The 116,663-nt window shown below is 52.4% G+C and overlaps 6 protein-coding genes across 9 annotated transcripts; 3 read left to right on the top strand and 3 right to left on the bottom strand.

Annotated features, from left to right (window-relative positions):
- The first annotated feature begins 1,092 nt into the window (after window positions 1-1,092).
- Window positions 1,093-21,131, top strand: Glis2 (GLIS family zinc finger 2). Of its 2 annotated transcripts, XM_048332503.1 has the most exons (7): window positions 1,093-1,346; window positions 15,224-15,464; window positions 15,995-16,167; window positions 17,255-17,431; window positions 17,513-17,646; window positions 17,728-17,846; window positions 18,647-21,131. In XM_048332503.1, exons 2-7 carry the CDS (start codon window positions 15,293-15,295, stop codon window positions 19,444-19,446), a joined length of 1,575 nt encoding a protein of 524 aa, XP_048188460.1. In that variant the 5' UTR covers window positions 1,093-1,346; window positions 15,224-15,292; the 3' UTR covers window positions 19,447-21,131. The 2 variants fall into 2 exon arrangements, with proteins under 2 accessions (XP_048188460.1, XP_048188459.1); XM_048332502.1 differs by lacking the exon at window positions 1,093-1,346 and having other exon boundaries at window positions 14,918-15,464.
- Window positions 21,132-21,498: 367 nt separating this feature from the next.
- On the bottom strand, window positions 21,499-27,325 carry Pam16 (presequence translocase associated motor 16). Its single transcript, XM_048332508.1, has 5 exons — window positions 27,182-27,325; window positions 23,566-23,650; window positions 22,375-22,511; window positions 22,034-22,099; window positions 21,499-21,660 (listed from the first exon to the last, which is right to left on the bottom strand). The coding sequence occupies exons 1-5, from the start codon at window positions 27,182-27,184 to the stop codon at window positions 21,574-21,576; spliced, it is 378 nt and encodes a 125-aa protein (XP_048188465.1). The 5' UTR covers window positions 27,185-27,325; the 3' UTR covers window positions 21,499-21,573.
- A 1,258-nt stretch (window positions 27,326-28,583) lies between these two features.
- On the bottom strand, window positions 28,584-79,699 carry Coro7 (coronin 7). Of its 2 annotated transcripts, XM_048332499.1 has the most exons (28): window positions 79,513-79,697; window positions 76,543-76,639; window positions 75,194-75,268; window positions 70,586-70,656; window positions 69,949-70,132; window positions 69,514-69,590; window positions 64,443-64,493; window positions 58,175-58,261; window positions 57,618-57,700; window positions 37,512-37,566; window positions 36,986-37,043; window positions 36,763-36,908; window positions 36,595-36,687; window positions 36,270-36,401; window positions 34,881-35,007; window positions 34,523-34,698; window positions 33,906-34,014; window positions 33,724-33,810; window positions 33,495-33,637; window positions 33,317-33,421; window positions 33,150-33,235; window positions 32,225-32,366; window positions 32,053-32,142; window positions 30,941-31,057; window positions 30,566-30,701; window positions 30,131-30,222; window positions 29,405-29,491; window positions 28,584-29,261 (listed from the first exon to the last, which is right to left on the bottom strand). In XM_048332499.1, the coding sequence occupies exons 1-28, from the start codon at window positions 79,570-79,572 to the stop codon at window positions 29,256-29,258; spliced, it is 2,772 nt and encodes a 923-aa protein (XP_048188456.1). In that variant the 5' UTR covers window positions 79,573-79,697; the 3' UTR covers window positions 28,584-29,255. The 2 variants fall into 2 exon arrangements, with proteins under 2 accessions (XP_048188456.1, XP_048188457.1); XM_048332500.1 differs by lacking the exons at window positions 28,584-29,261; window positions 29,405-29,491; window positions 30,131-30,222; ... (1 more) ...; window positions 30,941-31,057; window positions 32,053-32,142 and having other exon boundaries at window positions 32,231-32,518; window positions 79,513-79,699.
- Vasn (vasorin) lies at window positions 42,250-53,155 on the top strand. Its single transcript, XM_048332501.1, has 2 exons — window positions 42,250-42,410; window positions 50,547-53,155. Exon 2 carries the CDS (start codon window positions 50,556-50,558, stop codon window positions 52,581-52,583), a length of 2,028 nt encoding a protein of 675 aa, XP_048188458.1. The 5' UTR covers window positions 42,250-42,410; window positions 50,547-50,555; the 3' UTR covers window positions 52,584-53,155.
- Window positions 79,700-81,982: 2,283 nt separating the features above from the next.
- Window positions 81,983-104,794, top strand: Dnaja3 (DnaJ heat shock protein family (Hsp40) member A3). Of its 2 annotated transcripts, XM_048332506.1 has the most exons (12): window positions 81,983-82,232; window positions 86,949-87,082; window positions 88,754-88,837; window positions 91,120-91,320; window positions 92,568-92,720; window positions 95,346-95,493; window positions 96,862-96,926; window positions 97,955-98,083; window positions 99,438-99,553; window positions 100,162-100,259; window positions 102,963-103,083; window positions 103,686-104,794. In XM_048332506.1, the coding sequence occupies exons 1-11, from the start codon at window positions 82,022-82,024 to the stop codon at window positions 103,064-103,066; spliced, it is 1,443 nt and encodes a 480-aa protein (XP_048188463.1). In that variant the 5' UTR covers window positions 81,983-82,021; the 3' UTR covers window positions 103,067-103,083; window positions 103,686-104,794. The 2 variants fall into 2 exon arrangements, with proteins under 2 accessions (XP_048188463.1, XP_048188464.1); XM_048332507.1 differs by lacking the exon at window positions 102,963-103,083 and having other exon boundaries at window positions 82,002-82,232.
- Window positions 104,795-107,467: 2,673 nt separating this feature from the next.
- Nmral1 (NmrA like redox sensor 1) lies at window positions 107,468-115,831 on the bottom strand. Its single transcript, XM_048333275.1, has 5 exons — window positions 115,676-115,831; window positions 114,100-114,338; window positions 111,274-111,523; window positions 110,589-110,779; window positions 107,468-109,163 (listed from the first exon to the last, which is right to left on the bottom strand). The coding sequence occupies exons 1-5, from the start codon at window positions 115,713-115,715 to the stop codon at window positions 108,984-108,986; spliced, it is 900 nt and encodes a 299-aa protein (XP_048189232.1). The 5' UTR covers window positions 115,716-115,831; the 3' UTR covers window positions 107,468-108,983.
- Window positions 115,832-116,663: the final 832 nt, after the last annotated feature.

The following is a 116,663-nucleotide window of genomic DNA, read 5'->3' as shown; positions in this document are numbered from 1 at the left end:
CTAGCAACCGGTTGGCTAGCGGTGGCCAGGCAGTGTTTGAACCAGGATTTGCCACCAGGCTGGAAGATACCGTATGTGTGTGTGTGTGTGGTGTGTGGGCAGTATAGGGTAGTTTGGGGGTTCGCCCAAACAGGAAAGGGCTCCGGGCCGGGAGCGTGCATTCACAGCCCTCTCCAGGTCCCCCATAGCTGGAGCCCCTCGCCTGGCACCCAGGGGGCCCCATCAGGACCCCTGCAGGGGCGGACGCCCAGACGCGAGACCCAGCTTTTCCCAGCTGCTAACACCAAGATAAGCAGACGCCAGGAATGTCTTGGGGACAGGAGGGCTCGTGTTTATTCCACCTTGAGGAAAACTAAGGCCGGGGGGGAAAGGCCGAGATCCGCAGCTTCGCCTCGCACAGGCGGGCTTCGAACCCGGTTTTGCACCGCCTGGAGAGTCGGCAGTCTCCTCCTGCCTCTCTGCCCGCGAGTTCCTGGAACTGGACTGGGCGGGGAAGCCGGGGCCCTGGGAGAAGCCAGCAGCATTCTCGCCGCCTTCTCGGCTGCCCAGGGCCGTGGGGGGCCCGGCCAAGGTGACCCCGCGGGAGGCGGCGAGGATCCCCGCCCCCTCGGCCGCCCCGACCTCCTCTTCACCCCCCCTCCTCCCCAGTCTTTGGGGCTTTTCCTAGGGGCCGCGCCCGTCCCCCACTTGGGCTTCCCCAGGGCGGGATATCTCGGTCGGGTCCCCCCCCACCCCCGCCGCCCCCAGGCCACCTCCTGGCCGTGTCCTAGCGCTGCCCTCGGGCCGGGGGCGGGGCGGACGCGCGTCTCGGGCCCCCCTGCTCCCTCCCTCTCTCCCTCCCTCCCGGTGCCCGCTCGGCCGCCCGCCTCCTCCCTCCCCTCCTCTCCCTTCCCCTCTTTCCTCCTCCCTCCTCTCCCCTCCCCCGAGCCCAGCCGGCCGCCCCCTCCCCCCCGACGCGCACGCCCCGCCTGGCAGCTGGCGCCCCGGGCCTGGGGCCGCGGCGGCTGGAGGGGTTTGCGGAGAGGGCGGGAGCGAGCGCGAGCGGGGGAGGGAGGCCGCCCCCCGCGCCCCTCCTCCCGGCCGCCCGGCCCTCCTCCCGCCACCCCTCCGCCTCTCCCCCCCCCCCCCGCCCTCGCTCAGACATCCCCGCACGGCCCGGCCGCCGCGGCCACCTTCCCAGCCCGAGCTGCAGATGTGGCGGAGCGGCCGGGCGCCGGGCGGCCGTGCCAGGGGAGCCCGCGCCCCGTGAGCCCGCGCCCCGGCCCCCGCCCGCCCCGCCCCTCCGCCGCTCGCCCCCCGCCGACCGCCGGAGCCCGCGGCCCGAGCGCCCGCGCCGCGCCGCCGAGGTAGGAAGCCCCCTCCCGGGGGGGTCGCCGCGCGGGGACCGGGAGCGGGCGGGGGGCTGCGGGGGGCCCGCGGGGCCCGGGGGTCGCCTTCCCCCCGCACCGCGTCCGCGCCTCGCCCCGGGCCATTGTGAGCCCTCGCCGAGGCCCCTGCGCTCGCTCGCTCGCTCGCTCGCTCGCGGGCTCGCGCGCTCCCTCCTCCGCGGCGCCCTGGCTCCGTCCCGCGGGCTCCGTCGTTCTCCTCCCTTCCTCCCTCGCCGTGGCCTCGGGACCGGCCGAGCCGCCGCCGGGCCCCCGGGCGGGAGCAAACTTCAGCGGGGAAGTTGGACGTCCGCGGTGGGGGCGCTGCGAGGTGAGAGGACCGGCACCCCGAGCCTGGGCACGAAGTTGTCTGGGCACCCGGCAGCCGCCCCTCCCCGCTGCTTCTAGGAAGAGGTCCGCGAGGAGCCGCCGCTCGTCCGGGAAAGTCTCCCTGCTGCCGTCCTCAGCGAGCCCGGGCTTAGGCCGGGAGCGGGGGTGGTCCTGGGGTCAGAACTGGGGGTCCGGGGTTTGGTCCTCTCCTGCCTTACGGCGGGGGAGACTTGAGCCTGGATGTCCAAAAGCGCCCAGGGTGGGTCTGGTGAGGGCGGAGGAGGGGGCGAGGCAGGTGCATCCCCATCCCCGGGGAGGGAGATGCCAACGCCAGTTCCCCGAGGCCCCCTGAGATGCGACTGGAATCCAGGCTGGCACCTGGAGGCCTTGGCACGCCGCCCTGCCCAGCAGGGTACTCCGGGCACAGCAGGGCAGCCGGCCGCCTGTCTGCCTGTCCAGGAGGGCCCGCCTAGCCCAGCCCGAGGGTGGCCGGTAAGCTGAGGTTGCAGGGAGTTGCCCAGCCCTGCCCTGGGGCCTGGGAAGCTGGAAGGGATACTGGGAGGAGGCCTGGGACCCCAGCCATCGCGGCCCAGGATCTTGGCTCTGAAGGGAACACTTGACACCAAGGGGGCAGCCAGGCTGGCCGGGGACCTGGCCAAGGCCTGAGCTTTTTGCGGGACTTGGCCTGGGCCAGAACTAGGGCCTGTGCCACGGCTCTTGGAGGTTGGCACCCCGAGTGATAGGCAGCTATCGGTCCTGCTGTCTTGGCATCCTGGCGAGGAGAGGGGGTGCTGAGCTGGTGGTTGGGGAAGTCAGCTGTGTTCCCTTCTGGTCTCACAAAGCCCCCAGGCTCAGGGGATGGGAATGCATCCCTTTCTGACCGCCCACCCCTCCCCAGGCCCCCATCCTGGGGCACAGTACCACAGCTGTCGAGCCCGGCCCACACATCCCACCCTGGTGACCTCGGAGCCCTCCTCCTGCTTCTCCTTCTCCCCTCTGCCCAGGCTGGGCCTCCCAGCTGGCTGGGCCTTCACTGGGGGGAGGGGCTGCACCTGAGGGGGGCCCCCCTCCCAGGATACCTCTTGCTGAGCTCCAGCCCAGCCCATTTCTCTACCCACCCCCAACGGGCCTTGGCTCTGCCCGCAGCCAGCCAAACAGGAGGCAGTGCCACAGGGTTGGAACATTGGTTTTTTGGCTTGGGGGACCCCTTGGAAGGAGCCCTGTTTTCTTAGCCTTTTCCCTTCCCCCTCCTTTCCGGAGCTGCCATTAACGCTGACCCCCCTGACCCCCTATGCCTGCCAGCCCTTCCCTGTCTGTGACCTTTGACCTTTGTGCTAAATCCCTCCAGCTGGGGCTCTTTGGCCCCTGAGTGACCCTGTCCCAGGTCCCCTGGGGGGCCTCTCCCTGCTCCTGGCTCTCTGTACAAGGACACCTGCCAGTCCTTCCCTCATGATAGGGAGGGGGATGCCCTGGGAAGCCAGACAGTGAGTCACCCTACTTCCAGGCACCACTGCTTTTGGGGTCAGTGGCTTTTGGGGATTTGTGGGACTATGCCACAGTCTGCAGGATGAATTTAAAAAGCCCCTGGCCTGGGAGTGTGATGTCTTGGGTTCAAATCTTGGCATCATTACCAAGGGACCTAGGGCTGGCTCCTCCTCTTTCCGGCCTCACTTTCCTTATCTGAAAAACTGAGGGGGTCAGACAAGGTGAGCTTCCTGAACTCTAGAGCCCCTGGGAAGACTGGGGCTGGAGGCTGGGGGTGGGGGTGGGGGGAGGGGAGGCTAAGTCCAACAAAAGCCAACTCTCAATTATCCGTGGGTGGAGCCAGCATGAATAAGTGGATACCACAGACATCCCAAAACCTCATTTTAAACAATCGTGGGGACCAGTCTCCCCAAAGCTTTTGTCTCTAAAAAGCCCAGCTGTGAAGGGGTGTGTGAAGGGGTGGCCACAGCCATTTCTTCTTCTGCCCAGGCTCCCCTCAGAGGGAGTGCAAGTGTGTGTATGGGGGGGGGGGGGACGACACACACACACACTAGAGGCTGCATTGGTCAGTTAGAAGACAAAGGTCTGCCAGGGCTCCTCCCCTGGGCCTGGAGGGAGGCTGGACCCCCACCTCTGCTGTCCCCAGTGCCCCTCCATCTTTATTCACTGGATGGCCTTGGCCTTGGGCCGTGGGAGGGTCTGAGGGCCACCTAATCCTTCCTGGGTCTGTGCTGGCGTAGTGTGCAGGGAAGAATGTGTTTTCCCTGTGTTCATTTCCATCTACCCAGCTGGACTCGCCTGGAATCTGAATTTCCCACTCGGGTGAGGGGGTGGAAACTGGTGCTGGGCAGCATTTGGGGCGATCCCAGGATGGGGGGGGGGCAGCAGCTGTGGCTGGGGGGACCAGATGTTAAGGGCTGGGGCCTGCAGCTCTTTCTTTGGGAGGCATATGGGGTGGGGCTTCTCAGGAGGCATGCTGGGAACTGATCTAGGACCCTGCTTCTGGTAAGCACCCCCCCCTCCAAGCCCTATGCACCTCTTCAGGTTCCTGCATCCAGCAAGAGGCCTAGGAGGCCCCTTGCCCAAGTGGGAAATTTGGATTCCAGAAGAGAGGCCCTGAGCAGGGTGGAATGAGGGGGCGCTGTCTTTTCTGAGGCCACAGAAAGCTGTCCCCCATCTCATCCCTCCCGTGTGCAGGTTTTGATAGTTATTTTACATCTCATAGCAGGCAAACTGAGGCCGAGGGGGTCTGGGACATTCCCTTTTGATAACTGACCTCAGGGGAGGGGGCAACCCAGCTGGCAAGGCTGGCAGTGAGTTGAACCATGAAGGTAGGAGGGTCTCCAGAACAGCCAGAGAAATGGGGCTCCTCACTGCCTAGATACTGTCTTTCCCAGAGACTGTGAAGGGTCCCCAGGGATGGGCTGAGTCCCTAGCATGTGTCTGGGGGACACTTGAGTAGGGGTGACATACCTCCATCCCTGCCCTATCCTAGATTCAGGGATCACAGCCCCAGGCCAGGCTCCTGGGACACTGCTGCTGACTCAGTAGTTTCCAAGGTGGCTGCCTGGGGCCCCACCCCGGTGAATTTTACTTCAGGTGTGGCTGGGGTCAGGGACTGGGTAATTTTCACAAGCAGTTTCAGTATTGATTGGGCCAGAATTGGTCCACTGCTTTAATCTCAGGGACAAGAGTGAACCTGCTGCTGGTGGTGGAAGTGCTAGTGGTGGTGGTGGTGGAGACCCTCTAGTCACCCTTTGGGGAAAAAAACCCAGCCAGCACAAATGTCTTCCACGGGAGGGGCCATTCCCCTTACCTGGAACCATAGCCTTGTGAGAGCAGTCCACTTATCCCCATTTAACAATGAAGAAATTGAGGCTCCTGATGAGAAAAGGTCAAGGGGCACAGGGCCTGCTCTGGCAGGGGGCCTACTGGCCAGTTTCCTAGCTTGGGAGAGTAGCAAGGGGCCCTGTCCTTGACAGCTGTGTACCCTGTACCCCCCACGGATCCTTTCTCTGCAGCTGACCCCCCCCCCCCCCACAACATGGCTCTCCATGGGGGAGGCTTGGCCGGCACTGCTTTCTTTTCCGCTCAAGGATCTTCTCAGGACAGCCATCAGGAGCCACTCTCCCAGCTGGTCCCCTGGGAGTCCCAAAGGCCGACCTGGGTGACCTCTTTTTGGTGTCCCAGCTGGGACATCTCCTCAGAGTCCACAGGGCGGGCAGGCACAGAAGCCTTGGTGCTAGTCTTCCATCCTCCACCCCAGGTGGGAGGGAGGCTCTGGTTGACGGGTGGCAGGGCTGGGTTGTGAGGCGCATGGTGATGAGGAAGGGGGCTTCCTTTGACTGTGGATGCCCTAGGTGGGGGTGGGAGGGCTGAGAATTTTCCAGTGTGGAGGTTGTGGGGGCTGGCCATTGTAGGCGCTGGCCAGTAGCACTGGCTTCTCACGCTCTTTGTCTTGGCTGCCGAGGGGCCAGGTAGCACCCATGGCGGGGGGGGGGGGGCGCCCCAGCTTTCCAGTGTGAGTGTGTGTGTGTGTGTGTGTGTGTGTGTGTGTGTGTGTGTGTACTCCAGCCTTGGCAGATGGCTGCCCGGGAGGGGATTCACACCCAGCTCTGGTCCCCTCCTCCAAAGGCGGGTGGGGAAGTGGCCGAGGCCCCAGGAGACCTCCAAGCCTACTGAGTCAGCCCAGACTGGGAGCCTCCAGGAAAAACAGTCCCTTCAGACAGGAGGGGCTGTGCCCCCGGCACAGTGCACACAGACCAGACCAGTACTTAACCAGGAACCCCTGTTGGGGATGGTGGACAGAAATGAGGCTTTGAGACCTTGCGGTGGGGGGGGGGGGGGGGCTTGGCTTGAGGTCACTTGATGTCAGGGAGGGACAAAGGAGAGGTGGCATCTAGGGTTCTGAAATGTCATTTTAGCTTGGAATCTACTCAAATCCACTCTGTCTCGGCCTCTCCCCCTTTCCCTCCCCCATACACTGCAAGGGGGTGGGGTGGGGTTGTGCATGTGTGACCAGAGGAAGCCTCTCCAATCTTCCTCCTTTGCTGCCAGCACCCCATCAAGTCTGGCTGACAAGTCTCTGCCTGCCTGGGCTAATTCTCCCCTGGGTCATCTTGATCCAGAGGCCCCCCTCCCCCCGTGTCCCCTGAGGTACAGTGACCCCCAGCTGCAGTGTTTTCCCCACCCCCAGCTTCAGGATCCTCCTGGTCATCCTCCATGTTCTGATGTCCCTGATACCCCAGTGCTGCTGACTCTTAGCCTGGCATCTCTGCCCCTCTACAGGCCAGACCCCGCCCCCCCCTAAAACACCCTCTGGTCACCCACCCTGCTGTGTCCTCATGGACCCGGGAACCTGTCAAGTCTGCCAGGGCTCTGCCCAATGGGTGTCTCTCTCTGGAAGGGGAAGGACGAGGATGAGTTTGAAGACTGCTCTGGCTCTGAATTTGTTTTGCTACCCAAAGTGGGTGAGGAGGGGAGACGGGGGTGGCCTAGAAGGTCAAAGGGTAGAGGCTAGAGGTTGGGACGGGAGGGGGTGGGGAGCTTCTATGCTTGGTCTTACTCTGGGCCAGGACAGCAAGGGCTGGAAGCGTTCACGGGAGATGAAGCCAAGGACCTAAACTTTCTGGTCATCCCAGTTGACCAAGGACGGTCACATCATCTATCTGTTACCCCCCCCCCCCACCCCGTACAGGTCTGTTACTGGGACCCTTGTTGCAGATAGGAGGAAAAGACCTCTGTGTTGGGGACCAGGCCCTGCTTCTAACCTTGACCTTGGGAAGACACTTCCCTCTTTGGGGCCTCAAGTTTTCCCATTCTTACTTAGTGCACCTGGACCGTGGACACTGGAAGTGAATCCACTTACCCACGCACTCACTCAGCCGACACCCACTGAAGACCAGGGGCTTGTGAGAAGTGAGTGAGGGGGTCTTGTGACAGCCGTGTGTTCCAGTTCCTGTCCAACCCTATCCTTTCACAATGGGGAAACTGAGGCCCCGGGCCTTGTCCCATATCAAATAGGGTTTGGGCTGATTCTGTGAGTCTGGGTCCTAGGGATTTCAGTTTCCTCTGGAGGAAGGGATGGGCTCTAGCCAGGGGTGCGGTCTGCTGCCTTTTATTTTCATCTCGAGTGGGCTTTGGGCTGCCCAGGGCCCTGGTCCCAGCCCTTGGAAGAAAGCTCCCTTAGAAGAACACTTCAAGTTCCAGAAGAATGCCTGGAGCTGAAGGTCATGGGGCAGTACCTGCAACACTGCAAGTGCCAGGCACACTCAGGGGCTGGTGACATTGTAGCATTAGTGATGCATTAGCCAGGACCTGGGCCCCGGGGCCACTGCTGGGTGAGGCCCCCTGTCTTCAGCAGCAGGGAGAAGGCCAGGCTTCGAGTGGCTGACTCGGGCACTTAGGAGGATGTAGCTTCAAGATGCTGGAGCCGGAGAGGGTGAATCAGAGCAGACTTGCTGGAGGAAGGGCAGCAGAGGAATGGCAGCTGTAGGAGAGTGTACAGGGTGTGGGGTTGTGAAGCAGGAACTGTGAGGTGAGCCTCAGGCTCTGGGGAAAGGAAAGCCCAAGAAAGAGAGGCTCTGAGCTGGAAAGGCAGGTGGTGCACCTCGTTGCAGAGCACAGGTCCTAGCCTAGCCCCTCTTTCCTGTACTGAACAGCAGGCAAGCTCCCTCCACGAACCTCTTGGAGCCATGCTTGCTTTGAGGCCCGGGCAGGAACACTGGGCTTGAAGCTATGTTGCTTGTGAGCTCTGTGTCCTTGGCCATGTACTTTGTCATGAAAATGGGGAGAAGAGGACCTCACTCACAGGAGTTACTGGGGTGGTGTGTAGGAGGATTGTCGACTGGTCCCTGGCTGTGGAGGACCAACCCTGGGTTTCTTCTGCCCACAAACCTCAGTATGGCGGCCCATCTTGAACTGCTTCTGGGTTCCCTTAAGGCTCCGTTCCATCTGAGTTACCCATGGGCCCCTTGGAACCCAGCGGAGGGCCTGGTGTTGGAATGCATAAATGAGATGAGGAGGGAGGGAAGGGCTAAAGTCCAGAGCCTGCCCCTCTCACTCCCTGCTGCCAGGTGCTGTTGTTCCTGGTGGCCTGGTGCCTGCCCCAAGGCCATGAGAAGAGATGGGCCCCAGGCATGAGACCCCCCAGGGACTCAGAAGTGCTGGTGACGTCTGCCTGTCCCCAAGCTTGGTTTGGGGAGTGCAGTTTCCTTTCTTTTGGGGGCTGAATCCTACACCTGCCTTCTCCCCCATGCAGAGACTCCTGAGTCTTGAATCCTGACCCTGGAACATGGGGTGACCCTTATGTGTCCCGTGTGTGCCCTGTTTGTGCCCAGGTGCGACATGTGTGTATATGGGAGTGACTATTCATGTCTGTGGGACACTGGCCTCTGCCTATGCAGGCCCCAGAGAGCTCTACTGAGCGCCCAGCCCTCCTGGTCCCCTGGAGAATGGCAGCCCTGCCTGTGCCTGGCCTTGCTGGGTGTGTGTTACTGTCTGGCTCTCACTGTGCCTGCCCCTCCCAGGGATTTGGCTGGCCTGGCCCAGCACGAGTCTCTCCCTTCCAGGCAGGCAGTCAGGCAGTGTGGGGGCTGCTTGGCTGGTTCATCTCTGGCTGAGGCCCAGGTGCAGGCAGTGTTCATGGCCCCATGTACCACCTCCCCCCCCCCCCAAGCTGGGCAGACAGGAAAATACCAGACATAGTTGTGCAAAGGTGGCTGCAGGCAGGCCGGCAGCTGGGGGTGGGGGCCGCGGATGGGGGCCTGGAGCCACTAGAATGTGGGGAGGCCTCTCTGCCATGCCAGCCCTACAACTGGAGAGCCATATATGTGAGCATGAGTGTGCCCCAGGTCACCCTCCCCACTGGCATGGCACTAGGAGGTGCACATAAGTGTGTATGGGGAGCCAGCTTGCAGGCTTTCTAGCACTATCTGGATGACCTTGGCAGGCCTGAGTTACTTTGTGGGACACCCCAGCCCGGGCTGTGAATGACAGTCCTCAGGGTTACCAGGTGCTAGCATCTTCCATGTGGCAGGCACTGGGCAAGGGCCGCCAGCAGCCTTGGATGGAGGGGGCCCTGAATCCCCCAGGACCATTATTGTGGCTTCTGAAATGCCATCAAGGAAACCGAGGCTCAGAGATGTGTGACAGGGACCTGAGGCTCCACAGCCAGCCGTGGCACAGGACGCTGGAGCCAGGCAGCCTGACTCTGTCAGAACTTGGCCGCAGCTGAGTTTGGGGGTTCTCCTAAGGTCCCCCCATGACAGTTTACACTTTCGTTCCCAGTCTTGTGGGAAGGGGCTGTCTAGCCAGAAGTTCCCAGGGAAGAGGAACCCCACAGGCCCTTCCAGGAAGTGCTGCCTGCCCCAGCCTCTCTCCTGGGACCTTTGGGGTCCAGGCTCTAAGCTAAGCCACCTCCTTCCAGTTCCTCCAGTTCAGACAGGCTCTGGAGGACAGAGGGGCCCAGGACTCCGATACAGGCAGCCAGTAGCCTTGACAAAGCCCAAGTTCTTGTTTGGGGCAAGATGAAGACTGGGGGACTCAGCAATGAATAGTGACAATGCACGTGATGGTGATGGTATAAGCACCTACTGTGTGCTAGGCTCTGTTGTAGACATGGATTAGCACACACTGATGGGAAACACTAAGTAACGGTTGATGTGCAGCAAGCACTGCCTTGGTTTCTTCCTAAAACTCCATTCAGGGTCCCCTTACTTCACCACTTTACATGAGGGGCTCAGGCAGCTTGGGCAGGAAGCCACAGAGCAGGGATGGGGACTCAAGTGGTGGTCTGAACCGAATCTGGAGCCCTGCTCTGCTGCCTGGTCAGGAAGGGGGGGGGGCCCAGAGGCCCTGCCCCTGTCCCGCAGCCCCCCTTGCTAGGCGGCCAAGGAGGGTGGAGCTCTTGGCCAGAGCAGGGAGCCGCAGCTGGTTCCCAGGAATGCAGGGCTGTGGGCCGTTTTCTTTGGCAAGGGCTCTGCCTTCAGCTTTCCAAACTTCCTGGTACCCCCCTCCTACCCTCCACCCAGTTCAGCCCCTCCAGCGCCCACCCACTGCCTGTCCTTCTACCTCTTCAGAGCTCTGCCACTAGCCCCACAAACCCCGGGGTAGGGAGGGGCTGCCCAGCCCAAGTTCCTTGTCTGCCTTCCCTCATGTCCAAGGGTGCAGGAGGTGCTAAGAAACCCATCTCTGCTGTGGACAAAGCTCTAAGACCTTGAGTGAATCACTTAATTACCCCAGCCTCAGTTTCTCCATCTGTAAAATGGGAGTGAAACAGCCCCTGCCCTGGCAGGTGGTGGTTGGCATATCACTGGACTCAGCAGTTGACAGTGGGTACTGTCACCTTGCTGGGAACCCATGGTTTGTAATTCATCTACTGGTGCAACCTGGGCTTTGCCTTCCTCTTTGGCCCTCCGTTTCCCCATGTGTAAGAGCAGAGTGCCCACACGATGGGCCGAATCAGCACAGCCCATGACACCCACAGAGAAGGCCCAGTTGAGAGCTACATGGACCTCTAAGTGGTGCCTCTGAGCTCTGCCTCCCAGGCAGTACTTGACACAACTAACCCAAGGGGCAGTTTCAGGACTGTCCCAGGATAGTGAGCTGCATGTTGCCCTTGGCCAACACCAGTCCACTGGCAGCCCCTTACCGGGTCCCACACTGCTGTGGGGTGGCTAGGGATGCAGCCCCATCTTTCAGAGGCCCCTGTCCTCTGTCAGTGTAGACACCTTGCTGCTCTGTTCCTCCTACTCCCCAGGGCCAGTCCAATGCCCTCCATCACCGTGGCCTGGATTCTAGCTGCTCCTGTTTGCTTAGTGACCTCCAGCCTCAGTTTCCTCATTGGGTCATCAGGTGGAGATGGAGGCCTTCTGCCCAGACCTGCCCTGGGGAATAGCTGGTGGGTCTTGGGCCCGGGTGCCCTCCCCGCCGCCTCCCCACTGCAGCTGGGGGCCGTCTGTGCAGGAAGGCCAGGGGCACACAATGGCAGCCATTGTTTCAGCCCTGTAGAAGGGGTACGCAGGGGAGGGCAGCCCACTCTCTGGGTGACCCCCGCCCTGGGGTGGGGTGGGGGAGGGCCTTTGCCCCTCCTCCGCCCCTGGTGGTCCTGCGCCCCCCCGCCCCCCCGCACTGTGTGCTTCCTCCCTCCCTGCTTCCTCGCTCCCTCTGCTTTAATTAGTTCCTTTTGCAGCCAGAGTAGCTGGGCAGGTCCTGGGCAGCTCAGCCACCATAGCACGGCCTCCCTGCTGGCCTTGCAGGTGGGTGTTGCAAGCACCCCCAGTGGTCTGGGTTGAGCGTTGCTCCCAGATGTAGTATTTGGTCACCTATCCCAGTTTGAGAGATGCTGCTTTCTCCCGAAGAGAAACTGAGGCAGTCCCTACCCCTACCCCATCATGGCATCACACACAGGAGGAGCACCTGACTGAAAGGCATGGGCTCCTGCCTCTGGGACCACCCAGCCATGAGGGCCAGTGGGCATGCCAGGGCCAGATCTCACCCAGGGGGCCTTGGGTTGAGTAAGGCAGGCAAGAGGTCACTGTCCCACCCACCCCCTCCCCTCCAGCATTATACTTGGGGTGGGAGGGGCCAGCTCCCAGCTTTTAGGAGAGTAGGAACCTGGCTCTTGCCTGTCCTCTTCACCCAGCCCGGAACAAAGAGCCAGAGTTGAGCCCAGACTGGCTGCTGCTGGCTGGGGATGGGGGCAGGGAAGGGCCACTTAAAGGTTGGCCAAGGTCAGACCATGAGTGGGGTCACAGGCTATCTCCCCGGGGGACCAACTTCAGAGGAAACCTAGGCAGAGGGATGCGGGAGGTGTGGGCTTTGGGGCGGCTCCTTCTTCCTCTTTTCCCAGGCTGGGGAGGCTGTGCCTGGCCCTCCATTTCCATGAACCCCTGCCTCCCTGGGCAGAATCCAGTGGCAGGAAGTGGGGGGTGGAGTGGGGTCCCTGAGGACTGGGACTGCCGATGGGGGGGCATTGGAGTCCCCCTCCTGCTTTAATGTTTAGCTGCACCCAGAGAGATGGGCTTCTCCTAGGGCCAGCCCCTGGGGGTGGGGACAGCATCCCCCGCCTCAGGTGCCCCAGTTCCATGGCTCTGTCCCAGCTTCCTCTGGGGTGTGTGGGGGACAGGATGGGACAGTGGGGCAGGTGCCAAGGGATGTTGCTTGAGAAGCATGGCCAGTGAGAAGCAGTGTCTGCTTGCATTCCCAGCTCCGGAACCATCCTGCCCCGTGATCCTCTTTCTCTAGAAGGTCCAGGGTGGGGGTGGGGATGCCTGTGGTGGGGGAAGGGGGGCTGTGGCCCTGGGCCAGCAGAGGGACCAGGCCACCAGCCCTTCCTGGCTCCTGAATTCTTAATCAGCATAAATATTTACTTCCTTCCTCCCCCTTCATGGCTCCCAGCACAGTAGAGCTTCGGGGAGGTTAGACTGGGCCTGTGTCTAAAAATAAACAGGTGGAAGGACAGGCAGACACACACAGACAGACAGGCATAACTGGGGGTAGAGGGTCAGGTAGAGGGCAACTCTTTGACCAGGCAGAGGAATGTAGGAGCAAACCCAAGGCCCACCTGCCAACCAGGGTCTTGAGTTTTGGGGGTGGGTGGGGTGGGGCTGGCACTCTGGTCCCCATCGCTTTGTGGTCCAGGCCTGGCTTGAGAGAACACATGCACACAGCCTCAACAGGGACAAGTCTCAGACTCAGGTCCACAGCCAGGAGTGGTTGCCCAGGTGCCCACAGCCCTGGAAGCTGAGGCAGCCTCCTTGTGCCCTGACTCCCCACAGCCCATGTGGTAGGGGCTGCCGTGTGCGAGTCCCCACAAGCAGCCAGTGGCTCAGGGCAGGGAGGGGGCCATCTCGTTTCCTGTGTGTGTGTGTGTGTGTGTGTGTGTGTGTAGAAGCTTGGAGCTTGTAGGGGATGTAGGGGGACGATGAGCGGGGCTGGGCAGAGATGAAAGCCCAATAAGGCTGTCAGGATCCTTGGCCTGGAGGAGGGGTGAGCAAGGATGTAGTGCTCACCCTCCACCCCTCTCTGTCGGGGTAGGGGGTGGGCAGCTCCGGGTCCATGTGGGCCACGCTAGCCTCTAAGAATGCACTCAGTGAAATGTCCTGAGTATTTTCTAGGAAGTGGTTATTTCCACCACATCGACCCTTTAAATGCAAAGAACTCTGTGCTGCAGTCTGGTTAGCAGGGATGTTTTCAAGGCACAACATAGCATATAGCATAGGGTGGGTGGGGGGTGTCCCTCATGTGCATAGAGGTAGCGGAACTTAGGGGGAAGAGCTGATGATGTTCCTGAGTCAGTGGACCTGAGTCCAATTATATATGAAGAAAACTGATAGTGAGACATTCTAGAAGGATGAAAACTACAGAATGAAACCCATAATAGCATTATCACCAGTGTTAAAAAAAGTTGTTTTTTTTTTTTTTGTCAGTCCTGGGACTTGAACTCAGAGGCTAAGCACTACCTCTTGGCTTTTTCCCTCCAGACTAGCACTGTACCTCTTGGAGCCACAGCTCCACTTCTGGCTCTGGTGATTAGTTAAGAGATAAGAGTATCCCAGACTTTTCCTGCCCAGGTTGGCTTCAATCCTCAGATCCTCAGATCTCAGCCTCCTGAATAGCTAGGATGACAGGTGTAAGCCACCTGTGCCTGGCTTACGGTGTGTGTGTGTGTGTGTGTGTGTGTATGTGTGTGTGTGTGTGTATGTGTGTATTATATATGACTTTTAGTTATTGTACTCTGGCAACCCTGCACTGGCTGGCCTGACTGCAGTCCCCAGCTGCCCCCTGGTGGCAGCTAGGAGCCCTGTCCTCCTGGCCCTTTGTGGATGCCTCTTTTCTGCCTCACCTGGAAGGTGGGGTGCACTGCCTTGCCTGGCAGCCCTTGTGCAGTCATGGCCAAGTCTTGCATGGCTTATCTGGCCCAAGCTGTCATCCTGGTTCCCTTGGAGGTGCTGTAGATGCCTACTGGGAAGAGGTGAGAGCGGGGCACAGAGGGTACCAACAGTGGGTCGCTGAGGAATAACCTCTATCTTGGAGGACGTTTGTTGGTCCCCTGGCATGTTTCTGCATCTTCCAGTTCAGGCTGACAGGCTTCCCAGGCATAGCTGCCAACCCTACCAGAACTGACTGCCAGGAAGGATCTGGCTAGCCAGCTCCTGAGAAGAGATCTACCCTTGAGTCACGCTGGCCACATCCTAGCTCTCCAAACTGAGGCAGCTTCCAAAAGTCAAGTCTCAACCAGGTGTGGTGGCGCATGCCTGTAATCCCAGCACTGGGGAGCTGAGGAAGGAGGATTGTGAGTGTTATGGGGTTCGAGGTGGGGGGGAATACCCCATCCCTCCAAGAGTCCACCACTCAGAGACAGTCTTAAGCAAAAAGATGGGTTTGTTGGGGAAGCAAAAAGCGAACTGACTGGCCAGGGACGCAGCACAGACTCAGGAGCTGAAACTATGTCCCCCCCCCCCCCCCCCCCCCCAGTCCTGGAGCTGGGGTTTATCAAGGTAAAAGCGCAGCACAGATGTAGGGGGTTGACACAGGGGGTAGAGCATGCAATTAGTTCACAGATGTAGGAGGTTGACGCAGGGGATAGAGCATGCAACCAAGCAAGCGTGGCACAGATGAAGGAAGTTGACACAGGGGTAGAGCAAATAACAAGACGGAGTCCAGCTCTATTTCCCCCAACATTTCCTATCATGTTTCCCTAATCAAGATGGAGTCAGCTCTACAACAGTAAGCTTGAGGCTAGTCTGGGCTGGCTACATTAATAAGTCTTGGTTTCAAGAAACAAAATCCCCCACTCAAGTTTTATGTAAAGGACACCAAATGTCTCCATTCATTGATTGGAAATAAGAGTCTCATGGACTTTCCTGCCTAGGCTGGCTTTGAACCTCAATCCATAGAGCTCAATCTCCTAAGCAGCTAGGATTACAGGCATGAGCCACTGGCACCTGGCTACATCTTCCTTGCTTCTGCGGGTGCAGCCTGCTGGGTGGTGGTGGGGGGGGGGGTCCCACTGTTCCAGCACAGCCCTTGTTCTTCCCTAGGTTCCCGCCTAAAGACCCACCGGGCACCCCTCCTGACTGCTGCCTCCTCCCACGCCACCCCCTACCGCCATGCACTCCCTGGACGAGCCGCTCGACCTGAAGCTGAGCATCACCAAGCTCCGAGCGGCGAGAGAAAAGCGGGAGAGGACACTGAGTGTGGTCCGGCAGCGGGCGCTGCACAGAGAGCTGGGCCTGGCGGATGACAGCCCCACACCGGGCTCGCCCGGCTCCCCCACCTCAGGTAGGGGCACCAGGCAGGACGTGGAAAGGGGTGTGGGCTTTTGAGGCAGAGCTGCTGGTCAGCCTGGATGTGAGGATTTCAGGGACCAGTATGAGCAAGTGCATCTCAAAAGATCTTGGTGCTCAGGCTCCGTGTGGCAGTCTCCCCATGTTTTGCCTCCAAGTAGACCCTGAAATCCAGATGTGCCATCTGCCAGAGGTAGATATCTAGGTAGGCAGTGTCTGGGGAGTTTGAAAGGACCCCTTCTGCCAGCCAGCCAGGGGCCTATGTTCAGGTTTCTGATCTTCAATACCCCCTGTGCCAGACTAGCCCTGTCTGGAAGATGGTGCTCCCCACTTACTGCTGGCACAATGGCGGAGGCTATCGCTGCTGGCAGCCAGACAAGATAGGTGCTTTCATCACCTTAACAGCTGTAGCGGCTACTCCCTGAAACCTGAGGCTTGGGGTCCTAGTACAGATCCAGAGCTGGTAGGACCTGGCCCACCAGTACTCCTAGCTTCTGCCTCTCTCCAATCGTGCTTCTCTCTTAGGTTTCCTGCTGAACCCCAAGTTCCCTGAGAAGGTAGATGGACGCTTCTCTGCAGCCCCTCTGGTGGACCTCAGCTTATCCCCACCATCTGGATTGGACTCTCCCAATGGCAGCAGCTCCCTGTCCCCTGAGCGCCAAGGCAATGGGGACCTGCCTCCGGTGCCCACTGCCCCGGTAAGGAGGAGGGAAGGATTCCAGGAAAAAGGCGAAGTGGATTCCTGGGGCTACATAACAAAACTGGGTGACTTAAAATAACAGATATTTTCAAGTCGACAGTGGCTTATGTCTGTCATCCTAGCTACTCAGGAGGCTGAGATCTGAGGATCTTAAGTTTTAAGCCAGTCCAGGCAGCCAAATCCTCAAGACTTATCTCCAGTGAGCCAGCAAAAAGCTGAAACTAGAGGGGTGGCTCAAGTGGTAGGGTTTAGCCATGGAGGGACAACACTGAGCAAGAGCTTGAGGCCCTGAGTTCAAGCCCCAGTACCAGTGTGTACATGTGTACACACACAGGAGTGTACGTGCACACACTAGTGTACACACACACACACCAAAACCAAAACCACCAGAAACTTGTTATTCTCTCGCTTCCAGAATCTAAAGTCTGGGAATATGGCCTAGTGGTAAAGGGCTCGCCTCGTATACATGAAGCCTTGGGTTTGATTCCTCAGCACCACATATATAGAAAAAAGCCAGAAGCGGAGCTGTGGCTCAAGAGGTAGAGTGCTAGCCTTGAGCAAAAGAAGCCAGGGTCAGTGCTCAATGCCCTGAGTCCACGCCCCAGAACTGGCAACAAAAACAAAACAAATAAACAAAAAAGCAGAATCTAAAGTCTGAAAGTGTTGGCAGGGCAGGGTTCCCTCAGAGGCTCCAGTGGAGAACCCTTCCTCCCTCTGCTTCTGGAGGCTCAAATCTGGAGCCCTCGTTTGGTGCTATACCCCTCCAATCTCTGCCTGCATCTTCACCTGCCTTCCCCCCTCTACCTTCCTCTGCTTGTATCTGTGTGCAAACCTCCCTCTACCTCCTCTTACAATATGCTGGCCATTGGATTTAAGATGGCGCTACTCCAGCAGGAACTCATCTTAACTAATTCTGTCTTCAAAGACTCTGTTTATAGACAAAGTCACATACCACAGGCACCAGGAATTAGGACCTGAATATTTGGGGGCACCATTCAGCCCACCCCTGGGGGTGGGGGTGGGGTCGGGCCTGCCCATGGTCCCCAAAGCACTAACCAGCTTTCCTCATAATTCCTGGCCCACAGGATTTCCAGCCCCTGCGCTACTTGGATGGTGTCCCCAGCTCCTTCCAGTTCTTCCTGCCCCTGGGCTCTGGGGGAGCCCTGCACCTGCCCACATCCTCTTTCCTCACCCCCCCCAAGGACAAGTGCCTCTCGCCAGAGCTGCCCCTACCCAAGCAGCTGGTGTGTCGCTGGGCCAAGGTGAGTGCGGGGGAGCCAGGACTGTGGTGTGGCCTAGGTCAGCAGCCCTACTTGGGCTAAGAATCGTGCCTGGCCCCACAGTGTAACCAGCTCTTTGAGCTCCTGCAAGACCTGGTGGACCATGTCAACGACTACCACGTCAAGCCCGAGAAGGACGCTGGGTACTGCTGCCACTGGGAGGGCTGTGCCCGCCACGGCCGGGGCTTCAATGCCAGGTGAGGGAGCAGGGTGAGGGTAGGAGGCTGGGGCTGGGGCTGCAGTGGGCTGAGCACCCCCCTCCTCCCCTTCCCGAGCAGGTACAAGATGCTCATCCACATCCGCACGCATACCAATGAGAAGCCGCACCGCTGCCCCACCTGCAACAAGAGCTTCTCCCGCCTGGAGAACCTGAAGATCCACAACCGGTCCCACACTGGTGAGTCCTGCCTCTCCTGTCTGCCCTGTGACACCTGAGGGACAGCAGAGACCAGGCTGCACCCAGAACCCACAGGAGAGCCCACTCTCGCCTCCAGGCACCAACCGAATCATTGCCTTAAAAAGAGCTACATGTATGAGGCACCGGTGGCTCATACCTGCCATTCTACTTACTTTAGAGGCTGAGATCTAAGGATCATGGTTCAAAGCCAGCCCAGGCAGGAAAGTCCATGAAATTCTTACCTCCAATGAGCCACCCGGAAACCAGAAGTGGTGCTATGGCTCAAAGTGGTAAAGCACTAGCCTTGAGTACAAAAACTCAGGGACAGTGCCCAGGCCCTGAGCTCAAGCCCCATGTTAGACCAAAAAAAAAAAAACAAAAACAAAAACTAAAAGAAGGCTAGCAGTGGGGGCTCATGCCTCTAATGTAGTTAGGTGGGAGGCAGAAATCACGATTATAGTTCATAGACCCCATCTCAACAAACAAGTTGGATGTAGTGGTACTTGAGAATAATCTCAGCTACTTAAAAAGTTTTGTTGAGAGGATTTCAATCCTAAAGACAGCCTTGGGTAAAAACTCAAGACACCCTATCTTTGAGTAAGGCAAAAAAAAAAAAAAAAGCATAGTTAGCAATGTCAGCACCTGCCCTGGACCACATAACTACCTACCTGTTATTCAAGTCTGTGGCAAGGAGGAACCGGAGGGCACACAGCAGGACTACAGCAGTCTGGGCCCTGGTCAGGTTGTTCTGCCTGCTGATTGAGTCGTCAGATCTGGTACAACCCCCTCCCCACCCGCAGGTGAGAAACCCTATGTCTGCCCCTACGAGGGCTGCAACAAGCGCTACTCCAACTCGAGTGACCGCTTCAAGCACACCCGCACCCACTATGTGGACAAACCCTACTACTGCAAGATGCCCGGCTGCCACAAGCGCTACACAGACCCCAGCTCGCTGCGCAAGCACATCAAGGCCCACGGCCACTTCGTTTCTCAGGAGCAGCAGGAGCTCCTGCAGCTGCGCCCACCTCCCAAACCACCCCTGCCCACCCCCGACAGCAGCCCCTATGTCAGTGGGGCCCAGATCATCATCCCAAACCCTGCTGCTCTCTTTGGAGGCCCCAGCCTGCCTGGCCTGCCCCTGCCCCTCCCCCCTGGCCCCCTCGACCTCAGTGCCCTAGCTTGTGGCAACAGTGGGGGGGTTGGGGCAGGGGGGAGCATGGGTCCTGGGCTGCCAGGCCCTGTCCTGCCCCTCAATCTGGCCAAGAACCCACTGTTACCCTCGCCCTTTGGGGCTGGTGGACTGGGCCTGCCTGTGGTCTCTCTCCTCGCCGGCTCCGCTGGCGGCAAGGCCGAGGGGGAGAAGGGCCGTGGGTCAGTGCCCACCAGGGCTCTGGGCATGGAGGGCCGCAAGACTCCCCTTGACAGGACGGAGAGCAGCCGCTCCCGGCCCAGCCCTGACGGACTCCCCCTGCTGCCAGGCACTGTGCTGGACCTGTCTACTGGTGTCAACTCAGCAGCCAGCAGCCCCGAAGCACTAACCCCGGGCTGGGTGGTGATCCCACCTGGCTCCGTGCTGCTCAAGCCGGCTGTGGTGAACTGAGCCGCCTGCCCACCAGCCTCACCGGCCGCTGTGGGTCCTGTCCCCGACGAACAGAAACTCTTCTGCGAATAGCAATAATGTCCTACTGCCACAGGGCCTGGGTATCCCTGCTCCCTGGAGGGCTGGGCAGCAAGGATGGTGCTAGAAGGTCATTGCTGGCTCCAGCTCCTGAGGGCTTGGCTTGGACCTGCTGTCCAAGGAGAGCTGTGCTCTTAGGTGCTAAGGCCTCCCTCCAGGCCCTGCCCCCGAGCTTCTGTCCTCCACCTCAGTACTTGCCCCCTCACCCCCCCCCCACCTCGGTGCCTCCTCCATTTCCTGCCTTGGCTTGCTCAGACCCATTCCCGTTGGCCCTTCTGCCGAGCCACAGGGAAGAAGCCTGCTCTCCCTGCCCACCCCTATGACAAGGTGCCTTCCTGCTCCCTGGGGAAGGAAGGCCTGCTCTGCCAGCTGCCCCCGTCCCTCATTCATTGCTGGAGGGGGCACTGCTCCTCTGGCCCTGCAGCTTGGGAGTGTGGGACACAGACCCACAGGATTCCTGTGCTAGGGACAGGAGGTGTCAGGCAGTCCCAGTGCCAAGATATCCAAGGGACCGAAGCCCCTGCTGCAGCCTGGGCTCAGGGAACAGGAGCTGGGGTTAGGGCAAGCTCCAGCCTCATCCTGCTGGGCCCAGCCTGGGCAGTGCCATTTTGTAGAGGCTTGCAGGGCACTGATCCGGCCCAGGAGGAGGCTGGCTGGGGAGATCCTAGGCAGGGAGGCAACTCTTGGCCTGGAGGCACCATGTCAGCATGCATAGAGGGCCTACAGGAAGGTGTTTTCTGGGGGCTGTAGCTGGAGGCCCTGGGCTTGGGAAGAACAGGCTGGAGGACTTGTGACAGGTGGCTTCCTCTAGCAGTTCCCTTCTTTGGAGCCCCACATGGTCTACAACCCCACTGTGCAATCCTGAGAAGCTGGGCTCCCACAGAAGGCCCCCACCCCATGGCCCACTCACTGCTTCCTTCCCACCAGAAGGTTCCAGACCTCCTGTCCCTGGCCAGTGGCGTGGTCAAATCCTCCCATTTTCCTACTTGTAGAACAAAAGAGCGGCCAAGTAGGAGGGAGCAGCTTAGTAGCCCTCCACTCCTCTGTGCAGCTCTGCTGACCCCACCCTTTCCTGGACTGCCCTTCTGTCCCAGAGGGGTCACCCTGACCCTGACCTGGTCCGCCCCGCCACAGGGCTCAGGACTCAGGCTAGTTGCCCCTTGAAGGGGCTGTGAGTGAGAATGGGAGGGAGCTGGTCTCCTTCCTTTCACCTCACCCAGGACCCAGAGACCCCCTCACCCCCACCCTGTTAGGGCCCCAGGCCCTAAGTCCCTGGCTGGGGGGGCTTGGGGTTTGAGACTCAAGGCCAGGAGCAGAGGAACAGGGCACTGGAAGGCGACATTAGCTCAGCATGTGACTTGGTGATGGACCAGGCTTGGAAGGGCCGGTGTACGTGTCGTTGTCAGTTTGTTCTTGCACATTCCGGGATGTCAGTATTTTAACAGGTTCTAAGTGCCTTTCTATTGTAGCTTATGTTTTCCTCCTCTTGGCTCCATTGCTGTTAGCATAGAGTTTTAAAAAAAGAGATAAGCTAATGACTATAACAATATATTCCTCCATGTGAGAGGAAGTTTATAAAGAAACAATAAAAGTGAGTTGTAAAGAAAGATGGTTTCTGTGTGGTGAACATCCCTGGGCTGGACCACCTGACCCTAGGCCACCCACCCAGTCCATGCCTAGTTGTGGGATCCCCAGCATAGCACGAGGCTCTGACTGGGGCTTTTCCAGCTTCAATCAGCTGAGCAGGAGGTTTTGCCCAGCTGGGAACTGGAAGGGATGCACTGGGAGGAATAAGCAGACACGTTCTGGATGAAGTAGCCTAGGTTCAGGTCCAAAAACAGCCAGGGAGGACAGGACACAGGAGGGAGTGGCTGCATACCAATGTCACCCCCACTTCTGCCTCTAGGCTGCCAAAGGCTCCTGCCTCCTTATCCCAGACATCCCCATAGTGGGAAGGAAGGCAAGCCCACCTTCTGGAAATGAGGAAAAGACATTTATTACCACGCTATAAATTATGAGGAGTGGGGTAGGGTAGGAGGGGCAGCGCAGTCACGTTTTGGGTGTCGGCCCTTTCTCTGTGTCTTCTTGGGCCTGGATTCTGAGCTCCTCATCCAGACGCTCCTTGGCACGGACAACCTGAGGAGAGCAGGCAGATTAAGCTGGGCACAACCTGGGCTCTCTGCCCCTTACCTGCATGTAGGACCTCTTTTCTTCCTGTCCCAGGCTCAGGCGGCCTCCTGGGGGACAGTGGGCACAGGATACCTGTTCTGGGATCTGGTTGGAACATACCACCACCACCATGCTCCTGTTCTTTCAAGGTCCTAGCCACATGGCCACTGGACAGCCTGGGGAGGTGGCAGTTTGACTTGGAGAGGACAATGCCTGAGGTTGGGGCACCAGGAGGAGACCCTGACAACTCTGCCTGTCAACCTCCCACCTGCTAGATGCCCTGCCTGGAAACAAGGGGCCCCAGCGAGGGAGGGCAGGAGGTCTGTGGCAGAGCTCTCACCTTTGACTGCAGGTAGAAGGAGCCCCCTACAGATTTATCGTTCACTTTAAATAGGTGTTCATAGTTCTGCAGGGAGAGAAGAAGGCAAGTAGCTTGCAGTTTCAAGATGAGACATTGGGGAAACATGTCAGGAAGGGAGGCAGGCTACAGGGCTCAACCTGGGACCCACAAGCCCTGCTGGGAAACACAGGAGGCTCTGCACCCACTGAGGAGCAGAGATTAGACAGGTGCCACTAAGGGGGGCTCTGGCTCGCCAGTTACAGTATTTGCAGCCAGAGCCTCTGTACCTGCCCATTCTGCTAGCCCCCAACCCATTCCAGGAGCCAGTCTGGTGGCCTCACCTTCTGGACCTCCTCAGGATTCAGCTTGGAGATGTTGAGAATCTGCTGGGCCTCCTGCAGGCTGAGGCCAGAGAGGTTGGATGCAGCTGCAGATTGGTGCCCAGCACGTCCCCGGGCGTCAGCTGCTGCCCGGCTGGCTGTGTGGACACGTGGGTGACTGCTCAGCCCTAGGCAGCCCAGAATTCCCCCCTAGGCCTTCCAGGTGGTGGCTCACCCCTGCCAGTTGGCCCAGAGGAGACATATAGAAACAAAGGTGGCCAGGAGTGGTTTTGGGGGGTGCAAGGGGGTGGGGAATGGACATACATGCCCCACTGGAGGGTAAGAGCAGGGTATAGCCATCAGACCTGGCTCCTGGTCCCAACCTAGGCCTCAGAGGACTCTTCCCACCCTCATCTTGTCCCAGGGGCAACTTGGGAAGCTTTAGGTTACTACAAAGACCAAAGAGAAAAAGACACAGCAGGCAGGGTAGGAGCACTAACAACCAGGGCCTGGATGCTCTGCTGCTGCCCAGATCATCAGGGCAGGCTGCCACCTGTGGCTACTTCCCTTTCAGTGAGCCTAGTCAGGAGCCAGTAAACTTTTCCTTAAATGTCAAAATACTTTAACTCTTTAGATAGTCAGTTTTTGTACTTTTTTTTTTTTTTTTTTTTTGGGCCAGTCCTGGGACTTGGACTCAGGGCCTGAGCACTGTCCCTGGCTTCTTTTTGCTCAAGGCTAGCACTCTGCCACAGCGCCCCTTCTGGCCATTTTCTGTATATGTGGTACTGGGGAATATGAACCCAGGGCTTCATGTATACGAGGCGAGCACTCTTGCCACTAGGCCATATCCCCAGCCCTGATAGTCAGTTTTTGTTAGAATAATCAGCTCTCCTTGAAAGCAGCCCCTGGCTGCAGATAAGTGCCAATAAAGCTTTATTTACAAAAAGAGGTGGGCAGGTGGGCCAGATCACTTACTCCTGTCAGGGTGCTTGTATAAACTGAGCCTCACTGGAGACAGACCTTGCTCCCTTACATAGGACTGCCCCAAAGTCTCCCACTGCCCCTGGGACAGGATAGGTCAGTGCCCCAAGCCACCAGCATGCAGAACCCCAGCAACAGAGCAATCCCTGCATTCACACCAGCAGGGCCTCCAGGGTAAATGTGGCCTGGCTAGGTGCTCCTGGCATAGGGAGAGTAAGGATCCACACTTACCTGCAAATTCTTGTCTCAGGGCCCGAGCAAAGGCTCTGCCCACCACCTGCACACCCATCACAATGATCTGGGCCAGGTACTTGGCCTATGGGCAGAGTAGGCACTTGGTTACTAGGCTGCATCATCAAGGCCTGTAGTGTGGGACCCTGGAGGTGGCTGCCAGTGGTATGGCTGACAGGACGCTGAGGGCAGGATGCTGAGGGCAGGACGCACATGGCTTTAGTGACAGGCCATCTTCAGATACTCATCGAGTACATGAGGGGGACTGGCCCCTACCTGGCCTTCAGGAAAGGCAGAGAGGAGCCCAGGGCACATAGCTTCAGGAGATGGAGAGCAGCGGCTTTAGGAAGAAGCACTAGACTGGGAGCCAGAACACATGAACAGTCCCAGGTCAGCCACCAATTCATTTGCCACCCAGGGCCAGTGATGGCTCTTCTGTACTGATAAGACTTTTCTGGGCCAGCCTTCACCTTTCCAGGAACAAACTGATCTAGCCTTAGCTCTTTCAAGACTGTTCAGAGGGCTGGGAATATAGCCTAGTGGCAAGAGTACTTGACTCGTATACATGTAGCCCTGGGTTCAATTCCCCAGCACCACATATATAGAAAATGGCCAGAAGTGGCGCTGTGGCTCAAGTGGCAGAGTGCTATCCTTGAGCAAAGAGAAGCCAGGGACAGTGCTCAGACCCTGAGTCCAAGGCCCAGGACTGGCGCAAAAAAAAAAAAAAAAAAAAAAAAAAAAAAAAAAAAGACTGTTCAGAATACTGTGACTTGGTGTTTCACTCATTGATACAGGAAGTTACTAAAGGTCTACTCAAAGCACAGCAGTCCTGACCCTTGGGAGCTAACACCTGTGAGGCAAAGAGGTAGAGACCCAGCCATCAAGGAGAGTCTGGTTAGTTCATCAATTCAGTCCCTGGTTTACTCACACAGAGCCCAAATCTACACTACTCTCAGGTCAGCACTAGAGTACAGAGACACAAAAGACCTTATACTGCACCCTGGGGTCCAGGAGGGCAATAGCAAGCTAACTAGTAAAAAGCCGTAAGTGGAGCTGTGGCTCAAAGTGGTACAGCCTAGCCCTGAGCAAAAAGAGCTAGTGACAGTGCCCAGGCCCTGAGTTCAAGCCCTACAACTAGGCCAAAAAAAGAAACAAAAAAAACAACAACACCTGAGGCTGTGGGCTGTGCTTGCACAGGCCTGGAATTCTACCACCTGCACCACACACACACAAACAATCCAACAAGAAACAACAATAACAACAAAACAGGGGCTGTAACCAGAGACTTCCCTAATATTCCCTGCAATGTTCAAACCAAAGTGGTTGGTGGCCTGTGGTTCCTGTCCAGACCTCCATGGCTGCATACAAGGCAGAGCTTCAGCAGCTATCCCAGCTGGCCAGGGGAGCTGGATGGATGGCTGAGGCCACCCAAGTTCCTGTGGGAAACCTCTACCAGGGGAGTGAGCATAGTGCAAGCTGTGTGACTGGGCAAGTCTCAACCCCAGAGTCTCAAGTTTTCTCACCTATAAAAACTGCAGAATAATATGGCTGTCATAGAGGTTAAACAGATAGTGGATGTAAACTGCTGGAAAGGTGAAGGAGGGAAGGAGGAAAGGAAAGAAGGAAGGAAGGAAGGAATTTTTTCCTTGTAGGAGGACTCTAAGGCCCTCAGAGGCAATGTGCATAAAACTAAGTGGAAAGATAGACACTGGCAGGGCCAAAGCAGAACTTAGCAACATCTGGCTTTGCTTCTGGTTCAGATCCTGCTTGCTGTTAATGTTTGGTGATCAGGTGGCCCAGTCAACCCTCTTATCCATTAGCTCAAACTTCGCTGAGTGCTGGCTTTGGCCAAGCCATTCTCACAGCTGGGGAGCAGAGCTCTACCAGCTGCAACTACCACAGGTGATCCAAACAGTCACTGGCTGAGGCACCTCCCAGAAGGCTCCCCCAAACACCCCAAAGTTCAATAACAGACAGACCAAGAACAACCTGCCCATGTGGCACCTAACTTCAGACCAAGCAGTAGGCAGAAAACAGGTCAGATGCACAGGGCTCCATCCCTGGGACCCACTGTGAGAAGCAGCAGAACTGCTTCTGGTCTGGGGAGTAACATGGCATCTGTGGGCCCAAAGCCCTGAAGCTGTGGCAAAGGACCACATATGAGGTCGGGGAGGCACCCAGAAGGATCTGGGCTTTCAGAAACAACCCTATGTGTGGTGCTCCTCAGGGCACAGGAGCAAGCTGCTTCTGAAATAGGAAAGGGCTCTGATTACCCAGAGCCCAGCAAGCAGCTGCAGGTATCAGAGCTAGACAGACAGAAGGAACACTGGGACGTTTGCCACAGTATTTTCAGGACCTCGACAGTGACCTGCACAGTGGGTGTCTAGTGTGTATTTGAATGAGTGTGGCAGTGCCACACTTTACCAGCTCACCCTCAGCTTTGTTTTGGCCAAAGCTGGAATCTCAAAAGTCCAGTCACTCTCTTTCAGGCGAAGTTTCCAAAATACCTCCTAATCCCAGGTACTTCACCTCTGTCTGCAAATCCAGTTCACTCCCCACTTGACATTCACACCTCTTCCCCAGGCCCCAACCTAGGCCTACCTCTCTTTCGGCACTGTGGCAGCATCTTCTACTCAGAATTCTTCTGGACATGGGACAGGACATATGTCACACCCAACCCCCTGTGAATCTGTCCTGGGCCCCTTCCATTTGTATTCCTACCTCACTTTGTTTTCTAGGTATTTTCTATCACCTGACTTTATCCTTTAGGATACAAACTTCTCCAGGGCCATATGCCGTTGCCTTGCGGAAGGCGAATTAACGCTCATCAGTGACTCAGGTCAGTGAGGGGTCCTCAATAAATGGCAGGGCCCATTACAATGATAAGGCAAGGGATAAGGTGGTGAGAAACGGGGAGAAGTTCTCAGGACACAGGAAGACCTGTGCTCAAACCTGGCATTTGACGCTTGTGGGAAAGACTCTGGAGGAGTTAAGTTCTCTAGGCTGCGGGTCCCTCATGTGCAAAAGGGGGACAAGAACGGCATGACTTCATGAGAACTGGCCTCGGCACCGGGCCTGGCACTAGCAGGTAGCTACAGCTACCTTAGGAATGAGTGTGAGGAATGAGGCTCACAAACTAACCCGGGAGACGGGGGCATACAAAACCTCCAGAGGCAGAGCTCAGTCAGGACTTGCCTTTTTAAGGGTTCCCCAGATGACCTGCCGGGGTAAAGGTCTGTTCACTGTTGTAGGTGTCAGCAGTTCATCACAGAAACGCTGTCTCCCACGTCTCGATCCCAGTTCAAATCCCAGGTCTGCCGCTTGCTCGAACGGTCAACCGCCCAGCGGGGAAAAGAGGCGAGCGACACCAGAACGCTAGGGCTCAGGGCCGGCTCACCCTCCAACCCCCGCTGCCCGCGGGGCCCGCTCGCTCCCGGGCGGCCGAGCTTGGCCTCACTTCCCAGCTCTGAGGGCCGCGACCCCAGCGTGACGACCCAGACGCGGCTGCGGGCCGAGCACGCGGGGAGGCGCACGGCGCCAGCAGCTCCGCGGGAACGCGCCGCCCCTCTCCGACGTGACCACCCGTCCCCAGACCTCGCCCCCCTCTGAGCCTCACCATGACGGCCGCTCGGCGTCGGGGACGCGGGCTCCGGCTTCTCAGCCCCGTGGGCCCCGCTGAAGGGCGACCGACGGGTCAGAGGTCAAGGGAGGAAGACGAGAGCGCATGCGTTAAAGCCCGGCCGAGCATGCGCGTTTTCAAAATTCCGAGGAGGCGGGGCGTCACCTGCAGTGACGCACAACGGACGGGGCTGCCCTGGGGGCGGAGCTTAGATCTGGGCGGAGCCTGCCTGGGACTCAGAGAAGACCACTGGGAGGACCGTGGCCGGCCCTGGGCCCTCGCGGCTAGCCAGCGGGGCCGTGTGGAGCTGTTTCTTCCCTTGGTTTTACCAAACTTTTTTTTTTTTTTTTTTTTTTTGCCAGTCCTGGGGCTTGAACTCAGGATCTGAGCACTGTCCCTGGCTTCTTTTTGCTCAAGGGTAGCACTCTACCACTTGAGCCATAATGCTACTTCCAACTTTTTCTGTGTATGTGGTGCTGAGAATCGAACCCACGGCGGCTTCATGCATGCTAGGCAAGCACTCTACCACTAGGCCACATTCTCTCCCCTAGCTCATCTTCTTAAAGTGAGCAATCCGGTGTATTTTTGGTATATGCACAGGGCTGTACAACCTTCAGTACCATGTAATTCCACAGCCTATTAACAGTGGTTCTCCATCCCTTCCAGCAGTCCAGGGAAACACTATCTGCATCCTGTCCCTCTGGACTGGTCTGTTCTGGACATTCCATGGAAATTGAACCAATACTACTGTCACCTTTTGCAACTGGCTTGTCCCTCTGTTCTTGAGCACCTCTATTTTTTGTCTTTGAAGTTCTTAACCTCTACCCTCTCCCTTCCTCCTCCCCTCAGCACCATGCAGAGCTTCGTCGTGTGCAAACCATTCTCCTGGCTCTATGGCAGGCTCCTCCAGGTCTTAGCTTTCAGGTTACCTGAGAGTCTCTTTCTCAGCCCATGAACACTCTGCCAGCCTCTGCATCCAAGTCATTTCCTTCCATGTAGTCCATCTTCTGACTGTCCTTCCTCACTCTGCTCATGAAGTTTGTTTCCTTTGTACCAGGCTATAATAACCTGAAGTCCTATCTCTTCTAACCACCTAGAGTACTGCTAGGCATCTGAGTGCTCAGTGAATGAACTCAGAAGTTTGCAGCATTCAAGGCCTTAAGATCAAAGTCAGCCTAGTGGTAAATTGCTCGCCTTGTATACATGAAGCCCTGGGTTCGATTCCTCAGCACCACATATATAGAAAAAAGCCAGAAGTGGCGCTGTGGCTCAAGTGGCAGAGTGCTAGCCTTGAGCAAAAAGAAGCCAGGGACAGTGCCCAGGCCCTGAGTCCAAGCCCCAGGACTGGCAACAAAAACAAAACAAAGATCAAAGTCAGGCTGAGACCCACAGGAGCCCAGTGCCTACTCCCTCACTCATACTCCTGTCCCCTTCCCTCTTCCAGCCTCACAAACTAGAGTAGCACAGGAGATGGCCAGCTTAGAAAAGTTTAATTGCTGAGAATACCCAGGGCTCATGCAGGGTGGTCCCTGAGGGGCTCACATGACCCTAGCTGGGTCGTTGGCTGGGTGAGACCCTCTTCTCCTGACTTGCCATGGGAAACAGGGTAACTGGCCCGAGGCCCCTGAGGCTGGAGCTGCTCCAAATGTCTTGGTGGAGGACCAGCCCCCAACACCCTTGACTAGAATTGGGGCAGCAGGCAAGATGGGTTGGCATGTAGCAACTGAAAATGCTAGACAAAGCCAGCCCAGGCGGCAGAAAGAGTAGGGAAGATAGGGAGCCCAGGGCCTGCCCAGGGACATGCTACTGACCCCCACCCCCCACTCCTTGGTTCCACATGCTAGCAGGCAGCTGAGGAGAGGCGGCTCGTCCCAGAGGAAGCAGAGGTGCGGACAGTCATTGGAGTGGCGGTGGGCCCAGCAGCCGTGGAAGTGCCCAAGCTCTGCAGGAGGCCAGGGCTTCTGGGAGAAGTGTGCCAGGGCCAGAGTGGCAGCCTCCAGTTGGAAGAGATATGAGGTGTGCTCTAGGAGGTGGCAGTGGCAGCTGAGGCCAGGGGAACCTGGTGAGCAGGCTAGTCCTGGGAGGAGAAATCAAGAGGTATCAAGAGGTGGGAGGGGATTAAGAGGGTCTGGGAAGGAAGGGGATGGGGGTGAGCTGCAGTATGCTTGGGAGGAATGGTGCTGCTGGCTTGGGAGCTGGCTGGGCTTGCCTGCCACTCACCCACTCGTCCTCATCCACCCCTTCGAAGGAGTCCTGGGGCAGTGGGTCCTCACGGTTCCCCAGCTTGGCTACCATGGCATTGAGCAGCTGTAAGAGTGGATAGGAGGAATGGTGACCTCAAGAACACCTCGAAATCTCACTGTTGGAGTCCAACAGTGTCAAGAAAAGAGCCATGTCAACTAGACCCCTGACAAAGTTGATTTTGCTTATTGGCATACATCAGTTGTCCTTTTTACATTTTTTGGTAGGCCATGGATCAACCTCAGAGCTTTGTGCATTCTAGGTAAATGCTCTATTACTGACTGTACCCTTCTGACTATTTTTTTGGTAGTACTGGGGTTTGCACTCAGGACCTTGGACTTGCTAGGTAGGTATTCCACCACGAGACATGTTTTTTTTTAGCACAACTTGTATGTAGCCCAGGCTTGCCCTGAAGTTCCTGCTGGCATTATAGGCAGGTGCCATCATGCCTGGCTAGGCAAAGCCTGAGGCCTTGTGACTCCTGGTCCAGATGCTACCATTTCTGCACATCACTTCAAAGGCATCATCTTCCAGCTTTGGTTCAGTTAGGCCTGGCCAGGGTGAGGCCCTTCGCTGCTCCCTGGCTTCCTATGCCCTGGAGGCAGCGGCAGGTCCCCCATGTCCCCCCATCAAGCTCTGGTATAGAGACAGTGTGACATGTGCTCTCCCTCACTGCTCCACATGCCAGTCCTTCCCCACACCTACCTCTTCTTTCTTCTGTTGGTCTGACTTCTCTTCCAGGTACTGTGCTGAAGATGGGGTCTTCCTGACAGGGGCCTCACGGGGGGCCTGGCTCACTGAGGAGGGGTAAGGATGGGTATCAGAGTCCCCTGGGTGGGGTTCTTGGTGCCAGGGGACTTGAATCTCTAGGTAGAGACCTGAGGAGTGCTGTTAACAGTTATCCAAGCCCCTGGCCACAAGGCTGTTTCAGGCACCAGGTTGCACATGTGTGTGCATATACACCCCTGCCCACCAGGAGTGCAGGGGCAGGTCTAGAGATGCTGCTCCTCTGTTCTCAGGAAGAAACCCAGGTCTCTGTGTGGCAACTGGGTCAAAAGATTGGTCTTGGGTCTTCTTCCCCTTCCTCCAACTCCTGTTGGCCTCCCCTGCTCCCTCACCCAATCTAGATCCTTATCCTACCTGGGGTCATGCCGGTGGGCTGAAGGTTGAGTAGCCGGGGCTGACCATTAGCACCTCCCAGCCAGGCCTCAGCACTGAGCACTGGCTCCCAGCTCATGGTTGTGTCTGGGAAAACATCATCCTGGAAGAACTCTTTCTATAGGACAGGAAGCAGCCATCCAGAAACACTGATCAGAGACCAGGACACACTAGCATTGGGGATCCCCCCCAACAACAACAACACTAGGGTTTCCCCGAGTTCCAGACAAATAAGGATGCAGGTATCCTCAAAAAGCAGAGAACAGAGAGGCCTGGAGGCAGGGTCAGCCAAGAACTTAAGTCTGTGCCAGTATGGGATGGAGGGCTTGGCAGTGCAGTCCTTAGACCCAACCTTACCCGGACTCGGGGCAGCCGGAAAGCAACAGGCTCCAGGGAGGTATGGCGCAGCCGCAGGCATCGAGCAAACTCTACCTCCCGCACGTCACACTCAGTCTTTGGCAGGAGGACAAAACCCTGGCGGGGACAAGGAGGCAGAAGCTGGTGCCAAGAGCTCCTGTCTGGGCACCTAGTATTTTAGGTGGCAATGCTCCTCAACACCGGCACCACAGACTGGCCCTGGACAGCGGTGTGTTGGTAATGTGAACAGAGAGGGCAAAGATGGATCATCTCAAGCCGCCAGCTCAACTCACAGAATGCCAAGCTGAGCAGAGATGGATGGGGCACTTCCCCTGCAGTCAGGGGGAGGCACACAGCCTTAGTGGCAGCACCAAAAAATGATCAGAGGATCCACTTCTTTGGTTTTCTTTTTCTTCCTCCTTCTGCCCTGTCTGAGGATGGGATTTAGGGCCTTATTCTTGCTAGGCAAGTGCTCTACCACTTGAGCATCATCCCCAGTCCTTTTGCCTTATAGTCTCATTTTTGAGATAGGGTTACAGGATAACCTTTTTTACCCAGGCTGATCTTGGATCACAATCTTGCCTCAGTATCCTGAGTAGCTGGATTATAGGCACACACCACCATGCCCAATCTCTTGCTTTATTTTTTTTGTGTGTGTGCTGGTCCTGGGCCTTGAACTTGGGATGTGGCTCTACTTTTTGAGCCACAGCTCGGCTTGGCTTTATTATTATTACTTAGTAGGTAATAGAGATAAGAGTCTAACAGACCTTCTTGCATGGGCTGGCTTTGAACTGTAATCTTCAGATCTCAGCCTCTTGAGTTAGGTGTGAGCCACCAGTGTCCAGCTCTTTTTGTTTTATTTTAATGGATTTGTTTGCATGTTCAGACTTCAGATTCATACAGCTTAACTTTATAAAGTTTAATTTTGAATAATGACTGAGTATAATATAGCCAGCCCTCAAAATTCCTGAATAATTTCAAAGCCAGTCTCCCTGCATCTAACCCCAACCCCACATGCTCCTGCACTTCCTCTTATGACCACAAGGTGGCAGGGACGCTCTGCAGTCCCAACTGGGGACAGAAGGCTCAGAGGCCAGGGTATGTGGCACCACCTTGTGAGGGTCTGATGACGTGAAGCTGTTACACTCCAAGAAGAAAGGGGCTTCGGGGAGCAGCTCGTACAGGAACACTCGGGTGTCACCCTAGGAGGCAGAGGATGGAAAGTGACAGTAAGGGACCAGCGACACCAGCCCTTCCCACACCCCACTGCTGATCCCAGCCTACCTTGCCAGTAAGGAGCACCAGGCCGGTATCTGGGTCATAGCTGGGCAGCAGGGTGGAGGGAGCCACATCGAGGCCCAGTACTGCAGAGGCGCCACCCGCTATGGAATCAGCTGCATACAGCAGCAACTGGCGCTCACTTCGGCTGCCAGGGGGTCAGGGGCAGAAACAGGTCCTTAGGGCTGGAAGAGGCCTGGGGCAGGGCAGAGATGCCCACAGGGACCCTCATCCTTGCTGGGCTGGGAGCCTGAGGGCCAGCAGGCAACAGGAAAGCCAAGTCCAATGCTCAGAACTCTCCTGGCCAGGGGCAAGGGCAGCAGAGCCCCAAACCAACTTGTTGTGCTGCCTCCCCTGCTGAGCCCCTCCAAACTCGGTTCCTACTCTCCTCAGCATAGGGGGTGTCCGGCCTAGCCCAATGCTAGCCTCCCAAGTAGGGACCTCTCCCTACATCCCACTTCTTGCCCTCTGCTCAGCTGGGCAGCTCTCCAGCCTTCCTTTCCAGGTCTGAATGCCTACCTCCTCCAAGTCTTAGCAGCACCTTTGTGATTAAGCCCTCAACCCTGAGAGACCTGCCCTGATTCAACCTGTGAAGTTCCAGGTCTGCATGTCCCAGGCCTCTTTCACTGGCCTGACTCTGGGCTTCCTGTGCCCCTCTAGTTCCTTTCAAGCCTGGCTTCCAGGGCCTGGCCTTAACCCCTGGCTCCTCGCTGACTCATTTTCCCTCCCCAGTGCATCTTCCTACCTGTCCATCCATCCATCTGCTCATTCATGCCTGTACCCACCCAGCAACTCACCTACCCTTCCACCAGCCACCATGGGTCCCACTAGCCATGGGTCCCACTGAGTGAGGAAGGTTTTTTGTAGGCCTGACCCAATCAGTGCCTGTGGAGAAAGGGGGCTCCGGTGAGGGGGATCCCCAAGTCCTCACCTATCAAAGCCAGACACCAGCAGACATTGACCACCACACACCCAGACAATGCGAGCTCCACGAGCTCCCTCAGGTCCTGGGCCTTCCTGTTGAGAAACAGCACATGAGGCCCAGACAGGACTCCCCCAGTGGGTCAGTGGGCCAACACTCAGCCTCTGTGTTCTCACCTGCAGGGGCTCAGGGCTGCTCCGGGGTTGGTAGACCCGCACACGCCCATCCTTGCACACAGTGGCCAGGTGCTGCCCATCAGGACTCCAGGCCAGACCAAAGATCTGGGGACAAAGCGGGTTTTAAGAGGCAACTTCTCACCCCACGCCTTAGTGTCTGCCCTGGTAGCTGTCCTACCTGGTCCTGGTGGCCCTGCAACCTCAGCCGCTCAGCTCCGGCCTGAAGATCCCAGATGCGGATGGTGAGGTCGTAGGAGGAGGAGGCCAGCACGTCGGCCGCCAGTGGGTGGAAGCGCAGAGAGTAGATCTTTTCTGTGTGACCTGGGGGGGGGGGGCGGGCATAGGTGACTCTGAGCCCCTTAGGAGCCACAGCCCCTCTAGACTCTCCCTATCTTAGTCACCCTAACCTGTGAGTACAGTCTCAGGTGTGGTGAGGACATCCTCCAGGCCCCCCGGGGGCACTCGCCACAGTCGGATCCGAGCATCCTCTGCGGCTGCAGAGAGGAAGGAGCAGTTTTCATCACTAGGCTGAACCCCCTGGTTGCCCTGCCTCCCTCAAGCCAGTGGGGGAGGGGCGGGGGCTCCTTACCCACAGCGAGGCGGTGGGGGTCGAAAGGGTCCCAGGCCAGGTCAGTCACTGCTGCCCCATTCTGTAGCGTGGGCAGCGCTGTATCGGGCAGGCGGCCAGGCTTCCACAGCTGGGGAGGCATCCCCCACCCCCATCTCATCAGGATCAGGCAGGAAGGTGGGTCCTAGGGCTGCAGGGCCACACTGTGCCTAGGCCCCCACCCCTCTATAGCAGATGCACCCACTGCTGGATGACCCAAGCTTCCTGCTTTAGCCCCTCATGCTCTGAGTCCCAGGTGCCAACAGTGAGGCCCCAGAAAGTGAGGGGGTGGCAGCGTGGAGTGGTGGAAAGAGCTCAGGCTTAGGGTTTGGGTGGCCTGGGTTCAAACTCAGCTCCACTTACACAGTTGTGTGACCAGGGCAAGTCACTAAACCTCTTTGTGCCTCTTCACTCTCATCTGCAAAATGGGGATAAGAATAGCACCCACAGCGTGGGGTAGCTGGGAGGACTGTGTGTCATGATGGGCATGGGTGGCACACGCCCCTGCTCAGTGAGCTGATGTGGGCGGCTGAGGCTCTGAGCACTCTTGTCAACTGCAGGCACCTAACAGGCAGCCCTAGCGGGGTGAGGCCCCTCACCTCCAGCACTGCCACCTGCCCACCACTGCTGAGCAGGGGCACAGCTATTCGCAGCCGGTTGGCACAGAAACCATCGCTCTCGCCAGGTGTGGTAAGGTTGAGCCCTTTGAGGTTGGTGATGTGGCTGTCTCGGTGCAGGACAGTGCCCTGAGCGTGGCGGAACTTGGAGCTGGGGCCTAGGGAATAGAGGACACATGGAGCCTGTCACCAGGTACCTGGCCTACTGGCCGGCCTGCTGTTCTCGCTGCAGGGCAGGGTGGAAGCTCCCTCTCCATCTCCCCAAAGGACAAATGACTCCAGAAGCCCGTATCTGGCTGAGGGGTATGGAGGATAGCTGGGGCTCTCCTGAGCAGCTTACCCAGGAGGCTTTGCAGCGACCTCTGACTGGGGCTGGTACCAATGCCGCTGGTGCTGGAGAATGAGGGTCCCAGGCTGGAGGGCGTGGAGGGTGAGGTCAGTGAGCTGGGAGGGGAAGAGAAGCCCTCCTGGGGAGAAGGACCAAGTCAGCCATCAGATCCCTGGTGTGCTGGCTAGGAAGAGCCAGGACAACTCCTGTTTTGGGCCTCCTGGGTCCATGGGACACTGGACTGGGCATAAGCTCTACTGCTGGCATGGATGGTGGCAGGGGCTGGGCTTTAGCCATGTGGGCAGAGGTAGCAGGTCTGGCTCCTAGCTTGGTGGGAGGCCGTGCCAGGGAGTTTCAGTTGCCAGTGTTTGAAGTCAGAACAATGTTGCTAGTGGACATCAGGGTTTAGAACACCGCCAGCCAGGCATGGTGACACATGCTTGTGATCCCGGACACTCAGGAGGCCGAGGCAGAAGAAACATGAATTTGGGACCAGCCGGGGCAGCAACACCCTCTCTCAAAAACAAAATTGCTAAACAAAAGGGCCTAAAAGGGCCTAGGGTATGGGATAAGAGGGAGAATACTCAGCTGGGGATTACAGGCGTTCACAGGTGGGTGATACCATGGCAGTCCTTATAGTCTCATCTAATTATCAAGCATAATAGATTCAGGAATGCACGAAGATAAAGAACTTGGCTAAGCCAGGCACCAGTGGCTCACACCTGTAATCCCTGTAATCCTAGCTATGCAGGAGGCTGAGATTTGAAGATTATGATGTGAAGCCAGCCCCAGGCAGGAAAGTCTATGAAATTCTCATCTCTAATAGACTACTCAGAAAAGGCTGGACGTGGAAGTATGGCTCAAGTGGTAGAGCACCAGCTTTGAGCAAAAAGAAGCTCAGGTATAGCACCCAGGTCCTGAGTTCAAGCCGCAGGACTGGCACAAAAAATAGAACTTGGCTGTGTATGTGTGTTTTCTTTCTTTCTTTCTTTCTTTTTTTTCTTTTCCAGTCCTGGGCTCAGGGCCTGAGCACTGTCCCTGGCTTCTGTTTGCTCAAGGCTAGCACTCTGCCACTTGAGCCACAGAGCTACTTCTGGCCGTTTTCTATATATGTGGTGCTGGGGAATCGAACCCAGGGCTCCACGTATACGAGGCAAGTACTCTTGCCACTAGGCCATATTCCCAGCCCCTATATGTGTGTTTTCATGGTGGTACACATCTATAATCCTGGCTAGTGTGGGATGGAGGTAGGAGGATAGTGGCAAAAGCATGAGCTTCTATCTGAAAAAGGAAGTGAAAGGGCTAGAAGCATGGCTCAAGTGGCAGAATGCTTGCCTAGTAAGAAAGCACCCATTAGGGGCATGTAGCAGCCACAGGAGGGTGTTGTGGCCTCACACTTACACTTGGGTCTGCATTGGTCCCAGGAGTCTCCATAGGCTGGGTCGTGACTGGGGAAGGCTCCATAGAGGGTACCAGACAGGAAGTGAAGCTGGGGTGGGGCCGGCAGGCTGGGTTGAGACTGACCTTCTGCACCTGCGGAGAGGCTGGCAGTTGAGGGCATGGAGCTCCCACAGAGGCTAGCAGGTAGGAAGGGAACCTCTGAAGGGATAGATAAGGCTGGGGGGAGTGGAAGGGAACAGCCCGTCCAGTAAGTTGCACATGGCTAGCGTGGAGCTGCAGGGTCCAAGTGGAGTAGGGTGGGAGCAAGAGGCAGGGCTGGCCCTACCTGCTGGTTGCTCCCAGCCCACCAGGCTTGGGTGTCAGAGGCGGGCACACAGCCAGCAGTGTCTGGAAACAGGTCTTCATGGAACTCCACAGCCTAGTGATGAGCAGGTAGGGGTGGTAAGGCCCTCATCGCCCAGGTCCCCAGTCCTTTCCCCAAACACCTCCTCACCTTTCGGGGCACATGGTGGCTGATGGGTACAATGGCTGTATCACTCAGCTGCAGGACACGGAGTACCTCACAGCCCATGACAGCCAGGGCCCGCCGGGGGACAAGGGCTGCCCCCCGCAGCACACTTTCCAACACGCACTGAGTCACTGCCAAGGACATCAGCGGGGAGAGTAAGGGAGGGAAGAGGATGGGAGGGGAAGGGCGGGGAGGGGCAGGGACTCACCTGGGCTCAATGCTGGCTGCTGCAGGGCTACTTCATAGCAGTACAGCTGACTCTCGCCCTGAAACAAGCTCTGTCTGAGTTCCATCTGCTGGCTATGCTCTGGTGGCCTGGGCAGGCCTGGCTCTGACACCAGACTCCCAGCTTCCTCCAGAACCCAAGCCACAGAGCCATGGGGGCATCTAGGAGCACTGACTGCTGGGTGCTGAGCTGTGCTCTTGGCAGTACTTTTCCCTGACTTGCTTACCATCAGTTTCACATGACAAGCACTCAGTGTTTGTGCGAGCATTTATGGCTCACCCACTGTGTGCTAACACAGCTCTGAAGACAGATTTTCTAGGACCACATCATCAGGTCACTTGGCTGCTCAGGTGAAAAGGTATCTGGCAGGATGTGTGGTGGGGGGTGGGGCTTAGGGCCAGCAGGCACTTTTCTAGGTCCTTCTCTTTCAAGGGACAGCAAGGAGGACACTAGCAGAGGGCCCAGACTCTAGGTGGTAGACCAGAGTTGGGAGCAGCTTCTCACTTACCTTTCCTGCTAGGACCAGGAGACTTGAGTCTGGGTCAAGCAGGGGTATCAGAGACCTGGGGAGAGAGGGCCAAGGGACGGGATGAGAGTTTAAAGGACAGCACATGTGGGCTCAAATCAGGTACCTGGAAAGTACCAGGAACCAGGAATCACTTAACCCTTCCAACCCCATGCCCAACCCCACATCCAGCCGCCCACCTGCTTCCCTTCAGGACCTGGGCACTGGGGCCCTCCACCTGAGACCTCATATGCATCGGTCCTGTCCCCCCTCAGCCAGGCCAGACATGGGGCCATCACGGCCAGGAGGCTGTGGGGAACAATGCCAGAACCAGGCTCCTTGTCCCCATCCAGGGCTGCCTGAGGACAGTGGGGCCCAGCCAAATACTCTAGGTCTTCATTGAGGTGGTACCCACTATTCCAACCCCCTCACCGGGGCCCCCTGGATGCCCAAGAGAGGCTCAGATGCCCCTTCAGTAATCTCTCTCTCTTTCTGGCAGTTGTGGGGCTCTGGGTGCTGTCCCTCAGCTCAAGGCTAGAGTTCTACCACTTGAGACACAACATCATTTCCAGTTTTCTGGTGGTTAACTGGAGATAAGAGTGTGTGTGTGTGCGCGTGTGTGTCTTAGTGGTAGAGTGCTTGCCTCACATGCATGAAGCCCTGGGTCTGATTTCTCAGCACCACATACACAGAAAAAGCCATAAGTGGCACTGTGGCAAGAGGTAGAGTGCTAGCCTTGAGAGCAAAAAGCTCAGGGACAGTGCTCAGGCCTTGAGTCCCAAGCCCCAGAACTGGCCAAAAAAAAAGTCTCATAGACTTTCCTGCCCAGGTTGGTTTGAACCTTCATCCTCAGATCTCAGCCTCTTGAGTAGCTAGGATTATAGGAGCAAGCCATTGGTGCCCAGCTGGTAGTATCTCTTAAGTCCAGGTTCCTAGGTTTGAGCCCGATGCTGGGGAGAAGGGACACAATGGCTAGGCTTTCTTGGCCTCCCCAGACCAAGTGGGTAGGACACCCCGTCTCTGAGGTGGGGTCACAGCTGGGAAAGTGAAGGGTAGACTGGAGCTACCCTATGCTGGGCTCAGCCTGGGCCAACTGTGTGTGACCAGGAATTCAGACCTCTCTTCTCTGGGCCCTGGGAGGCCACTGAGACCTCCCCAAGCTTAGAAGCACTGCCTTCTGCCTCCCCCCACCCCCAACACTTGAAGGAATCAGGAGAAGTTGACAGTGAGTCTTCTTTTCCTTGCTCCTCGTCTGTTTCTTGTCCCTGGGGATCCTTGGGCCTGGCTCTCTACCTCACCCTCCTTGCAGCAAGGCCCTGTCCCAACCCCAGGTCACCCCAGCTGAGGCAGGTGCCCTCACCCAGGTAACAAGGGGCTCAATCTCCCCCTCCCCTGCCCACCTATTTGCTGCCCACACCACAGAGTGGGTGGGGAGCTGGGTGGGGCCCTGGGTGTCTCCAAAACTTCCTGGAGGGCCCTGGGCTGGACACCTGTGAGTAACACAGGCCCTAATTACCTCAGGCCAGCAGGGCAAGCCAGGCCCGGCACTGTCAACACCGCCTGCCGCGGGAGAGGGGGCAGGAGGTACAGTGATGATGTATGGTCTGGGCATCCCACACTGAGGCTCGAACCAGTGGGTTGGCATCTAGTACCTTGCAGTAGCTCCCACAGGCCTTCAACTCACTGTCCACTCCTTCAAGGGCATTCATTTCTTGTCTAGTTATTATGCATCTAGACCCCTGCTCAGCCTGCTAGAGTGACCCAAGGTGACTCCAACAGACTCCTCTGTCAGGAGTTCACAGCCTCGCACAGACACAGACACAATCCCACAATGAATCTCAGTGCAGGGGACAGGATGACTTGGCTTTGGCTAGGCTGCTGGGGGAGGGCTTTCCCTATGGTCCCAATGTTAGGAGAAAATCCAATAGGCCACAGTTCCAGTAGGAGCATCATTTACAAGGGTCCTGTGGCAGGTGGATGCAAAGCGACTTGAGGGCAGGAAGAATGATATATACCTGGTAGCCTGGGCAGTGATGACAGATGGAGGGGTGGGTGCTCAGCTGGAATGGGGGGAGTTCTGGCTTTATGGGGGGGGTGTGAGCAACAAAAGCTGAGGTTTTTGTTTTGGGGTGTGGGGTCAACCCTGTGCATTCTAGGCAAGCTCTCTACTGAGCTTTATCACCAGCCCCTGGTGGCATATTTTAGGCAAAGGGTAGGACCAGGTTGTCACGAACAGAGGCTGCACTGGTGCTGTGTGGGGTCAGGGAGGAGTGGGGCAAGAGGGAATGTGAGACTCAGGGTCAAGGCTGAGAACAAGGGATGGGGAGGGGCCCCTGTGGCCCTCTTGCTGCCTAGGTAAGACCAGGCCGAGTCCTGAGGGTTCCATTGTGCCATGGACGGCTTCCCTGCCCTCCCCACACTATGCTGCATCAGCCCCTGCCCACTGACTCAGGCACTCAGGATGCGGGGGAAGAAAGTCACAGCTGGCAGGGCTGGCTCCTCTGACAGGTCAGGCCAGTCCTCTTTGCCTCAGGCAGAGCCATCTGGGCAGCTCTGCCAGGCAGGAGCATCCTCCTGTCCATGGCACAGCATGCACTGGAAAATGGGGTCATGACATGTAGCGCCAAGGGTTGGCCAACATCTGGCACGGGCCAGATCCCGGGCCTCATGAAGACAGCCAGCCTGGGTCTGCGTCTGGAAGGCAGGAGATGCATTATGGACTGGCAGAGAGCTAGAGACGGTGAGGGACGGTGCCTGTGCCTCACCCACTGCTGTGGCCTCGGGGCCTTGCACCTCCAGGGATCTAACCCTGACTTGAAGTCTTAGAAGCTCAAGAGCTCACATCTGCCCCTGGCCTTCAGATCAAGTTAAAGGATGGGCCAACAAGAGAGGCTTTTGTCCCTCATAATACTGCCAATTCTCCCAGATCTCCTGTGATGAGCAAGTTGGGAAAGCTGGGTAGGTTTTCTGGAGGTTGCCCATGAGTCTCTGGATGGTTAAGAGACTCAGATGAGCCTAGTGCCTGGGATCAGGGCAAGGATCACCTTATGTAGAAAGAGTACATTCGAGCAACTGGCAACAGAGGCAAATGGTTTTGAGGCCATGGAGAATATCAGGCAGGAGACTGGGACATCACCCCTGTGGGTTATCAGTGGATACTCTCCAGGGCCTCTGAGGACTTACAGTACAATGGAAAAGGCTCAGGGACAGTCTGCCCCAAAGTCACACTGCACTGAATGCACATGCTTCTGAACCAGCAGGAAGCTGGCTGAGTGGAGAGCCCAGCATGAGACAACAGGGGGAGGTGGGGATCACAGTGACCTCTAAGCCCAGGCCTTGGTCAGAAGGGATTGCTACTCAGCCCCAGCTGAAACTTCCTCTCCAGGGAAAGCTGGGAAACCCCATTTTAGTGCAAAACCACCTGATTTTTCAATGTTGACAATGCCTTCAAAGTTTAAAACCTGCTACATGGGCCAAATGAGACACACTTAGTGGTAAGCTCTGCTCAAGAACAAGGGTTCGCAGGCCATGCAAACACCCATGATACAAGAATGTGTGTGACGATGAGCACCATCTGTCCTGGAAAGAGGACCCTGTGAAGGCAAAGGGCCAAGAAGAGACATCTAGGTGATTGTCACAGTTGCACCCTACTTGGGCCCTGACAACAAGGGGACACAGGCCCATCCTGCCTTCTAGAGGGGTCCTCCAGAGATTATGTAAGCCCCCAACTGGCATGGCCCAGCCAAAAGCCTTGGCTGCAGCCCAAGTAGGAGGGGGTACAGTGTCCGGAAGTTCATTTGCTGATCTGGGTCCCCAAAGGCTCTGAGGCATGACTCTGACCACAGACATGGAGGGGGAGGAGGGCAGAGCATTTTCCTGGAATCCTTCAAGCCAGGGGATTTTTCTGCACTAGTCCAGCCCCTGGCACCCATCCCTCCTAGCCAATCAAAGACCACAGTCAACTGAAGTGCAAGCCCCACCCACTGCTGCCAAAGTTCTCAATACCCCCCATCCTAACCCCCCACCTCTGGCACATTCTGGACTGAAAACTGCCAGTAGTTGTTGGGGCCTTGGGCACATGGCCATTTCCCTTTCTGTGTCTGTCCTCCATCTAAAATGTGGGGAAGGGCTCCAGGTTGCTCTCTGTCCTGAGGCTAAGACCCCAGTTTTAGGGAGGTGGTACTTAAGCTGCTTTTGGAAGAAGTGTTTGAAATTGGGATTAGTTGCCAACAACAGTCACATTGAGGGACTGTGCCTCAAAATCTGGATTTCGGATTCTCTTGAGTAAGTCCTTACCTCTGGCAGGCTAGGCTGGTCATGGGAAATAAATCCTTATCCTAACACGGCTCGTCCCCTCTCCGCCATACCTCTGCCTCTCCTGGGCTCCACAGGCCCTGGGGTCCTTCACGAATTGCCTGGTGACTCACAGGCATGTGGGTTCTAACTCGCTGTAGGTATTTGCTTGCTTATAATGCGAGAAGCTCAATGTCACCCGGCAAATTAGAGGCAAAGTTGAGCCCAGGTCTTCCGATTCCCACTAGGTGGGGTAAAGTCTCTCCTGGCCCAGGTCGGGAGGTGACAGGGTGAAGAAGAGGCCAGAACCGTCCAAGGAGCGTCAGCGGAGGGGTGGGCGGATGATCACCAGGCCTCGCCCGTCCCAGCCAATGGGGAGGAGCCCTGCCCCTACCAACAGCCACGCCCACTATCAGATGCCACGCCCCCACTCTTAAGATCTGACCCGCCTCCCGCGAGCCGACTCCAGAGCCCGAGCCCGGGGCGGGGGAGACGGGGACGCGGCTGCCTCGGGACCGCGGGACCCCGGACCTCTCCGGCCCGGCGGGTCGCGAAGGACTGAGGCCACGGCCCGCCCCGACCGGCTCCCTCGGCCGCCGCCGCCAGCTGGTGAGTGTCTGGTCGGGGGGTGGGGGGCGCGGATATACAGGGAGGCTTCGGGTGAAAGCCGGTTGTGGGGACATCTGGTGGGCTCTCCGCACCCACCGTGCACGCGCAGACCTGCGCCGCGCGCACCCGCACCTGGGGGCGGATGGCAGCCCCCAGCCTCGCACGGCTGGTTACCTAGGCAGACTAGGCGTGCAGGCCCAGTGCCCCCTCCCATGGCCGTCCTGGGGCGACGCCCCCCACGGCCAGCCAGGGTGCGCGCGTGTTCATGGTTCAGTGGCCGCGAGCAGACAAAATAAACACCCCCTCCCTCGCTTCCTCCTCCCACGGCCGGGCCCTCCGGCATGACCAGTTTTATGAATCAAACCCCTTTCAGGGGTTGGCCCAGCCATAGTCTTTGCTTACTTTTCCTTCCCGGGGTCACACAGTTGGGTGCCCCTGTGCAGACAGACTGAGGGTCCCCAGGACCTTGTCACACATGTGTGTGGGGGGGCAAAGGCACATAGATAGGGCTGTGGCAGGGTGGCCGATAGGTCTTCCCTTCAGGTAGGGGAATGGACCTTGGCTACCCAGAGCCCCAAATGCTCTAGACATCAGGGCACCCCATTTCTGCATCTCTGCCTCTGCCAGGGAGGGGGCTTTGCTTGGGCTGCAAACTTAATGGCCGATAGCCAGCCTAGTCCTTTGTGTCCCTGGGCTGGCAGTTCTAGGGCCTGAGGACTGCTGAGGTTCCCTGTGGTCACTGGCAGGCCAGCTGATTGGTGCCAACCATTCTGCTCCGTCCCCATTTGTTAATGGTTACCACACCAGGGTCGCTGACCACTTATGCTGGAGCCCAGGGGTGAAGTCTGCTCCCAGAGTCCAGGTGTCTCCTCTGCTTGTTTTCTGTACAGGCCCAGAGAGAGGGAACCAGGAGCTAGAACTTACCTCTCCAAACCAAGAACTGGCCTAAGTCCTAAAGGTCCTTTCCTGTTAGGCTAGTCTTTAGGTGTTGCCAGCAAGAGGAGAGGCTGGACTGGCATCCTCCAGGAGGGCAGAGAAGCCCAGTATGGGCCCAGCTGTTGGCAGAGCCCAACAGAACTGGGGCAGGCTGGTGGGGGGATGGGAGAGCAGTCCCTAAGAGTTTACTGTCTCCTGGGGGTGTGGGGGGGAGAGAATCAGCCCCCTAGGCTTCTGTAAACAGAGTGTCAGAGGCAGGAAGAGGGCTCTGGTAATGAGCAGCCCAGCTGGATTCCCTCCAGACCATTATCTAGCTTCTCCCAGTCAAGGGAGGGAAAGGACCCAGGAACACACATGCCAGCCTCTGGGTCTGGGTGCTGTCCATCCCACCTCCCCCAGCCTTGTGGGAGCACACAGAACAGCCACCTGAAACTGGTGGTTCAGAGGGTCACATGGAGTAGAGGGGTTTGTGTCCCAGACATTTTTTCAATGTGACATTTCTCTCCCCACAGTCTAAAAATGGGGGAGGTGGGGCTCAGTACTGGATCCCCTCAGATAGTGCCCAGCTAGGTCTGTATTCTCCCTGGGGAGGTAGATCTCCCTGGCAGACAGCCTGGAGTTAGGGAGATGCTAGACAGGAGGTGGCCCACAGTTTCAGCTTCTATTACTGACACTCACCTTGTGGGGAGCTAGGACAAGTCCTAGGCAAAGAGAGTGAAGTCCTCATTGAGGCTTATTAAGTGGATCCTCCCCTCTGGGCTTCACAGCCCCTGGAATAGGATAGCAAAGGCTATCCTGCCCATCTCAGCAGCCCAACTAGATAGTCCCTGTCAGTAAGTGGACATAAGGCTGTCCACAGGAGCATCCTTGAACTCTGGCAGGTCCTGAGTTCATGGCAAGGGGGTTAGTGACCCCTCCCAGAGCCCCCTCAGCGCCTCTCCCTGAGCTGGGGAGCCCAAGGCTGTGTGTTGCCAAGAAAACCAGCTCCCCTCACTGCTATGGAATTTGCGTGAGTTCTTGGAGAAGGGGGAGGGTATGAGGGTTCTGTGTGTGTGTGTGTGTGTGTGGTGTGTATGCAGGAACGCAGCCCAGTGGGCGTGTGTCTGGCGTGGGCGTGTGTCTGTGCGCGTGACTGAAGCAGGGCTGTGTTTGGGGCAGGCAGGGGTGCTTGGGGAATCGGTGTGCAGTGTGAGGGCGGGGGCTCAGCCTCCTTCCTTTTTATCGCTGTTCACATTCCAGAGTCAGCCGGCTTGCTTTCTCCAACCCCTCAGCCTGCTGCCGTCCAGGCCCGCAGGCCTCCCCCGCTTTTCCTCATTCCAGCCTCCCTGGGTGTGAGGAAGCTGGAGGAGGCTCCCTCAAGCCACCTCGGTTTGGGTGGATGGGGGGGGGGGGAAGAGGCAAAGGGCCATTTCTTCTGGAAGGTTAGGAACAGCCCCCCAACCCCCAGCAGACTCCTCCTGGGGAATGCAATAAGGCTCTGACATTCCTGGAGGCTGCCTGAGAGATTTCATTAAGGAGGAAGGAGGGAGCTGGCTTGCACTGAGATGGAGCTGGGGCAGGCTAGGGCTCTGCTGGCCTCTAGCCTCAGTAGCACAGTAGCAGTGGCTGTGGGCAACAGCATTGTGGCTCACTGACCAAGGCCCACCTACCCACTGACTAGTCCGCAGACTCCAGGAAGGGTCTCATAGAGTGGCCAGAACCCTGTATGGCTAGTGGCATGGTGAATGTAAGAGAAATAAGGACCCCCACACACACCCCGCTGGGCCATTTCCTTCTCAGATTCCTGGGCACTGGGCCCAGGTGGGGAGCCTTTCCTGGTGACTAAGGTAGTGTTCTGGCAAACTCAGGGTTAATTGTAAGGTTGGACTCTTAATAAGTGCTTGGCCCTGGGTGGGGACAGGGCAGTGAGGAGGCCTTGCAGCTGGGCCCAGCCCTGGTGGCATCACACCTGCCCCGTGTCGACAGTGGCATCTGGACTGGCCCACTTCTAGTTGGGCAGCAGCCACTGCATAGCTCCTGGGGCCACAGATGTCCCTGCCCAATAGGTGGCACCTCTCCTGACTGAGATGGCCTGTCCTGCCACCCTGAGGGCTCACGTAGCCCAGGGACTGGTCTTAGTCACTAGTCTGCCTGTCTTGGGCTGACAGATCTGGCAGTGGCCAGCCTCTTCCTGGGAGTGGGGAAGGAAGGCCCAGCTGCCAGCTTATTCAGACCTAATCTGGGACCCAAAACCTGCTCCCCAGACAGGTAGAAGTTGGTATAGAGGATTCGCCAGAGGAGCTTTCCCGAAACACAATTCTGCCTGGCTCTTACCTGGGAAGTTCATATTTAAGTGGTCTTTTTATTGAGTGGAACCCAGGGCCTTAGGGTTTTTTTTTTGGAGGGGGAGGGGTCGTGGGACTTGAACTCTGGGCCTAGGCGCTGTCCTTAGGCTTTTCAGCTCAAGGCTAGCACTCTACCACTTGAGCCACAATGTCACTTCTGGTTTTCTGGTGGTTAACTGGAGATAAAAGCCTCACAGAGTTTCCTGCCCAGGTTGGCTTTGAACATCGATCCTCAGATCTCAGCCCTCTGAGTAGCTAGGTTACAGGTGTGAGCCACCGGCACCTGGCTCCCTAGGATTTTTTTTTTTTTTTGGCCAGTCCTGGGCCTTGGACTCAGGGCCTGAGCACTGTCCCGGGCTTCTTCTTGCTCAAGGCTAGCACTCTGCCACTTGAGCCACAGCACCACTTCTGGCCGTTTTCTGTATATGTGGTGCTGGGGAATCGAACCCAGGGCCTCATGTATGCGAGGCAAGCACTCTTGCCACTAGGCCATATCCCCAGACCCGGCTCCTTAGGATTTTCAAAAACATTTCTGGGTGATCCTGACTTTCAGCTCCTAATGGCTTCAAGTGGAGATGGAGGCTGAGAGAAGGCAAAGAGCTAGGAGGAAGTCACAAAGCAGGGAGAATGAACAAATGAAACCTGGGACCCTCCAGTTTCATCACCAGCTGGAGTGGTCTCAGAAATGTAAGGCCCAAGCATCTATGCCCTTGATATGACCACCCAGGGCAGACCATGATCTCTCATCACTGCTGGGCCAGGGGCTGCTGTGTCCCAGGGAAGGGGAGATGGGGTGGGCCCAACCCTGAGCCTTGTCGGACACGTCAGCGAAACTGGAGCCAGCAGTTCTGGCTGCCGGCACAGTCCCGCCTGCCTGGGGGTGGGGGGGCATTGGCAGACTTCTGAGTCTGGGCTGCTGCCAGGCTTGGCCCAGTGCAGAGGCTGGGCGGGCCAGCACCAGGAGGTAGAGGCCTGGAGCCACAGGGCAGCCCCAAGGGCCCATTTCCCCCCCCCCACACCTTTTCTGAAGTGGCTGGCATAGGAGGGTGTGTGTGGACTCAGTCCACCTGAGCTCTCCTTCACTCAGCTGGGCACATGGCCTTCCCCAGCAGCCATGAGATGCACTGGCCCCACAGCTGATGTGGTTACCCAAATGCCTGGGTTCTACCCCATCCTCTTTCCTGCCCCTGCCTGAGCTGGAAGCATGTGTGAGTGGGTACCTACACATGTGTAGCACACTCAAGGGGGTGGGGGCACTCTGGGTCCCTTTGAGAGCTGAGATGACAAATACCCTTACGCATAGAGCACCGCCCAGAGGTCATATGCTACAAGGGGCTGGCCAAAGGACAGCTCACCCCCCACACCCCACACCCTTTTTCATAACTAAGGGCGCTCCACCCCCATTTCCCCACCACCCTGAGAATAGAAGGCAGCCTCAGCATAAGGCCTTGCCCCTGGGCCCTGTGGGTATGGAGGTGTTGCATGGCCCCTTCTTCCATGGTGGCCTCACCCTAGGAGGCAGGCAGGGCTCCCCTGTTTACATCCTTAGTAGCTCATGTTTACTGACCACTTGGCAAATGTTCTTAGTACAAACTAAGCCATCCTGAGAAGCAGGCACTGTGACCAGCCCCCATGGCACAGATGGGAGCTGAGGTGGGCTTTGTGGCAAGACTATCTTGCCAGCTGGCTGAGAAGCTTGTCAGTCAGCCCCCATTCTGAGTCCTGTGTGCTGGAGAGAGCACAAGCCTCAGAATCTGGCCTCTCCACTACCCTGAGATGGAGCCAGACCAGGGCAAAGCCAAAGCATTAAGGGGGCAGGGGGAGGCCTGGCCCCTCACTTTGCCCTCCTGCTCCCTAGGGCTAGGGCCTGTAGCTGCTCCAGTACTCTGAACACCCTTTGCAGAAGAAAAGGTCTCCCCTCCCTGGCTGGGCTCTGGGATCAGATATCAAAGCCAAGGCCCTGCCCCTGTTGGAGCCAGATGTAATCACTGGACAGCATGGCAGTGGCAACCCCCAGAGGCACACACAGCAGATTCAGCACCCTCAGACTGGTGGAACATCTCCTGTAACTTGCTGAAAAGAATCCATGTTTGAAACCAAACGATATTACAAAATAGGATGACTGCAGAGGGTGAAGGGAGCCAGCTTCCCACACCAGCTCTGTAGGTGAGAGCCTGAGGCCCACAGTCAAGGGCTTGGGGATTTAGGCTGTCTCCTGCTACCTTCCTTCATGATTAGCCTTTGCTCTGGCCACGTTTCTTCCGGGGATTTCCAGGTCTGCTCTTGGTGCCAGAAAAACCATGGTGGAGCCCCCCACCCAAAAGGTTGTAGCTTGTAAACTCTGGGGTCTCTAGAGACAATATTACTAACTCCTGCCTTAGTCTCCTCTTGTTTAGTGGGGTGAAGCTAGGTTCAGATTGAGGATCTCACCCTGAATCCTGGGGGAATGGGAAGGCTAGCTACTGTTTGCCAGGTCTCTAAACTTGACCCAGAACTCTAGCCTCTCTTGGTCTGACCCAGCCCCCTTCCTTACCAACTCAGACAAACATTCCATAGCTCACTTGCCAGCCAAGTGGGTATGGGGTAGTAGCCAGATAAACCCAACAGATTAGGGTCCCTCTCTTTCTTATAGAGTGGGGAACACTTCCCTAGCTCATGGCCTTCCTGCCCTGCAGGACATACAAAAGAAACTAAGGCAGTGACACTGTAGTCTCACAGCTTGGACACCTTTGAGTGCAGGGCCACTGCCTGGAGTAAGAACTTTTAACCATGACCTCACACAAAGCCCACAGAGGTGTAGTATGTTCAGGCTGATCACATGCAGGGTATACTCCCACTGGACCCTGAGAGGGCTCATTTGGGGGCACCCCACCCTCACAGAGACATGGAGGTGTCTGGAAGTCAGGACCCACCCACTGCTCTGAATTAGTGAGGGTGGAGTAGGGGTCCTGTAGGGTACACTGGAGGCCCTCTGGGCTCTGGTACCTGCTTCATCTGGTGCTCAGTGTAAGGCCGGGCTAGGGAGGTTCCCAAAGCAGAGATGAGTTATAAGGGCTCTGGAAACCATGAAGTCAAGACAGAGCCTTGGTCTCAGGGAGGTACCACCATAGGCTCCTGGAGGGCACATATAGAGGCACCTAAAGGGATAATGCTTCTCCAGGTAGCCTCTAAACAGCAGGCCTCATTGTTAGCTAGCAAGGACCTCCAGGCTGCAGGGTCCTAGGGGAGACAACTTTGGCAGAAGAACACCGTAGGTAGGCAAAGCCTACAGGCTCAACCTGAGCAACAAAGTCTCCTCCTTCACCTAGAGTTGGCCCAAGACCCCCATGGACCCGACTGTCCTGCTTATTCCCCATTCCAGCCTATCACCTCCTCTCTTTCTACTCCTTGTGCCTGAGGGAGCAGGCAGTAGGGCACAAGAAGGCTGGGTGGGGGTCGTGTTACCTGCCATGGCCACAGAGGGGGAGGGGCAGCCTAAGCTCCAGCACAAAAGGCCCTTGTGCAAGCAGCGGGTGCCTGGAGGGGGAGGGGGAGATCTGTCTGCCTAGGGACAGGCTGGCACCCCATACAAGGCTCAGGAACCTGTAGGGCACAGGGTGAGGGCTATGCCAGAGCATGAGGAGTGGCCCACAAGGTCTCCCAGGAGCTTGACTGAAGCGAAGTAAGCTCTGGACTGATCTCCTCTCAGGCAGATCCAGCTAGGAATCAGCTCAATCCATGTCCTAAGTGTGGAGTCCTTCATTGGGAGGGTGGAAGGCTCTGCCCTAGGGGTAGACTCTGCCATGGGATAGATAGGTAACATCTTGAGCTCTAGCTCAGTCTCCCTGGCTCCTCTAAGGGCCCCCTTTCCTGTCACCTGGGAATGGTAACCCATGGTGGCTGTGTGCTTCACAGTGTCCGCATGTGGGAAGAGCAGGCACTGTAACTGCTGAGGGGTAGCTGCTGCTCATCCTCCGCCCACAGCAGACATGAGAACTTAAGAGGAATGGGACTGCAGGGCTTGTCAGGCTTGGCACTGCCTCTAGCTACCCCCTCACATCAGTGTTCCCTGCCTCAGTCTTAGGGTCCCCTCACCTCTTGTTTCCATCATCATGCTATGAGAGCCTGCCTAGCAAGAGCAAGGCCTGAGTTCATGGGGACTGTGTCATCATGCTGTGGAGGTGGAAGAGTCTGAAGAGGAAGCCTTCCTCTCTTCTCAGGAAAGGGGCACCTGCCAAGGACTGCAGTCACCCTTAGCCCCTCCTTCAGGAGCCTTGCCACTGGCCACATCCTGGCGGCTCACAGCCCCCATCCTGGGCAGGTCTGACTGTACAAGTGGAAAAACACCGATCCCATAGTTTCCATGTGAAGTCTTCCTGCTGCGGTCTCTCCTCACTCTGAGGAGGGAGGGACACAGAGCATGGCGCAGGGGCCAGTGGCCCAGGGCAGCCAGCTTCTCTGCTTACGCGCCTGGGCTGCCCGCCCGCCCTGTCTCTCCAGACGCCTGCTGTAAGGAGGGGCTGCTGCTCCAGGACACATGATTCCTCTCCCTGATTAGCCCTCCTTCCCCGTCCACCGCAGTCAGCAGGAGTGCCTGAGCTCAGCTGGGGAAAGTAGTGTGTGGTTATTGAGCACCCAGAAGCTATCTATCACTATGTTAGTCTTTGCTGGTCTCCTTGTCCAGCCCACTGCCTGCTCCTGATAGCTGACACCATAAGGATAAAAATCATATGGTGAGAGAGTAATGGGGATGGGCCAAGAACTGGCCAGGGGGCACTGGGGACCTGACTCATGGTGCTGGGCTCTTGCATTTCGGGGCAGGGAGTGGTTAATTCCCTTCTGGTCCTCTTGGCGTGGCTGCCCTTGGGGCCTTGACTCATGACCACTCTGTACACAGGGACAGAAGATGCGCTCCAGGAGCCGCCTTCCGCCGCCCCTGCTGCTCTTCCTGCTGCTGGCCCTGGGACCCAAGGTTCAGGGCTGTCCATCTGGCTGTCAGTGCAACCAGCCACAGACTGTCTTCTGCACTGCCCGCCAGGGGACCACAGTGCCCAGAGACGTGCCACCTGACACAGTAGGCCTGTATATCTTTGAGAACGGCATCACCACACTCGACCCAGGCAGCTTTGCCAGTCTGCCTGATCTGCAGCTCCTAGACCTGTCACAGAACCAGATCACCAGCTTGCCTGGCAGCATCTTCCAGCCACTTGTCAACCTCAGCAACCTGGACCTGACTGCCAACAAACTGCGTGAGATCACCAACGAGACCTTCCGTGGCCTGCGGCGCCTCGAGCGCCTCTATCTGGGCAAGAATCGCATCCGCCACATCCAGCCAGGGGCCTTTGATGCACTTGACCACCTCTTGGAGCTCAAGCTGCAGGATAACGAACTTCGGACGCTACCCCCACTGCGACTGCCCCGCCTGCTGCTGCTTGACCTCAGCCACAACAGCTTCTTGGCCCTGGAGCCTGGTGTCCTGGACACCGCCAATGTGGAGGCGCTGCGGCTGGCTGGTCTGGGGCTGCAGCAGCTGGACGAGGGGCTCTTTGGCCGCCTGCGCAATCTCCATGACCTGGATGTGTCTGACAACCAGCTGGAGCGCCTGCCGTCTGTGATCCAAGGCTTGAGGGGCTTGACACGCCTGCGGCTGGCTGGTAACACTCGCATTGCTCAGCTGAGACCAGAGGACCTGGCAGGCCTGGCTTCCCTACAGGAGCTAGACCTGAGCAACCTGAGCCTGCAGGCCCTGCCCAGTGACCTTTCACACCTTTTCCCCCGATTGCGCCTCCTGGCAGCGGCCCGAAACCCCTTCAACTGTGTATGCTCCTTGAGCTGGTTTGGGCCCTGGGTGCGAGAGAACCATATCATACTGACCAGCCCTGAGGAGACTCGCTGTCACTTCCCACCAAAGAATGCTGGTCGGCTGCTCCTAGAGCTGGACTATGCTGACTTCGGCTGCCCCGCCACCACCACTACAGCCACAGTGCCCACCACAAGGCCTGAGGCAGAGGAGCCCACACCCTTGCCTTCTAGCCCAGTACCTACCTGGCTCAGCCCCACAGAGCCAGTCACTGAGGTCCCTAGCATGCCACCCACTGCCATGCCGACTGTGGAGCCTATTCCCCGGCCCCAGGACTGCCCTGTATCCACTTGCCTCAATGGGGGCACCTGCCGCCTAGGGGCGGCACACCACCTGGAATGCCTGTGCCCTGAGGGAGTCACAGGCCTGTACTGTGAGAGCCGAGTAGGGCAGGCAGTGCAGCCTAGCCCCACCCCACGGGCCACACCAGGGCCCCCACAGCCCCTGCCCCTTGGTGTTGAGCCAGTGAGCCCCACCTCCCTACGTGTGGGGCTGCAGCGCTACCTGCAGGGCAGCACCGTGCAGCTCAGGAGCCTCCGCCTCACCTACCGCAACCTGTCGGGCCCTGACAAACGACTGGTGACCCTGAGGCTGCCTGCCTCACTGGCAGAATACACAGTCACTCAGCTGCAACCCAATGCCACCTACTCCATCTGCATCACACCTATAGGGGTGGGTCGGCTGCCGGAAGGTGAGGAGGCCTGCGGAGAGGCCCGCACACCCCCAGCAGTCCGATCTAACCACGCCCCTGTCACCCAGGCCCGTGAGGGCAACCTGCCACTCCTCATTGCACCCGCCCTGGCTGCTGTGCTCCTGGCTGTGCTGGCTGCTGCAGGGGCAGCCTACTGTGTGCGGCGGGGACGGGCAGCAGCTGTAGCTCAGGGCAAAGGGCAGGTGGGACCAGGGGCTGGGCCCCTGGAGCTCGAGGGGGTGAAAGCCCCCTTGGAGCCAGGCCCCAAGGCTCCTGAGGACAGTGGGGATACCCTGCCAGGTGGGCCTGAGTGTGAATTGCCACTCATGGGCTACTCAGGGCCCAGTCTCCAAGGAGCTCTCCCAGCTAAGTGCTACATCTAAGCCAGAAGAGATGGAGCAGCCGGCACCCTCTTGTTGCCACAGTGAGTTCTTAGCATGTATCACCGGGACACATATGGGATGGGGCTATATGACCACAGTCAGCCTCTGCCCCACTCTGGTCTAAGTCTCCTCATCTGTGAGCTGCTGCAGCCCAGGTGATGCATTCTGGTAGCCCCAGCCCAAGTGTGTACAGGGTGGCTACTGCCGTCTTCTGCAGAGTGCAGTCCTAGGGCAGGTGGGCCCTGCCGTGTGCTGGTAACGCGGCCAGGCCCTTCCAGGCTCCCCACAGCCAACCATGGAGACTGGGAGCCAGTGAAGGAAGCCCCCAGAAGGAGTAGTGGGGCCGGCCCTTTGGCTGTGGCCTTGGCCCTAGAAGTACAGGAAACTGGAAGGAAAGGTGCTCTGGGCACGCAAGGGTTTGCTTCAGTTCCACTTTTTAGAATATATTTATAAGAGATCCTTTCCCATTTATGTTGGGAAAATGATTTTCAAACTCAGTGACAAAGACTTTGTTTTTGTAAGACAAATGATGACATGAAGGCCTTTTGTAAAAAAATAAAGGATAAAATGGAGTGAAAATCTTGGGCTCAAATGGGTATGTGGGTTGGGTGTATGGAGTGTGTATAGAAGGAGAGCCCACTGGGCATCAGCTGCTCACACCTATAATCCTAGCTGCTCAGGAAGCTGAGATCTGAAGGCGGCACTTCAAAGCCAGCCTGGGCAAGAAAGTTCCCATGAGACTCTTATCTCCAGTGGCATTGTGGTTCAAGTGGTGCTAGCCTTGAGCACAAAGTTCAGGGACAGTGCCCAGATCCTGAGTTCAAGCCCCACAACTGACACCCCCCCCCAAAAAAAAAAGCAAAACAAAACCCAATCCCTTTCCCCCAGCAAGTTCCAGACCTGGCTTGGCAGAGCTGTCACAGACCTCTCCAGAAGGGTGACCCTCCCCAGGGTCTTGACAGGGCACGAGTCTGAGGCCTTGGTGGGATAGGACTGCCTCAGCCTCAGGAAAGGGGTCTAGTTAGGGTGGCCTCACCCACACCAGGCTCAGTCTTCTGCACAGCAGTGCCTGTGGTAAGGATGGGACGGCTCACAGCAGACACAATGTATGGAGTGCCCCCAAGGAAGGCCATACCCTCCTCAGCAGATTTAACAGGAAACTCACTGACTTCCCCTAGAGAATGGGTACTTTGCGCTATCTTATTCCAGGGCCTTATGGCTGGTCCTGGGATCAGGGGGCCTCCAGAACCTTCTGCAGAGTCCTAGGCTGGCCAGGTAGGAGCATGGCCCCATTTCCCCCCTCCTGTTCTACTGGCCCTAGTACAGGCTCAGCAGAAATACCTTGCTGTTTTTCCCCCAGCTATACAGAAAGGCTTTAGAGTAGGGAAGCACAGATCAACATGCCAAAAAAAGGGGTGGGGGAGGGCAAGCCAGATCCATCAGCAGCAGATACAAAGGGAAGACCAAAAGCTCAGTCTGGATTGCATGAAACAATGCTAGTCTCAATGGCCCTGTAGGGCCCCTTTACCTACTCCCTGTACTGGGGAGGTGCTCAACTGTTCTGGGACTCCCAGGAGTGTAGGGGTGTTTTCCAGGAAGGCTGGAGTGGACAGGGCCATGGCCTAGGCTGGAGATGGGAAGCTTGAGACTGATGGATATATAGTTTTTCCTCTTACCCTTGGGGGTGGGCAAAAGAGGGGCAAAGGAGGGGTCCAGCAAAAACTAAAGTGAGCCTCCTGGAGGCCCCACACTAACGTCCTTCTGAGGTCATGGCCCTGGCTCTGAGCCTCACCCCCCAGTGGGAAGTAGGTGGCCCTGCCAGGCCTGGAGAGCAGACCCTGTGGCTCAGGGTGTTGATGTCAGCACCGAGTCAGGCTTGGCCACGCGAGGCTCTGGATTCAATTAGCGGCTGCTGAGGGCTCTGGCTTGAGGAGGGAGGTAGTGGTGGGTCACGAGGGTAGTGGGTGGTGGCAATGGGCCCCTTCCTCCTGAGGCGGAGGTGGTGGTGGTGGTGGTGGCGGCGGCGCGGCAGCAGCCCAGGTGGATTTCCTGTAAGCCTGGGTCCTATTAGGGCAGCGGCCATGTCCCCCCTATCCCCCCCCCCCCCCGCACAGTCCCGTCAAAGGGCCCTTTGTGGGCCTGTGGGCTGTTGCCGGAGACAGTGGCTGCTGAGTAAATGTTTTCACTGCAAAAGCAAACCTGGCCTAGAGGGATGGCAGGGGGTGGGGTGGCAGGATCCAGAGAAAGGTATTCAGAGCGTCCCCATCCTGAGAGGACTAAGCCAAGATGCAGCCCCTACTCAGGGCAACAGCACCAACTTCAGGCCAGGGTGTACCCTGGGCAGATGGGAAGGGGCAGCAACCCCCAATCACCAGGTCCTTCCTGCCCCACGCCATGCTGTTTGGTCTTTACTTGTTCTATGCCCAACAGCTCACTTTACAGAAAAACAGTGCTGTGGAGAGCTGAAGCAGCCTGCTCTGGGCAAAAAGGACAGAACCCTAACATCTGCTCCCTGGACTACAGTGGGGTATCCAGCCCAACCCTGCTGCTGGAGGGGGCAGGGCACGGAGTTTACGCAGCACTGTCATGGACGCACACTCACAGGTCCCTCTCAATTCATGCCCAGAAGTAGAGCACCTGAGACAGGTATGCCTGCATGAAATGGCAGAACACGAGCTGCTCTGGCTCTGTCAGTCCCTCTCATTATCCTTCCATGGCACAGGGCCTGGCACATAACGTTCTGGACAACCCTCTTTGGACGGCAGCCTGCCCTTCCACATGGCCTGAATTCCAGTCATCCCTTCCTCCCAGTGAGATGTGCTCCTTTGCAGACACCAATGACAAAAGGACAGAGATGGGAACAGTGACCAAGGCCCTGAGAGAGGATGGAGGAGGAGTTTGTGCTTGACCTATGGTCCCTGCAGCTCTTAAAAGCACATGCTGTTCTGCCCAAACCAAGATGGAAAATCTGTAAAACAGAAGAGAGCAACGGGGACTGGGTGGACACAGCTGCCAACCTCCCCCGCGGCTGTGCCCACAGTCAACGCCCTGTGCGTGTTCTATCTTCACTCAGAGGGGCTCTCGCTTCCAGGGAACCCACTATCTCTAAGAGCAGCCTGGAGGCTGGCATGCATCCTTGGCATCTGCTGGCTTCGTGGGGGCTGGAGATTCCTAGCTCATTGGCCAAGGATGCTGGACTGCCAGGGCAGAGGTCAGGGCTGGGGGACAGGGCGGGACACGGGCCTAGCCTCCCATCTGGGAGTGATTTGACAAATTCCAGTCCTCACTGGTCCTTCCAGGCTATTCTTAACTGCTGTAATTACAGGGTCAGCCTTGGCTAGTGGCACCGTAGGGTCTGGGCATCGTTAACTCTTCCAGGGGCCACATTAGGGCCTGGCAGGGGATGCCCTGCAGGGGAGAGGAGACAGTCACCATCAGCAAGGGTGGAGCCTGAGACACAGGAAGTGGTAGGCAGAACACTTGAAAGCTGATGCCTAGGCCTTTTATGCCTGTAATATCCTGTAGGCCTCTGCTGATGGCTTATAGGGAAGGGCCATCTGGCTGAGAAAGATCTAGAGAACAAGATGCCAGGGCAGCACCAAAACAGAGTGAGAGCATGGGACAATGGTGGCTGTGGAGCCCTGAGGCCCAGAAACTGCTACTCCAGAACAAGGCAGTCCAGCTGAACCCACTTGTGAGCCCCAGGCTAGCATACGCAGGAACGTGGTGACAACCTGCCTCAGCCTCTCGCCTGCCCTGTGGTTTCAAGGAAGGTCTAAAGCTCAGCCAGCTTTGCCTTCCTCATCTGTACAAGGGGCCTTACCAGCATCCCAGGTTCTTATTCCTGGTTAAGAGGACAGGGCAGAGTATCTGTCCTCCTGTCTACTCCCCTCCTTATCCAGGGACGCAGAGCAGGGCTGTTTTGGAGGATCCAAGAAAGACCCTGAAGCCTTCCCCACCTCAACACCTGCTGCTTCTGTATTTGGACAGGCCACTGGCCTTCTGTGACTCAGTTTCCTCAGTTGTGAAATCCAAACAGGAAAGGGATGCACAAGCCAACCAAACCAGGTCCTTTTCTTTGTTCCAGCACTTCCCAATCTCCTGGCCCCAGAGGGCCCTCATGAGTTACAGCTGAGATGGGCAGAGGTTTCAGAACAGAGGCTGCATATGTTCCTGCTTCCACCCCACAGACTTGCCCGGCTAAGTCTCTGAACCTCCTGGAACCTCGGTTTCCTTGCCTGTAAAGCAGATGGGTATGCAGAATGCACTGTGGGCTTCCTGGTGGCTGGCTCCTGAGCAACTGTGAATCAAGGCCATCTCTGCATAGAGCTGATGGGGTAGGCTGAGCCCTACCACAAACAAACTCTCCTCCATACACTTCCAGGGAACAAGAATAGAAGGACAAGGTGCCTTGGACCTCCTGTGCTGCCTGGGCACCAGTCTCATTTGGGGTCAGACCAGACATATGGGGACCAACACATGTCAGGAGCTAAGTGAGCCCTTTATGTAGACCTCAGTAGACTTGAAGCCCACATACACATGCCACAAGCACCTCCAAACCTGTCCGTTTGTCTTCATACCACCTCGTATCCTCCTCTTTAGATATCCTGGGGCCCTTGGCCTCACAAACACATCTACAGCAACATCAGTCTGCACACATATGCTGGTTGCAGCCTTTCCCCAAATGCCAGAACACACTACTCTGAGTCCCATCCCATGAAGCTGCCCAATGACAGGGAGCCACTCTGGGGGGGGGGGGGGGGATGCTAGTGGAGAGTTGGAAACAAGAGTCTAGCTTATTCTGTCTGCCTGGGGCTGCCCCACGCCCCCTGCTGGTGAGGTTAGGGCTCCTGGCAAGGCCAGGGTTCTTTGTTGAAGACCTCAAGGCCCAGCTCAGGCACCTGCTGAATGAAAGCCCTGCCTCTCGGACATGCTAGATCGGCGCCCTCACCAAAGGCACCTGTACACCAGGCCTGGACTCAGAGCATTCTCTGGGCCAATAGCCCCACTCTCCCACCATGCCACAGCTCTTACCTGGGTGAGGTGTCCAGAGTGAGGGAAGACAGGGCACTGGAGAAGACCCGGGTGTCCCAGAGCTTCACTTCCCGCTCGCGCATCTTTGGGGGAGGTCAGAAAGAGGCTTAGAGGAGCCTTACCTCAGCACCATTCCAGGACACCCGGGACCCAGGGCCTGAGAGCACAGTATGGCAGCAGGCACCTGCCCCAGAGCAGCGGGGGAGTCATGCCAAAGAGGGAGAGTTTGGGTTTTCATGTCCTTCCCCTTTAAGAACCCTTAGGTGACAAGGGATAAGAGGCGGTTCCCTCCATGGACTCTGGTCCCTATGGGGCCAACACAGCTCCCAGGGTCAGGCTTAGCTATTGCAAATGGAATCTGCCAGTTTTCCATGGCTGTCAGTCTCCTGGGGCTCTAAGACCCAGCTGCATAGCCAGGCCGTATATGGATAGGCCTGGAACTGGCCATCAGCCCCCCACCTCTCAATGGCTTCACCCCACCCTCTTAGCGCATGGGCCTGAAGGGTCAGACACATGCCCATCTGGCCATGCCCTGCTCATGCTAGAGGAACTACTACCTGGTTGAATCCAGTGGACACGAGGTGCTGCTGGGAACCTGTCCACACCAGCCGGCTCTCTTTGCTGTTCTCATGGGCCTGAGTGTTCTGCAGGAGACAAGAGACAGAGCTAAGCCACCAGGAACCCTGCTGGGGATGAGGATCCCCAGGAGTAGCCTGGAGCTGGGAAGTTCTGCTGTCACCCACTCACCTGAGCACCCACAGAGAGTGGAAGGGAGTAGGTCAATATTTTCCCTGGAGGTTGTGGGTGCACACAGAAAGAAGCAGGAAGATCCCTGCTTCCATTCCTGTGGGCAGCTCTACAGCTAGAGGCGATGAGGCTTCGGCTCAGTCTTGCTTCTCCTGAGAGGGCTGGCAGCAAGGCCTGGCTTAGCACATTGGCAGGTACCCACAGAAGGCACTTGGTCGGGGGTCTCCAGCTCTGGACTTTGACAACTAAGAGTTATGTGACCCTGAGGACCCCTCTTGGAACTTATTTTTCTTGCTTGTAAGCAGGACTCAAGAAGCCTGTGCCACTCATTCCCTGGAACCACAGCAAGGATGGACTAGGAGTCCACGTGGAAGGGCGGGGTCTCTGCCAGGCAAAGCACCATGCAAATCCTGGGATTAGGAGGGCTGCTGCCCGTGGGCAGGAGGGAGGGCCTGAGCCAAGCTCTAGGGGACGTCTTGGGAGGGCAAAACAGTGCCCTTTGTGACTCTCTGTGGTCCTGAAGCTGCCAGCAGGAAGACCTAAGTCCTCCAAGAAGGAAAAGGAAGTTCACATCCCAGGCAGTGGCCCTGTCCCTCTAGGCCCTGGCAGGGGGGAGCTGACGGGGCCAGAGGAAATGCAAACAGCTCCCTCCCAGTCACCCTGGCCCCTGGAGCCTGAGACAAGGACCCTGTTACCAAAAATAGCTTATCCCAACTGTGGCCAGCCTCCTCCGAACTTCCCACGATCTCCTTGGGAATCAATGAGGGAGGGAAGCAGCCTCCAGAAGCTGGCCCAGGGCCCCCTCCCCAGCACACAGGGGCCGCCCCTAGCGTGGGAGACCGCTGGAAACACTCCACTGTGTCCTTCAAGGGGCTTTTCTCACTATTCCCTTCTCACTCAGCCACAGTGGCACGGGAAATCAGGACTAGTGCCTGAGAACCAGGGCCCCACATGTCTCTCTATGTAACAGGGGCTGTGGGGTCAGAACTAGGGTCAGGTCATTAGCAAGGCCTACCTCTCACACTCTAGAGAGGGTCGGAGGTGTCACAAGGGCTCTTGTACCTCAAGGTACAAATACTCTTGTAAAAGGCGAAAGGTTTATACGATCTGAAGAGCAACCAGAGTATACAAATACTCTTGTGTAAGTGGCAGACCAGATGCCTTCTAACTGGTCTGCACTTCATTCATTCATCCACTCATTCATTCCACTTAGTAAACATATGAGGCTTCCCCTAGGCCAGGAGCCAACAGTGGGGCTGGATGATTCTCAGATTACCAAGAATATGCTCATTGTTCATTCATTTGTTCTCAATGTGAGTATTCAAGCTCACACAATGCTGGGCACCTAGAGCCCTGGCAAATGAGGCAGACAAGGTCCCCAAACGCATGGAATACATACATCAGGAGGCTGACTGGACTAACTAACTATAGCACTGTGGTTATAGGTTACTCTAAGTGCCACAGAAAAGCAGTCAGACTGCCTGGGGGAAAGCCAGCCCTGCCCTCATCACCACATCCCACGACAAGTTATGCAGCATCTCTGGGCCTCAGTTTCCTTATCCATAAAAACATCATCACAGGAACTCTTCTGGCTGACTGCCACACAGAATAGGTGTTAACACTAACTGCTTAGCACTGTACCTGGTGCCTATCAATTGTGTATGGTTTTGTTGTTGCTATTAAGACAAGGACTCGGGCTGGGAATATGGCCTAGTGGCAAGAGTGCTTGCCTCGTATACATGAAGTCCTGGGTTCGATTCCCCAGCACCACATATATAGGAAATGGCCAGAAGTGGCGTTGTGGCTCAAGTGGCAGAGGGCTAGCCTTGAGCAAAAAAAAGAAGCCAGGGACAGTGCTCAGGCCTGAATCCAAGGCCCCCAACTGGCCAAATAAATAAATAAATAATTCATATACAGAAAATATAGAAAACAACAAAGCAAAAAAAAAAAAAAGACAAGGACTCACTCTCTGGCTGATGTCATACTTGCCATCTTTCTATCTGAGACTCCTAATTGCTGGGATTACAGGCATGTACTACCACATTTGCTAAGCTGCATTTAAAAAAAATGCTTTACAAAAAAATTTAAAAAAAATAAAAAACAAAAAAATGCTTTACAGGGGCTGGGAATATGGTCTACTGGTGGAGTGCTTGCTTAGCATGAATAAAGCCCTGGGTTTGATTCCTCAGCACCACATAAACAGATAAGGGCGGAAGTGGAGCTGTGGTTCAAGTGGTAGAGTGCTAGCCTTGAGCAAAAATTTGAAGCCAGGGACAGTGCTCAAGCACTGAGTTCAAGCCCCAGACTGGCAAAAAAAAATGCTTTACAAGACGATAACAGGGTCTGGACAGAGGCTACCTAAAATCATCGTAAGGTCCTATTTGAGCCAGAATAGGAGCATCAGCAAGACACTAGTTCTGCATATGGAGGGTAGGCGATGATTGAAAGCAGAGGCTGGGGCTGGGAGAGTACCAGGGAAGACACTTCAACTGTGAGCACAACCAGCACTCTGTCCAGAGGCCACAGGAAGGCTTACACTAGAGATTCCACCCTACCCTCGCCCTGCCTCACTCTAGCCCTAGATCACCAGGGGAGGGGGGGCATAGTGCCGCGGAATAATTTTCAGTTTCCAAACTGGACAGTTACTCACTGATTTCGGTGATCCCTAGGGAGGATGATCCCTACTTTCAATTCCCCCAGTTCTCCAACTTCTGGGTTCTGGGAAGGTATTCTGCTGACTCCCGGCTCTACCACAAGAGGTCCATGGGGAACATATTGGAGCCAGGCTGAGTGTTTCCCACTCAGAGGCAAGAAAGGTGCCAGCCAGCCAGCGCTGCTGGAAATGGCCTTTGTCCCCCTAGGTGACAGATCATCCTGCTCATGAGGTCCCAAGAAGGACTTGCTGCCCCTCAGTCCCCTGACCACACCTGGTCTAGGGAAGAGAAGAGGAGGGGTTGTGGCCAGGCAGCACCAACCCTGCTTGGGGGGGGGGGGGGGGTTGGGGGTGCATACTCAGCATTCCAGCTGCTGTGCAGCCAAATCCCTTCTCCATTACCATGGTAACACTTCCTGTGTAGGGTGTGGCTGCTCTTGGGGCAGCCCTGAACTCTTCTTGGGGAGAGGGGAACTTCTCTAGGAGAAACACCTCCCACTACCCACCCCCTCTCATCCAGACTCAATACTGAGTTGCACCCCCAGGCTAGGCTCTGCCCCAGGGTTGAGGGGATGGTGTTCACATGGCACTGGCTCCTCTATCCAAGAAAGAGATGAAAGAGTTGGTCTCAGCTCCCTCTTGTCCCTGACTGAGGCCCTGCCTCCCAGCCCAGCTCCCATTATCTCCCAGCTACCTGGACTAGCCATGGCTCAAGCCTTTACCTACCTCCATGCTAAGCTCTTTCTAGGTGAAGGGCAGCAGAGTGGGGCTAGGGGAACAGACACATCCCAGCAGTGCACTTTGTGACCTTCAGTGCCCTGGCCTGGACTATAGAAAGAACCAAGAGTCGGGAAGGGTGATCAGGGTGAGAGGAAGTCACACAAGCTAAGTGCTGGGACAAAATGAATAGCTATAAATGTAATCGAAAAACAAAATCAGAAGCAGAGCAAGATGATGCTTGTCAGTATCCCAGTGACTCAGGAGATGGCTTGAGCCTGGGCAACATAGCAAGACTCCATCTCAAAGATAAATAAAAATAGAGTGGCCAAAGGCAAGACCCAAAAGACAGTGGAAGGAAGAGTCCCCTCTCCATGAGTGGATTCCAGGCTTTGGGGACAGGGAGGCTGGGGTGAGATGAGACCCAGAGAGGATGGCACAGCCTTCCTCCCTAGTTACTAGGTAAGAAGGGGGACCACAGAGAGGGCACGCTCAGAGGCCTCTCCCCAAGCCGGCCCCTCAGCTCACACTACCCTGGCCGCCAGCAGCGGTTTTCCTAATAGAAGCCAGGTGTGGGCCAGATGCCCTTGGCGGAAGTGGGGGGCAGGGCTGGCGGAGGGCAGCATTCCAGGCCCAGTGCAGCCCCCACTGCTCAGCACAGTTCAGCAGCAGGGCCAAGCATTGGCACTGTCCCAGCAGCTGGGGGAGCCGCCCACGCTCTTCCCAGGTCTCCTGCCCAAGCCCCCCTCCAGGGGCTCCTCCAGACCCAGACCCAAGCTGTGCCTGCACTCTTCAAGAGCTGGGAGCCCCCTGGCCGGCAGCCACTCCTGTTCCACCTCGGCCTCAATAACCGCCCACCCCTGTGAGAACAGGATGAAGGCGGAGGAAGGCTGGGAGGACCCCACCAAGGAGGGGGAGAGGAAGAAAACACGCAGGGAGCTGGCCCAATCTGAGGCCCAGTGAGCATGAATGCAGATGCCCATGTATTGCCCACATACCGAGGCAGGGAGGCCAGTGACTTAGAGGTCAAAGAAAGCTACCAGGTAAAATGTCAAACTGCCTGCTTGGCTCAATTTACCTGCCAGACACTCTCAGTTCAACTGGACTGAGTGCAGTAACTGACCATATTGTGTTAGCCATTAAGGTGTGCTGTTCCTTGTGGATAGGATTCTGAGGGTGAAATGGGGGGCAGCCCCACACAAAGAATGCCATATTTGGGCTAGAAAATTTTACTATTTGTGTGTATGTGTGTTTGCACGCGCATGCATGTGCTGGTATTGGAGCTTGAACTCAGGACTTCAAGCTCAAATCTGGATTTTCCACTCAAGGCTGGTATTCTATCACTTGAAGCACACCTCAATTTCTGACTTTTCGCTGGTTAATTGGAGATAAGAGTTTCTCAGACATTGCTGCATGAGCTGGCTTCAAACCTCAATCCTTAGATCTCAGCTTCCCGAGTAGCAAGGATTACAGGCATGAGCCACTAGAGCCTGGCTCTTAGATAACTTTACCCTTGACCCCTTGTAGTGAATCAGTCCTGGAAATGGGAAGAGGGATGGGCCTGGATCTTTGTTGGGGAGCTCCTCCCAGAGTTGGCAGCAGAACCCTACACTTCACCTCCCTGGGGGAAGAAACGTCAGTTTCTAGAAAGTTCTTTTGAGAAATATAAATCCACTGATAGATTTTATTGCTTAAAACCCTCTATTGGTGTTACAGCTCAAGGACTAGGTCCTTCACATGGTCTGTTTCCCCTCTGTGCCTCTTTGGTAATAAGCTCAGGCCATCTATGTGTGTCTCCTGGTGAAATTCGGAACTCAGCTCCAAGGCCAGTTGCTCAGTGAAGTGCTAAACCCTCCCAGCAATCACAGGGCAGGGCTACGTGTCTTGGCTTATCAGCTGCTGCCTATGTGGCTTTTGTTGGAAGAAAGACTGACTCCCCAGCAGCTCTGTGCTTGCTGCAGGAACCCTAGGTCCGAGTTTCCTTGTTTGAACCGCTGCACATACTCTGCACCTGGTACACAGGCCCAACCACCCACAGCCCCTGGCTCTCAGTTCAACTGGACTGAGTGCAGTAACTGACCATATTGTGGTAGCCATTAAGGTGTGCTGTTCCTTGTGGATAGCATTCTGAGGTGAAATGGGGGGCAGCCCCACAAAAAGAATGCCATATTTGGGCTAGATAAATTTTACTATTTGTGTGTGTGCGCATGCACGCGCGTGCTGGTATTGGAGCTTGAACTCAGGACTTCAAGCTCAAATCTGGATTTTCCACTCAAGGCCGCTGGCAGACCTGCCCACCCCAGGGTCCACTGTAAGACCTGAGGGGCACGGAGGATGGCAGGAATCTCTCTGCTTCTCTGCAGCTGGTCTCTGCTGACCATGCCAGGCAGGGAGAGTGGGGTCTCAGAGAGGGGGAGGAATCTGGAATCTCAAATTACGTTCTTGAAGCCAGAGGATGCCTCTATCAACAAGCCCCATGGGCCGCTTGGCTGCACCGCACCCTGTGATCAAAGCTATAACCTCCCAGGACCCAGAACTCACGCCCCCAGAAAAATCTTCCAGCGGGAGCATCACCAAGAGCAGCAGCCCGCCTCCCAGGGGCCATGCCAGGAGCCCGAGTCTGCCCCTCCTTCCCTCCCTATGCTGGAACCACAGCGTCCTCACCCTGCACACTGCCTTCCATGTACCCTGCCTCCCACACAACTTACCTGAGAGGCCTTAGCACTTGCTCTGGGGTCAAAGATCCGCAGCTGCTTGTCCTGAAAAAGCACAGAAGGAAACAGAGAGCAGACATTTAGGGCCAGAGGATCCTTGGGGCCAGCCTGTCTCCCTGACCCCAGGTCCTGATTGGCTCATACCCCAGTATGCAAGGAGTCACCGTGCACCAGGAGACCCTCCCCCAACTAAGTTCCTCCTTATACCAAGGCATGTCTTCTTCCTATATAGTTACTCAGAAGACTACAGGAAGAGACAAAAGTTCACCTCCTTGTGCATACAGAGTGTGCTAAGCACATCACACACACTCACTTGCTCCTCATCTTTCCAACAGCCTTATGAAGCGATACTATCAGCATGACTCCTCCTTGGCAGGTGCCAGTGGCTCATGCCTGTAATCCTAGCTACTCAAGGGGCTTAAGACTGTGGTTTGAAGCCAGCCCAGCAAGTAAAGTCTGTGAGATCCCTATCGCCACTAAATACAAAATAAGCTGGAAGTGGAGCTGTGGCTCAAGTGGCTAGCTTTGAGCAAAAGAAGCTCAGGGACAGCACCCAGGATCTGAGTTCAAGCCCAAGACCAGCACCAAAAACAAACAAACAAACAGAATGACCCATATGACCCCTCCATATACAGAGAAATAGAGGTTGCTGGCCACACCTGTCTGTCTAGCCCTGTGCTTGGCCCAGCCTGGCTCATGTGATGACATCATTTTTGCACTTCCAAAACTGTAAACTAGAAAGCCTAACTGACACTCCTTAACCATCCTCTTAGCAGTTACTAACCATATTACCCCAGGGCCAAGATGGAAACAGATAAACAGGGCGGGGAGGGGTGGCGGGCGGCATGGGGAACTGTACTGAAATAAAATGTCCATACCTTTACCCAGGTCCTTAAAGTTGTGGACCGTTGTGGAATAATGTATGTGGGTGTGTACACAGTATATAAAGTGCATAAAGAACTGGACAGAGGGGATGGGAATGTGGCTTGTGGTAGAGTGCTTGCCTTGCATGCATGAAGTCCTGGGTTTGATTCCTCAGCACCACATAAATAGAAAAAGCCAGAAGTGGCACTGAGGCTCAAGTGGCAGAGCTAGCCTTGAGCAAAAAGGAAGCCAGGAAAAGTGCTCAGGCCCTGAGTTCAAGGCCCAGAACTGGCAAAAAAAGAAAAGAACTGGCCAAAGCCAGATACCAGCATCTCACACCTGTGATCCTAGCTACTCAGGAGGCTGAGATATGACCATGTTTTAAAACAAGCCTGTGTAGAGAAATCTGAGTTGTTGTTTTTTCTCTAATTACCCAGAAAAAGTATGGCTCAAGTGGTAGAGCTCCAGCCTTGAGCCAAAAAAGGAAGAATGTGAGACCCTGAGTTGAAGCCCTGGTACAAGGCTCAAAATAAAAAAGAACTGGGGCAGAAGCACTACACCTGGGGAGCAGGGGGAGAGGGGTAGGAAAAAGACAACCTGGGCACAGACAGGTCAGGGCAGAGTCTGTGTCCACTATTTATAGGCTTGGCCATAATTGGTGGCAATAAACTGTTACATACAAAAAGGAAGTTTCAGAATAACATGGCATGGTGTGAATCTACTGTGGTCAAAATAAACAAAAATCTCTATTTATGTGACCATGTTCTTGTACATTTTGGGAGTTTGCTGAGCAAGGAGAAAGGTACTGACCAGCATAGGCCAAGGTGTAAATGCTGGGTATGAGGGGTGGGGAGTGTGGCTGACTAGAATTTCTTTTCATAGCATGAACATCACAGATTCTATTTTCATGTTTTGGAAAATAACAATTGGACTTTGAATTAAAAACATTACTGTTGCCAGATGCTAGTGGTTCACACCTATAATTCCAACTACTCAGGAGGCTGAGATCTAAGGATCGTGGTTGGAAGCCAGCCTGGGCAGGAAAGTCTGTGAGACTCTTATCTCCAATTAACTAATCAAAAACTGAAAGTGGCGCTGTGGCTCAAGTGGTAGAGCACTAGCCTTGAGCAAAAGAAGTTCAGGGACAGTGCCCAGGTCCTGAGTTCAAGCCCCAAGACTGGCTGAAAAAATAAAACAAAAACCCAAAATCATGACTGCTTATATCAGCACCAGAAATTCTTAGTTATAAATCACACAAAATATATATCAACAAATATGAGGGAAACTACAGAATTCTGATAAAGGAAATCAAAGAAAACTTGCCATTAGTGGCTCACACCTGTAATCCTAGGTATTCAGGAGGGTGAGATCTAAGGATCACAGGTTGAAGTCAACCTGAGCAGGAAAAGTCCAAGAGACTCTTTATCTCCGGTTAATCACAAAAAGCCAGAAATGGAACTATAGCTCAAGTGGCAGTGTGCCAGCCTTAAGCAAAAGAGCTCAGGGACAGTGCCCAGGCACTGAGTTCAAGCCCTAGTTCTGGCTGGCACACACGCATGTACATATGGCACACACACACACACACACACACACACACATCAAAGAAGATCTAAATAAATAGATAAACTTAAAGTTGCTGTGATAACAGTTGTGTCTAATTTGTTCTATGGATACCATACAATCCTAATCAAAATTCCAGCAAGTTAACTTGTGAATACTGACAATCTGACTCTAAAGCTTAGATGAAGAAGCCAAGCATGGTGGTTCATATTTGTAATCATAGCATTTGGGAGGCCAAGTCAGGAGAATCAGAAGTTCTAGGCCAGCCTGGGATCCAGTAAGATCTTGAGGGGAGGAGGGAACAAATAACCCAGAATAATTAACACAAAATTGAAGGAGCATAAAACCAGAGGACTAATACACCCAATTTTACAAAAAATGCCACAGTAATCCAGGAGGTGGTGGTGTTGGCAAAAATAAAAATAAATTAATTAAATAAATAAATAAAAAATTAAGTGATAACAAGAGCAAGAAAGCCAAGTAAGAATGAGAGCCCTGAATTCAAGTCCTAGTACTGGCACAGAGAGACAGAGACAGAGACAGAGACACAGAGGGAAGTTTCATTTAGCATAATGAAATGCTATTTTTTTCAAGTCCATCTGTGTTGTAAGCTATAACAGGATGCCCCCCGCCTTTTTTTTTTTGCCAGTCCTAGGACTTGAACTCAGGGTCTGGGCACTGTCCTTGAGCTTCTTTTGCTCAAGGCTAATATTCTACTACTTGAGCCACAGCATCACATCTGGCTTTTTCTGTTTATATGGTAGTGAGGAATCAAACCCAGGGTTTCATGCATGCTAAGCAAGCCCTCTACCACTAAGCCTCATTGTTAGCCCATTTCCTTCGCTTTTAAGGCTATATAGTATTCCATTGTGTGTACATGCCATCTTTTGTTGGTTTATCCACTCATCCAACAGTTAGATGCTTTGGTTCCACCTCTTAGTAAATTCTGGTACAAAACTCAGTTCTTGGCACCCAGCAAGCTACATGAAGGTAGCTGAGCCATTGAGTGTAGTAGTTTAAGTATGGATGCAAACCAGGATTCAGAGTGAACCCTGAAGCTGTTCTGGGTCAGGTAAAGGGGTGGAATCGAGCTCTACTCTGTCTTCCCTGGACTCACTCACTGCAGAGAACTGCCCTAACTATCCACAAGGCTGGCACGCCCTCTAGTGACCACCTTCTTCTTCACTGGCCCAGGGAGGTCCCTTCTTAGGGAAAAGTACAAGGAAGGAGCTACAGAGGCTGTAGTGGCCCTGGGAACAGAGTTGCTCCACACCACCAGAAGCAGGAAGCAAGTAGAAACCAGCAACAGGGAGGTCTCCAAACGAAGAGAGAGAGGCAGGTAACAGGCTCCAATGGGAAGGCATATGTCCCACACCAACCCCAAACAGCCTGCCCTAAGCATGGGCAGCCATAGTATATAAACCGATGCATAGCCTAGCTCAGCCTATTGATACTGGCAAAGGGGCTCTGGTGAGATTCCCATGGCAAACCATGAGCATTTCCACCTGGCCTGTAGTCACAGGGGGCACTTCCAGCTCCCAACACCATACTACAAGGGCTCTGTGTTGGGAGCTGAACCCAGGATACTTTTAAACTAAGGAAGGCAGCAGTGGATACAGGACTCGGGCATCTGCTGGTCTCAGCACCTGTGCCTAGACAGGTGCTGACCTGGTAATGTTGCTGAATACCCACAGGGTGAATATTTGAGTCCAGGAAGCAGGGGCAGGAGCAGGGGGTCATTCCATAGCATCACTCCCACCATCTTTCATTCCTGCAGCTTGAGGTTTTGTGCTTAGAGGAGAAATGTTTCCCCCTGGGGAAATAGCACAATCCCTCAGGGGCCTGGACTTCTGCCTGTACAACACCAACAAGTAAGCAATGGTATAGCCACACGAGGGAGCTGGCATCACCCACCAAGCTGCTTTGTCCTTCCCATCCCTGAAGGTCATCATGCATCTGAGTTTAGACACTGCCTGCCTTGGTTATGTTCTGTCCCCATGGCAGGCAAAGGAAAGCTTATTTCTGTCATCACTGGCTGTTCTGGCTTTTAGTACTTGACTGCTGATCAGCTGCCATTATAGCAACAGGCACAATCCTTATTCAAAGCCCCTCATGTGAGAGGCCACAGCACCTGTCTCTCCAAGTGGCTGGAAGACATCTGGACCAGTGGCTTCCTCCAGTCAGTGTGCTTTTCCTGCCTGCCTTGCCCCTGGCCAACCAAACCTTCCCAGAATCTGACCAGCTCTAGGCTGCATGTTCCTTTCAGAGACGGGTCACAGGTCAAAACCACCCTCTTATCTGTACTCTCTTGATGTGAGTTGGCTGCTCTACCAGCACAGGGGTGGCCCAGTGCTTGGGTACAGATGCAGCTGAACACTAGCCTCATAGGAAGGAAGAGTGTTTAGACAAACCAGACAAGCAGTGGATGAAGCTGGCTCAAAGTAGAAGGGAGCTGAATGGCACAGACCAGGGACCAGTAGGAGGCTTTCCTTTCAAGGTCCTTCTAAGAGGGTTCCAAGTAGAGGAGGGGGCTCAAAAATGGCCCTCCTGACCTCAGTGCTGAACTTGCAAAGCACAGTCAAGGGTTAAATAGCATAAGCTGTCCCCACACAAAGGCCACAAGTGCTCACTGCCTGCTTACCTTGCAAGTCGTGCCCACAAGGACTCCATCTCGGCTCCAGACAGCACTCTGGACCAGGTCTCCGTGGCTCACCAGCTCTGTAGATGGAATTGGGTGGGGACAGGCCTGGGGTAATGCCCAAAGCAAAGACAGCAGCAAGGGTCCCTTTCAGCTGGGACAGGAAAGGGCCAGAAACCCCTTCCAGATCTGCTACATCTGCATCCAAGGTTTCTTACTTTACCTCTATCTTCATGAGGTCATGTGCTGCCACTCAATGACCCTCAAAGGCTCCCAGCTCCCTGACTTGGACTTTGCGTCCCCTAGGATCAATTCTACTTGGGCATGCTAGCTAAGTGCTCTACCAACTGAGCCCCCATCCCTGCTCCTGACACTTATTTTTTAATTCAAGTTACTAACAACACCAACAAGGAGAAGAAGGGCTGCATACTGTACTACCTGTCAGGGGCTGCTGCTTGGCTACGTCCCAGATCTTCACAGTGCGGCCTGCTGTGCTCACCAGAACACCATCCACAACAGGGTGAAACTGCAGTACTTCCACTGGTAGCTCCTCAGGACCCAACACCACCCCAGGCACTGAGGGCAGGTCCTGGCCAGGGCCTGGCAGCCGCCAGAACTTCACCTATGGGCAAGATGTAGTTTATGGCAGGGCTGGGGGGCCTTGCTGCCTTTAGCCAGCCTCGCCCAGGGCTTCCCCACCCCATGAGATTCCATGTTGGAACAAGGCAGATCACTACTAGGACCACACTACTGGGCCTGTCAGGGCACCCCACAGCCTCAGCTCTTTGGGCTAAGTAGCTGTATACTATGTGTCTTGGGAAAGTTGGAGGGTCACCAGTGTGAGGGTCCTAGGTTATGTTTGGAGGCTGGTAGAGAAGACACATAAGTGGGGTCAGGGGCTCTGCTGTCTCCTCCAACCTCCCACATCACCCCTGCCTGCCTCCCTTGGGCAATCAGAAATATAAGAGAAAGTCAACCACAGCTCAGGGTAGATACTTGGGGGCCACCAAGAGAAGGGACAAAAGCCTGGGGACTCAGATAAGATGTGGCAGCAACTCAAACTGGCCCCACTCACCGTTCTGTCAGTTGAGCCAGTGGCCAGGAGGAAGTCATCAAAGGGAGAGAAGTCCAAGTCGGTGACCTGGTCTGTGGGAGAAGAGCAGTTCGATCTACCAAACATCCTTGTTCCAACCCAATGGTTCCTCCTCTCCAGGGGGAACAAAGACCAAGACACCTTATACCCTGACAGAAGCAGTTGAAGGTCTCCAGAGCCAGGTTCCCCCTAGATGGCAGGGGGCAAATGACCTACGCCCCCTCTGCATGCATTGGGATGTGTCTCCAAGAGCCCTAGCATCAGGAGGTGGGCAGGAGAAGCTCCTTGAACTTGCTCAGCCACCACTGCCAGCCCAGAACCTCCTAAGTAACATATCCAGCTGTGGAAAGTCCCCAGGAACTGTCCCCCAAACCCTTCTTTTTTTGACATGAGCAACTGGAGCTTATTTCAGTGCTTTGGTGGGGAGGAGAATGTAGAACACAGAGGGAGCCACCACTCAGAAGGGAAATGGGGCTGGTGGTATGTTGGGGTCCATCTTTCTCGCCTTGATGGAAGGGGCTTGATGCACCTCCCCCAGCCATGGGGAATGCGGACCTGCTACCCCCTCTAGATTGGAATCCAGAGAAACCGGTTGGGCCAACAGCCCTCCAACCTGCCAGCCAGCTGGGCGCCCACCAACCCCACCCGGGTTCGGTGGGCTCAAGTGACATTAGCCCTTGGGGGTCACGTGACAGCTCACAGCCTATCAGAATCCTGGCCAACCCCCTTCCTTCGGGATCATCTCCCCTTGACCTTCTCTCAATAAAGTTAGTTCGCTCTCAGAAGCCTACTCCGTGGTCTATGTACGCTAGCTCCCAGGGAAGGATAGCGGTCACATTACCACGTAGGTCGCGCGCACGCCAGGCCGGAGTGACCCCTACGTCTCACTCTAACTTACCTGCAGATCGAGGGTTAGGGGAGAGGACGATACGGAGGGTAATAAGAGAGAAAGAAATAAGCATCTGAGCCGGGTCAGAGAAAGAACCCCAACAGTGGTATAGGATGGAGATGCAAGATGAAGGATGGGCGGAGAGGGAAGGAGTACAAGCAGGACTTGTAGCCCAGCCATTGTCCGTCATCCTCTCTGCCTACATCCCAGTGAAGCTGAGAAGGACTGCTTTCCTCTTGGCCAGAGGAGACAGGGGGAGGGGAGTAGACATGGGCAGGCATTTCTGCAATGGCTCCTGCCTGAAATCCGCCAGCAAGACAAGCCTTGGAACCTTGTAGCCATAACTGGTGGTGGCTGGGTCTGCCAGGGGCACTGGTAGCATGGCATTTTCCAAAGAAATGAGATGCAGTAAGAGTTGAATGAAATGAATGTACCTATACTAGGTACTTTTTTTTTTGTCTGTCCTGGGGCTTGAACAGCCTGGGCACTGTCCCTGATCTCTTCAGCTAAAGGCTAGTGCTTTAGCACTTGAGCCACAGCACCACTTCTGGTTTTCTGGTGGTTAATTGGAGATAAGAGTCTCATGGACTTTCCTGCCCAGGATGGCTTTGAACCTCAGATCTCAGCCCCCTGAGTAGCTAGGACTACAGGCATGAGCCACTGGCACCCAGCTGTGCTAGGTACTTCTGTGCATACATTCCCCAACTCTTACCAACAGTGCATCAGATAGCATCACCCCAACATGAAGGTAAGGACACTGAAACTCAGAGAAGGGAAGTAACTTGCTCAGAGCCACATAGCTTAGAAGAGATGGTCCAAGGGTCAGGCTCAGACAGTTCTGGAAATTGTACTTAACAATTTGATTCTATACTGCCTTTCCCAGAAGTAGGAGAGGGCCATGAGCCACCCAATGGCTTACATACCAGACTGCTCCAGGTGCCCACTGGCTCTGCAATGCTGGCTGCTGGGCTGAAGGGAGCCCTAAAACGCAGACAGTAGCCTTAGCCCTGCCTGTCCCAGTTTTCTGCAGGAACTGAGCTCAGCGACCTCTAAAAGAGCTTGTATGCAGAGGAAGAGAGTCTGAAGAGTTGCCGCACCAATGGCACAACCTGCATAGTCTAGTTTCTATTTAGAGTACACTAGGAATAGAGTGCTCGCCATCTTTCAAATAGCACCAACTTGGGGTAGCTCCTCTATATGTAGAAAGTATCAAAAGGTAAATTAGGGGCTGGGAATGTGGCTTAGTGGTAGAGTGCTTGCCTAGCATCCATGAAGTCCTGGGTTTGATTCCTCAGCACCACATAAACAGAAAAAGCCAGAAGCGGTGCTGTGGTTCAAGAGGTAGAGTGCCAGCCTGAGCAAAAAGAAGCCAGGGACAGTGCTCTGAGTCCCAAGCCCCAGAACTGGCAAAAAAAAAAAGGCAAATTATGCACTGGTGACTCATGCTTATAATCCTAGTTACTTAGGAGGCTGAGATCTGAGGATTGAGGTTCAAAGCCAGCTTGGGCAGACAAAATCTGAGAGATCCTTACCTTCAAGTAACTAGCAAAAAGCTGGAATTCTGGGCTTGGCTCAAGTGGCAGCCATGAGCAAAAAGGCTGAGAGTCTGAAGCCCCAAGTTCAAGCCCCAGTACACACACACACACACACACACACACACACACACACACACACACACACAGCAAAGGCAGTGTCTAGAATCATAGCACCCAGTAGGCTGAGGCAGGAAGACTGTGAGTTCAAGGACAGTTTACATAGCAAGACTCTGTTAAAAATAATGGGGCTGTGTGTTGGTGGCTCATGCCTGTAATCATAGGTACTCAGGAGGCTGAGATCTTAAGATCTTAGAAAGACTGTCTTGTATGATTCCATTCAGGTCGAGAAAAGGCCAATCTACAGAGCAGAGGCTAGAAAATTCTTCCTGCTAAGAGTGAGGCAGTACCCAGTTCAGGACTTCACACTCAGTCTCTGTCAAAACTATTCAACATTGGCCAGGGGCAAAGTTCAGTGGTAAGCCATGTGCTTACTTAGCATGCCTGAAGCCCTGGGCTCCATCCTCACAACCAAAAAACAAAGAAAATAAATAAATAACCTTCTCAACTCTGCCCTTGCAAGAAACAGGACAGTGAATGGCAGGGCTCTGTTCCAAAAGAAGTATTTACAAGTCAGGTGCTAGTGACTCACAACCTGTAATCCTAGGTGTTCCAGAGGTTAAGATCTGAGGACCAAGGTTAGGAGCCAATCGGGGTAGATAAATCCTAGAGATTCCTTTTTTTTTTGGCCAGTCCTGGGCCTTGGACTCAGGGCCTGAGCACTGTCCCTGGCTTCTCTTTGCTCAAGGCTAGCACTCTGCCACTTGAGCCACAGCGCCATTTCTGGCAATTTTCTGTATATGTGGTGCTGGGGAATTGAAACCAGGGCTTCATGTATACGAGGCAAACTCTCTTGCCACTAGGCCATATCCCCAGCCCAATCCTAGAGATTCTTATCTCCAATTATCTAGCAAAAAGTCAGAACTGGCAGTGTGTATGGCTCAAATGGTAGAGGGCCAACTGTGAACAGTAAAAGCTAAATGACACCAAGAAGCCTGGACTTCAAGCATCAGTATAGATATGTATGAAAAACAAGTATTTACAAAAACAACCGTTGGCTTATGTGGCACAGGTCTGCTTCAGAGGTAGTAAGGGAACTGATTGGTGGCTGCCTGAGGCCGATTAACTGCCTGGTAGTTACAGCTTTAACTTTAAAACGTCATTTTTTTTTTTTCATTTCAAGTAAGCAGTGTTTATAGCACAAATGCCTTAATTCTTTTTTATGTGTACGTGTGCTGGTCTTAAAGCTTGAACTCATGGCCTGGGCAATGTCCCTTACCATTTCTTGCTCAAGGCTAGCCCTCTACCACTTGAGCCACAGCTCCACTTTCAGCTTTTTGATGGTTAACTGGAGATAAAAGTCTCATGGACTTTCTTGCCCAGGCTGGCTTTGAACTGGATCCTCAGATCTCAGCTTGCTGAGTAGCTAGGATTACAGGCATGAGCCACAAGCACTGGGCGACAATTCTTTTTGTAAGTTTAGATCAGAAAACCAAGATGGTATAACTTAACACACAAAGCACTCTAGACAAATCTTTGTCATCTTTTCCAACCACCATCATCATCACTGTCAAAATCTCTTCACTGAGCAGTCCATTGGGCCAAGAATCTACCGACAGTTCTACCCCATGGCCTTCCAAAGAGTGACCAGGAACACCAGTCAGAGCTTAGGCCCATAGCTGCTGTAACTAGATAAGGAAGATGAAGTCTGCCCGCAGGCTGTCAGGGAGAAAGCCAGGCATCCCTAGAAGCAAGTACAGCAGACAAAAACCCTTTGTGAGGACCCATCTCCAGCCCTGCCACCCAGCATAGCCAACTCCTTGAAGGGTCCTGTGCAGCCTGGCTGACAACAGTGCTAGTGCCTAGTGGCACTCTAGGAGAGGACACTAGGCTAAGAGCCACACAGTGCCAGTCTCAAGCCCTCCACCTAATTGATGACCTGGGGTACTTTCTTTCCTCCTTTCTGCCCAGGCCCAAATTTTAAATCAGGTTGAGCCTATGGAGCCTGAGAACCTTGTAAGAACACTCAGTGTAGATAGTAACACCAAGTGTGTATGATTCCCTGGCCCCAGAGAAGCTGAAGGAGTCCTAGATCAAGTACTCACTCACCTGAATGGCAACCCAGGTAGGCCACATGTCTCTTGTCCTCCCCATGGCTGTCCAGAGGTACAATACCCAACACACCTATGAAACAAACACAGGGGCTTTGACTTTGGGTCTAATAGGGACTAGTTACCTCCTAGACCAGAACCTCTAGAGAGGTCATACCCAAAACTCAGCCTGGTAGTCTACAAGTAGACTCCTAGTCCCAGTCTACCTGTAGACACAGACACAGTGAATAGCCCAGGGCTGGTTCTTCCCCAGGTAAGATGTACACCTGTGTGTGGAACGAGAGGCTGCTGGAAGGAGAAGTTTTCTCTCTGGCCACTGACAGTTCTCCCACCTTTACCAGAGACAGAAGCCAACCCCTAAGGCAGCAGAGAGGGACTGAGAGAGACTGGGTTGATACCATATGTCAGTTTTTGGATAGTGCTCTACCTGAAGCCCTTGACTTCTCAAACAATTGATTTGAAGTCTACATTATACTAAGCAGCCAAAGGGTTTTCTGAGACAGGGTCTCACTATGTAGCCCAGGCCCAGAAATCACTATCTCCCTGCTTTGGACTTCTAAGGGCTAGGATTACAGATATACACCATCCTGTTCAACTTTATTATTTTATTTTATTTTTTTGCTAGTCTGGGCTTGAACTCAGGGCCTGGGCACTGTCCCTGGCTTCTTTTTGCTCTGCCACTTTTTGCTCTGCACTTTTTGCTCTGCCACTTGAGCCACAGCGCCACTTCTGGCCGTTTTCTTTATATGTGGTGCTGGGGAATTGAACCCAGGGCTTCATGTATAGGAGGCAAGCACTTTTGCCACTAGGCCATATCCCCAGCCCCAACTTGATTTTTTTCCCCCCTGTCCCTGAGCTTCTTTTGTTCAAGACTAGTGCCCTACTACTCTTGGCTTTTTCGGTCGTTTTAGTTCAGAAAGCCAGTCTAGGAAGAAAAGTTCATGAGAGTCTTTTTAAAATTATTTTTTATGATATTATAAAGGTGATATACAGAGGGGTTACAGTTACATAAGACCCTTATCTCCAATTAACTACAGAAAAGCCAAAAGTGGAGCTATGACTTAAGTGGTAGAATACCAGCCTTGAATGAAAAAATTAAGGGACAGAGCCCAGGCCCTGAGTTCAAGCCCCAGTACTGGCACACGCACACATACACACAAAATCAATCTGATTATGTTAACCATTTTGTGCTGATAGAAGCCCTATGTGATGCTCCCCTCTAAACTCTCCCAGCCCACCACCACCACTGCTCCTGCTCTCTAGCAGGTATAATCCTAACCTTCCTCCTTATCTTATCTATGATGACAAGGTCTGAACCTACTCCCCTGTAACCATCACCACCCCTACCTGGACGGTCAGAATTGAAGGCAATCAAGCTACAGCTCGATTTGATATGACTGCCACATGTGGGGGTAGTCCCTGCACGAATGTCACTGATCCAGGCCTGGAAAAGACAAATAGGAAGAAATACAAGGTGAGGGCTGGGTCTCTCTGTTCATGCTTAAAGCAGTGGCCATAATCCAGTGAGGTCTATCTTAAAGCTGTACCACAATAAATGCATTCCTCTGGATCAAACCCTGTTACCGCTCACACAGTCCCTTAGAAAAAAATGTTCTTGAAATAATCTAAAGGAGTAGTTTTGCTTAGCAAGTCAGTTCCTTAATAAGGGGGAGGAGGCTGTCAGAAGGAAGTGAATGGGTAGAGGGACTTGTTTCTGTTAAGATGGAGGGAGGGAGGCAGGCAGAGGAAGTCAGAGTGAGCCACTGAAACAGAAGATGGGCTCAGCGTCCCCAGTTCTCTGCTGAGGGCCCCCTCAGAACCTTTTCCAAGCACAGGAGAAAAACACCATTAATTCAGGAGGGGAAAACAGAGGCCTGGAATCCTCAGAACATGCACTTGTACCAAGCTCCCTAGGTGAGTGAATGCCTTGTTCCCACAGAGATGTTTAATGCACCAACATGTGGGGATCCGTGGGAACATTTTCTCCAAAACTGAGATGAATCAAGTACTTACATTTCCTGCTTTGACAACATCTTCCTCATCCCCACCCTCACCCCCATTATGGCATCACCATTTAATTTTCCCATTTGTGTCCACTGGCCACTGATAGAACATGAATAGCTTGTATTATTTTCCCCTCCTGAATTGTATATATTGTATAGTGAGAAGACATTATCTTTGAAAAGCAGAACAAAACACCTGCTCTTCTGCCTCCCAAATATAAACTCTTCACCTCGCCAAGCAGTTCCTGGTTCTGTGGTCCTATCTGTCTACCTGGTTGGATGGAGGCCCATGCAGAAGCAAGCATCAAACCTCCCATGTGGTACTTACTGCACTCAGAGCAACAGTTTTCTTATAAATCTAAACACTGAACACTCACCTTTTGTCTTTCTACATGCCATTGTGTGTAGAATAAAACTCAGTTTCTTCCTATGGTCTCCAGGCTCCTGCAGGACTGCTCTGGACTCATTGGTAACCATGCTATCCACCCAACTTTTCCCTTTTTTACTCCTCCACCAGGCTCTTTTCCACTTCTCAACCTTCCGGCTTCAGCTAACTTGCCACTTCCTCCAGGAAGCCTTTTCCACCATCCTTCTAAGGTTAACCCCTACTTCACTATCTCCAACTTAGCCTCTCATGTGTTCTTCAATGCACTTATGAAAACTTGCAGTATCCTTAATATGAGATCTCTGTTTGCTGGCTGTCTCTTTCATGATATTGTAAGTGCCACAGGGGAGGGAAAATGCTGTGACATTCACAGCTGTGAGTGCAGAAGCTGGGTAGTGCACATAGTAGGGCATAAAAAATACTGCCAAAAAATTGAAATGCACTGGGTGCCAGTGGCTCACATCTGTAATCTTAGCTACTCAGGAGGCTGAGATTTGAGGATCATGGTTGGAAGACAGTCCAGGCAGAAACTCTGTGAGACTCTTTTTTTATTTTCCAGTCCTGAGATCTTGAACTCAGGGCCTGGGCACTGTCCCCGAGCTTCTTTTGCTCAAGATTAGGCCTCTACCACTTGAGCCACAGCACCACATCTGGCCTTTTCTGGTTACGTGGTACTGAGGAATCGAATGCAGGACTTCATGCATGCTAGGCTAGCACTCTACCATTAAGCCACATTCCCAGCCCTGTGAGACTTTTATCTCCAATAAACTACTCAAAAGAGCAGGAAGTGGTGCTGTGACGCAAGCGGTAAAGTGCTTGCCTTGAGCTAAAGAAGCTTAGAGACAGTGCCCAGACTCAGAGTTCAAGTCCCAGGACTGGCAAAAAAAAAAAAAAAAAAATTAAACGAAAGTCAAGCCCAGTGCCAGTGGCTCATGCCTATAATCCTAGCTACTCAGGTGGTTGAGATCTGAGGATAGCAGTTGGACGAAGAGGCCTGCTGAGAAGCTCTTACCGCCAATTAACTACCAAAAAATCAGGAAGTAGAGTTGTGTCTCCAGTGGTAGAACACCGCGTTGAGCAAAAAAGTTGAGGGAGAGAGGAAAGAGCAGAGAGGAAAACGGAGGGGAAGAGGGAGGGAGGGAGAGGGAGAGGCCTCTACTTGCTTTGGACCCCTGATGGGATCACTAAGAGGTCAATTCCTATCCCAAATTATCTGAGGACACTCCCAGCCCTTCCAGATAACACAAGAGGTGGCAGACTAGGGCTAGCCTGCTGCGGTTCCGGGAATGGAAGGTGCCCCCCAGCACGGGGCTAGGCTTCTCTGGGCTCCACCAGCTCTGGTTTCCCCCAAGCCACACCCAGCCTCCGCGGGAAGCATCACTGAGAGTAAAAGAAGATCTTGCGCCAGCAGCGACAGGAGGAAGCTCCGGCGGAAACCCGAGGGAGGGGTGCACCGCCCGGTCGAGGGGCGCCAGGGAAAACAGGGGCATTTTCCCCACTGCTTGGCCCAGGACAGAGACGATCTCGGATGGCACCGCACGGAGGACGAAGAGCCGGGCAGCAGAGCCCCAGCCCCGGCTCCTCTGCGAGGCTGACCGGAAGCCGGAAAGGCAGGCAGCCCCGCAGGCCTCAGGCCTGGCTCGGGCCGGGAGGGATGCGCAGTCTCCGGGGTCCCAGGGCGACAGGGACAGGCGAGACACTCCGCAGGGTCCACCTAGCGGCCCAGAGCGCGTCACCAGAGCTCCGGACTTTGGTCTTTGGGCAGCGACAGACCAGCTAGGGCGCTGGGCCGGGGCCTGAAGGAGGCGCCCCGGAGGAGAAGGCTCTGGGGGACTCGGCGGCACCGGGTATCCACTGCCGGGCCAGTGCGTGGTGGGGAGGACAGCGGGGACCAGGGGCGAAGGGACAGGGCATGCAGGCTAGGCTCACCTCCCGGCGTGGCGGCCGGGCCTCCGTGTGCCGGAATTTGGACACCTTGAAGCGGTTCATGGCGGCAGAGACCTGCGCGGCGCAGCCTGAAAGACGAGGGGCGTCGGTTCTCAGGTGCACGCTGAAGAGCCACGCTACTCCCGCTGCCGGCCGGCCCCACCCGCGGCCCGCCGCTCGACGCCACGCCCCTACACGCCCCCACCCAATCGAAACCGCCTGCGGCCCGCCTGGCCACACCCTACTGTTTCTTTCTCGCGCTGGACCGGCCTCTTGACCAATGACCGCTTGGCAATCCCATGGTGCCACGCCCCCACGCCTAAACGCTACGGGGCAGGTGGGAGGTTGTGCACACCGCGGCTTTTGGTCCACCACCCGTTGGAGCGTGCCAGAGCATCGGGCTCCGCGGTTGTGATTCCTTGTTCAGAGTTTGTTCTTGAGACTTTTTTCAGCGGGCCGATTGCGCTCTCCCACAATAATTACTTTAAGTAGTTAGAGAGAGCCAATCACAGGTGGCTCAGGTCTAGCTACTCTGGAGGCTAACATCTGGGGATCGTGGTTCGAAGCCAGCCTGAGTAGACTAATCCATGAGATTATTATTTCCAATTAACCAGCAAGAAGCTGGAAGTAAAGGGGTGGCTCAAGTGGTAGAGCTCCAGTTTGGGGCAGAAAAGTCAATTGAAAGTGCCCAAGCCACCAATTCAGGGAACCTAGCTCTTGGAAGATCCACACTGAGAATAGAGCCCATCAGCTGTGCTCTGAATTTTTAAATTCAGATTTGGATGATTCCCACAAGAGGGAGGAATCTTGCCACAAGAAGAAGGCATAGGGGATGTGACTCTTGGCCCAGATGTGCCACAAATGGCTTTTACCTAGTAAACTGCATCTGCATCACAGGGCAACTCTAGCTTGCAGTGCCAAGGTCCCACAGATGAAGCTACTTTCCCTCACTGGGAAGCCAAGCTCCAGTCACAATAAGTTCTACATAAGGGTTATCTATCTTGTCCTGCTTTGTACCTAATTTCTCATGTCCTAGGAATACAGTAAACCTTACACTTTGTCAATGTTTAATAACTGGATCATGTCATGCTTCAAACCGAAATCCTCAGATCTTAGCCACCTGAGTAGCCACTAGGATTACAGGCTTGAGCCACTGGCACCAGGCCCAACCAGAATTTTATTGTTGAAGGCTCTGCATATCTACATTAACACCCATGTACAGAAAACGTTTGTGAACAGTATTATGGGTATGCCTTAAGGGGAGGAGCATTAATCATCCTAAACCCATTCACAAAGTCTCATGTTCCCTTCCTAGGGCTTGGGAAGGTGATTGTGTGAAAAGTTCAAACCTCTCTGCAAATAAACTGGCAGGTCTACCTTTCTAGCCTCATCTCCAGTTACACACCCTACTTTTCGGGTATTTGCAAACTTCCACATCTTAAGACATCTGCTTTCAAAGTCCTTACATTACTTGAAATATTGTGTCCCTACTCGATGTACTTTTTTTTTTTTTTTTTTGGCCAGTCCTGGGCCTCGGACTCAGGGCCTGAGCACCATCCCAGGCTTCTTCCCGCTCAAGGCTGTAGCACTCTGCCACTTGAGCCACAGCGCCCCTTCTGGCCGTTTTCCATATATGTGGTGCTGGGGAATCTAACCGAGAGCTTCATGTGTAGGAGGCAAGCACTCTTGCCACTAGGCCATAATCCCAGCCCTCAATGTACTTTTCATCAAAGTGCAGTCCTCTTCACACTGCAAACCTCGCACATGCGTTTGAAAGGCAGAATGACTAATGCTTACTTGCAACTGTCTATATCTTTGATAGCATTCAAAACGATACTCATTAAAGAACGCGTCTTTCTCTCCAGTGAGATCTGCTCCTCTAGGCAAGTTCTGCTGTAATATTCATCGTGGTACTCCCAATATTCTGAACGTATTTAACACAAGATAGGTATATGATGCGCAGTAGGTGACTGACATAGTACGTGTTCACAAGCCTTACTAAGCTCATTTTTGTGTATGTCGGCTCTCATATAAACCAGCAAACTCGATTAGAGGTTTGGAAAAGGCTTACGTGCTTATGAGATGGCTAAGCAGTACCAGTCCTGTTAGGCAGGGAAGATAGTGGGAGAACTGCTGGCCAGCGGACTGACAGACGCAACAAGCTGCAAACTTTCAAGGGTCGAAGAAGGCAGCCGCGCACTGCCTGCTGGGATATGCGCGACCAATGTCGAGTTGCCTATCGGGATTTGTAGTTCCGCCCCTTGCTAGGACCCGCAGGATAGTCACAGTCGCTTCAGTCAGTCACACTGTTCACAGATAAGGCTTAGTGTTTGCCTTGTTCAACGCAAAATTACGAGAGTCTACAAGAAAGTCTACACTGCAGACCTCTGCAGGCCACCTGCGCGTGCGCAACGCGTACGCTCTGCGTGCGCGCGGAGACCCCGCCCCAGAAGCATCGCCTTGAAAGTCTTCATTGCGCCGGGCGGCGCAGGCGCAGTGTCCCCGGGCCAAGATGGCGGCGCGGTGTTCCACACGCTGGTTGCTAGTGGCCGTGGGGACCCGCCGGCTGCCGGCTACGGCAGGGAGAGGGGCCCGGCCACCTCGGGAGGGCGTGGTGGGGGCGACACTGGTTCGCAAGCTGAACGTCGCTGCCTTCGCGCCTTCCCCGGGTGCTCGCGGCCCCCCGGCGCTGCTGACATTGAGGCCCGGTGTCAGCCTCACAGGTGAGGGCAGACTTGCGGCTCCCGGGCCTAGAAAGTAGGGGTTCGCCTCGCTCCAGCCACAGGGGTAACGGGAATAGAGGTGTCTGCCATCTACGGTGTGAAACTGCTAGGACACAGGCCAGCAGGAAGCAGAGAGGCCCAGCTGGCGACTCACACATGCCGGCTTAGGGGAAGAGCTGCGCGGAGCTCGGGTGTTGAAACGCCCCGAAGGCCGTGAACCTTCACCTTTCTGTCAACATTTCTACACACAGCTGCTCCCCTGCTCACGCCTTCCCCATCTCTCCACCTTCCATCTCCTTTCCACCTGGCGTGAAGAGGAGATGGGAAGGGGGAGTGAGTGCCATTCGGTGAGTGACTGGGGAACTCGGAGACCCTGCAAGGTACGGATCGCCACCCCCATTTTAAAGAATGGAAAACTGAGGCTTTGAACAGAGGAACTGATCAAGGTCATCGAGTTTGGGTGAATGATCATTTCATAGCTTTTGCCCTTTTCTCCACATTGTGTAAATTGAAGGAAACAGTTAACAGATTTGTTTGTGTGTGTGTGTGTGTGTTTGGCCAGTCTTGGGCCTTGGACTCGGCCTGAGCACTGTCCCTGGCTTCCTTTTGCTCAAGGCTAGCACTCTGCCACTTGAGCCACAGCGCCACTTCTGGCCATTTTCTGTATATGTGGTGCTGGGGAATCGAACCTAGGGCCTCATGTATACGAGGCAAGCACTCTTGCCACTAGGACTAGGCCATATCCCCAGCCCCCCTTTGTTTTGTTTTTTAAGGTCCTTAAGTCAGTGTAATAACACAGCCTAACATAGACTGAGCTCATAACAGTGTGTCAGTTATGGTTTATCTCCCTAGATCACATTTCCCTGTGACAGGCACTGATCTTAAGAGAAACTGGTTTAGGTGTTGAACAACTTGTACACAATCACAAAGCAGTGCCTTCGTTTGAAAACTGCCTTTCTTATTGTTGAAATAGAAAATTTTATGTATTAAGCCTTTAAATGCTTAGGTATGAAATTCTGTTTTCTTATGTGTTGATTACATTAGTTTTAATGAGAAGAAAGGAAGGAAGCATTGAACAAATGACCGTGCTTCTGAATCGCATAGTTGTTATGTGTCTCTATGTTTTGTGCAAGTGATATTTAAGCTATCTAAATTTATAAGGAAAACTAAGGAGTCCTGGCTTGATTCTTTTCTTTTTTTTGGTGATCAGTCATGGGGCTTGAACTCTGGGCATGGGCACTGTCCTTCAGCTCTTTAGCTCAAGGACAGTGGTCTACCTCTTTGAGCCACAGTGCCACTTCTGGTTTTCTGGTGGTTCATTGGAGATAAGAGCCTCATGGACTTTCCTGCTGGGTCTGGCTTTAAACCACAGTTCTCAGATCTCAGCCTCCAGAGTAGCTAGGATTATAGGTTTGAACCACCGACATCCAGCCCTGGCTTGATTCTTTTTTTTTTTTTTTTTTTTTTTTTGCCAGTCCTGGGCCTTGGACTCAGGGCCCGAGCACTGTCCCTGGCTTCTTCCCGCTCAAGGCTAGCACTCTGCCACCTGAGCCACAGCGCCGCTTCTGGCCGTTTTCTGCATATGTGGTGCTGGGGAATCGAACCTAGGGCCTCGTGTATCCGAGGCAGGCACTCTTGCCACTAGGCCATATCCCCAGCCCCTCTGGCTTGATTCTTTACCCAAGACATTTTTCTATTGAGGCCCAATTCTGTAATGGTTTTGTAATAGGTAGTCTAGTGATAATTTGTGATTGCTTTGTGCAGCATAAAGTAAAAGAGTATGGGTGATGATGACAATCTCTTAGATTGTGACCTGGGTGCATGATTTAATCCCTTTGAACCTCTTAGCTGTGAAAGTTCATTTGATGGTTTTGTGGTCCTTTCTATACAATTCAATGTGGGTTTGCTTACATGAACATATTTTAAAATTCTCTTCCTGCCATTTCTATTCCTCTTGTACACAGTAGTCTACTGAGATTTTCCTCAAGATTATTTGGAGAAATGTCTGGCCATTTTAGGGCTTGCTAATGTTTATTTGCTTGTTTTCAGTTGTGTAGCTTGAATTCAGGTATCTGCTAGTCAGGCACTCTGCCACTCAAACCATTCCACCAGACTTTTTTTGCATTGGTTATTTTTGAGATCTAGTGTTGCTTTATCTCTGAGCTGGCTTCCCTGCATAGTTGGGATGCTAGGACATGCCAGTGTGCTCAAACCATAGTGGCCAGCCATTGTACTTTCCTGATGACAAGGATAATAGGCATACACCACTACACCCTACTAGTAGTTGAGTTGGAGTCTTCAGGACTTTTTGCCCAGGCTGGCCTTGAACTTCAGTCCTTTTAGATCTCTGCCTCCCAAGTAGCTAGGATTACAGGCCTCAGCTACCTTGTCCAGCCAGTGCTTGCTAATACTTTCTAATGACAAGTTCTTTAAGTAGGATTTGGATGCGTCTTTTTGCTCCATTGTTAATCCCTTAGGTAACAAGCTTTATAAAGGTAAATTTTTTTTGTTTTTGTTTTTTTGTTTAAACAAGGTCTCTCCATGATGTAGCCTTTACTTGAACCTTTAAGTACTAGGATTACAGGCATTTGTTACAGTGCCTGGCTTCTTAAACTAAATTTATTCATATTAGATCTGTACAGATTTGTAAAGCACTTTTTTCCTTTGCAGTGTGGGGGATTGAATTTGGGCCTTGTAAATGTTAGGCAGATGCACTATCACTGCTATAACCCAGAGGATTTTTTTTTTTTTTTTGCCAGTCCTGGGCCTTGAACTCAGGGCCTGAGCACTGTCCCTGGCTTCCTTTTGCTCAAGGCTAGCACTCTGCCACTTGAGCCACAGCGCCACTTCTGGTTGTTTTCCATATATGTGGTATTGGGGAATTGAACCCAGGGCTTCATGTATACGAGGCACGCTCTCTTGCCACTAGGCCATATTCCCAGCCCTACCCAGAGGATTTTTATAATTGTGTTACTGACAGATATAGGAATTAGCTCCTACACCTAGTGTGAGGCTGTTACTGAGGAATAGCATTCAGTTTTTTGTTTTTTTTCCCCCCAAGTTAGCTCATAGTCTGTGATTGGCATGTTTTCTACCAGGTGCCATACACTTGTGAGAACTGACAATGTGGGCTGGAGGTATGGCTCAAGTGGGAGAGTGCCAGCCTACCTAGCTCCAAAGCCTTGAATTTATACCCCAGTGTTGCCCCCCCCCAAAAAAAATTTATCAAGCTGCAGTCTGTTATCACAGTTAATATTCCAAATTCATCAACTCATCTCCCAAATAAGACAGGGTCTAAGACCTTGTCTCAAATCTTGCAATATAATCATGGGACGTGAAAACAGCACCTTAAGTCTGACTTCTCTCAGGCAGAAGGCAGTTATTTGATCCTGGGTTGGTCATACTTAGAGTGACTTGGTGGCTAATCAGTACTCTGGGTTCTAAAAATGGCAAGACACTCACCATAATTTGGAAAAAAAGTTAAAATCTGCCTAATTATTGCTAATCATTAATACTTTTTTTTTTTGCTGTTGGTTCTAAGGGCTTGAACTGAGGGCATGGATGATACCACTTAACTTTTTTATTTTGTTTATTTATTTCATTATTATTTTTTAAAAATTTTCTACCACTTAGCTTTTTTTTGGCCAGTCCTGGGGCTTGACTCAGGGCCTGAATACTGACCTTGGCTTCTTTTTGTTCAAGGCTGGCAACTCTTCTTCTTAAGCCATAGCACCTCTTCTGGCTTTTTCTGTTTATGTATTGCTGAGGAATTGAACCCCGGGCTTCATGCATGCTAGGCAAGCACTCTACCACTAAGCCACATTCCCAGCTCCCAATTAGCTATTTTTTTTGGGCTGGTCCTGGAGCTTGAACTCAGGGCCTGGACTCTGTCCCCAAGCCTCTTCTCAAGGCTAGTGTTCTACCACTTGAGCCACAGCTCCACTTGTGACTTTTTCTGAGTAGTTTATTGGAGATAAGAGTCTCATGGACATTCCTGCCCAGGCTGGCTGTGCATTGTGATCCTCACATCTCAGCCTCCTGTGTCACTAGGATTAGAGGGGTGAGCCACCATCGCTAGCAGTGTGTTACATTTTCAACAAGCTATGATGCTGCTAGTCCAGGGACCATATTTTTAAACACATTCTATAAGCAGATCCCTAGGCCTGTATGATAGAAGAAAAATGTGAGGATTAAAAAAAATTACTAAGACATTTCGTTGTACAAGAGGAAATGTAAATGAATGAAACAAGCATATGGAAATATTGAACAGTGGTAACTGATTAGGCAGTCTATAAGAGGTAGCTGAATCCCTTTCTAGGGATGGGGAGAATGATAAAAGGGATGACACTAATCATGATGCATTGTATTCATAAGCTGATTTGTTGAATGATAAACCCTTTGTACTTAAAGATAATAAAAATATAATTTAAAAAAGAATCCTTTTCTAATAATGTCCCTGGTAAAGCCCCTCTATCTGAGGTATTTATAACTCGTAGTGGTATAATGAGACTACACCAGTAATATAACCCAGTAGAATCAGCAACACCTAGTGTTGTGTTAACTATGGAAGTGGGCTAACTGTAGTTTCTAGTAGGTTGGGAGGAGGGAGCAGGCTTGTTAGCCATGGCCTGCTTTTTTTTCTTCATGGGTGTATCTCAGCTGCTCATTTCTTTTATTGAACACAATCCCAGAGTGATTTTCTTTTTTCTTTTTCAGGAACTAAATGTTACCCTTTTATCTGTACTGCCTCCTTCCACACGAGCGCCTTTGTGGCCAAAGAAGATTATTACCAGATATTAGGTGTGCCCCGAAATGCCAGCCAGAAAGAAATCAAGAAAGCCTATTATCAGGTCTGTATCAGTCAAATTTAGTGAAAAGACTGTAAAGGGAGATGTTGGTCTTGTCTGGGCCTGATTGGTACACTCATAACCTACATGGATGGGCCTTGTGCAGCTGTGGACCATGGAGTGATTTTTAAAAAGTCGACTTTGCTGGATACGTTCTTCGTGTATGACATTGTGTACCTATTCAGTTAGAGTCCTTTTTCCATGGAAATTATGAGTAAACGACCAGGCAGCACATACCTGTGAAGGACAAAACTGACCACAGCTATAGATTTTGTGTGTGCTTAGCTTGTGAGAGGCCCTGGGTTTAATCCCAGTGTCCAATAGTAAAAGTAACTTGGGCACCAGTGACTCCTGCTTGTAATCCATAGTCCTGGCTACTTAGGAGGCTGAGATCTTGAGGTTTGAGACTAGATTGGGCAGAAAATCCTAAGAGACTCTTTGTCTCTAATTAGTCAGTAAAAAGCTGAAAGTGGAGCTGTGGCTCAAGTGGAAGAGCACCAGACTTAAGTGAAAAAAGCTAAGTCACAGTGTGAAAGACAACTTTTTTTGCCAATCCTGAGGCTTAAATTCAGGGCCTAGGTGCTGTCCCCAAGCTTCTTTTCTCAAGACTCGCATTCTACCACTTGAGACAGCTCCACTTCCGGCTTTTTAGTAACTAATTGGAGCTAAGATTCTCATTGACTTTCTTGCCAAGGCTGGCTTTGAACCATGATCCTCAGATCTCAGCCTCCTGGGTAGTGGCGGATGTGAGCCAGTGGTGCCTGGCTCAGAGAGAAAACTTTTTTTTTTTTTTTCTTGGCCAGTCCTGGGGCTTGGACTCAGGGCCTGAGCACTGTCCCTGGCTTCTTTTTGCTCAAGGCTAGCACTCTGCCACTTGAGCCACAGCGCCACTTCTGGCCATTTTCTATATATGTGGTTCTGGGGAATTGAACCCAGGGCCTCATGTATACGAGACAAGCACTCTTGCCACTAGGCCATATCCCCAGCCCGAGAGAAAACTTTTATAAAGGAGTAATTGTAAGGTGAACATATTGATGTATACCTATAATCCTAGTACTCAGAAGGCTGTGGTAGGAGAATTGTTAGTACAAATCCAGTGTGAACTACAGAATAAAATTCTCAAAAATAAAAAAAAAAAGGCAACGGGGCGTTGGTGGCCATGCCTGAAATCCTAGCCACTCAAGAGGCTAAGATCTGAGGATCAAGATTTATAGCCAGCCTGGGCAACAAAGTCTGTGAGACTCTTCTCTCCAATTAACCACCAGAAAATCAGAAGTGGCGCTGTGGCTCAAGTGGTAGATTGCTAGCTTTGAGCTGAAGAGCTCAGGGACAGCGCCCAGGACCAGAGTTCAAGCCCTACGACCAACAAAAATAAATAAAAATTTAAAAAGGCATGGGGCTGGGGATATGGCCTAGTGGCAAGAGTGCTTGCCTCGAATACATGAAGCCCTAGGTTCGATTCCCCAGAACCATGTATATAGAAAACGGCCAGAAGTGGCGCTGTGGCTCAAGTGGCAGAGTGCTAGCCTTGAGCAAAAAGAAGCCAAGGACAGTGCTGAGTTCAAGGCCTAGGACTGGCAAAAAAGAAAAAGGCATGATTATGGCTGTTATTTGTGTTCTGGGTTCTATTTTAGTAACCGTCCTGTGTCTTTAATAATTTTTTTTCCCTCTTAGCTTGCCAAGAAATACCACCCTGACACAAATAAGGATGACCCCAAAGCCAAGGAAAAATTCTCTCAGCTGGCAGAAGCCTATGAGGTAATGCATCCAGCCCCTAAGTTAAAAAAAAACCTATGAGGTAAATGTGTGCAATCATTTTGTTCAGTTGTGTCCATGAATCATTGTTTGCTTTGTTCACAGGATGGCCTGGCATGTCATAGGTCTAGTATGAAGGCTGTGTTCTTGTACCACATCACCTTGGTTAAAAAAAAAAAAAAAAAGTGAAGCCAGGTGCTGGTGCTGGTGGCTTACACCTGTAATCCTAGCTACTCAGGAGGCTGAAATCTGAAGATAGTGGGTCAAAGACCACCCAGGCAGAAGAGTCCCTGTGAGGCTCTTGTCTCCAATTAACCACTCAAAAACCAGAAGTGGCACTGTGGCTCCAAATGGTAGCAAAAAGAGTTCAGGGACAGCACTCAGGCCCTGAGTTCAAGCCCCATGACAGACAAAAAAAGTGAGATCTGGAGTTGTGGCTCAGCAGTATCATGCCATCCTAGCAAGCATAGACTCTTGAGTTCAAATCCCTAACAATAACAAACACAACAGGAGACAGATCTGAGGACTGAAGCCAGCTCAAGCAGGAAAGTCCATGAGATTCTTATCTCCAATTAAATACCAGAAAACTGGAAGTGGTGCTGTGGCTTAAAAGTGGTAGCGCACTAACCTTGAGCAAAAGAGCTCAAGGACAGTGCCCAGTCCCTAAGTTCAAGCCTTAAGACCGACAAGAAAAAAAAAAGAAAGAAAGAATTTCCATAGCTGTGTGTGCTGGTGGCTCGCTTCCTTAATCCTAGATACTTGGGAGGTGGAGATCTGGAGCATCATGAGGTTTGATGCTAACCCAGGAGCCTCCATCTCCAGCAAAAAGCAGTGCTAGACACATGGCTCAAGTAATAATGCAAGCCCTGTAAATGCATGGCCTTGAGTTCAAACTCTGCTACTCTCAAAACAGAAAAAAAAGATGCCAAGGTCTCATACAAGGTCTTTTACCTTGGAATCTCAATGATGAATGGACTCCATTAATTTGTATTCCTTTAGCTGCCCAGGCAATTCATTGCGGCTGCATTTGGGAATTCTAGGTTTGGTTAGTTTTGTATTTCATGACTCCTCCACTTAAGGCATCACTACTTTAAGGTCTGGTGGCTATTGTAAAGGCAGAAGACCATCACTGCCCTGAAAGAATGTAAATGTAATCAGAACAATGCAAGCACCTGTGAAACAACCACTGCCCAATTGCAAGCTTATTAGGAAGTGGAACTTCTTCCCAGACTTTCCCACCTGTTTTTTTTTTTTGTTTTTGTTTTTGTTTTTTTGCCAGTCCTGGGGCTTGAACTCAGGGCCTAAGCACTGTCCCTGGCTTCTTCTTTGCTTAAGGCTAGCACTCTACCACTTGAGCCACAGTGCCCACTTCTGGGTTTTTCTGTTTATGTGGTGCTGAAGAATTGAACCCAGGGCTTCATGCATGCTAGGCAAGTACTCTACTGCTAAGCCACATTCCAAACCCCTTTCCCATCCTTTTAAAGAGGTTTTGAATATGTACAAGTTACAATACAGGAATAGATAACTACATGTGAAAAGAGTCTCAACTCATTGATTGTTTACTGAATGAATGTCTTTTTTTCCATGTCAATTACATCTAATATGTATTAGAGAGACTGATCAATTGATTTAAAAAAAAATATTTTTTGCCAGTCCTGGAGCTTGAATGCAGGGCCTGAGCACTGTCCCTGGCTTCCTTTTGTTCAAGGCTAGCACTCTACCACTTGAGCCACAGCGCCACTTCTGGCTTTTTCTATATATGTGGTGCTGAGGAATCGAACCCAGGGCTTCATGTATGCGAGGCAAGGACTCTACCTCTAGGCCATATTCCCAGCCCCTGATTGATATTTTTGAGTTTTTCAATCCAGGTTAGTGCTCTACCACCTGAGCCACACCTCTGTTTGTGGCTTTGTGATGATTATTTGGAGATGAATTTCTTAAACTTTTCTTTCCTGACTGGCTTCAAACCTTGATCCTCAGATCTTGGCCTCTGAGTAGTTATCGTTACAAGCATGAGCTACCAGAACCTGGCTTGACTTTCCTTTCCTTTTTGAATCAGTCTTGCTGTGTATTCCAGATTAATTTAAAACTCACAATCCTGCCTTAGCCTCCTGAATAGTGGGATTGCAGATTCCTACCTGCCACTTTGTCTTTCATTGAATGTTTTTGTATGTGAGATCACTTGGTTGGCTAACATGACTTCCTTGCTTGGTGTGAATTTTATCAATGTTCCTGGGCCTCAAAAAAACAGAAATTTCTGACAACTATGCTTCTCCTCATTGTAGGTCCTTAGTGATGAGGTGAAGAGGAAGCAGTATGATGCCTACGGTTCTGCTGGCTTTGATCCTGGGGCCAGCAGCTCTGGACAGAGTTATTGGAGGGGGGGGCCTTCTGTTGACCCAGAGGAGCTGTTCAGGAAGATCTTTGGGGAGTTCTCATCGTCTTCCTTTGGAGATTTCCAGAGTGTGTTTGATCAGCCTCAGGAAGTAAGTTTCTTATTTTGAAGACCCCTCCAAATGTGATGTAAACATAGAGTTCTGTTAAGTCAAAGGGAGCTATTTGGCAGAAAGTAACATTTGAAAATTTTTATAGATAATAATAAGTACATTCTTTTGAATACACACACACACACACACACACATATACACACACACACATATTTTTAATGTGCCTTGAACTCAGCCTGGGTACTATCTCTGAGCTTCATTTTGCTTAAAGTTAGTGCTCTATTACTTGAGCTACAGCACCACTTCCAGCTTTTTCTGTGTAGTTTATTGAAGATAATGGTCTCACAGACTTTTCCTGCCCAGGCTGGCTCCAAACCTTGATCCTCAGATCTTAGCCTCCTGAGTAGCTAGGATTACAGGTGTGAACGACCAGCACCCAGCTGACTATGTTCTTTTTTTTTTTTTTTTTTTTTCAGGCCTGGGGCTTGAGCTCAGGGCCTGAGCACTGTCCCTGGCTTCCTTTTGCTCAAAGCTAGCACTCTACCTTTTGAGCCACAGCGCCACTTTTGGCTTTTTCTGTGTATGTGGTGCTGAGGAATCGAACCCAGGGCTTCATGCATGCTAGGCGAACACTCTATCACTAAGCCACATTCACAGTTCTCGTTCTTGTTCTCCTTCCTTCCTTCCTTCCTTCCTTCCTTCCTTCCTTCCTTCCTTCCTTCCTTCCTTCCTTCCTTCCTTCCTTCCTTCCTTCCTTCTTTCTTTCTTTCTTTCTTTCTTTCTTTCTTTCTTTCTCCAGTCCTGGGGCTTGTACTCAGGACCTGGGCACTGTCCCTGGGTATCTTTTGCTGAAAGCTAGTGTTCTACCTCTTTAGTCACAACTCTACTTCCAGCTTTTTTGGTAATTAATTGGAAAGCAGTCTCATGGACTTTCCTGCTCTGGTTGGCCCCATTGTTTTTAGGCCTATGACATGGCCTTAAATCCTAATGAGGAGTGCATGGTAGAGCATAGTTGCTCATCTTATCGTGGCTATGACACACACACACACACAAAAAAAAAAACCCTAAATTTTCACTTCAATTAAGACATACATTATCAGTTAAAATTCCTGAGAAGTAGGACAAACCTGCCAATTGAGTCCCAGTCATCCTGGCCTGGCAGACTTGTAAGTACAGTAGTGACAGAGTAACTACAAGTGCTACTCAGTGCCTTCCTATCCCCAAACAGTACATTCCTGTGGTCACTGTCAAGGAAAGACTGATAAGCCGTGCCTCTGTTTCTTTAGTACATCATGGAGTTGACATTCAACCAGGCTGCCAAGGGTGTCAACAAGGAGTTCACCGCGAACATCATGGACACCTGTGAGCGCTGTGATGGCAAAGGGAATGAGCCTGGCACCAAGCTGCAGCACTGCCACTACTGTGGTGGCTCCGGCATGGTAAGGATGTGTCCCTTCCTCCCTGCAGTCTCCCCAGCCTCTCACCATACATTCCTACTGTTCACCCCATTCCTTTCCTCCGTGCTCCAGTAGCTATCTATTCAGGCACTCCTAGGCTTTGAAAGTTCATAGCTACAGAGAGTATTAACCCTAGAACCATCTTGCATTTTGCTGTCCTAGACAGTAGTTCTCTGTCCTGGACAACAGTACAGATTGATACAAGAAAACTGTTGTCTTTGAAAATACTCTTTGGGGGCTGGAAATATGGCATAGTGGCAAGAGTACTTGCCTCATATACATGAAGCCCTAGGTTCAGTTCCTCTCAACACCACATATATAGAAAATGGCCAGAAGTGGCACTGTAGCTCAAGTTGGCAGAGTGCTGTCTTTGAGCAAAAAGAAGCCAGGGACAGTGCTCAGGTCCTGAGTTCAAGCCCCAAGATTGGCAAAAAATTAATTAATTAATTAAATTTAAGTTTTTAAAGAAGAAAATGCTCTTTGGAAGATACAGAGAATTTGATAGTCAGGAGAATTCAGATGTGACTTGAAGTCTCATAATTCTCTCTCTTTTTTTTTCTTTTGCCAGTCCTGGGCCTTGGACTAAGGGCCTGATCACTGTCCCTGGCTTCTGTTTTGCTCAAAGCTAGCACTCTGCCACTTGAGCCACAGCGCCACTTCTGGCCGTTTTCTGTATATGTGGTGCTGGGGAATTGAACCCAGGGCCTCATGTATACAAGGCAAGCACTCTTGCCACTAGGCCATATCTCCAGCCCCAATTCTCTCTCTTTTTATTCAGATGTACTCATTTCAAACATTTGGCCCCATTTGCTTTGTTGCCATGTATGGTTTTCTGCTTCTCTCTTCATTTGTGTCTGTTTGTTTATATCTGTATGAGTTCAGAGATATTCCTATGTTATGGTCAGTATAGTTACTTCAGTGTTTAAATTGTCCCTGATTTGGCCTTTTGAAGTCCCTTCTGGTTGGTCCTATGTTCTTTTGCCATGTTCTGACCATACTTTCAGCACTTCCTTACTTTGCCTTTCAACAAAGTTTTCTAGGCTGACCTGTACTATTACCACTGCAGTTAGCCCTTCCCAATGAGCCCTGGTTCTGCTTAGTACATAATGGGACGCAGAAACCAAGATCTGTGGCCTGGAAGTACTAAGTACTTGCTCCTCTTATACCACTGCCTCTCAGCTCTTTCAGTCACTGAGTCAGTCAGTACTTGTACATACATACATTTTTCCTTATCTGTTCAAATGTATAGATATTCATATGTACATACATGGGTCACAAACTGAATCCAATCTAATTATTTCATACTTACTTTTTTTTCTTTTTGTCCTGGGGCTTGGACTGTGGGCCTGGGCACTGACCCTGGGCTCCTTTTGTCCTTTTGCTTAAGATTAGTGCTCTATCACTTTGAGCCACTGCACCACTTGTGGCTTTTTCTGTGATTAATTGGAGATAAGTGTCTCATAGACTTTACTGCCCTGCCAGGCTTTGAACTGTGATCCTTAGATCTCAACTTTCTGCATAGCTAGGATTACAGGCCTGAACCACCAGTGCCAGGCTTACTTTTTTTTTTGCCAGTTCTGGGGCTTGGACTCGGGGCCTTAGCCAGGTTCCTGGCTTCTTTTTGCTCAAGGCTAATATGAGCCACAGCACCACTTCTGGCTTTTTTTTGTTGTTTATGTGGTGCAGAGGAATCAAACCCAGGGGTTCATGGATGTAAGGTGGGCACTCTACCACTAAGCCAAGACCCACTTTTTTTTTGTTAATTTGTTTTGTTTTTGTTGCCAGTCCTGGGGCATGGACTCAGGGCCTGAGCACTGTCCCTGGCTTCTTTTTGCTCAAGGCTAGTACTCTACCTCTTGAGCCACAGCTCCACTTCTGGCTTTTTTCTATATATGTGGTGCTGAGGAATCGAACCCAGGGCTTCATGTATACGAGGCGAGCACTTTACCACTAGGCCATATTCCCAGCCCCTAGACCCCCTTTTTTTTTAAACGAAGATAAACCTGGCTCTGATTATCCCCAAAATACTAATCACTTGCTCCATCATATGACACACATTAAAGAATTAACCATTTCAGAATCATTTATCCATATAATGTAAAAAAATTCCTACTTAAGATTCTCAATATTTAAAACTCTATTGGATAGGAGAACTCAGTAGCATGTGCTTAATATGTACAAAGTCCTAGATTCGATCCATAATGGAAGGAAGTAAGAGAGGGAGGGAGGAAGGAAGGAAGGAAGGATTGATTTCAGAATGATATGTGTGATATAGTTATTTAGCTGGGTATGGTAACAAACCTGTAATGCCAGCACTTGGAAGGCTGAGGTAGGAGATCAACAGTTTAGTGCCACCATGATCTACATAGCAAAAAAGACATGGAAAAAGTTATGGAAAGAATATTCAAAACTGAACTATAAAAAGTTGGTTGTGAAGTCTGCATGTTTACAAGTTCAGACAGGCAATATGATCTCCTGTGCTTGTTTCTTGGTGTTCTTTAAGAGCACATACACACAAAGAAACCTTCAACAAAACATTTCTCTTAGGAATCAGTGTACTTGCCTGCTTACCTTTTCTTCCCCCCTTTTCTTTCTTGTTTTCATTAGGAAACCATCAATACTGGCCCTTTTGTGATGCGTTCCACATGTAGAAGATGTGGCGGCCGAGGCTCCATTATCACCAATCCTTGTGTGATCTGTAGAGGAGCAGGGCAAGCCAAGCAGAAGAAGCGAGTGGTGATCCCTGTGCCTGCAGGTGAGTCCCAGAGCACCCCATGTTCAGGTGATGACCAGGGCCACTGTGCCCTGTGTGATCTGGCTGTTAGCAGAAGCTTAGTTTGATGCCCTGGAGTTCAGGCTGGAGAAAGAGCTAGAATATCCTAGAGCCTTTTATTTGCTTATTTACTATCTTATCTATCTGTCTGTTTGTCTGTCTAACTCTCTACCTATTTATTTTATGTTGGTAGTAGTATGTTGGTAGCTTGAACTCAGGGCCTGGGCACTGTCTCCAAGCTTGTGTACTCAGGCTAGTGCTCTACCATAACCCCACTTAAGGTTTTCTGGTGGTAAATTGAAGATAAGAGCCTCATGAACTTTCCTGCTAGGCTAGCTTCAAACCATGACCCTCAGATCTCACCCCCCTTTTTTTTTTTTTTTGCTAGTTGTGGGGCTTGAACTCAGGGCCTGAGCACTGTCCCTGGCTTCGTTTTACTCAAGTCCAACACTCTACCATTTGAGCCACAGCACCATTTCCGGTTTTTTCTGTATATGTGGTGCTGAGGAATGGAACCCAGGGGTTCATGCATGCTAGGAAGCACTCTACCACTAGGCTACGTCCCAGCCCGACCCTCAGATCTCAAGCCTTCTGAGTGGCTAGGATTACAAGCATGAGCCACTGGTACCTGGCTTTTCTTTCTTTCTTTTTTCTTTTAAACTGTGCTAATATTAGGTCTTGAACTCAAGGCTTCATGCTCTCGTTTGTTTTTTTTCCTTTATGTTTGGTGCTTTACCACTTGAGCAGCAACTATACTTCTGGCTTTTTGCTGGCTTAGAGATAAGAATCTCTTGAATTTGTCTTCCCAAGCCGACTCTGAACCACAATTCTCAGATCTTAGCCTCTTCAGTAGCTAGGATGTAGACATGAGTCACCAGAGCCTGGCCTATTGAAATCTTTCTTTTTGAGGCAAGCAACTTTTTTTTTTTGCCAGTCCTGGGGCTTGGACTCAGGGCCTGAGCACTGTCCCTGGCTTCTTTTTGCTCCAGGCTAGCACTCTACCACTTGAGCCACAGCGCCACCTCTGGCCTTTTCTATATATGTGGTGCTGGGGAATTGAACCTCATGTATATGAGGCAAGCACTCTTGCCACTAGGCCGTATTCCCAGCCCCTGAAATCTTTGTTTTTGTACCAGTTATCTTTAAATACGTGCATTCTTCTGCTTGGGAAGAAGCAGTTACCATTGTGTGGTTTCTTCTCCTCCCTCTGTCTTCATTCACGATAGTCACCACTAGCAAGGATTGAGAATGAGCAAGGGGTTTTGTGGCTGCTTCTGTGGGTCTCCTGAAAAGTCATTGTTGCACTAGGTGCCATCCTAACTGCTCTTTCTGGAACTTTTGTTTGTCTAGGAGTTGAGGATGGCCAAACTGTGAGGATGCCTGTGGGAAAACGAGAGATTTTTGTCACGTTCAGGGTAGGTATTTGCTACTTACCTTCTGTTGGGTCTTTGCTTTCTCAGTGTTGCTGAGGCTGTTATTGGTCTGAGGTAGGAGCTTTGTGAATGCATGTGTAGCTGTTTCTAAATGGAAGAAGGGCTATATATGTGTGGTTATTAACAGTCTTATTGAGGTTTTATGCCTGATATGCAAATAAAGCTTCCTTATGATGCTTACAAGTTAGAAACAGGATACAAGAACATATAGAGAATTGTTGATACGAAAAAGTTACAACAGTATAATTTATTTACTGTGTGTGTGTATGTGTGTGTGTGTGTGTGTGTGGTCAGGAATTAAACTTAGAGCCTCTGGCATACTATGTAAGCATCTCTATGTCCTATTTCATACATAGAGAAGACATGGTTTTCTTAGATAGTAAGAAAGTAATGGCTTCTGCCACTAGTTACACTCCTAGATATGTACCTGAGAAAAACACCTATAAATGCACAGAACATACTTACAAATGATAGGTACAGGGGTGATATGACAGACCTGTTCATAAGATTCCAATGGTTTGCTGGTTTTGGATAAGAGAATAGTCTGCAAACTGCTGGGTGACAGAGTAAGTGGTGCTAATCATCAGAAGACCACCAGAGCCACAGGTGTGAGCACAAGTCACCTTTTCTGTCACTAAACAGAGAAGAAAGCACTAGTCTTAGGAGGCTAAAGACCATCTATGAAGTGTTGTCATATATATGAGATGGACTGTATTTAGGGACATGGAAATATACAGCAAAAGCAATAAAAATTAAAGAAAAGATGCTCAAAAAGCTAATTTACATTCTTGTTCCTTCTACATTGGGCACTGTCAGAAAGGGGTAGATGTTGCTCCTCTACAGTGTGGAAGCACAGAGGCTGCGTCCCCTTCAAAGCTGTGAGATGCTATCACACATTGGTGATATTCAGGTGCTGAGCTGTAAGTGTAGAAAGCTCAGGCCTGACAAGCCATGTGGCTCATACCGGTGCCTTCTTTGGTGGTTACATTCATCTTGTCTTTTGGCCTTAGGTACAGAAAAGCCCTACATTCCGGAGGGACGGTGCAGATATCCACTCCGACCTTTTTATTTCAATAGCTCAGGCTATTCTTGGGGGGACGGCGAGAGCCCAGGGTCTATACGAGACGATCAACGTGACGGTAAGAGGGGCAAGGATGATATTGCCACAGTGGTATTTTGTTGCCCCTTTCTTTTCTTGGCAGTACTAGAATTTAAAAGTTTGCTGGGAAAGTACTCTAGCACTTGACCCACGTTCCTAGCCCTTTCTGATTTATTTTTCAAATAAGGTCTCACTTTTTGTCCAAGCAATTCTGTACCACAATCCTCCTCTTTATGCTTCCCTAGAGCTAGATGACAGGTATGTTTCACCATATACTCAGCTTTTTACTGTTTGACATGGCGGGGGGGTGTGTGTCTCACAAACTTTTATTTATTTATTTATGTATGCATGCCAGTCCTGGGCCTTAGACTGGGGGCCTGAGCACTGTCCTTGGCTTCTTTTTGCTCAAGGCTAGCACTCTGCTACTTGAGCCACAATGCCACTTCTGGCCATTTTCTATATATGTGGTGCTGGGGAATCTAACCCAGGGCTTCATGTATACAAGGCAAGCACTCTTGCCATTAGGCCATATTCCCAGCCCCTCACAAACTTTTCTAACCAGGCTATCTCACTCTTTTGAGTAGCTAGGATTATATGCATGAGTCACTGCCCAGCAACTTTTTCTCTGAAGTGGGAAATGAAACTTGTGAACATCTAGCTGGTCAAGGATTCTGAGAGTTTTGAGAGAAGAGTCCTGGGGCGAACACTAAAAGCTTTAGGGTATTCCTCATGAGAATAATAAGCTCAGGCCTCTCTGTATTGCCATGTAAACTAGTTTCTGGTTTGGGTCCCTTCCTTTGCTGGTTAGTAGCCTCAGGAACTATGACACGGAGGTGTGTCATTGAAGTTGTTGCTCTTTTTTTCTGACTCCTCAATGTCTGATGATGGTAGCAGATCCTTCTGGAGCCATATCTCCCCTCAGGTTTCAGCAGTAGTGCACAGCGTCTTGTAACCAATCTGAACCTCTCACCTCCACCTCGAGGTCCTACCACTGTTTGCATTTGCCTAGTGTCTTTTCCAGCCTTGATGTGCGGCATTTGGGGTGATCTCTGTCTGTGGAGTGGACGCTGTGGGCACAATACTGTTTCCATCCAAGGGCAGTCCCTGTCCATGCCATCTAGCCCATTGAGGGCCCTGGAGCAAGCTCAGCCTTGTACCCTGAGTTGTGTTTTTCCATTCCTGTGTCACTTCTGCTTTCTAGGCTCACCCCATATGACTCCTGCTCTAAGTTCTGGCAACTCAGCCACTGTCCACATGGTTGCTGATGGGCTTGCTCCACACACCTGAGTGCAAGTTTTTTTCCTTGAGGGCTTTTATGATTGTTTTTGTGTAGTGAAATGATTTACATTTGGGTAATGGTGACCAAGGAATGTACTGCTTTCCTTTCACTATAGATTCCCCCTGGGATTCAGACAGACCAGAAAATTCGATTGACTGGAAAAGGCATACCTCGAATAAACAGTTATGGTTATGGTGATCATTACATTCACGTCAAGATCAGAGTTCCAAAGTAAGTGTCAGCTCCAGCTCACTGGCCAACTCTGCCAGACCCCACCCACACCCTGTTCCAGGCACCTTCTAGCCTGTCACCTTCCAGGCCCCATGCCTAACAGTTCAGGGCCCTTTGAACTCTAGGCTTGGGAAAGTCTCTTCTTTCTTGGAATCGGGTGTGTCTAGCCCAGGATCCCTATCTGTGGAGTAGACATATGAGAGGTCAGCCTCACTGAGTTGTGGGAGAATGAAGTGAATAACACAGGAGATACTTAGCTGCTGCTGCTGAGTTGCTATGGGCAGAATGCTATGCACACCAAGGCCCAGTGCGCAAGACGGCTGGGTATACATCAAAGCTAGGAGTCTTCCGGTTTCCCTTGGAGGCTGGTTTCCAGCACTCATCTTTTCCATAGTTTCCTGCCTATCGCTTAGGCTCCTCCTACAACTGTATCAGCATTGCCACTGTGACAGTTGTTTGAACAACTTGGTGTACTTTGGGAGCTTTGAGGCCCTGGCCTCTTACTGGCTCTGGGTGCACTCCAGCCCAGACCAGTGACTTATCTGTCTGTGTGTTCTTCAAAGAGATGCTCAGGGGAAGCACTGCTGCTAACTGTGTTGGGTCCACAGGAGGCTCACCAGCCGGCAGCAGAGCCTGATCCTGAGCTACGCTGAGGACGAGACAGATGTGGAGGGGACAGTGAATGGCGTTACCCACACAAGCACTGGTAAGGGGTCTGGAGGTGATGTGGTAGATAATTTAGAGCAAAATGTTTGGGTTTCCAGTCAGGCTTCATGAAGCCCCCCAAAAGTACTACAGAAAGTGGGAGGTGTGGGCAGGAACAGCTGGAGAGAAGCCTCAAATCCTCCCTCCCTAGGAAAGCTTCTCTCCTGTTCTTAGCTTGTGTTTGTGTGCCAAGGAAGCACTGGAGTGCTTCCTTCCCAGGCAGCTCTGTGTCTCAGAGCCAGTGTTCTGAGTTCTAGCCTTGGTTCTGCCACTTACCTTGTGACTTTGGGAACTTTCCTCCATGAGAGCTTCTTGTAACAGCTTAAGGAGGTGACTTGGATGAGTTTGCACATTCCCAACCCTTAACATTTTGCTGGGACTGGATGTCTTGTAAATCACAGTAACCACAATATCCAAACCATATTGGAGGACTCAGTCTGTATTTTAGAGTAGGCTAGCTTTGATTTCTTCCTACAGTATATAGCTACATTACTTAACTCCAGGTTCAGATGTCCTCCTGTATTGGGAGAATGTAGTTGAACATTGGTGACTTGCTATCAGCTTACCTGCCAGCCGTTGGCCCCCTTGCCCCGGGAGGTAGGCTCTTCCATTGATTGGGACCTTGCTCAGGTCAGGACAGGCTGCACCCAGGAGTCATTACCTCAGCTGCACATATTTCAGACTCAGTGCATCATTTTGTTTAGGATTATAGGTACATACCACCATGTCCAGCTTGTTTGGCATTTTTTGTTGTGCTCCTTGAACCACCTACTAGCTAACCAGGTGCTTATTTTAGCTCTTCCAGACTTCAACCACTCTGGCTCTTGCTTATCTATGGCCATGAGGCAAAAGCCACTTCCCGGCTGTGTAACAGGGGTGGCAGAGTTGGGGGAGGTGGGAGTGGCAGATGCTAAGTGAGCCCACTTAGAGCTTGGGTTCTAATGTCAGATGTTTTGTGTCCCAGCTGTCATTGTTGGCAGTGAAGCCTTAGGCAGATTACCTCTGTGAATCTGTTTCATTATTAGTAAAACTGAAGACAGTAGTAATACCTCTTCATAGACTTTCTAGGCAATTAAATGAGATTGTGTGAGTAAAGCCTGCAGTTCAGTGCCTGGCATATATTAGAAGCAAGTGTCACACACAATCCCTTACACCAAGTTTTGCCATCTGCTTACCAGTGGTAAGACAAAACTCTAGACTCTTCCTGTCTTAGGCGGACCAGGAAAATATACTGTTTATGGACTCATTGTTAGAAGGGTTCTTTTTGTTCTTTTTTCTTTTTTCTTTTTTTGCCAGTCCTGGGCCTTGGACTCAGGGCCTGCACTGTCCCTGGCTTCCTTTTGCTCAAGGCTAGCACTCTGCCACTTGAGCCACAGCGCCACTTCTGGCCATTTTCCATATATGTGGTACTGGGGAATTGAACCCGGGCTTCATGTATAGGAGGCAAGCTCTCTTGCCACTAGGCCATATTCCCAGCCCTCTTTTTGTTATTTCTTTATATAAGAAAGCGGTTACCAAGAACTGAAGGAGAGCACTCCAGTTTTTCATTGTGTTGTGCAGGGCCTGAGTCCTTTCTCTGTGCAGCCTGGAGCTTGGACATGGCCCCTGCAGCTTTTGACAATTGTCCAGACTTTATTGAGAATGCTGTTTAGGTTGCCATTCTTTATATAAGAGCACACCTTAGCTCTGCAGTTTTGCCTGGTTAGAGAAGTGAGCTCTGATCATGCTGCTTGTGCAGTACTGAGAGGTCTCTACCCCCTTTGCTTGGAGACCTTTTTGTCCATGCTTTGGGCTCCTCACTGTTAAAGTCCTCATTTGACTCAGAATTAGTTCTAGGAGACCATGGCGATTTTAATTTAGTTGCACAATGTACTCAGCATGTTAAAAATATACCCTAAAGTTCTAAATGTTGTTATAGGCTTCACTGCAACTCATCCCGAATCTTTTATGCAGCAGCATTCCTTAGATAGTCTTGGCCAGGGCCCTGGAGAAACAGCACTGAGGCTGATCTTACCTGTCAGGGTTAGGGGCCAGCCACAGACTTTGCTTAGGGCTATACATGCCCTCTGCTGGCGTGTTAGACAAGATGCAGTGCACTCAGTAGAGGCAGTAACTTCCTCACTGGATTTACCAGGCATGATAGATGTTAAGTACCTGCATATGGAATGTAGTAGACCTAGAAGTAGGATCTTTTGTAGGGTGCATTGTTTGTCTTGTTGCTAGTAGCATGAAGGTTAAGAGCCTGAGCTTCAGGATTAGGCTGCTTGTACTTGAACTCAGATCTGCCCCCTGCTAACTGACTTTGGGGCCACCTGAACTCTGTGTCCATGTTGTGTTGTACCACATCTATGAACTTTACCTGTAATGCTACCCTAAGGATTCCATGAGCAAATATATAAGTAGTGTGGCTTGGCTTGGAAGGCATCTGTTAATTGGCTCCATTATTTTTGTTCAGATTAGAGACAGTTGGTTGCTGTGGGTCCATGACTCAAGGAATTGGGCTAACATAGGGCTCTGAGTAGCCCATTTGAACCAGTGAGACGGTTCAGCCAGCATGAGAATGGCCCCCTCTGTTTCTGGGGTGGTGTTTACTTGCTTCTTGAGTGCTAGTGCCTGCACACAGACGTAGGTAGGCAGGGGCTGGGGATGTGCCACAAGGAAGAGTACACCCTTGACCCCGGTTCTTTCTGCTGTTTGTGCCCAGGTGGCAGGACCATGGATAGCTCCACAGGAAACAATGCTAGGCCTGAGGCTGGGGAGGACAAGGAGGGATTCCTTTCCAAACTTAAGAAAATTTTTACCTCCTGATACCCATCCCAGCTGAGGTAGGAAAACCTGTGAGGTTTCTTCCTTTGTTTCCTTCTGTGAACTAATCCCCTTTTGAACTAATCCACTTTAACATTGTATCCACCCCCACCCACCCCAGGATTTGGAAGAGGTGCTAGTTGAAGGTGTGATGAAGCTGGCATCTTCTTAGCCAGTAGGAGCAGAATGTGGCACACTCAGCCAGCATAAGGCTGACCAGGCTGCTTTGGCCAGCCTCTTACAATCCAACTCTATTGACTCCTCGCTGGGGAATTTGTATTTTGGGGGGCTGCCACTTGACCCTCCTTAAGCCAGTTCTCAGGGGCTCTCCATCCCAGTGGTGGGATCAGCTTACCTGTGGTCACAAAGTGAATTGTGTGTGGCAGAACCAGGCCTAGAACTCAGATCTCCTTCACCTCCTGCCTGCCTCCTATTGCCTGGGCAGTGTAGTGTTGTGCCAAACCTGGGGACTGCTGTAATGCTTGCACACTGTGGTGTTTTGGAATGTACTATTGTGTGTGCTCACTTCCTAGTGCCCTCTAGGGATTAATGGAAGCTCTCCAACAAGACAGGGGTGTGTTCTGTTGAGCTGTGATATGTAACCATTTATCCCCTGGTTCAGGAAAACGGTCCACTGGAAACTAGTCTGGAAGCTTGCAGCCCCTCCTCATGACCAGGACCTTGGAGCTAGGAGGATCCCGGAGCAACAGCACTGAGCCTTTGCCTGCAGAGCCCTCCAGACCGCCTGGCAACAGCACAACCATGTGACAGCACCTCTGCATAGAAAGGTTACAGTAGGCAGCCATGGGCAGTGACATGTAGCACCCAAAGGCTGGTAGAAGTTTTCTGTCCACCAGCAGAAGATTCTCCACTTCTGGCTTAGGCAGGGTAAGATACTTGGACTCTTCTTGCAGTAGTAAAACTCTAATTTGGAATCAAATATGGTGATCTTAGTTAAAAAAAATTAAAGGCCATGCTTACTGCTTAAAAATGAAGCCTTAAGCTGCATCAAGTTGTGATGTGATTAATTTTCCTCTCAGCAAATTCCCAGAGGTTCTGGAATGAGTCCTTCCTGACAGGAACTGAGGACTGCACACCCTACCAGGCCCACCTTCCCCCAGTAGGCCCAGACAAGGCATCAGTTTCTCTTCTGGAGTTTGTTTTTAGTACTCAAGGTTCCATAAAGCTGGAAAGTGGGTGATGGGGCCAGATGAAGGACAGTTCTTCCTCCTACCCATCTCACATGGTCACCTGTCCCAACTGCTGAGTTGCTGTTTGAGTCTGGTGTGGTAGGACTCGACTACACTGTGGCCCTGTAGGGCAAACTTCAGCTGCTGTGGGTTCTTGCAGCTGTGCCGGGAGGGCTTCGTTCTCCACACTTACACTGTATGTTTAAATTACTCAATGCTATACTATGAATCATTCTCTTTTTCCAGTGTGAAGGTTTGCTCAAAAGAGCAGAGTGCAGTGTGAGCCAGTGAAGGCTCCCACCATGCAGCCAGAGCAAATGATCCATCCTCAGCCTCTACTGGTAGCATGTTGTCCACTTGTTTCAAGGTCCTTGAGCTCTAGTGTAAGACAGATTAATGAAGAACACTTTCTCAGTAGCCTCCTTTGTATTTTTCTTTATAATTTACGAAAGTAAAGCACCTATTAGTGTCTGATTCAAGAATGTAAAATGATTCTGTATCATTGTAAATAAGATTATTTACTGCAAAAGATATTTAAAACCTAAATTGTGGTCATTTCTTCTTTGAAAGAGTTCCAACTCCCTTCTGCAGGCAGTCCCACAGGGGGTGACTAGAGAGTCAGCTGCCTTCCTCTGCAAGGTCACTCCCTGCAGATTGGTTGCTGTAGTGTCCTGACAGTGCTGATCCTGAGTTGCCCAAACCCAGAGCAGGGTACCCCACAGGACAGCATTCTCATGTAAGCAAATGCTCTAGCACCTGGCCGACTTTGAGAACCTGTGCTGAGATGTGCATAGGCTCACTAGGACCCAATACATACCTGCTGTTGCTTTTCTTTTCCTCCGTTACCTTCAGAAAGTTTTCACTTTTTATTTTTGTAGCTACACTCAGGACCTTATACTCTTGCTTGGCTTTCATGCACATGGCTGGTGCTCTACATCTTCAGTGAAGCCTCTGGCCCTGCTTTTTGCTGATTATTTTAGAGGGAGTCTCATGGATTTTTCTGTCTGGGCTGGCTTCAACCCACAATCCTTTAGGTTGGGCTCAGCCTCCTGAGTGGATAGGATTATAGATGTAAGTCACTGACCACCTCGATAAAAGTTTTAGTTTAACCTGGGCCTCCAGGTGGATGTGTGAACACGTGTGCACACATTCACCCCCTGTCCCCCTTGTATTCTGGGGTGAATACAAAAATGTATGAAAGCGTTCACTGGGCTAGGGAGAGAAGAAAGTTGATGGATAAGAAAGGCTCAACAGATATGCTGCAACTTGAGATGTTTTCCCATATTTTATTCACACAGTGCTCAGACACAATTCTAGGCAGTGGAGGAGAAAGCAGTGAGGCTAGACAGTGTCTCAGGAAAGCATAGGTCTCTTTCTGGGAAAAGGTAATCGAATCTTACTTTTGTCCTTGGAAAGAGGGATTCTAGGTCGACTTTAGGATGTGTATAGCTGGGCACTATTGGCTCACACTTGTAATCCTAGCTGCTCAGGAGCCTGAGTCTGAGGATTCTGTTTCAAAGCCAGTTCAAGCAGGAAAGTATGAGACTCATACCTCTAATTAATCTGCGAAAAGCTCAAATAAGTTTTTTGAGCGCAGGCCTTGAGTGGAAGAGCTAAAAGACAAGCCAGGTGCTGGTGGTTCATGCCTATAATACTAACTATTCAGGAGACTGAGATCTGAGGATGGTGGTTCAAAGCCAACCAGGCAAGAAAGTGCATGAGATGCTTATCTTCAATAAACTCAGAAAAAGCTGTAAGTGGTGCTGTGGCTCAAGTGGTAGAGCACTAGCCTTGAGCAAAAGAAAATCAGGGACGGTGCCCAGGCCCTGAGTTCAAGCCATAGGACTAGCAAAAAAGAAAAAGAAAAAAAGCTAAGGGACAATGCTCAATTACAGGTCAGCTGTCCTCTTAGGGGCACCATGTTGCTGTGCCCTCTCGGGTAGAAGGTACTATGCAGTTTTTACAGACTTCTGCTTTTACATTTATTTCTACATGTAGCTCCTGAGCATTTATTTCCAGGCTTCTTTGTGTCCTCTGAGCTAGTGTGCAATATATGTTTAAAATAAAGGTGTTTCGAGGCTCCTGACCTCTGGGGATTTCAAATAGGGAGAAGGTAGATGGCTATTCAGCCTTTGCTGAAATGTTAGGTGGATCGGTTGGAACAGATGTAGTTATGGAGTAGACAAAGTGGACTCAGGAATTAGCCTTCAGCTCCTGCCTCCTCAGACTTCTACTGGCCTTTGTACCCTTCCCTATAATCAAAACCCCTCAACAGACTAGAATCCTTTTCACTAGGCATATGCTTATAATCTTAGCACTCAGGAGGCTGAGGCAAGAGGATTATGAATGAGTTCCAGGCTAGCTTGGGCTGCACATGGGCGGGCAAAAAATAAAAGCCAGAAGAACTTTTGCCAGTCCCACAAGCCTTGCCACCTCTGCTGAAACTGCCCTGGCCTATACTGTTCTGTATCATTCAGCTGACACTGAAGGCAGATGAAAGCATCTCTGATGGCTTTGCAGAGGCATGTTAAAACTCTTGCTTGTTAAACTTGTATTCTCTATTTTCTAGCTAGAATTCTGCTTATTTAGCATGACGCTCTTAAAGGGTCACAGTGGGCCTGTCAGGATCTTTACATTATAATAGAAAAAGGTGAATTCACAGTTCCATGGCCAAGGACATGGCATACAGTCTGTGTCTGTACAGTGAGAAGAGGTACAGATCAGGTGCCCTGCCTATTGGGATTAGCTGTTACTCCTGCAGCCAAAGGGATTCTTGGGGAGTCCAAACCCAAGTCTTGTGAGATTGAACTTCCAGAAGCCAGACACTTAATTGGTTTGTTTGCTGGTCCTGGGGCTTGAACTCAGGGCCTTGGCACTGTCCCTGAGCTGCTTTTGTCTCAAGACTAGTGCTTTACTACTTGAGCCATTGTACCACTTCCAGCTTCTTCTGAGTAGTTTACTGGCGACGAGTCTAACCAACTTTCCTGCCCAGGCTGGCTTTGAACCACAATCCTTACATCTCAGCCTCCTGAGTAGCTACGATTTTAGGTGTGAGCCACCAGCACCCACCTCAGACACTAGGTTTTTACACAGGCGTCTTAAGTCACCTCATCTCTCTTGCAATAGCATTGTTGTGATATCTTTCACATACCTTAAATTTGTAGTCTGAAGGCTTTTAGTTGAGTTGGGCAAGCATCACCAATTTTAGAGCCCTACAAAGAAGCCTTGTATGTGTTAGCATTCACTCATTCTTGGCTCTCTGGTGCCCCTAGTCTCTGGCAGCTCCTCATCTATTTTCTGTGTGTGGGCTAGCTTGTTCTGGACATTACCTATACTCATGAGCCTTCAAATCTGACTTCTTTCAATCAATGTTCTTCAGGTTTATCCATGTTGTAGAATGCATCAGAATGTCATTCCACAGTATAATAAAAATAATCCATTGTATGGCTACTGATGGACATGTAGGTTGTTTCTACTTTCTGCTGTCATATGAGATAGGGCCATGGTGGGCAGCCAGTGGAGGACCAGCTGTCTCTGTCCTTTGGAGCTCTGGTGTCAACTGTGTTTCTATGTTACTTACTCATTGCATAAATTCAAGGCAGAGGGTATAATTGTTTCTTGTTAAGGTTGTATTTAGAGCCTGACACACCTAAGTTGTCAAGGAAATGCCTGTTTTCTAGGAGTGGAATGAATTTTATGAGGATGCTGCCCCGTTTATACTTCAGGTCAGAGGGCAGGGTAGAGTTTGGTAGTTACTACACAGGTTAAAATTCTGGAATCTCAGCAGGTAACTTGTGTTCTTCAAAGGGAGCCAAGTTGCCAACACTATCATGTAAGCACTGAACATCTCCTAATTCATACTTAGGAGAATTATCTTGCTTAGCTTCAACCTGAAAAAAAATTATCTGTCAGGGTCATTAAAAATGGGGCTCAACGACTGCATGATCTGACAGCATGCCTTTAAATTTCCAACAGCTTTAACCAGTGGCCTGGAAAAGAAGTGCTAATAAAGTAGTCTGCACTTTAAAAAACAACCCCAAAGGGAGCCAAGTTGGAGTTGGTTCACCACAGTGATCTTTGCTGCAGGCAGCACCATTATTTCCATTACCCTGTAATCCACAACTTTGCCATTTTTTCTCCCCATTCTGTTCTGAAAGTTCCCTACAGCTCGGGCTATACCAGATACAGAAAAAGAGAAGAGGGAACTTCTAAATTTTTCTTTCCCTCCCAAGTCTGTCACCATTCAAAATGAATGTACAGATGGCCACTGGCTCTGGAGATGCAGGGGGGTGCATACGGGGTGTTGTTGCTGAGGCTCCTCTCTGTGCCTAGTGCACATCTAGCATCTGTGTACTGGGGATGGTGGGAGCTAGGCAGAAGTGTTCCTCTTGGCCAGGGTGGAATACTCCACACCTAAACATTAACTCTCTACAGTTACCCATATTCCTTTCCAGCTAGCCAGTTTCTACACTCTCTCTTTATTACAGGAAAGAGAGAGTTGCTGGGCTTCCTACCCCAGCCATTTCATGTCTCCTGCTGGATTGATTTTTCATGCTGTTGGTGCTCAACAGCTGCCACTCCCACCCATGTCCCAGAGACAGAGCCCTTTTCTTTTTGGAAGCCATCTGTAAGAACAATAGCTTTGTTTTAAAAAAAAAATGTACACAGGACAGATGATTGTGCCTCTGAGCCTCCCTCCCCCCAGCTCAAGGGGCTTCAAGATAGTAAAGTCACAGTCGGGCAAAGTCCCCTTTGTGCTGCTCCAGCCACTGGTCTAGAGTCCGGGCCTTGGGGTTGAGTTGCAGGGTCAGCTCAATGTTGCGGTCAGGTTTCAGGGCATAGAAACGGAACATGTTGGCTAGGTCACGGGCCCCAGGGAAGCCAAGCTTCTCATAGTCCTCAGGAGTTATCTGGAAGCAGAAAACCCACCATGTTGTTCCATTTTGTCTCCAATGTGGAGAGAAGCTGGATGGGCTTAATATCTTCCCACCTACTTCCCACCCCAATCGCTGTTGGCCTTATTCTGCAGTTGTGAAAACTTCGTACTAGAAAGGCAAAAGGTTTGGAAGCCAGTAGTCCTCAAAAGCTATTTGATATTTGTTGGTTTAGACTCTTCTTTCAAAAATCACAAAATGAAATCCTTCCACAGCAGAAATATGCAACATCACTTTCCAGCTCAAAAGCCTTTCCCTACTGAAGTGAATCTTCAAAACTTGTCTGCTTAGTGCGCATTTCCTACAGTTTTCTTTAAAGAACTAAGAAAGCTCTAACATGAATTACCATTTCAATCTTCAACCACCCATGAGGGTGGACATATACACCCATTTATAAGTAAGGAAGGGACTGTCCATGCTCACACATTGGTGGATTGGGGCTAGAACTAAGATATAAATACCTCTCTCTCTCTCTCTCTCTCTCTCTCTCTCTCTCTCTCTCTCTCTCTTTCTCTTTGCCAGTCCAGGGCCTTGGACTCAGGGCCTGAGCACTGTCCCTGGCTTCTCTTTACTCAAGGCTAGCACTCTGCCACTTGAGCCACAGCACCACTTCTGGCCGTTTTCTATATATGTGGTGCTGAGGGATTGAACCCAGGGCTTCATGTATAGGAGGCAAGCACTCTTTTTTTTTTTTTTGGCCAGTCCTGGGGCTTGGACTCAGGGTCTGAGCACTGTCCCTGGCTTCTTTTTGCTCAAGGCTAGCACTCTGCCACTTGAGCCACAGCGCCACTTCTGGCCATTTTCTGTATATGTGGTGCTGGGGAATCGAACCCAGGGCCTCATGTATATGAGGCAGGCACTCTTGCCACTAGGCCATATCCCCATCCCCCAAGATATGAGAATCTCAAAGCTTGAGCACTCTACCCCTCCTCTTCTTCCTTCTGTGGCTCTGCTTAGGTCTTAGTGGGAACTCCAACAAACTTGGTATTTTTCATTTTCTTAAATGAGTAGGTTTTACTTTCTAAAAAGAAACAAGGCATTCGGGTCTGAACAAGAAGCCTGAGGGACAGAAGGGAAAGGAGAGGATACGGGAGCCTCCTGAATACCTGTTCAGGCCCAGTGGGTGGCAGGTCAGGCCTTATTCCAGCCAGGATTGCTGTCCATTTTTGCAGAAATGTCTATCCCCCACCTTGGTCAAAACCTCTTGTCAGAAATTTCACTCTGGTCACACTTAGCTCTCAGCAACAGCATGACACCAGTATTTACCCTGACAGTGAATTTAGATTTGCCTTGTTCAGAAGGCTAGACAACCCTACAAACTCCTTCCCTACATCCCCCAAAGGACTTCAGTTGGCCCTGCCTGACAAGCTCAAACACAGCCCTGGAGAGGGGAAAGCCCACCTTTGAATGATGTACAGTCTTGCCGATGTGCCTGGTGAGCAGTGTGGCATACTCCTCAGCGGTATGCCTGCAGGTGCTAAGCCCAATGTTCTGCCCCACGTACTCTTCTGGTTTCTTCAGCAGGCTAAGTACCACGGGACCCAGGTCGCTCACAGCCATGCCATCCATGGGAATGTCACCCATGGGTAGATCTGTGGGGACAGAGAGATGTGCTAGCAGGGACATAGCAACTCGGGTGCTAGGACTGGTTTCCCCAGCAGTCAGTCCTCTAGAAACCTGCATCCATCAGCCTGGTCAGCGTCCAGGTGTGATGACAATAGCACTTCAGCATCCCACAGAGACATAAAAAGAGATCTGTCCAGATCACGCAGGGGCACCCAACAGAGACATGAATCCTGGCAATAGTTCTGCAAACCACAAAGGGCCCTTCCAGTGCCCTACTAGTGGTTCCATCTTCTACTTACCCTGTGGGCAGGGCTCCCCCAGCTCTCTGCCAGTGCTAGTGCCCCTTGCATGAGGGTGAGTGGAATTCTGACACAGGATGAGTTTTTAGGAATTGTCTGGGCTCATGCCTAATGTGAGGGAGCCAGGGTCTGTACCCAGAACTAGCTGATGACAAGCTACACCTTCCTGTTAACACCTGCAACTTCACAGGGTAAGAATGTAAGTAAGGGAGGAAACCCACCCAACAAGTAGCTCTTTCCATCTGGGGCTTGCTGGGGCAGAAAATAGGAAAGGAGATTCTCAAAATAGCAGGGCAGCCGCACACTGGTCATGGGAACGCCAATATCTCGGAAGTATTCCTCCACTTCCCCTTTGCCATCAAAGTGGCCTGCAGCCAGCCTCCCAGCTGTCAGCTTCTTAATGTTCTCCAGGCCGCTGTAGATCACATAGTGGAGGCCCAGGCGCTTGGCCAGATCTGCCAGCAGCTTTCCCTAGTAGATAGGAGAGATCACAAGACTAAGACCCCATTGGTCAAACTCAACAGCGTGCTCTGCTGTTAAGATGATGGGGCAATGTCCAAAAGAAATCTATGAAAGCAAAGGATCTTTTATTTTATTTTTGTCGGTTTGGGGGCTTGAACTTGGCCTGGGCATTATCCCTTAGCCTCTTTGTGCTCAAGGCTAGCGCTCTACCACGTGAGCCACAGCACCACTTCCAGTTTTCTGGTGGTTAATGGAAGATAAGGGTCCAGTGGACTTTCCTGCCCTGGCTGGCTTCAAACTGTGATTTTCAGATCTCAGCCTCCTGAGTAAGGTTCTTGAGATGAAATTATCCTAGATTAACCAAGGTAGCCCTAAATCCAATGTAAGTGTCCTTACAAGAGTCAAAGAGGCACTAGTGGCTCTTGCCTGTAATTCTATATACTATGCAGAACTGCAGCTTGAAGCTAGTGTGTGCAGATAAATCCATGAGACATTTATCTCCTGATAACCAGTAAAAAGAACTGGAGAATGGTTTAAGTGGTAGTACTCCAGCCATGAGCAAAAAAAGCTGAACAAAGGGGCTGGGAATATGGCCTAGTGGCAAGAGTGCTTGCCTCATATAATGAAGCCCTGGGTTCGATTCCCCAGCACCACATATTTAGAAAAAGCCAGAAGTGGCGCTGTGGTTCAAGTGTCAGAGTGCTAGCCTTGAGCAAAAAGAAGCCAGGGACAGTGCTCAGGCCCTGAGTCCAAGCCCAGGATTGGCAAAAAAAGCTGAGCAAAAGGTCCTGACTTTGAGCCCCAGTACTAGAAAAAACAAATACTGGGGCTGGGAATATGGCCTAGTGGCAAGAGTGCTTGCCTCCTACACATGGAGCTCTCGGTTCGATTCCCCAGCACCACATATATGGAAAACGGCCAGAAGGGGCGCTGTGGCTCAAGTGGCAGAGTGCTAGCCTTGAGCAAAAAGAAACCAGGGACATTACTCAGGCCCTGAGTCCAAGGCCCAGGACTGGCCAAAAAAAGAAAGAAAGAAAGAAAAAACAAATACTGTTTATCATGGGCAAAAAGGGAGTGGCACAGGAATGGAGGGAGGAAAGGTGAGCAAATATAGTCACTACATTCAACATACACTATATAAAAAAATGAATTATGTAACAAGGGGAGGGAAGGGAGGAGGAAAACAGAAGAGAATGAAGGAATGACACTGGCCAGAAAGCACTATACTCATAACTTAAGGAATTGTAACCCCTTTGTACAACACTAATAATAATAATAAAAGTCAAGAGTTAGGCATGGTAGTTATCCCAGCTATACAGGAAATGGAGCTAGGATGATCATAGTCAAAAGCTAGCCTAGGCAAAAGTTAGTTCAAAACCCTATCTCAAAAACAAGCTGGCTTCAGTGTCTCAAGCCTATAATCCTAGCTACTTGGAGAGGGAGATCACAGGATCTCAGTTCAAGAGCAGCCTGAGTGAAAAAGGTTCTTGAGACTCCATCTTGACCAATGGATGGGCATGGGTAGTGCATACATATCCTCCTAAACTATAGGGTAAGCACAATGACTGAGTGCTGCAATGCACACCTGCACAAATTAGACGACAGTTCAACCTGGGCATTAGTATTTCCCCCACCTCAGGTCCTCAGCCCCTCCCACTAACCCCCAGCTCTACCCATACCTGAACACCCTGCCCTAGAGCTATAATGGGCCTCTCCCACTCACCACACAGACCTACCTGCTTCCCCTCTAGCCCCAGAGTTACAAGCCACCACTTGGATTAAGGTGCAGATGCCATATTGCTCCCTCATGTGGGAGATACAGGCCCCACTAATAAACCTCCTTATAAACCTCCTGTCCATGACTATCTCCGCATGGTCCCCTGGGATGGCTGGGACGGATTCTTTCAGGCATAACGCAAGACCCTGTCTCAAAAACAACCAACTCCAGAAAGGAAAGAAGAGGAAGACACACAAAGAGAAGACTATATGAAGACAGGCATAGGTTGGAGTGATGCAGTCACAAGCTAAGGAATACCAGGAGCTACTGACGGTGCAAGAGATGAGGAAAGGCTTTTGGAAGAGGTATGAGGATGCTGTGGTTTTAAAGCATACAAGTCATTTGTCACAATGGAGCTTGGATGTTCACACAGGTTTCAAAGGATTACATTGAGATTTGGCTGGGTACCCATAGCCCACACCTGTAATCCTAGCTGCTCAGGAGGCTGAGATCTGAGAATCAAGGTTTGAAGCCAGCCTGGAAAGGAAATCCTTTAAGACTCTTCTCCAACTAACCACCAAAAAGCTACAAGTGGAGATATGGATCAAGTAGTAGAGCACCAACCAGCCTTGAGTGAAAAGGCTAAGGGACAGTGCCCAGGCCCTGAGCTCAAGCCCCAATATTGGCACGCACATGCAGTTTGCTTCAACCAGAGACTGTCCACTGTGTTAGGGTCACCTTGTAGTTTGCCCCCTAGTGTTCTGGTGCTAAAGGGTATCAGTGGCTTGAGGAGAGGAAGGCCTGCACTGGTTGGCTCCCTAGCAAAGCAGACCAGTGGATCAAGGATTTCCCTCCCATCTGCCCTCACCTGATTGACCTCCAGTTCTTGACTGCAGTTTTCCCAATAGTTGGTCACAATGAAGGTGGCATGAGCTCCGGTCATAGCGAGCTCCATGCTGGCCTCATCACTCTGGTCTCCCTGTACTACTTCTGCACCTTGCTGCTTCAGCTCCTTTGCTGCCCTCTGCCCAGGGTTTCGGGTCACTACTCGAACCTTGAATGTCCCATCTTCCAGGAGTGTGCGGGCTACAGAGCCCCCTTGAGCACCTGTGAAGAGTCAGGAAAACTTCCAGAGTCACAACTGACAGAGTCTTGAGAAGGCAGAGCCCTGAAAGGACTGCTGCACCACAGCAAGGAACACCCAGGAATTTTTTTTTAACATAATGAATCAGGGGCTGGAAATATGGCCTTGTGGCAAGAGTGCTTGCCTCGTACACATGAAGCCCTGGGTTTGATTCCTCAGCACCACATATATAGAAAAGGCCAGAAGTGGAGCTGTGGCTCAAGTGATAGAGTGCTAGCTAGCCTTGAGCAAAAAGAAGCCAAGGACAATGCTCTGGCCCTGAGTTCAAGCTCCAGGACTGGCAAAATAAATAAATAAATAATGAATCAACTTTAAATGTCAGCTATATTCACATATAATTCACTCAGCATAATATTTACCCTTTCTTTTCAGTACGAGGGATAGATAAAACCTATAGTCTAGAATAATAGGTATGTGCTCTACCACTGAGCCACATCCCCAGCTGAACAACCCTAATATCCTTTAGTTGGGGTTGTTTGTTTCTTGCTCCGCCTCTCCTAAGTGGGCAAGAGTATGCTACTTTATTTTTTTTAATGCACAGGGATAGTGCTTGTCCAGTATGTATGAGGCCCTCGGCTCCATACCTGGCACAGAAAAAAAAAAAGTTTAAAACAAGCAAGCAGACCTGTAATCCTAGCTACTCAGAAAGATGAGATCTGAGAACTGAAGTCTGGAGCCAGGTGGAGCTGACAATCCAAAACTCTTACCTCCAAGTAACTACAAAAGAGCTGTAAGTGAAAGGCATGATGCTAGGCTAGCCTAGGAAGAAAGGTTAGCAAAGGACAAGGCCCTGAGACCAAGCTTCCAATACCAGGGGCTTAAAAAAAAGTAATAAATAAAATCCTTATTGTAGTTGCAAATTAATACGTTGAATTGAAGCCCTTTTGTACAACTACTTGAGGATAATTTTGTTAAACGCCATTAAAAAAAAATCCATCCTGGGTGTAGCTTAGTGAAAGAATTTGGGCTTAGCATGTGCTAATCCTGGGATTGACGCTCAGCACGGAAAAATAAGAAAAGTATATATATAAAATATGTATCTATACACACACATACAAATGGAAAAGTGGGGTGGCAAAATAGTGTCTACTGGTTGGTAGGATACCCCCAGAAACTTGGTAACTGATGGAAGAGGGGCGTAGGAAAATATAATCTGGTAACCTGTACGCGTAACTTTTTTGTTTTTAATCTAAAAGTAATCTCCACGCGAAGTTCTACACTGTGGTCCCAGTCACCCCATCTCCCGGCAGACCCAGGATGGAACAGCTCTGGCTCGCGCAGGCCTAGCCCGCCTGCTCACCTGTGGCTCCAAAAACCACCACCAGTTTCTTGTCGGCCATGAAACTCTCCAGGAGAGGAGCGATGAGGTCCCAAGGCCTGGGATTGCGGGATTGCAGAAGTGGGAATAGACAAAAAGGCCTGGATCCAGAACCGCTGGGACGCCGCGTGAGCGCCAAGGAAAAGCGCGCTGGTGGTTGTGAACCCGCCCCCTCCCATCCCCTTGGCCCGCCCACCTCCCTCCCCCTTTCCGGGTCCAACCGGCAGGCTAGATCCCGCCTCCTTCCTCGCTGCTACCCAATGGGAAACGCCCACAAAGATGGAACGCGGCTAGGGACTGTGGTGCACCCCGCCCCCCACTTGCCTGCAGCAGAGCCCACTGCCGAAAGAAAGGTGGTTCGGCCCTGCGTGAGCTGCATGACCCATTCCAGCTCCAAACTATCCTGGATAGAGCCTCTGTAGACTGTGTTGTGCCCGAGAACCCTCAGTTCACGGCTCCTGGATGCCCGCAGTCCTCCTCTTAACTATGATTCTGCACGCCGCAGACCTGCCCTTCCCCACATACTGGCCCAGATGGTTTGTCCGGGTTCTGGCCGGATGCAAGCGTGTTTGCGCACGCACGCCTGGAGAAACTTGCAAATCACCTCTTCCTCTAGTCCACGTGTCTTGGAGGCTGCACAGCCTGAGGCCAGACGAAACAAACAAAAAAAAAAAAAAAAAGGAAAAAAGTGGAATTTTCTCTCGAACCAGTAACCATGCCTGTGGCTATGACTCTTAGCCCTCCAGAGGCCTGTCGGTCGCCGTGCTTGAGTATGCCTGACTCACGTTTGCAGTTGTTATGACTTGCACAGATTACAATTCTTTCTACCACAATAGTTGTTTTTGTGTTCGATCAAATTTCTGAAACGAACGCTCCCACTCCTAAAAAGTTACTGCTGTTGGCAGTAAAAGCATTCGTTATTTCCCCCCCCCCCCCCTTATTTGTATCGTGATTCCTGCCCAAGGTCATC

This window comes from Perognathus longimembris, chromosome 23 (genome assembly GCF_023159225.1).
Source record: "Perognathus longimembris pacificus isolate PPM17 chromosome 23, ASM2315922v1, whole genome shotgun sequence".
NCBI classification, from domain to species: Eukaryota; Metazoa; Chordata; class Mammalia; order Rodentia; family Heteromyidae; genus Perognathus; species Perognathus longimembris.
The sequence above is the reverse complement of the archived record's forward strand: the minus strand, read 5'-3'. Positions and strand labels throughout refer to the sequence as shown.

What these genes read in the sequence shown, in the direction of transcription:
- Glis2 (XM_048332503.1), top strand. Translation starts at nt 15,293, where the DNA reads ATGCACTCCCTGGACGAGCCGCTCGACCTGAAGCTGAGCATCACCAAG. An exon ending in GGCCGGGGCTTCAATGCCAG is followed by an intron (nt 17,647 to 17,727) that starts GTGAGGGAGCAG and finishes CTTCCCGAGCAG; the next exon opens with GTACAAGATGCTCATCCACA. An exon ending in CCACAACCGGTCCCACACTG is followed by an intron (nt 17,847 to 18,646) that starts GTGAGTCCTGCC and finishes CCCCACCCGCAG; the next exon opens with GTGAGAAACCCTATGTCTGC.
- Pam16 (XM_048332508.1), bottom strand. An exon ending in CCTGAGACAAGAATTTGCAG is followed by an intron (nt 22,512 to 23,565) that starts GTAAGTGTGGAT and finishes GTGTCCACACAG; the next exon opens with CCAGCCGGGCAGCAGCTGAC. An exon ending in ATCCTGAGGAGGTCCAGAAG is followed by an intron (nt 22,100 to 22,374) that starts GTGAGGCCACCA and finishes CTCTCCCTGCAG; the next exon opens with AACTATGAACACCTATTTAA.
- Vasn (XM_048332501.1), top strand. Translation starts at nt 50,556, where the DNA reads ATGCGCTCCAGGAGCCGCCTTCCGCCGCCCCTGCTGCTCTTCCTGCTG.
- Coro7 (XM_048332499.1), bottom strand. Translation starts at nt 79,572, where the DNA reads ATGAACCGCTTCAAGGTGTCCAAATTCCGGCACACGGAGGCCCGGCCG. An exon ending in CCCCCACCGCCTCGCTGTGG is followed by an intron (nt 33,811 to 33,905) that starts GTAAGGAGCCCC and finishes TCCTCTCTGCAG; the next exon opens with CCGCAGAGGATGCTCGGATC. An exon ending in ACCTGAGACTGTACTCACAG is followed by an intron (nt 33,638 to 33,723) that starts GTTAGGGTGACT and finishes CCCCCCCCCCAG; the next exon opens with GTCACACAGAAAAGATCTAC.
- Dnaja3 (XM_048332506.1), top strand. Translation starts at nt 82,022, where the DNA reads ATGGCGGCGCGGTGTTCCACACGCTGGTTGCTAGTGGCCGTGGGGACC. An exon ending in TGTTTGATCAGCCTCAGGAA is followed by an intron (nt 91,321 to 92,567) that starts GTAAGTTTCTTA and finishes CTGTTTCTTTAG; the next exon opens with TACATCATGGAGTTGACATT. An exon ending in GGTGATCCCTGTGCCTGCAG is followed by an intron (nt 95,494 to 96,861) that starts GTGAGTCCCAGA and finishes TTGTTTGTCTAG; the next exon opens with GAGTTGAGGATGGCCAAACT.
- Nmral1 (XM_048333275.1), bottom strand. Translation starts at nt 115,715, where the DNA reads ATGGCCGACAAGAAACTGGTGGTGGTTTTTGGAGCCACAG. An exon ending in AAGAACTGGAGGTCAATCAG is followed by an intron (nt 111,524 to 114,099) that starts GTGAGGGCAGAT and finishes CCTATCTACTAG; the next exon opens with GGAAAGCTGCTGGCAGATCT. An exon ending in AGACTGTACATCATTCAAAG is followed by an intron (nt 109,164 to 110,588) that starts GTGGGCTTTCCC and finishes TTCTGCTTCCAG; the next exon opens with ATAACTCCTGAGGACTATGA.